Source organism: Cinclus cinclus, chromosome 1 (genome assembly GCF_963662255.1).
Source record: "Cinclus cinclus chromosome 1, bCinCin1.1, whole genome shotgun sequence".
NCBI classification, from domain to species: Eukaryota; Metazoa; Chordata; class Aves; order Passeriformes; family Cinclidae; genus Cinclus; species Cinclus cinclus.
In genome coordinates, this window is record NC_085046.1 from 34,429,011 (window position 1) to 34,545,393 (window position 116,383).

General features: G+C 41.0%; 4 protein-coding genes across 6 annotated transcripts; 2 read left to right on the forward strand and 2 right to left on the reverse strand.

Moving 5' to 3' along the window:
• Positions 1-216: 216 nt before the first annotated feature.
• On the forward strand, positions 217-20,858 carry WIPF3 (WAS/WASL interacting protein family member 3). Its single transcript, XM_062502435.1, has 7 exons — positions 217-303; positions 14,296-14,428; positions 15,043-15,171; positions 16,634-17,377; positions 18,977-19,123; positions 19,799-19,900; positions 20,818-20,858. The coding sequence occupies exons 1-7, from the start codon at positions 217-219 to the stop codon at positions 20,856-20,858; spliced, it is 1,383 nt and encodes a 460-aa protein (XP_062358419.1).
• Positions 20,859-26,441: 5,583 nt separating this feature from the next.
• On the reverse strand, positions 26,442-51,402 carry SCRN1 (secernin 1). Its single transcript, XM_062496006.1, has 7 exons — positions 51,244-51,402; positions 40,821-41,002; positions 35,509-35,711; positions 32,491-32,685; positions 30,702-30,867; positions 28,691-28,871; positions 26,442-26,600 (listed from the first exon to the last, which is right to left on the reverse strand). Exons 1-7 carry the CDS (start codon positions 51,400-51,402, stop codon positions 26,442-26,444), a joined length of 1,245 nt encoding a protein of 414 aa, XP_062351990.1.
• A 23,013-nt stretch (positions 51,403-74,415) lies between these two features.
• Positions 74,416-81,726, reverse strand: FKBP14 (FKBP prolyl isomerase 14). The gene is made up of 4 exons (XM_062496051.1): positions 81,521-81,726; positions 78,780-78,931; positions 75,990-76,117; positions 74,416-74,780 (listed from the first exon to the last, which is right to left on the reverse strand). Exons 1-4 carry the CDS (start codon positions 81,724-81,726, stop codon positions 74,622-74,624), a joined length of 645 nt encoding a protein of 214 aa, XP_062352035.1. The 3' UTR covers positions 74,416-74,621.
• Positions 81,727-82,445: 719 nt separating this feature from the next.
• Positions 82,446-106,753, forward strand: PLEKHA8 (pleckstrin homology domain containing A8). Of its 3 annotated transcripts, XM_062496041.1 has the most exons (15): positions 82,446-82,485; positions 92,386-92,502; positions 93,099-93,254; positions 94,918-95,042; positions 96,501-96,659; positions 97,593-97,633; positions 98,326-98,483; positions 99,672-99,680; positions 100,987-101,137; positions 101,549-101,634; positions 102,273-102,331; positions 103,603-103,733; positions 104,231-104,301; positions 105,551-105,612; positions 106,461-106,753. In XM_062496041.1, the coding sequence occupies exons 1-15, from the start codon at positions 82,446-82,448 to the stop codon at positions 106,656-106,658; spliced, it is 1,563 nt and encodes a 520-aa protein (XP_062352025.1). In that variant the 3' UTR covers positions 106,659-106,753. The 3 variants fall into 3 exon arrangements, with proteins under 3 accessions (XP_062352025.1, XP_062352005.1, XP_062352015.1); XM_062496021.1 differs by lacking the exon at positions 99,672-99,680; XM_062496031.1 differs by lacking the exon at positions 99,672-99,680 and having other exon boundaries at positions 98,326-98,481; positions 100,976-101,137.
• The last annotated feature ends 9,630 nt before the right edge of the window (positions 106,754-116,383 follow it).

Below are 116,383 nucleotides of genomic sequence, written 5' to 3' on the forward strand. Positions count from 1 at the left end.
GTTCATACTGTACTTTTGGAAGCAGTGCAGTATAAAAGTCTTCAGTCTGCTGAGAGCTACATATTTGGCCGATCTTCAGCTTGCAGTGTATAAACATATTCCTCTCTGTTTTTTCTTTTTATTCTTCCACTTCTCTTTCTCCTCCTTTCTTTCTCCTCAAGGAGATAGACTTTGGCTGTATTTTTCACGACTGTGTGAAGTTAGAAATCCGAGCGGATGCCTGTGCCGCCACCGCCGCCACCACCTCCACCTCCACCACCTCCACCACCTTCTGGAGGGCCCCCTCCACCACCACCACCACTGGTAAGACTGACTTTTCATTTCTATGGGCAAAAGCTTAACTGTAGTATCCAGCTCAGAGCCCACAGGATTTTGGCATGGATATTTGTAGCAAATATCTGGGGCAGATGTTTGTTTTGCTGGCACTGGTTCTTCTGTTCATTACAGCAGCGGTCTCTGAAGTGGGGTGTGTGAAATGATCCATTGGTGTGTGGGATGAAAATGCTGGAACTTCAGTCATGCATATGTATACTTTATAAAGAAACAAACCTATGTATATTGGCATGCATGCTCAAAATTTTTTTACTCCTTGGAGTGCATGATGAAAAAAGTTTTGAGATTATTAGAGTGCATATGGTGAGAATATAGCATTTGTGAATACTTTTCCAGCCAAGGGGAGTTCATTTTTGTATTGGTAATGTACAGATGGTAAGTATTAATTTCTTCATCCTTCTTACAGCTCCTATTAAGACTCACAGTGTTCAGCTGTACATTTTGCCCTTTCTAGCACGCTGTGTCTTCCTGGGGATACAGCACAATATTCTTTTGTACATGTGCAGGAGCTATTACAGCTTGTAACAGATCATTACTGTGTGTGTCATGAAGTAGAACATGTGCCTTGCCAGCATGTTTGCAATAAGAGGAGGATGCTCTGGGTGAATTTTCAGGGTATTACATTTACATACCTTCACAGTCAATTATTGTACCTATGGTAAAACCTATTTAAGTAATTCCTTGAATTCTATGATTAGTTGGTCATAACCTGTTTCTGAATCAAAATTCTTAAACTTTTTTTGAAAGAGTGGAACCTGGCACAGTTGTGTTCAAGTCATAAAATCTCTCCTGATGTTTTTTCATGTGTTTTTCAGTCACTGCTGTGTTTAGTCATAGAGTATGTCAGTCTCTGCAGCAAAACAGTACATGTACTTCAAATGTACTTCAAGTTTATTTTTTTAAGATCCACATTTCTCCCCTACGTTCCCTGGCACCTCTGCCTGTGTTGTTCCCAATAAGGTTGGTTGATTTTGTTTGGTATTGTTCATAATGCTCTTATATTTTTTTTTTCCAGAAGGAGGTTTCCTTGCAAGTTTCTCTCTGCTACTTTACAGGCTGAACCATTTTGTAAAACTCCCCATGAGTTGTGGAGATGAAGAGGAGGAGGATAAAGACAGCAAATGAAATAAGCAGTGTTTGATTATTTTCAGCATTCAGTTTCAACTCTGGCACCATGAGCAGTGTTCCCAATTAGCAATTCTTCTGGGCTGGTACACAACCTATACTTAGATGCTGAAATAAGCAGGCTGTATATTGTGAGCAGCTTAAAGTTCACAACTGCAATTAAAGTCAACAGAAGCTACAAATATTCTTATCCTAATAAATATATGTTAGTAAAGTATCTAGAGACATTTTTAGACTCCTATAAGATACGCCAGTTGTAAATGACTTGAGAAAGCTAAGAGGACCATTATGAACAAGTTTGGGATTTTTTGTTTTGCTGTCCCTTTTCTAATGACTAAACCCACTACCATGACAGGGTTTTGATACAAGAGGGCTTGTTTTCATATTGTAATTGGATCATTCTGTTTCAAATGGGGTGATCTCTGTATAAGATATGTAGAATTTGGAGTCAGCTCAATCTTGGTGACATGATACATACTAGATGTGTTTCTAGTTAATGTCTGATATTGAAGTCTTGCTCTTAATAAGTCTTGATACTGAGAAGAGTATATGAATCAACACAAATCATTAATAAAACAGCGTGGCAGGACATTGTTTTTATCTGCAACAGCAAAATTACTTTTCCCTGTCAAAACTGAATGAGAGACAGGATCAGGAATCTGTCTGGTGGGTTCAGCAGAAGCACAGAGTAGGAGGCAGCTCTCCAGCTGGTGCCAAGTTACAGAGCAAAATCTCTGAGTTGAGGAATCTGCAGAAACTTGCTACAGACCCTATTTTCTTTTACTAGAAAGCCCTTTTCTAGAAATTGGCATTTGTCTTTTACAGTTGCTAAATTGCCCAGCTGTTGTTACAGCTGCTAGATCTACAGTTGGGGGATGGAAAAAGGAGGAATTTTAATAGGCATACAACTTTAAGGAAAACCTTCAAAGCAAATAAGTTATTATTTGGCCAACAGCTGGCAAAGTTCCAAAGTAAACAGCACAGTAATTTTTATTATACTGGTGTGATTAAACCAGGGTAAGATTTGCATGTTAGCAATTAAAAGTTAGGTTTAAATTTTACTATTGATATGCAGGTGAGCCACTAGTTTAACTTATGTGATTTATGTTAAAAGAAAAATGTCTGTGTGTAGGTGGGGGTTTTAGAATCCTGTTGTTTTTCAGGATGCTATTGTATGGGTACCATAGACTTGTCTTGCTTTTCTAGTTATGGATGAGAACCGTACTTTCCTCTTGCTTTCACTATCAAGAGATTTTTAGCAGAAGTAGTCATCACGTTATCTTTTTCTCTGCACATTTTCTTTGTGAATATTGTGAGCCTTGATCCCGATTAATTTTGCAGTCCTTACTTCACGGAAATTCTAATCACTGTTGGCACATAGCATTTTTGTCCTGTCAGCTCCTTCTTAATGCAGAAGAAAGTTCTAGTGTTTTGGGTTTTTTTGCCTTGTTCCTACTGTTTTCTAAGACTTTAGGACTTGCTGATATTCTGTCAGTACTTGTAATGAATTTTGTTCACAAAAGTTGTTGCAAGACAATACAAAGTGATTTGGAGATTGTATTTAAGACGTGCTAGGAGCTACCTGTGCCCAACAGCCAAAAATCTGCTGGCTGTTACAGCAAACTTGAAACAAATTCCTGGATTTCTCAGGGGTGTCTGCTGTAGCAGATGTAGGTGGCTGAGTCAAAATGTAAATATAGATAATTAGATTAATTGAGCATGTCTTCAAATGCCTGCCTTCTGGGGGTCATAGAGATGAGAGGGGTGAGTAGGCAGGATAAAGCTGTGCCCTCATATATTTTTCTGGCACTGGTTTACAGAATTCAATTCTCGTTCCCTTTTCCTCTACACCTTAACAATGCACACTTAGATAGGAGGCATAGGGTGTTTGTTCTAAAGCTCTTTTAATTTATGGGGAAGTCATATAAGGTGGGGTTTTTTAATAGAGTTTTTGTTGGTGGTCTTGGCGAAGAGGGTGGTAGATTTGGGGGTTTATAAAACTTTCTGCTCATTAAAAACTTCATTTTATTCCCCCTCTATTTATTTTACCACTCTTGCCTTTAATTTGGCATATGGGCAACCAGGTTTGTTTTGGTTTGTCATATTTTCTGGAGTAGGTGTCACCACTGATAGTGATTAAAATTTTTCTTTACTTAATTTTCCAAGAAGAGGATCAAGAGAGAATTTTGCTTTGATAAACCCTGTTCACTTACTACATGTAGTGAAGGCTGCTTACTGCTGTGTAGCCTCTGTACATATGAATTTGTAATGTTAAGATCAGTCATCACCTATTAAAATGTTAATATTGGAGGAAGTGTGGATGCGTATCAGCCCTGCTGGGTTGTGCCTTACTCAGAGATGTTTGTTTAATGATTCATGGTTGTGGAGTTTAAGAAAATACTTCTGTTCTCTTGAGAATTGTTATGATTAAAGTCTTAGCATAGAAATTAACCCCCAAAATCACAATGGTTCAGATGATTGAAGTTTATAAAGTAGTATACCAGGTGTGTATTTGCTGCCTTGTGGCACACTAGAAACTAGGATAGCAAGAGGAGAAAGTAGTATGCTTACTTTAGTGATAGAAATGTGAAACTTGAAACAATGATGAATGCTAGACTAGTATGTAGATTAACTTTAATGATTAGCTCATTCTTGTTTAGCTAAAATTTAAAAAAAAAATTAAAAACAAAATTACTGTTGTAGATAAACCTATCAGTGTTTACCAAGTTTGTTATTCTCTTATTATTTTCTACTCTTGTAATAGAAAACTCAGAAAAGCAATTCCTCATGATATAATGCTGTGATAAAAGCATAATTTACACAGAAAAAAGATTTTCAAGGTTCAGAAAAACATAACGTGATGGTTTTCCTTGGAAGGACTTTTTTGCCCTCCTTCTTGCAGTAGTTAGATTGAAAACCTTGCTGAGCTGTTTCCTTCAGCCTTCACAAGAAATTCAGAGAGTTAAGAGTGTTCATCTGAAGTTGTGTGGGAGTTGGTTTTGCTCCTATGACATTTAGCACTACTGTTCTTTGGAAAGAGAACAAACAACATATGTAAAACATCTTGGCTGAAGATAATGATGATTTGTGGTATTTTTGATTTGGTCTTACCAAATACAGCATGAGAAGATACGTGCATATGAACACTCACATGCATAAATTTTTGGTCACGCTTGCTAATTATTTATTGTAAAAATTAAAACAATTTATCAATGTCCCCTAGACATGCAAGTGTAATACCAGAACAGAATTGTTCATGGTGCCAATTATGTAGGAATGTGTTTATTAAAATTTTATCTGAGCTGTATGGTCATATTTTGTACTTTGTCACAGAGTCTCTAGGCCACAAGATGCTAAAGCACAATATTAATTGCTGATAGGTAAAACACACCAGAGTGAGAAAAAGTGCAGACTTGGTAATCTTGTTGGTGACTGACTGATCATACAGACTGTGCTAAGAGCTGGACAAAGCACAACTGAAAATTTTGAGTGCTTTATTCCAGACAAAATAAAAGATACTGATTTATAGTGTTTTAATAATATCTCTCACACCAGTCTGCTTTCATAAAGAAGTGAGAGGCAGTCATGTAGGAAAATAAATCCTGTCTCTTTGTGTGGATTATTTGGCTTAATTTTCAGCTCTTGGAAAATTTGAGTTGCCTAGCTGTGGCATCTCAAAGTGTTGCTGCTGTAGCCTTTTACTCCTTTAGTCAGCAAATACAGAAAGGGTAAGTGGGAGCTGTGAAAGGTGGGGAAGGTGAAAAGAAAACATAAATACTAGGCTGGCATTGCTCTGTTTCATCTGGACAGGTACAGGGGCATGGACTGCATATAGTTCCTAGATGCTAATCTTCTTGAATGCTTCACTTGAGAACTCTTATTGTCACCATTTTAAAAGTATTTAGATAATGAGTTCTCTTTTTCAGGTTTCTTCATAATGTCATGTGTTTTATGTGTCTGAATGAAATGGAACACATTTAAAGAGCATTCTTTCTCTTTATTTTTCATCTGTACAATATACAAGTATGGAAATTGCAGAGTAGAGTTACCAGCTGTAAATGATCCAGCCCAGGTACCACAAGCAGCCTAGCTGCAGACAGCTAAAAGGTTAATTTATCATTCTAATCACAAAGTAATAAAGCCCTTAAAAGTCAGTACCCCATCTCTAGTGTATGCAGTGGCTACATATTAAATTCCACCTGCCAAATAATATTATACTTTTGGCCTTTTAATTAAAAGAGAACTCAAAATTATAACAATGCTTGAGTAGGACTTCTCTGAATGGCTGGAAGGTGAGAGTGCAAGAAATGCTAGTTTCTTATTATTGTCTCTTGGGTTAACCATAATTTTGTGTGGATGCTAAAACGCATTTTAGAATGATCAGTGGCTTCTGCACAGGTAACTGGGTTGGAGAAATAGCCTAGTATTCTTAGTGGGAGATTAAATTGTGATGTGTGTAGGTTGCTACAAGGTGAAATTTTTGTTCTATTACTCATGGTATCCCTTGTCATTCTGGGGACTCTGCTATGGTAGACTGAGAGAATGAACAGTGCTAGTGTCACCAGCTCCCTTTGTGATGTTTCTAGCCTCGTAGTGCTTGATGTTTTCATTGCAATGCCAGGCCCTCAGATTTTCTTGTTTATGTAAGAGTTTTCCCTTTCTTTTCATTGATGTAGAGGCAATCATGGGACCTTGAATCCCAAAAATTTAGAAATCAAAAGATAAAGTTCAAAATTATTTTTTTTAAGCCAGTCTCATGGTATTTTTGGTATTTGACTTGTGATCTTTCAGAACTGCTGGGAAACACTTTAGACATTTTATACTGCCTTCATTTTGGTGGCTTCTGTTACTGCATGTTTTCTTTTAGTATAAGTACAGTCAATTTACATTTAAAATGTGGGTGTCAGAAAGTTAAATACCTACAGAAAAGCTCAGCAGGTATAAATGATCCTACTTATTCTGTTGCATTTGTTGTATTCAGGTACAGAAATCTAGCAACCCACCTGGAAAACCTTAAGTACACCCTAGTGAATAAGCCCACTGCTCCTGCTGAGGCAGGAGCAATTGAGCCCTTTAGTACACCAGATTTTTATATTATCTGATACAGTGGTGCTAGCATAAGGTGCAGAGGGTTTATTGGGTGCAGTGGCATTGATTTCTGGTGGTGTTTGAAATGAGCGCTGGGAATGCAGATTTTGAAGAACGTTGCTCCTGCTATGCTGGTTCTTTTTGTGTTCTGTTCCCTGCCATTGTGTGTGCTGGTAACTTCAAGCAGGTGCAGAGCAGGCACCAGGCTCTGCTAACACTGAAAGGCCTCACTATTTGGGACTAAAGCCAGCACTAGGCTGTGGGGGTAGTACCTGGAAGAGATCCGTGACCAGTTTTGCACTGCTTCCCTCGCTGCGAGCTGAGAAACAAGGTTGGTGTAGACACAGCCTATCTAAGTACACACATTGCTTGATGACCTTTTCAACCTGGCAGGTTCAGACTGTAGAACTTTGTGCGATGATGGAGGCTCAGATCACAGTTAATCAGTACTCAGATGGGTGTAGGTGGAATTGTCAAGCACTGGTCCTGTCATTCTCTTAAAACAATTATTTCATTGGCTGCCAAGAAGCTATTTGGCAAATCCCTTCGTGTGGGTTCCTTCAGAAATGTTGGCTTGAGAATGAACCCTCGCATGGGAAGCATTTGAAGCTCAGCTTGCTAGAAGGCTTAGAGAGTGCCATGTTTGCCCAGGAAGACCAGGTGCCAAGAATTAATTAGTTTTGCCCTGTGCTTCACAGCAGAAATGCAAGTGGCTCTGATCATGCAAATGACTCTGCAGGTGGAGTCTCACACTGTGGTGAGGTCTCCCATACTTTAAAAAGCATTAAATCAGAGGTCAGAGCTCTCTTGTGAACAGAACCAAAACTGTCAGGTACCAGATCTCCCAAGCTTCTTTAGAAACAAGCAGCTTAAAATATTTAAAAGAAAAGACACCTACTTTGTTATTGAGACTTGTTGGATTTTTCCTTAAACTGGAAGGGGGGATTATTTAGATTATTTTATTTTATATTTGACAGTGCATGAGTGAAACCACACCTGATGCATATGTAATGAAAATACAAGAAGGATGACAGTGTTTTTCTCTATGGTACTCCTGCTTGTGATGTGCTGGAAACTGGGTTTATTATTTTAATAAGCTCCCTCTTTTTGTTACTACTGCTTTTCTTGGCACATCCCTGGTGGAGACCTTAGCTGCTGGTTTGAGAATTCTTTGTAAAAGCAATGCTCTTGCCTGCTGGGCAAACTGCTGCAAATGTAAAACCATTAATTCCTGGCATAACTCTAAACTAGTAATAGTGGATTGATCTTGGAATCAAGTTCCAAATTTCTCTGGGGTTTCAGATTTCATGCTGAGCTACAAATGGATAGATGACTTCTATAATGTTGTGCAATGTCAAGGAAGACTTGCTGGTCAGCTTGCAGTGAGATTTTTGGTCAATGTCCATATTTTACTTTGTACCAAAACAAACTCGTTCTTTTAATAAAAAGTTATGACGTAGTCTGTTAGCCTGCTGTGGCATCTTACTGTCATTATTACTTTTTTCTGTCAGTTCTGCTTTTGAAAAGCTTTGAGGAGCTGAATTCATTTAAATATCTTAGTCCTGATGGCTACAGGAATCTCCTTATGGAACACTTGTGGTCAGCAGCTTGTGGTTAAGTGGAAGGAAGCTACAGAGTAAGTTGCTTGCAAGCAGGTCTCTCCTGTTCTCTCTCCACTCTTTTTTATCATCAGTGGTCCCAGAAGGGTATTTTAACAGACTCATGCCCTTTGAGGCCCTTTACTCAAGGTCTGTGCCCTTCTAGACTGTTAGGAGCATTAACCCAATGCCTGACTTCCCTTCAAAGGAGTAGGAGATTTATGGCTGGATGGGGATCTAGTCATCATCTCTCCCTTTGTGTTCCCCTGCTTGGAAAGTCTTTTGGTGCCATATGGGTGGTAAGAACACTCATCATCCTTCCTCAGATGGTTTAGCAACCACAAACAAGCTGTGTTTTTCTCTCATATTCTCAGCTATCTCTGACATGATGCATATACTGCTTTAGGCAGTTAGCTTCACCTTTTTTATCCTCTTTCATGAAAAATCTGTATTTGTTTACACCAGAATTTTGGTTATTGTCAATATATAAATAATATTTGGAGAATTTTGTTGTATTTCCAGTGGTTTCTGCTCTTTCTTTATGCATCCTTTATTTAAGGTTTAGATGTTTTAGTTGTCTCTCATTGACAAACATTTTCTTTGACCAGACCTGGCACCATCACACCTGCACTGCTTCCACAGCTCTTGTTTGTTTTTCCCTACCTGCTGTTTTAGATGCTGGTTTTAATTGTCCATTTCCATGTTTGTAAGCTTTTTCTCTTGCATTTTTTAGTTTAAGTTGGGTCTTTGAATAATGACAGATTGCATGTCAGAGAAGGCCAGGACTGGCTCAGGCACTCTTTTTAAAACTTTTTCCCCTATAAATATTTGTCTCTGTGATCAAATGTCCTTTATTCTAGAGCTTTCTGCTCAGTCTTTATCTTGCTGCACTGTCATTCCCTTCCTTAAAAGCCAAACCTGAGGTGTTTAATGCTGCAGTGGTAAAAATCACTTGCCTCAACCTCGATCTGTGCAGCTTTGGCTGAGCATAGCAGAGAAAAATAAGAAAGCAAGGGGTGTCTTCAAACTTATTTTTCACTCAAATATGTACTGCTTATACCTTCTGCCAGTACCTGTACTCCATCTCTGCATTGAGTCTGGGGGATTGTATCTACAAAGGGAAAAATTGGTAATGGAAGAGAGGAAGGTTAATTTCCACCAGATTCATAGAAATAATTTCATAGAGAGCTCTCCTCCTGCCCAGAATAAAATTCTGATGTCAAATTCATTGATTGGTCTTTAATTTTATCATTATATGTCTCACAAAATAATTAGGGAAAAGCTAAAAGTATTTTGACTTTTTTGTTTTGTTTTGTTTTAGTTTTTTATCTAGTACAGATAAATAATTTTCTACACAAGTGTCTTTTCCTATAAAACGTGACCAGGAGAAGGAATCTACTGTCATGATACAATTCATTGCGTATTGCATAATACTCAGTACTAGTTAGTTCTCTGATTAAAGTGTGTAGTGCCTTTGGATGAAATAATGCTTTATTTTATCTTACTTATGGCTCCTATCTAATGTAGAGTTTTAGTACTGCATCATCTTTTTACATTACCTGATGGGTTTACTCTGAAAGAAAGGCCCACGACTCCCTGGCTATTGGGTTGTCCAGAAGTCTAGAGGTACATTTTTCCTGCAGCTGTCCTGTTTATGTACATCTGTATTACCCTGAAATACTTGACAAATGCATTAAAGAACATATTTAAAATCAGAGTAAATGCAAGCTATTTATGGGACAGCAGGTATGAATTGTGACTGAACTAGCTGTCCAGAGGATTTTGCCTTTTCTGTGTGCAGGGGTACTCTTTAAAATCCAAAGACAATAATTACTATTAATATAATTTTTTTTAAAATGGCTGGTGCCTTCTGCATTTACATCACTTTAGTATCTGAGCACGTCTATCTCTTAAATATTTTAAGTATCATAGGAGCCCAGAGGGTAGGTTGATGTTCCCATCTGTCTTGCAGGATATAACGTGACATTCTCAAGGTGATGCAAATATCACAGCACAGTGTACCCAAAAATGGAGCTCACTGGCATGCATTTCAGTCACTTTTCCCTAGAAAAAGACTCTTAGTTCTTAATTTGTCTGATACAACTCAATTTAGGGTGCTAAGATTGTGATTATTCAGGGCCAAACCTGGAGTGGTCCATGTACATAGAAAGTGTAAAAATAGAGAGTTGCTCTTCTAACCTAAACAATCAACTGTCACAGAACTCCTAACTATAAGAAGCTGTTACAAGCCACTGGCTGTGCCCCTCCACCACAGGGTACTGCACATCACCAAGTAGCTCTGCACAGGACCTGGTGACTTGTGCTTCTCAAAAAGCACTTCTGTCAGAGAGGATCCAGCCTTGATCTGAAGCATTAGGAAGAGATTGATAACATGCTGCTGTCTGCAGCTTGTCTGTTTGCATCTCACATTAATTCACCAAATGCCTGTCTCCGCTGCCTGATCCTCACCACCATTCCCAGTACAGGTTGTCATGTGCAGGCAGACCACCACTTAGACAGACTTCAGGGCTGACAGTCCAAACAATGCTGCTAAAGTCTGAGCTGTTGCCTCCAGTGTTTTGAACACTGCTTTGCCACTTTCTTTTGCACCTCCAGGTTTCCACAATGTAATGTTAAAAATCTGGAAGCCAAAACTGAGCTTCTGATTCCATTTTTGTTCACGCTGCTTTTTCTGAAAGGATGAGATATATTGGAGGACTGCACTATCCCTCCTTTCCATACTTGCTAATTCAGCCTTGCTGCTGGTGCCCCCTTTCAGGTCCAGGCTTGTGGGACTTGGAATGCAGGCTTTAATTTCAGAGATATGACCATTATTTGTAATCCTGTCACTTTCAGTTTCACATTTGACATTTTCATATTGTGCATTTTTTTTCTCCTTTCCTCCCTCCACCTCAGCAGTGGGGGAAACATATTTTGGTTTGTTGTTCTTTTCAAACGGCCTCAAGCTGCAGTGATTTAATTCTCTCTCCCTATATTCATGCTGTCCTCATTCATATCTCCACTAGTCTAAGTTACCAGCTTCAAATTCTGAAATGTTTATTTCCAACATTGATTATTTATAGTCTGAAACATCACTCAAAGATATGATTTAATGGCATTTTCCTTGTAAAAATACCAAAATACCAAATACCATTTACCTTTTAAAAATACCAAAAAACAGGTATTTTGAAGACCTGACAGCCTAAACATTAGTGCTATACTTTACTGCATATCCCAGCTGAGTGTGTAATTTAGGACACTGAAACAAAACGTGGTGGAGTTGGGCAAGATGAAAAGGAAGTCATTCTTACGTTCAGGCTATTTACATGCGTGGTTTGTTCCATTCTGTTTCTAAGTATCTACTAAACGTGACAATCTTTGTGTCTGAAATATCAGCAGAATAACCTAGTGGTTGCTAAGGTAATGAGAACCCACCCGTTCCCTTTCCAATTCCTGTAAATAAAGTATGGAATTTAATTTCATTCTGTGTTACCTGAGGCAGATCAGGCATCTGATGAAACAAATGATCTTCACATTCTTCTCCCCTCCCCTTCTGATTCTCATTGAAGTACTGAGATGTTTCTCTTTTTGTAAATAAATGAGGCTGCCCTGCAGATGGTGGAGTAGAAAGTAGCCTGAGAATTATATCTTTTGTCTTGCAGCTGTTTTCCCTCTGTGACTTAAAATGTATTTGTCTTCCTGCTGAAACACTTCTAATGTGTGTGATCAGAACTAAAGATTTGACAGCCATAAGAGTTCCTCTTTCTGTTTTTCTCTTGATGCAGAACTTACATGTTTATTATCTGTGCTTGTGCTATGAATTGCAAGCACAGCATGAGTGTGAACCCAAGATTTATATCTTCATCAAAGAAAGGAAGATTCTCTCAAAAAACAATATGGTAAATCCAGGAATTTGCAAATTCTGGACACTAGTAGATGAGTGGGTGAGATACTTACCTGGTGAAATGATTCTTGGCAAGGATTATCACTTGCCTTGGGAGTGCAGGCAGCAAACAAGAAATCCAAAGGAGCACTGACTGCTGTGCAACCAGGCAACACTATTCCCCAGACCATCTTGACTTTGTAGTGGAAAAAGAGAATCCATATCGAGCTGTTCAGCAGCTAATCAACCATCCGAGTCCACCAGGCTGGGCACAGAAGATTGTATCTCTTACATAGATGAGGAGGAAGAAGAAACGGCTGGGGAATGGGATGGAGTCCTGCTTGGAGCAAGGAAATCTGTTATAAAAGAAAAGCAGCTTGTTATGCTGCGTTATGGAATGGCAGAACCATATTCTTGGTTTTTTTATGCGGCAGATTTTTGTCTTGCTTGTATTACATTAATATCAAGTCATGGGTCACTTGCCAGAGGTTGCCACAAGTGGGTTATTTCAGCCTAATAGCTGTCTGGATATCAAGACTTTATATTCTAAGAGCCAGGGAAGGAGATCTGGGAGGTGGACAGCTGGCATAATATATGGACACTTGAACCCGGAAATGAAAGACAGCTGCTGGATCTAATTTTAAACACAGCTCTTGACTAGATCCCTCTGTATCCTGCTTGTCCTGCTACAGCAAAGTCATTAGTGGGAGTAGAGAGACAAGAAGTTGAAGATACTGGTAAAGAGCTTGTGTGAGGAAGGGAATCACCCTTGTTCAAGTTATGGTATTTCCATTTTTCACAGTGAGTACTGTCAGCTGCCAGAGAAGGGGAGTGGAAATAGTTTGTGGCTGGGTACATGGTCTTAACACTACTGACACGGGCTGCTCTTCTGGGACCTCGTAATGGCCAGTGGGACTCCCTGTTCTGCAAGTATGAGGGCAGGCAGCGCTGTTTCAAACAAAGAAAATGTAACAGACTGGGGGTTTTCCTAACGTTTTAAAACAACACGTGGGTACATACCAGCCAGGTTGTAATTCCGAGTTTTTACATCAGGGCTGGGGAATGCAGCGGCGTTAGCGGCGGTCTGGAGCTCCATCTAGCGGGGTACGGCAAATCCCGCTGGCTGGGTTTGGATTTTTTTAGCAAGTACAAAAATAACTACGAATAGTACGGTACTGATAGAATTCTTCACTTGGGATTAGCGAGTTATGTACATTATTAACTCAGCAGCTGGTTAAGTGTTTTCAAGTTTCTGTTTTGCTTTCAGAATGCGATTACCAAACTGGGTTGGTTTTGGGGGGGGGTTTCAAAGTGTGACTGTATTGTTTTGCTTTATTACAGCAATGATGCTAAAATTGAGGGCTGTGGAAGCATTTCTGGAACTCGTTCTCTTTAGGGAGTTAGCTAACCTCTGGGAATTTTGGAAGCAAGCAGAACATTACTCCTCTGATGTGAAGATTCCCCTCTATTAGACAGCTCTATTAATCACAATAGGTTTAGGAGTAACAGTTTTGCTGTTTATTATCTGCTTTTAAAAAGTGAAACATCAAATTTTTTTAAAGATATATTTATATATATATATATATATATATATATATATATATATAAACCAGGAAATTTGAAGAAGCAAGAATAAAAAATAAATTTTGTTTGTTATATTACAAAACTTTAAAATCCAACTTGACTTTACATTTACCAATGGTTAGGTAACTATTGGTTAGGATAGAAATGTTACTAAAATATAATTGTATTATTCTTAAGGCATTCTACTTAAACTGGTGTTAATCTCCAGTACAGAGAGAGTCTAAATAAGTTAATGATCACATTCAAATATAAGTGCAGCATGCATTTATCTATCTCTTTTCCTAAGAAAAGTGGATAAACCATATTTACTATAAATTGACATACAAAAATTTTGATGTAAAAGCATTGTAAATAGCATGATAAGAGCTGACAGAGAGGCAGCTGGAGCTGGAGTTGTGGGACAGAGGCCATAAAAGGCCAAATGAGGTCACATTTCATTTAAGCATGACTCCTAATTTGCTTTCAACAGTATTAGCCAAACTAATATTAGATTTGTGTTATATTTAAACTTTCAGCTTTCCTGCCTCCTGCACAAACAAATGCTGTTCCTGTTGATTTGACTCAAAGGCTTGGGAGTGACAGCTCCCAAGGAGGGCTTATTTAAAATCTTCTATCCCATGTTTGCATCTTTTTAAACGTGAATTTTCATCTGTACCTCCCATCTAAAGCTCTTATTGTCAACAGGCAAGCTCAGAGATACCAAAATTGCGAAAGGAAGACCAAAAAGCACGAAACGCACTCTTGGCTGATATCCAGCAGGGAACTCGCCTAAGGAAAGTGACTCAAATCAACGACCGAAGTGCACCACAGATCGAAAGTGAGCATGTGCTCCTCAGTAAGGCCCTGTAAGGGGGAGCTTTGCTGAAGCCTCAGGTGGGAGTGGAGGTCAGATGGACAGTTTCAAACTGAAGGGCAGGTTTGAAGGTCAGCAAAGGTCTGCATCGTCATATGGCTTTAGGATGCGGAGAGGGGACACTTTCTAAACGTGCATCTTGCTCTGAGATCAATGACTGTTAACACTTCTTGGTATGTCTCCAACTGATTATCACCTTAACAGGCATTCCTTGTTCCAAAATAAATAATGAATGATGAAATCCTCCAGAACATTTCAATAAAATAATTAAGTGGGAATTGTTGGATCTAGCAGAAGAATTGTTCTTCATTAGATTAAAAAAAAATGCAGAAAAATTCTGGAAACATAAATTCAGTATTAGGCCTAACACAACTACTTCTTGGTGTCATGATTTGTGTGAGATTGAGGAGCACCAGAGGGTGCTGTGCTCCAAGGTACAGGTCAGAGAGAGATAGCAATTCCTGTAGCAACAGTGCCGGGAAAGGTTTGGCTTTCCCTGTTTGTTGACACCAAGCAGTGTCAGGGAAAGGATTAAGTGATTTTCTGATATACCCTGGGTTTTTCATTCTTTTGAACAGAACCCAAAGGAGATAACAGAGATGGAGGTAACCCAGCTGTTAATAAAGGTGGCTCTCAGCAGCCTCTGGGAGGTTTATTTGCTGGTGGCTTTCCTGTTCTCAGACCAGCAGGCCAGAGGGACATGACAGGTAAGGGCTTCATTTGTATGAAAGCATAACTGGGTGGGCAAAAATTTGGGATTAAAGTACTTTGGGATTAGCTCTACTGATTGATTTTATTGGTTTTTTTTGTTTTTTTCTGAATGCTTAGTTCATCCTGTGACCATGGAGGGTTCAATTAATATTGTGATTGAAGCTACCTTTCTAGATCTCAGGTGCCTTATTCCTTAAAGCATAAAAAGCTATCGCTACACTTGTTAAGAAAGAGATTAAATAGATCTCTTTAACTGAGCTTTTTGCATTGTTTTAATGAAAACTTTTAATTATGCCTTGAAAACAGTATTGAAATCTGAGCTTATCAGTTTGAGCACAAATGGCAGTCATATTTCCTTCCCTCCACTAGTGTGTATTTCTATGATATTACAGGCTTGTGGATTACTTTAAAGATTCATATTTAAGTTTTTGCCCTCTGGATTTTAGAGTATAGTTTTGATGCAGCAAGGTAATTTACTGATCTGAAAAAGAAGGGTATTGTTGCCTCACAGTGACAGGAGGAAGGCACATGTGGGAGCCCCACTGCTACTTTCACTTCAAGAAAGTACCAGCATCAACGAGGGATGACTTTTATAGTCACAGTAATGACCTCTGGCACTGTCAGGCAGCTGTTGCCTTCTCAGGCAGCACAGAGAAAAGTAGGCTTTTGCAAGGAAAGCCAGAACTTGGCTCTGCCTGGAAGTTTTTTGCTTCTAAAAGGCATGCAAAGATGTCATGTTGGGGCTTTTGACATAGCTTCAGTGGCAGTAACTATTTTGAGTTGTTCTTAAAACTATGGCCATGCCTGTATGAGTGTCAAATGAGATGCCTTTTCTGACATCTTGCTTTGTGATAAATCCTTGACATTTACTCAGGAAAAGACATTTTTTAAGTACAAGAGTCTTCAGGCATTTGCTGTCAAAAAGGAAATACCAGAACCTGTGCCTTCCAGAAAGCCTTTCATGCATTGCTTTTAAAAACTTGGCTTTTATCCATGGAGTTGAGGTTTCTGTAACATTTATGTGAGTTTTTTGATCCTAAGCAAGTACTTAACTTGTAGGATGCCAGCTGATGTGTGTCAAACTGCTCATGTACTTTTTACCAGTACATTTTCTTGATGCCCAGCAGGGCGTACCAGGCAGGATGAGGCTGGTGTGAAGGGCCCCAGACTCTGCAGAAAAGTTCCTTCTCTTTAAACTGTTTCATTCTGCAGAAGCTGAGGAACAGGGAGGGGAGCAGGATCTCCCAGCAGGTCTTCACATAACTAAGCAGAATCCCTGGTGTCCATTGGAATACATCACCTTCTAAGTCCTATTACAGCGTGGGCAACCTGTTGGATTGCTCCGGGTGAATGAGTTTAATGCTTTTGGGTATCCACTGGGGAGGGGAAGATTAAGAACTTGCCCTTGCCGCTGTTGGGTCCAATCCCGGTGTGTAACATGTGGTATCTGGTTTCCAGCAGGGAAGCCCGGGCAGCCCTCCGGAGTCCGAGCAGCATCCCCCAGACCCTCGGCACCGCCAAGCAGCGGCGCTGCCAAGGCCAGCAGCAGCCCCTCGCACCCGGCCGAGGGCCCGAGGGCCGCGGTCCCACCGGAGCCTCCCGGCACCTCCCGAACCGCAGCGGGAGCGGGCCCCGGGCGGCCCAGCTTGCCCGCCCCCCCTCCACCGCCTCCCGCTTCCAGCAAGCCTTCCCTCACCTTCCCTCCTCCTCCCCCTGTGCCCCCTCCGGCCGATCGCCCCGCCAAGGGGGTGACCCCCGGCGCTGCTCCCCCGCTCCCTCCCCCTCAGGCTGACAAACCCGCCAAACCTCAAGCAGGCCCTTCGCACCCGCTCCCTCCTCCTCCTCCCCCCCCTCCTCCGCCGCCGGTGCCCCCCTGCAGGCTGCCGGGCAGGGCCGTCGAGGCCTCTGCGGCCGCCCCCGCTCCGGCCGAAGGCAGGGAGTGTCCCCTTCCCACACCGCCTCCTCCTCCTCCTCTTCCTCCTCCGCCGCCACACGCGCCCCCCAACAGGCTCTCGTTTCCCCCCTCCCCGGCCTTCTGCGGTGCCGACTTGCCCCCGCCGCTGCCCCCCAAGGCTCCCCACTTGCTGTCACAGTTGCACAAACCAAGCAACATCCAGTCGCTGCCGCTCCCGCCCACCCCCGGGCCCCCTCAGCCCGCAGCCGCCGTGGAGACCAGGAAGAAGAGACCCGGCCGAGGCGCAGGTGAGAGCGGCACCTCTGAAGGAAGGAGGCTTTTCCCTCCCTTCGGCTAGCAGGGAAAATCACAGAATGATTTGGCTTGGAACGGGACCTTGAAGATGACCCCTTTCCAACCCAGACCATTCTATTGCACTGGTGACTGGAGAGCATGGAGGGGCAGGGATGGAGAGTACACGTGGGAGGAATACCTGCAGGTGGCACGGCTGGTGATGAACACCCAAAACATCCGGCTTTTTGAGATGTCAGGCAGATCTTAGCACCGGACACGTATGCCGTATACTTTAAGCTGCCACTCCTGGAAGCAACATGCTGATCAGTGGAGGCAAAGCCTTGGGACCACTGGGCTGCTTCTTGCTTTGTGTTGGCATTGGTGTGTCTCCAGCAGTGTGGTACCCTGACAGGCTCAGGTGGAGGAGCAGAGTATACACCATGCTGTCTGCTCATGTGCCAGCCTGCCCAGGACATCCCTTTACCGCTGTATTCATGCAGGGGTGATATTGGCAACAGCTGGGAAACACTACAGGAGCTAATGAAAACGGAGATGGGGCAGCTACCAGCCGTAGGTGAGCAAAAGCAAATCTGGCTGCAGCCCTCTGCTGTTCAACAAAGAAGCAGCCGGTGCCTCCTGTGACCAAGGTGGTTGGGCCAAAGGTTTCTCCAGCTACTTAGGAAGTGGGGGTATTATCAGCATTTCCTTGAGTAGATGATAGAAGGAGATTTTATAAAACTCTTAGCATGTAATGGAAATAATAAAAAAGATGAGTCTAGACCTGTGTGGGTTTGAGAAATGGAGACAGCTGCTTAACAGGGAACATCTGAAAGAGAATGTTCTGTACCCTGTATTTTAGCAGCCACATGTCAGGAAAAAGATTACTGGCTTCCTTTGAGAGCCAGGGGAAAGGCTGTGTAAGTACAGAAGATAGGTGCCTTGTGGTGGTGATTAATGCTGCTCAGAACTCTCTGATGAACTATTACTTATGCCAAGATGCCCATTTCTCATGGTAGTTCAATTTGTATGTTTTCCATAAAATTCCACTGCCTGTCTCTTGTTATGTAGGAGGTTAAGCAGTTTTGAGAGGCTGCTAACTTGGAGGCCTTGGGCTCCCTCCCCCTCACACAGCTCCTGTGGTAGGTCTTCCAGATGTAAACTTTGATGACAACTCCTTGCAACTCAGTGAAATGCACAAGACTAATGGTTATTCCACTGCATAGCTGCCAAAGTGTCAGGAAATTTTCTTTTAGACATACCACCTAGTGTGGTTGTTTTGTTGATTTCCTTTGTTTTAAAGAGACTGCTTGTTCTTGTGAAAGTAGAAGGATAATCTTCCCTTCAAGACTGGAACAAAACCACACTTCAGAATGTCACATTTTCCTTAGAACTGGAAATGGAAAGCCCCAGCCAATCCCGATAATGGCTTGAATTTAATACTTGATGCCATAAATCTGTGGTCAGGCTTGGCAAACAACAGCTATGGGTATGTTTGCCCCAAATACTGCATTCTTTCTATACCCCTTCCACTTTTGTGTGTCATTTACTGTTGGGTTTAAGTCATGATGATGTTTATATGCTGGTCTCCTGTTTTTGTATTTTTTTTTTTGAAGGAACTGGTGCTGGGAAGCTGGTCACACCTCCACAGCCACCAGCAAGATCCCCAACAACTGAACTTACAAGCAAATCTGGAGTCTCAGCCTGGGCTACAGCTCATGACCCCTACACACCACTTAAAAATGGAAATATGCACATCATTGGTAATATCATTAAATTAAATCTCTTGGCCTCAGTTAATAATTTTAGTAAAAAAGCCTGTGTGTGTCTCAGACCTCAAAAAGCTCACTCAAGATTTTGTCCTAGCAATAACAGGGTAGTATAATAGAAACATCTTTGTACAACCTTATGAAATGATATAAAATTAAGGCCTTTTCACAGAGGATTTGAATTCAGTCAGTAGAAAAGCATGCACAAGTATACTTGCAAAGTTACTTTAAAATATGAAAAGTTCCCATAGTGTGCTTATATTACCATTCTTAAAACTAGATCATGGACATTTAGAGGCTTCTATAGGGAGGGCAAAGACCACTAAGAATTATTTCTGTGGTCTGGTTAATTGGCTGTTCATTCTTGTTTACAGCTATATGTCTTGAAAACTACCAAAGAATACCTATATTACCACAATGCCACCAATGCAGAAAACTGAAATGGCAGACATAAGCTTAATTTCAGTTTTCATAGCAGGCAGTGATTGCAATTAAGGCAAAAAACTTGGATGGCTCACAGAAGTACTCATCAAGATGGAATGAGCCACTATCAATTCCAGGGGAAAATAAGCCAGCATTTTTAATTGAAATTACTTGTGGCAACATTGTTGGGGTTTTTTTAAGTTTCTCTCTAACAGCAACTAATATTTATTCCCTGAAACTTCCCAGATGACTTCGAATCAAAATTTACTTTCCATTCTGTGGAAGATTTCCCCCCACCTGATGAATTCAAACCATTTCAGAAAACATATCCTAGCAAGATAGCCAGAGGTAAGTGTGTAAACATGAAAAGATCTGATCATTATCAAGAGGTTAAAAAATGGGGATGAAAAACAAAGAACTGAAACAGCATTAGTATAACTGGATTGCTGGCATCAGCACAGAGAAGAATGGGATTTGTCACAGTGGCAACAGGAACCAAAGATATAATGAAAAGCACTTACTCTAGAGTCTTACAACAAATTACATAATAATTTAGAGCTAACAACAAATTATGTGGCTGGACATGCAGCCTGTCTTTTTAGATTGCTAAATTTGTTAAAAACTGTCATGTTGTAAAACAGACTTGGGCAGCTACTGAGTTTGATGGTTTTTGTTCACTAACTTGTGAAATCACAGAGAAAGATTATTTGATCCGTGTCTTCCATTAAGTATTTTGATTTAAATCCTGTGCATGGTGTTTTACACCTGCATGCCTGAATTAAAGAGACTTAGTACCTGAACCTTGTAAGGAGAGTGATAAATGGTTGAACTTTGCTTTATTTTTTCTCCCTTTTTAACTTAGAAACTTAGAATCAGGTCATTGTTGTATCAGCAGTTCACCTATCCAGTTTTGAAAATGGGTAGCTGTAAGTGCCAAAAGATGTCATGCCTATATTCTTCTTTTTTATAAGACCCAATTTTCTGTATTATTAGATCCCAAATTTTTAATTAACCTTTTGTTTTGTTTCCATGCTAAGGTACTTCATGTGACTTCATAGCAGCCTCAGTCAGACTAAATTGTCTGCTGTATATTCTGACTTTTTACTGAAGGGCTGCAGAGCACAAGTAATATATGTGTGTATGTATGTAAACATATGTATATATATATGCATATTTATTTATATATCAGAGGTAGCAGATAAATGCAGAATCCCTGCTATATAACTGCATCCAAAATACCTATTTAAAGTCTGTTCTATTTACAGATCCCTCTAAAAATCCTCCATTAAGAACACACGTGAGATGAGAAGAGTCTCCTGATGCTCTCTGGACTAGTATTAAAAGAGAAGATCAAGATAATATATAAAACAGAAGGGGTTCCTGTTGCAGTGATTGATTGTACTTGAGTCACAAGTACTGCAATATTACCATTTCTATAAACTGTAAAACAATATAAATTATACCTTTTGAACTGGCCTACATATTACAGGAATGCTATACAGGCTTTTAAATTACTGTATATAGGTGAATAATTTTTAAGCAAAGCAGCATAAAATTTAAATTCTTTGTAGTGTTGAAAAAAATTCTCATTCTTACCATGCTGACAATGTTACCTCAGAATGTTTTGTGCTATGTGCCCATAGTTCTTTTTTCCCTTCCATCATAATTTTTTTAAATTCTCCAGTTATTATTGAGACATTTTTTCAATGAACTGTCAAACTAATATACTATCTTTAGTCTGTTTTTATGTCTCTTCACTTCTTCCATTCTGCCTGGCCACAGATTGCAGCAGGATGTCATTTTCATGAAGAGATGGGCCTGCAGTCCTTTTCTCATGAGGCATGAAGAGGAGATGCCAAGGAGCTGCAGCTGCTAATGAATCTACCTCCTAATGCTTACATATCCTTATAGGATTGTGTCTGAAGAAGCCCAGCTGGGTAGGGTGGTCATGGACTTGACAAAGATGACAGAACCTTTCCAAAGCAAAAAAAAAAGGAAGTTGCTGTACTGTGAGCAAGTGAAAAAAATGGTGTGTGTGCCATGATGAGTGTGTGTAAGGACACATGTCCTGTCTTTTCCTGCTGGCAAAAGTGGATTTTTACCATTTTGGTGATAGATTGCCTTTACCCAGCAATTAGAAGGCCTTTGGATGAGGGGGGTCTACATTTTAAACAGAAAATTTACCAGCAGTGAAGGGTCATTGTCCAAAACATACCATATGGAACACGCAGCCCCCAAAGCAGTTGTTGTCTCAAATAGTTGGTTGGGAAGAGTAAGAACTTAGCAGCATATAAGACTTGAACTACTGCTTTTAATATTCAAAACTTGGTATCTTTGTATCAGAAAGTATTTGTATTTAGTTCTTTGTATTCAGAACTTTGTATCCCAGATGTTCAGATCTGGTCCTAAGATATCTATTGCTAGCAAGAATTACCCTTATTCTAGTGCATTGGCAGGAGTGGGGCCAGGTCAGGGAGGTGATTCTTCCCCTGTGCTCAGCACTAGTGAGGCCACACCTGATGCGTGGCCACATGTGCTGTGTCCAAATTCTGGGCTCCCCAGTGCAAGGAAGACATGGCCATGCTGAAGAGAGCCCTACAAAGGGCCACAAAGGTGATTAAGGGACTGGAGCATCTCTCCTGTGAGGAAAGGCTGAGAGAACTGGGACTGATCAGCCTAGAAAAGAAGAGGCTCAGAGGGGATCTCTCCAATGTGTATAAATGTTTGAAGGGAGGGTATAAAGATGTAGCCAGACTCTTTTCAATGTCCAGTGACAGGACCAGAAGAAATGGGCACCTGCAACACAGGAGGTGCTGTCAGAACATCAGGAAATGTGTTTTGATTGTGGTGGTGACTGAACCTTGGAACAGGTTGCCCAGGGACTTTGTAGAGTCTCACTCCTTAAAGATACTCAAAAGCCATCTGGACTTTGTCCTCAGCAACTGGCACTAGGTGACCCTGCTTGGCCAGGAGTGTTGGACCAGATGACCTGTAGAAGTTCCTTTCAATCCTCTTTTTACAGCTTTTCTGCATTCCTAGGCCTGGGTTACAACAACCCAAGGCACTGCTGGGGCTGGCAATCTGCCTGCCACCAAAGGGTGTGCTGGCTGACAGTGGCTTAACATGCTGACCAGGGGCCAGTGTGTGTGCTCAGGTGGTCAAGAAGGCCCCCAACATCCTGGCTTGAGGAGGTTCAGAGGGGACATTATCGCTCTCTATAACCCCAAAGGATACTGTACCAATGTGGGGGTCACTCACTTCTCTCAAGTAACAAGGAAGGAGACAAGAGGAAATGCTCTCAAGTTGTGCCAGGAGAGGTTTAGATTCGATATTAGGAAAAACATCTTCACCAAAAAGGGTGGTCAGACATTGAAACAGGCTCCTCAAGGAAGTGGTGAAGTCACCATTTAATACCTACAGGTATTTAAAAGACTTGTAGATGTGGCACTCAGGGATATGGTTTAGTGGTGGACATGGCAGTGCTGGGTTAACAGTTGCATTAGATGATCTCAAGAGTTGTTCTCCAGTATAAATGATTTCATGATTCACCAGCCTGAAAAAGAATACTGCTGTTCTAGGGCGAGTCTGGTGCTAACAGCCAGGCTATTACAATTACAGCACTAATTTATATAATTGCCATCAATTCCCCTCACTTAGAGGTGTAATAATGTTATAGATCACTGATGATCTTTCCTCATGGTGTTGCCTTTGAACAAAACTAGTTGGAAAAGACAGGTAACTGCATCTTTACATCCCTGCTTTTCTCTTTGTTCTTACAGCAGCTCAGTTATGCTGTAACTATTCTCACGCACATGCACATTCATGGTGTGAGATGGTGTAGGGGTAAGAAGCTCTTCAACCACAGGATTCCAAGAAAGCAACATAAGTCTTTTTCTAGCCTATTATGATAATTTGCTGTACATCATGTGAAAAGAAAAAAAGTGGTGATTCTTTGACCAATGCTTGTCAGTAGTTACTTGATACATATGCATGAATATAGTAACAAGCAAGAATCTACATTGCCTCTCAAAGAACTGGAAAAGTTGTATACTGTTTTAAAAACTATTTTGTTATAGTACTATTAAAAGTGGTGTATTGTTGGCTCTCATTTATTCTGGAATTTGTGTACTGCTCTGTAGTAAGTACCTTCCTAAGGATTTAAAAATTACCTAATGATGGACTACCTGCCAGCAGATATATAAAGAAGAAAAATGTACTCCATTTTTTATAATGGTTTGGGTATTTTAGAAATAACATCTTTCAGGGATGAAATTAGAAATCCTGTGCCTATTTGCTAGCATTTCTGACATGTTTCCATATATTTGTCCATTGAAGCTTCTGGAGATACAGAGAATCACAGTGGCTGTCACCCTGAGGCAGCTGATTCCACGAGTCCCACTGTGTCCTTCCACTGAGACAGAACTCTGTTCAAGACCACTGCAAATATTAAGACCATGCAGTTGGTCTGGTTTCTACTGACTACACCCAACCATGTTGCTGTACCACAGCTGATTTTTGTTTTTGAATGCACTATACAACTGAAGCAACATCAACATACTATTAGAAAATTACTACCTGGATCTCTGTGCTCAAAACAATTTATTCATTCTGTCATATAAGCAGTTCCACATAAGGACATAAACGCCCATGAGGTAATTGCAAGTGTTGCTTTCTTCTTTTTTAAGAAACGGGCAAATAAGATAGATGATGGTTTTAACAGGAACACCCACTTCTTTCATCTTGTCTCCCTCCCAGCTCTCTAAGATTAGAGATCCAAGTTGTGCATAGTAGCTGTGAGAAATGGTATATCCCAATTTTTGTCCTCTGGCTGGGGCAATAATTTTTTCATCTCTGTTCCCTGGTTTTTCAGAAATACCCATCTATTTCTAGCAGGAGATGCGATTTCATGGGAAATCCTTTTACGTCAGTTATGGGCAGCTGGAGAAAGCCCACTTCTTTTTCAGCAGGCTTCATCTCCCACAATGTTCTCCAAAATCAAATGTGCTTCTTGCAGTCAGCCCCTCCTCTGGTCACCATACAGAGCAGCTAAATTTCAGGGTCTGCGTGAATATTTTCTTCTCCTATTGTCTACACTTTAAAATACTTAGACACAGGAGTGGGTCCTATGATAGACAGCATGGGAGGATTTTATTGGGAATGAGAGATTATTAGGTAGGCCATAAGAGAAAATACATTCTTCTTTGTTTTCTGTAAGTGAAAAGGCCCCATGTTTTCTTGTCCAATTGCCAATTGTCATAGGAGGCAATACCAAAATAATTAGTCCAAACAGAACAATTTCATTTAAAAAATCCTGAGAATGCAGTGTGCCAATATGGCCGTGACTATTTCCCAGATGCACAACTCTTACAGTTTCAACTTGAGGTGTTTCTGCTTTCTAAGGAGCTTTTACTTCCTCAATACAAAAAAAACCTGTGGTTGTTCACTACTCACTTTCCCAAACAGTGAAGGATTTTAACTCCCTATGTTAACTTCCTCTTATTAAAGACATGGATATCTTCTTTCAACCTCCTGTATGAAAAAAACCTACCAACCATCTTCACTGGACACAGTGTTTGCTGGTTTAATTCTCAGTGTTTGCTATATCTCACTTCCACAAGAAGAAAACACAATGAAAACAGGTCTGCCAGTAGGACTGTGGAGGATGGGAAGCATACTGCAGCAGTGCACTGAATGTAAGGAAGCATAGGACAGCCATTTCTAAGCCTAACCAGTTGGATTAGCACACCCACCAGCAATTTGCTTGTACTTAATGGACTCATCAGCCATGTATGTCACAACAGAGATTACTAGGAACTGTTCAGCAGTACAAAGGCAGAAAGATGGAGTATTTATCAGCCAGGTATTTATCAATGTCCAGCATCTATTCCTTTAAAAAATTCCAAATCTGTAGCTTGTATATAAATCCGACACCTTATTAATTGCATCTTAAGAGCCAATATGTGTAGATCTCCACAGCATCCAGGTTGGCTCTGCACTCCAGTACTCAGTTCTGGAGCACCAGCCAGGTGCACTACAAACACAAGCTGGCTGAGGGCAAAGGCAGAACTTAACCTGGGGACTTAATTCTGATAATTTGTACAGGCATAATGTCAGGTGCTGAGTAACTGCAACCAGATACAGCCATATGAGGCCAGTACAACAAGGTCAAGAATCAGGACTTACCTTCCTGCCCATCTCAAACTGATTTCAACTCTACTATTTCAACTCTGTTTGAATTAGCAAGAAGAGAAAAATGCAAGTCAGCTTTGCTGCAAGCCTGGTCCTGAGCAACAGAGGGAATACCAGATTGCTTTCAATGACAATATGGCAATTAGCCTGATGAAGTTAAATCTTTACTTTAATTGGTAGCCCAACATACATGTTTTAACATTCTGTACTAAATTAGCCAGCATGCACACAGTAATTGGACCAGTCAGTGACTTTCTCCTTTCACTATATACATACACAAACGGGAACACCACAAGATTGGACAAAGGAAAGCAATTTGTTAACCGGATACAGATAGCAAGTAACATTTTTTCCTCTAGAAATATTTTTTCCTGCAAAATCACAAGTGTGAAGACTTCCTTTCAAGGCTTGAAGAATATTGCAGTCTTCCAGTGAAAAGGCTAACAATAGCCACTGTAGCTGAAATGAGATAAAATTTGTTGAAAATCCATTCCCAGCAAGAGTGAAATTGAAAAAAACAAAATGCTTGCAATGAAGCATAGGTTAAAGGGACTTTGGAGACAAGCTGAGCAGGTAGAAAAGTGGGTTTGAACCCAATTCTTAACATCCTCAGCTTAGTGTAAAAGAGGAGGAGGTTCAGAATTGGTTCCAACATTTCACATTCACTGGTAAAGTAGTACCTAAAAATTGTTTGCTTACTTTATTTGAAGAACTTTAGTTCTGTGTCAACACAGTCATAGAAAAGATCCACTACTTCAGCTGGATCCAGAATCTCTGTACGAGAAAGGATATCTTCCATTGCTTCTAAACCTTGTTTCTCAAGGTCTAACATAATCCTCATCAGTTTCTGGCCTTTATCCTAAAGGCAGGAAACAACTAAATTCAGTTAACCAGCAAACAGGCTCATTAAAGCATTTCACTGTTTCTCTTTGTTACAGAGATATTTTCAAATATTTTAAAAAATGAAAAAGCCTTTTTGAGTACTAACCATTTCTGTTATTAGTTATTTTGGATGGCCAAAGGCTAAAAGGAACAGTCCTGGATACTTTGTGCATAAAGAATAAGAACCAAAAAGGAGCTGCCAAGTCTAAAGCAAAGAAGGAAGAGGGTGAAAGATGGATAGAGGAAAATTACATAAGGCTTGTACATATAATAGAGGTAAAGCAAGTTCTTAAGTTTGTAATCCCACCAACACAACTATATGAGAAGATCAGAAGACCTAAGAATTCTACAGGTTGTGGTATTTGCATTTTGCATGTGCGTCCCTCAAATCAACATCTGCAAGATGATGAATCGATCTGAAATGATGTGTCATGTAACAGTATTAAGACTCCAGATCCCAGGGAGGTTTTGTGTGCCATTCTGACTTACTGCTCTTTGGTTTTTGTTTGTTTGGGGGGTTTTGTGCTTTTTTTTTGTTGTTTTTGTTTGGTTTTTGTTTTGTGGGTTTTTTTTGTTGTTGTTGTTGTTGTTGTTTTGTGGGTTTTTTTGGAGGTTTTTTGTTTGTTTGTTTTGGTTTGGTTTGGGTTTTTTTGGTTTTTTTTTTGTAATGGAGAAGTGCTGCTTGTTTTCCTTGCAACTTTCAAAACTGACTTTCAGGAGAAAAAAAAAAGTCATTTAGAATGAGTGGTGGTTCTGAGTTTTTCAGGATTTTTCTCAGCATTTTGTCCAGAAAGAGTAGAGCATCTCATCTAAGATTTAGGCTCTTGGATGGGAAGCTTTTATAGCATGAAGCCTGAGTAGAAACTGCATTTCTTGTTCTACCACAACTACTGGTGTCACCTTCTGGGAATTTAACAAGCAAGAGTCCACAAGATGCTAAGATGCCTCTTCTAAGTCTTCCCTAAATCAACATCTTGCATAATGATGTGAGAGCCACTTGCACATTAAAACAGTGTTACCAGAGGCCACAGATTTCAAATTACACCATTCCAAGAAATCAAAAATCTTGCCCAAACTGCATTTAAATAATGTTTGTACTTGCAAAGGTTATCACGGCTTCCTTACTCAATAATGGGTAGGTCTGAATGTTGTTATGGCCATAGCAAGAGTGTGACCCATGCAAATACACACAGAGGAAAATTGTAGGAAAGCAAGTCCTCTTGAGGAAGATCAACACAACTATGTGAGGGTCTTCCACAAATTGCCTGAATACCAGTAAGAGCCTGACAGGTGTGCCTTGGTGATCTTTCTGTTTCACTTCCTTAAAACCACTTATTCAGTTTACTGCTGTAGATGTAATTGCAAATGTTGAAAAGTTAATGAACTACCTGCCCAATGACAGGTATCTTAACCATTTGGAAAAGCTAAACAGAATAATCCCCTTCCTGACTTAACTTATTCCAAAATTATTTGCATAAGAGATCCTCAACATTAAGTTTATACAATGGAAGGTTTGCAGATCTCAGGTAGGTACTGCATGGCACTGCAAAGTGTCATTTCTTCTCACATGCCATTTTCAGTTAAACCTTAAAAATTAACAGAAATGCATTGAATTGCAAAATGCAAGGCTTGCAAAACTGTCACGTGCAAATTATTCCTTCAAGAAAAAATACATTTCCAAACTATGTAGTTCTTAATCCAGCATATAATTTAAATTACAACACTTCTGCCCTCCTCCTAGCACATCATTCTGATACCATGTCGCACTAACATCCAGTGTTCCAATCACTAAAAAAACTATATGCACAGTGGGGATTGAACAAGATAATCACCTTAACAGTTTGACTTTTCATTTTGTAAAAGTAATGGAGCAGAGCAACACTCTCAGGATAACAAAAACTATGCAGAGTAATTTACCCTTCAGAGGGCATCATTATTCAAGCTAAACTCACAAGGATTCTAAGAATATTCAGAGAATGGTTTCCAGTGAGTGACTGTGAACTAAGTTCTGGAGTTAAGAATCTACATTAACTTCAATTTTTTAATTCCAGATCCCACAGCTCTTACCTGATCGTTCTCCAGGAGAGATCGGGCCCATTCGTGTGCCTTGTACAATTCGTGCCTACGATCAGGTTTCTCCTGGAATCGAGGTATCTTTTTAGCAGGATCATCATTGCCAAAAGAAGGAGACTGTACTTTTGGTACTAATTTTACATCATCGACAAAAATAAAGGGTTTAAATATGGACCTGAAAGAAATGAGAATTACTGCTTGCAGTAATAAGAGAGATCTCAAACATGCTATTGAACTATAGGCCATTTTGAAACAACACATACAGAGCAGCATAGGTAATTCATCTACACTAGGCATGGATAAGGTTAGAGATTTGGTACTGATCACAAGCAAAACAAATCTATGTGCTTTAAAAGAACTGGGTTTGGCAATTATTGTAAACCTTATTACCCCTTTTACCTATAAGATTCTCTGGTGTCCTCATGCCACTGTGCCACTTCTTTAGAAGAGCAGCACTGATTTCCTTCCCCCATGTTTTTTGTAATGAATCTCAGCACTCAGCCTCACATCAGTTTTTCTCCTCCGTTCCCACTGGCATCTTTCCTCCTCCTTCCAGTTTTATTTTTTATTAATATCAGAAAAAAAGCACTTGAGTGGAGCAGGGAAGATTACATATATTGCTCAATATCAGAGGATTTTGCGTATAAACAGCAGCACTTCAGAATTTTACTTCATGAGCTGGGGGTAGATATGGCCACTAATATTGTGACATTTCTCAAATAACTTTAACACCGAGTTTGGTTCTAAACTCCTAAGACAGACAAACAAAAAAACCCCATCAATACAGGATCTTCATTCCTGAGAAGCTGAAAGTAGGTTTTAGCAAGTGCCTGGAATAACTGCATTCCTTCTCTTTAGATACAGAACAACAAAGCACCCTGCATTCTGCAGTGAAGAACCTGCCAAGAACCTGCAAGACTTCTGTAACACACAATTAATAACCACTGCCTGTGGACAGTCAGCAGGTTCAGTGATGCTACCCTTTCCATCACTGTCACGAAGCCTTGCTGACTAAGAATTTACATGACTCACTAGCTGCATTTAAATAATTCTTTCTTAATGTATTACAGTGTAGAATAAAACAAGAAAGGTCATTAAACAAGGTTTTTAAGCTAGGTTTTCCCACCTTCAAAAGGACAGAAATCCTAACAAAATTATTTGAAGCCTTGCTCCTTTCTATTGCAAAGATTTGCATCAAGTCAAAAAAAAGTTTGGGTAAACAAGTTTAAAATTGGCACAACTCTGAAAGTCTGAGTTGCACAATGCAAAGGACTAGAAAGTCCCTTTGGCATGGATGAATTCCACAGCCCTCAGTAAAACCTAATGATTACTACTGGTCTTTCTAGAGGAATGACTGTCAGCTGTTCAAGGGTGTCATTTTCTTCTCCCCAAAACCTCTTTACCTCAATGCAAGTGGCTGATCTCCTGAATAACTGCAAGTGGTTTAGTTTAATTTCTGTGAATCCCAGGTGGATTCTGTTTAAAACACAAGATAACTCATTAGTTCTTTGATGATCTGGGCCATGAGTTCCCTAATCTCCTCAGCTACATCCAGCTAGAGAGGACACCACATAAACCAACTGGAAACTGTCCCTCCAATAAAAAAATGCTTGGGATCCCAGCAACTTGGCAATGTTTTGCTGTGTTAATGTTTTTATGTCATATGAAGCTACCTAGAGTACACAACCCCTCTTTGATAGGTAAAACACTTCATTTGTTTGAATTTTGCACCCACCTGTTAAAGAGAAGTTCCCCAGTTTCATAATCCCAACAACTTTCCAACTGGAAAGCAGCTACACTGGATTTCTTGGCTCCTCCCTAAGCCGCATTTCCCCTAGAAGCTTGGTAACACAGGACTGTCAGATTGCACATCTTGGAGCACTGACTGCATTTCTGGTTAGAACATGCTCTTGAAGTATGTTCCAGTTTCGGTGGCAGGGTTTGTTTATCACCTTTCAACCCATCACCTGCTCTGCACCCCAGGGACCCCAGTGCTGTGGCTTACCTTGAAGGGTCTGGCGTGCCAGTGAAGTAATGAATACAGGGAAAACTAGGGTCCTGAGGCAGAACAGACACTATGCTAGCTGTAGTAAGGAAAGATTCAGAGTCCACACAGACACCACTATCCTTGTCACGCAGGACATCAATCATAGCTTGTGCAGAAACATCACCTATATGGAGGGGGGAAAAACATTCCTCAGTGTTCAATGGCTTGGAGCCCAGGTAAGGATTTTAGTCTGAACAGTCTTTGGCCTAAAATGGCCAGTGACACTTGACATGGGTATGTCACAAATCCCAGTTAATAATTTGTACTTAAACAATGAACATTCAGAAAAAACATGTCTACCTAGTAAATCAGAATGGTAAGTAGCATTAATTAGGGATGGCAATAGCCAGGCAGGGAGAAATACTATTTAAAAAGTACTTTCTCAGGAAGAAGGCTGTAATACTGCTTTAGCAGTCACTATGAACAGACTACTTACATAAAACATCCATTTTCCTCTACCAAAGCAGGGCAGAATGAGGGCACCCTGATCTTCCACTTCTCAATTTCAATTCTCTCTCAGTCAAAACTTTGAAACATCATCTCGCAGTTCACAGAATTTACATCAGCAGACCTAGACACCAAGATTTTCTCCAAACCTCTATCTACAAAAATCCTCTGTTCTCACCATGTTTTCTGCCTGTGTTCATCCCAGCTTTCCCTCCATGGCCCCTCCATATTTTCTCACATGCTCCTTTGGCCGGTCAGGCTTCTTCCCTTGCACCTTCTCAGACTCTGCAGTGACTCAAACCTCAGTGCACAGGTGCTTCAACACACCAGGAGACATGGAATGACTCAGCAGCCTGCAAGATTTTCAGCCATAGCCATCTGTCTGTAGGGGCCCTCAGGGTTTTTAGTTCCATAATCCAGATTTATTAAGATCTTCTACCTATAGTCCTTCAGAGTTACTCTATCTGTCTCAGACACAAACCACATTCTCCCTGCAATTCTCCAGCCAGAGCAAGAACTCTGGAATGCAACAAAAATCTCACCTCTACACTCTTCAGAACATTTACCAACATGTGAAAATGCCAGCAGTCTAGTAAATTCACATCTGTAGTAAAGGGTTTTTTAGAAAATTATAGTCTGTGCTGTTTTCCATGCATGAAAGAGCAGATATATGTCAGCCATGCGCTGCTGCAGGCTGGCCATTTCAGAGGTATTCTGGCCAACTGCAGTGAACTGAAGCAAGTAATAAATTTGGGTCTGGAAATAAATCCTTCCTTTGATTGCAGAGAATAGGCATAATGTCTGCTGCAGGAGCTTTGTTCTGCTCAACAAAGAAAAAGGGACTTGAGTTTGCCACTGCTCTTCCTTAAACTATGCTCTTGAAACTTTCCCCAAAAGGTTAAATCTACATTTTTCCTAAAATGCAGATTGCACTGAGCTCAGTCTTTGATATGTGAAGCCTTTTTATTTATTTAATTTTTTAATAGTATCATTTTAGTGTTAGGTAGGGCCTCTAAAATTACAGGAAAGCACAAATGCAGTGGCACATCATGCACATCAGAACACTGAAGGAAGTTACTTTGTAATTGCAGTCAAGGTTTTGAAACCTTGAGGGTGACATTAAAGACTTCATCCTAAATTGTGGCAAGGGTAGGGACAGTCTTTAGTTCTCATGTTCCTTCCTACAGTTTCTATGTAGAGGTGTTCTCAATAACATGTAGTTCTGGACAAAATGGCTGAAAAGGAGGCAGCAGTGACTAAAAAACCCAGTGTGCCCACAGAAAGATAGTTCAACACTTACCACCTTGCTTTTCTAGGCTCTCCCTGCCAGAACAACAGGCTAAATGGTCATCAGCAAGAGAAAACACTTCAGAAAAATTGAAGTCTGAGTCTCCATTCCACCAGCCTTGACTTTTCACATAATTCCTTAGTTCAGGATGCTCAGCATCAATTTTTGTAGTTAATGAAAGCTGATTGCAAATGCACTTCACTCCCTCTAGAAAGAGCCACATATTAAAGGAGAGCATTAACACAGTTTTTCTGGGACAAGCTGGGAGGAAAATGTCATATCAATTAGGAAACAAACTATTGGTTAGTATGTACATTTGGCATGACTGTGTAACTATATAATTACACATACACAGAATTACCAATCTCTGCAGGTTGCAGAGCTCAATCCCCTGTGCCCTACTGAGACACGGACACTTGTGATTAATAGTGGGATTTAGACAGAATGCCAGTTTCACCTCACACGTTCTGGCCACAAAGCAACAGTGGTACCCACAAGCCAAAGGCACATGCCTAATCTTTTTTCCAATGCCATATTCCACAGACACAAGAAAGCTTGAGATCTGACTTGATTTCAAAATATGTTTCAGCAGAGCTGCATTTAATGAACCTGCCTTGCCCTTCAAAATTAAGAATTTTGGAAAACGTTTTTAAAATCTTAACAATTGCTTTAAGCTTCCCAGTTGAGAAACAGTTTCACTGTAAGCTGCAAGATAGGTTTAAATTAATTTTTTTATCCTAAATTTTAAAATTGAATGAAGTAAAAAGAATGTGTGAGTAGCTTCCAAAGAATACTAAATGGTTTTTAAAGTTTCTTTTATCAAAAATACTGCAGTTCTTACAACCATATGTCCACAGCATGGCAGTGGCTGCTGCAGATATTCCTCACAGAGAATAAAGCAAATGTATTGGAAGCCAGAGAAAGAGCTGATAAAGTAAAACTATAAACTAAAGTAAACAGAGATTCTGGAATTTGGTACAAATAATTTCCTAGACAGAAGCAAAACCAGTAGTTGTAGAAGTTTTTAATACTGCCTTCCAAAAAAGTAAGCTTGCTTCTGTAATGCCTCATGCATGCAATTTAAATAATGGGTAACAACTTCAGGAAATTTTGTGCATCATTCTGTAAAAAAGTCCCTGTCATCCAATTCTGACTTACACTAGGGTCCCTGACAGCTTATTCTGATTCACACTTTCAAACAGAATACTCTGCATGGAATTTTCTTGACTTGAATGATGAGGATATTTGTATTTGTGTCCAGCTAAGCAAGCCACTCTTTAGGAGCTCTTTAAACGTTACATGTATTAACTCATGCAAAATAATATTTCATGGGTTAGATCCACCACAAAAAATATTATCAATCAAATAAATTTTTCCACTTAGGAACATTAATAGAAAGGATTTTGAAGTGCTTATTCTCAAATTATTGTCAGGGAGTTGCTCGATAAACACTCACTATAAGCTTTACCGTCCTGGAGCAGTAATATTAGAACCCTGAGGATAGTCAGGAAAAAATATGCCTTCACACTGGGGAATGACACATTTTTCCCACTTTAACAGCATTTGGGCATTCATTTGAAAGCCTAAGAGGCACACTTATGGTTGCAAAAAGTACGAAATATAGAGTTCTTACATAGCCAGCAGCCTTTCCTCCGGGCTGCAGGAGATGGAAACTACTTATCTGCAGCTCACAGGAACCTCCAGAAGAGCAATGTGCTGGTAAAAACCAGAACAGAGCCGCAGAATCATTTCAAAAAGCTGCAAGCAGCAGATGAAGGCAACAGTTCATTTGCTGGGAAGAAGGATGTGAAGGTTATGTGTTGCTGATGCAGCTAAAACTGTTAAATAAAGCCCACTGTTCTTCAAATATCACTCAGGCAGGTCAAGAGAAGCATGCAGGCTGTCACTGCATAATCCCAGGAACCTCAGGAGTCAGCTGCTTTCCAGAACTGGGGTTTTATCAGGACAGCATTTTCAGTCTTCCCTCCTCTCTCTATGTTTGGTATCTGTTGGTGTCAGATAACCTGTAGGTATCCTTAAAATACAAGTTTTACTTGGGAAATCACCACCTCTGTGAAAGTAGCTGATTCCTATTTGGTGGCAGAGGCTAACAGCAGGCCATGAACACAACATTGCAGAGCCTGCTGTTATTTCTGTGCTCCTTCCCATATCTGCTATCTCCTACCTTTCATTTAGGGGGAAATGAGGAGAGAATTGAATGGATCTGTCATAGCTCAAGTCATGGATGACAAGAGTCCTCTTGAATACTCTGAATCTTCATTCAAACATGAGGATGTTTCTAAAAGCTCTACTCTTATGACAATAAAAATCCCTTCAAAATCAAGATGAGAATAAGTTAAATACAGGCCTTAAACAATCATATTACATTAAGGCAGCCCAAATATGCTGGGAAAGTTTTAAATAAACTCATCCACTAAGCCAGTGAATTCTAGAAGTTAGTTTGGCAGTTCTGGCTTCAGACACACAGAAAAATAAACCATTTACAAGTTTAAAGAGCAGAAAATTATTGGTCTGCACTATCATTTAAAAAACAGGGATATGAAGTGAGTATTTCAGTAAAGGAACTACCACCAGCAACCCATTCAATTTATCACCTGAAAAAAAAAACTTTTGTCAAAACTATCAATGCTTATCCTTTCTGCACAATATTTCAGATTTGTAAGTAATAATTTGGGCATTAATTCCATCAAAATAAAAATCTGACATGTTAAAAACAGAAAATAAATCTGGGAAAATACACCTGTCAAATATAAAAATTATGATTATTACCTAGTTTATGCATAAAGGCAACCACCTCCACAGAAAATGCTAAGTTGCATCAGCCAATGCAACTCAACATATTAAAAAAAAGTCAGAGTAGTACAAATACAGAAAACTAAAATTGGTGATTTAATCAAACACTTGCATTCATTAGTCACTGATTTAAACTTAGTGACTTTAAGACCAATTCTTCCAAGACAGCTCTTTACAGCTATTTTAAATAGGATTTGCTGTAAGTTCTAAACTAACCTGTGATTTTTTCAGCTGCCCAATACTTTCCAGAAGTCTCCAGTATCCAGGCTTCATTTCTGTCCACAATCAAAAAAGCACTTTGGAAAGTATGGCATGAACTCCCATCTTCATAATAATTTCCACCTTGTCCATGCTCTTCCAACAGAGCAACTATTACATCCAAAGCTTCTTTAGCTGTTGCACCCCTTTCTAGGCCAAGTCTATAAGAAAAGGGTGAAACAGAGATTCAGAGAGGAATGAAACAGTGAGATCTCCTTAAGTTATTAAACATCAGCACTCATCCGGGTTTAAAATATTGATACTTAAAATATTTAAGTATCAACAGATGAGTATTTTAGCACTCATCCAGGTTTAAAATACTGATACACTTCATACTACGTAAGAAGTATGCCTAATATAAGAGATCTTGCCTTAATTAGTTACGAGACTTAAAATATGAGATATTGAATTATTTGTTTTTCATCTTGATTTTCTACACTGGTTCTTTACACTCAAGCCTATAATAGCTGGCTTTTAGTTTTTGAAAAAAGAGTGCAATTACCAACCAATGATCTCAGCTGCACTGTGAACATGCAATGCTCTATTTCCCTCTTCTTCAGGCAGAATGCATTTGAAGGACAATTTGCAAGTGGGTTTTTTTTTTAAGTAACAGCTGTACCAAATTTACCTTTCTGTACAAGGGTGGGAAATTGTAAATAAATATGACCAGCTATCAAAAAAGGGGAGAAGTATTCAATATTACAACCTCTCTTTCCCAATGCTCAGGTTGGCCATGGAAACTAGGTGTTACCTTTATATGCAAACTACATGCTGTAAAGACAAGCGTTTGTGCACAGTCATACTTCAGAGTTCCTGTAGAGGCTTCCCCAAAAAACTATTTGAATACCAGCTCTGGCTTTTGTCAGAAGTAAGAGCAACCATGTGTCTGAAAGAACAGAATTTTAAAAGGAAGTTCAAGCAAAGCAAGGGTATTTTATGGAAAAGTAAACTGAGGTGTGGTAATAAATTTTACAAAGCTATAGGGAACAGCTGTATCCTGCCTTGAATAAGTGGCATTAAATAATCCCTTGATATAATTTACAGCCCTAATTGAATCAACAAAAAAAGCAGTAACCAGAAGTTGAAATCAGACCTGTAAACAATTTCACTGGTTCCAAAATAAAATTACTGTTAGTGAGAAAATGCTGTCTTTCAAACAACAGCATATCCATGCCTCCATCCTTTGGGAGTTACCTGGATCAGTCCAAAATTTCTCCCTGTTGTTTTGTCACCTTAATATTTTCCTCTGTATTTGTCTTTTCTGTTGCTACTCTATGGACAAAATAATAGTGACTGATGGATAGCTCCAAGAAGATCACTTTTTTAGATCTGAGTACTACTATACTATCTACTCTCTCCCATTTCTCTTGAAATCACATGACAAGAAAACACTACTCTGTATCTTTCCTAAAAACTACAGTAGACAAATCAGGTCCTGATAATTTGAATATGGGTTTGTTGATCTCAGTACTTCTCAACCTGATCTCTGCACAGGCTCTGCTTTGTTAAATACGTGGCTAGCATTAGCCTTGATTTAGGCTGAATTATTGAAAGCAGTATTTTCATCTCTCTCAGCAGCATCTATTTATCACTTACTGACAAAGAAGAGCCAAGAATGTTAAGACTTAAAGTGACAGTTCCTCCACCATCATCTTATTACTTTTATAGGATCTTTCCCTCATGTCTTTTCTTGTTAGCTGAAACTTGTTTTGTACTGGTGACCCCATTTTCAGTCCCTCTGCATTTATGTTTTTCCTTCATTCTTTTCATCACTGGTGCAATTGCTTTTTCAGACCAATACAGCTATGCCAGTATTTGCACATACCACAGACAATTTAAAAGCCAGTCCAAAAGCATGTCTTATTTATTCCCTAAGAGCAATCCTTGCCACAGGTGAGGGAATGGACTGAAAACTACCTTGGTGACCATACAGTCACTAGATTCAGTGATAATCTGTTCCCTTCTTCCCAGTTAATGACCAAAGCCATTAGGCTATAATCAGATCTAACCTGCCAAGAGATATAACATCCCACTAAAACTTTAATAATGCCTCCCTGAAATTTTCCATTTGAGATGGTTACAGTCTAGCTTTCGCTGTCAAAACCACAGCAGGGATTCAGGCTGAAGAAGTACCCTTTAGGTATTATTTTTTTATAAATGGTTCCAATGTTACATTTATTTCCATTAAGTAAAGATCCAGACTCTGCTTTTGTTTGGCTGCTCCTATCTGTCAGTCACAAGGGACAGAAGAAAAAAACAAAAAACCAAAAAAAAAAAAAAAGAAAAGAAAAAAACACCCAAGGGGAAAAAAAAACATCCTACAAAACAACCACACAACTCATTTCCACAAAATCAAGTCTTCTCAGTTATCTCAGCATCAGTGTCCTGGGCAACCACAGCATAAATCTCTCACTAACACACTTCAGGGTACTCTTCAAGGTGGGCTGGAAGAACAGCTAGAAGCAATTTCAACCCCAGATGAGAGCTTGGATTAGTTATTAATAAAATTTCAGTGATTTAGTACAATCCACTACTTAAGTACCTCCAATATGCTATTATACTGTCAAAACAATATTATCTTAAGCTTCTCAACTTCACCTATCAATTACATAATGCAGGCTTTCCAAATTAACTAACATACTTGATGACATTCTGCTTTATTCAGTTTTGCGGTCTCTAAGGAAAGAAATTGGTAAACAAATTAATACCATTTTAAAGAGCATTCTTGACTCCCTGCCAAGATTGGCATCTCTGTGTGGCTCTGAAAAACTTATTGCACCTGTGATGAAAAGAACAAACAAATAATACAAACACATAAGGATTAAAACCAAGACAAAAATGCAAAAATAAGGGTGTAATTTAAAGGTTTCTCCATGTTTACCTTTTTGTATGATAATGCTGTCCTGACTTATCAGCAAAACAGTACATGAACTCTTCAGAAGAATATGCTTCCCTAAGTGAACAGGTGCTTTACAGTTGCAAATGTGCACCAAAAAAAAAAAAAAAAGGATAAAAACCTCACTAATGCAACAACACTGGTAAAGTTTTCAAAAATTAGCTTTTGAATAAATCCCTAGTGGAAAAAAAGAATTCCTTCGGAATTTGTGCTGGAGCATATTTTCTCAGTTTTTCTCTATGTTGTGACTAGGTCCCTGTTCTCCATTTAGATTAACTGGGATGAGGACCAGCCTGCATGGAATAGGACCAACTTCTAACCCTGAAGTCCATCACAAAAACTTTATTGCTTCCTTAAGAATCATTCAAGCATTCTGACGTGCTGTGATACTCCATCAAAGAGGCAGAGCTGGTGCCAGCTGCTTCACTGCAGCCTATAGAGATTGATTTTGTACTTGATGGCTCTCTCATGTCTATGTGGTGACATGAAATAGACACAATTCAACTGGCCAAGTCTTCACAATAAGAGAAAGAATCACTTAGGCTGGAACAAGCAGCAGATGGTAACAACACGTCTCTGATTCTCCTTGCCTCAAGCACCATCTCGCTGCATCTGAGCTGCAATTTCTTCTGCAGGTGAAAAGGAAGAGAGGAAGGGTAGCATCTACAGGTGATGATTACTTGTAGTTTATGGCCAATGCCTCCTTACTTTGGTATGTCCTGATTTGCTAGTGTGGGTAAATCTAGAGCTCTCGGATGAGAAATATATTTGAAAAGCATACAATCCTTTGAGACTGCAATAACTGAGTAAGAAATAAGTAGAACTTGACATTTAAACCAATGGTTTGTTAAAGCATCAAAAGGACTCTCGTAGGACAGAAAAAAAACAAAAGTGGAGCTTAGAAAATCATTTAAGTCCTTTTCTTCACAAAAGTTTGTCCTATACTTTCTTAAACAAACCCTCACATCTACTCAGCCTCCCTTGATGCAATTAAATTTTCTAGTTCCCTCAGGTACAGCTCCTCCACAGATTCCTTCAGTATATACAGGGCTTAGATAAAATACCAAAGAGAAATATAATCCAAATTCTCTCATGGTTTTCTCATTGGTCAGATTCTTTAGCTCTCTGATCACATTTCCAGTTTCCACTGCATTCTCTCCAATTGGCCCATATTCCTCTCGATTTATGGTAGCTGGAAGCAAACACTCTATTTCTGCAGAGACATGTGAGAGAACATTTACAGTTACAGGCAGCTGTGCACCTAACAACAACTTCTAACTCATGCTTCCCAGCTTGCCCATGAAAACAACTTCTAAGGTTTTAACATCCTCTTAAAAGTCAAGATATCTATTTCCTATCCTTTTATCTATAAAATATAACTCATTGCAGGAGTAAAGTAGAATGGTTTGACAGGATTTTTCTTGACTACCAGTTATTACTGTGCATTTATCAACTCCTTGATATTTGAGGTTTTTCCCCTTCAGGAGCTGAGGTTGAGGTGGTTTACAACAACTCTTTTTAACTATATTAAGCATAGCCACAACATTTAAATTTTTCCAGTCAACCGAAACCTCTCTCATTTTTCACCAGTCCTCAAGAAAAATGAGAATTCACTTGTAACTGCTTCAGTCAGCTCATTAAGTATCCTAGGGCAAAGTCTAGTAGGACTATATTGTCTAAGACTGATTTACTTAGCAGCTGTTGTCCTCATCAGTCTTTAAATTTAGTCCATTTGCTTCATTTTTCTTTCTAATAAATTTGCACATCCTCTCTTCTTTCATTTTCAGCTTCCATCCCCCACCCAAGCTTCCTTTAAATTCCCTTCACTACAAGATCAGCATGCAGGCTGAGACTTACAGTGCAGCACAAGCCTTTTGGGCAGACAGCCGTCAGTGAACAGACTCACAGGAATTGGTGTGCCAGCATTTGGATAAGGGCAATGGTTTGCATTGGAATGCATGGGCTGAAGTAAGGCACAGCAGTTTGTTTATGCCTACAGTTGGCTATAAGCCCAGAATAAGATTTTTAGGTCAGAGTAGGCTGTTGTAAAGTGGGGGAGAATGAAGGGCACACCAGCAATCTGATATTACAAATTAGTTAGCAGTTCCTCACTAACAATCTTATCTCTTACCCTGTCAGAATAGCCACTGCTGGACTGTAGGATGGGTAGGTGTGAGAACCCCCAACAGACTGGTACGTTCTTCGTAGCTAAATTCAGATTGCAAGTGTTTTAACTCTTCACTCAGCTGTATCTGGAGCCCTTCCTAGCCTGCTTATCTCCTGATGCTGACACCACAAAGCTGTTACCCGGGACCAGCATCATCTAAGGCTGACGATGAAAGAAAGGCTGGTCACAGCTCAGCAGGACACCCACCTGACAAGATCCATGCCAAGCAAGGCTTCAGACTCAGAAGCTGGTTCTCTGGTCACGACAGCTTCGTTAGCTACACACACTCCGTGCTCGTTAGCTCCCATTTCTGCCCCCCAAAGCCAGGAGGGTCTGCTCAGCACGACAGCGTGAGTCTTCGGCACCTGCTCAATCTCGATATACGTGCACTGCAGAGACAGCAGGAAGAGAGAAAGCTAAACCATCACTTCATCTGTTGCTGTGTCTGAAGTAACAAAAAACTTTAATGTTCAGAAAGGACACACGTTACTTAAAAGGCCCATGTGTTGTGAATAAACAAGGAACTTTTTTAAACAAGATTTCAGTGTCACATTCAAACCTTCAAATCCTTATATTGCATAAGCTTGGAAGAATACCTGTGCTGATGCTTGCAGGCTTCTGGCAGGAAGAGGAAAAAAACCCAAGCCTTGAAAAGATTGAGTAGTGTAATAAACCACTTTGATAAACAGTCACAGAAATAAAACGTGCGTATTGCTGTGTCTTAAACGGGTGTTTTTACTATTTTTAATGGTCTGCTTTAATTAGATGTCTCTGAATATACTCTGACAAGTCAAAAATACAAAGGAAGGCTAGAGAGAAGTCATTGTAACTGCAAGGAAGAAAGAAATTCTGTTACCTTTCAAATACATTTACAAGCCTTCAAAAAAAGGACTGTTTTCCCAGACAGCATGGATGAGAGTTCAATCCATCACTGGTTTGTGCAAACCAAAGAAATGGACTTTACGTTTTACTGTTGGGTTCACATCAAGTTTTTCACAGATCAAACTTGTCAGAATTAGCTTTTGAGAAAACTAAAGTCGTCTTCATTTATGACAGGTCCGGCATTCCTGGATGTTGTAACATCTTCCTGTAAGAAGTAATCTGCAATAGTTTTTTTTTGAGAACTATCTGTTCAGTATATTAAAGTAAACAGGATCATCAGAATGGACTTGTAGACTAAGAGTTATTTACCTTGTTTGCCTGGCTGTGTCTATATTAAAATCTAAAGCCAAAGAAATTAGTCCCAAAAAATCAGAGCATCAAGAAGCTTTGTTTTTTTCCTAGCCTTTCTTTCTGCCTTTATGATGATCATCTTCAGCTTCCAGTCTTGAGCTATGACTTTTACAGTAATAGCTCCTCTAGTATTCAATTAAAACATGTAATAGACTATCTTTGGTCAGAAATGGGATTTTCAGAGTCCTTCACTTTGACCATGCAAGAGTGATACAAGAAATAAGCCTGCCATCTTCATTAGCTAATGTGTGCAAATAGTTCAAAACTAAACAAAACAAAAAACAAAATGCCACAAAGCAGACGGGCAGTGAACTCTTTCAGTCTAAGGACAGGCTTTGGCAAGAAGATCCTGTCAGGGACAAATACCTGCTTTATTTACAGGAGAACATCCCTAATACTTGACCAGGTTGTTTGACCAAATTGCTGTTATAGTAGTATACTGTGATTTTGTAGAGGCAAATTCCTCATCTATCAAGGTGCAACAACATTTGGCACTGGCCAGGAGCAAAGATCTGACTAACAAAAACCCTTTATACAGTTCACCCTTTGCTTCATTGAGTAACCAAGCCATGCCAAAACTGACATTTCTTATCAAAATTCCCCCCTCTCCTTTTGAGCTGTCAGAAAACAAATCTCATTTTTGACATTCTGCACAGTCTCATTTCAGAGTTTCAGGTCAGTGCTGTTTGGATAAGCACTTGATGCATGTGTGTGAACAGAGAATAACTGTATTTGCTGGATGTGCAAAGCGGCAGCTGGAACAGCAAGGGAAGATTATGTTGTTGTGAAGACAACAAAAGAGCAGTGATCAGGACCCAGGTCTGCAGCCTCAGCCATGACATAGAGGTGGTCAGCTGGCTGCAGCCATCCTGCAGAGCCATCCATGGACCTTCTCAGTCCTACAGCAGAAAGCAAAAACCTAGACACAGCGTGAAGGAGATTTCAGTACTCCATACACCCACACTTGCACAGCATTTTCTGGCTGAATAGCCCTATTAAACAAGCTGGCTTACACTGACTCTTTGATTTTTTTTTTTTAGAAGGAAAAATGATAACACTCTGAAAAGTGACAGTTAAGCTAAAAAAAAATGCTGAATGCCTTTCCTCTGCAAAATGTATTTGCAAGGCTATCCTTGCTAAAAACCATTTATTACTTGGTGCCTTGTTCCAAAAGCAAGCGCTACCAAAGCTGCTATTCATTGCAAAGATCTAATTGTCAATGGTTGCAGTTGAGAAAAGGGAAAAGGGAAATTGTTTGTTCTTGCTTGATGAATCCAGAGCATCCTGAAAAAAAAAAACATAGGGTTTTCTGTAGCTATGTAATCAGAGGCCAGAAAAAAAATCCATAGGCAATACTATGCCCCTCAAAACACAGCTGCCACCTTGGATATTGCTTCTTTGTGTCCCCCAACCCAAAAAGAAGTGAGCATGGAGCATATTTCATGCTACATTCGGTTTCCATACAAAAACTCAGGTACATAGATTACATTCAAGCCTTGCTTTATTTATATAAATTGTTTCAGAAGACCTAAATAACAGAAAAACCATTTCAATCTGACAGTCACTGACAGATCTTACAAAACTACTATTGATTTGATTTTTATTCGCCATGATTATTGACACTGCTGAATAAGTCTTGATGACATTTTACCTTCGCACTATAATTATTTACTCCAGTAAGCATAAAGTAGGTACTAGATGGAATTGATGTATTAAGGTAGGAGAGTGGTTCATATTTATAATAGTAGGTATGAGCATCTCAAAAACCTAGTGTCCAGAGGTGACAGTAGATTATTAATTTTAAATGTAAAGCTCTCATTTCATGTTACCCTCCCCTCCTTAAAATAACATCAGAAAACTCTTTCCTAACAAACAAGAGGAACTGGGCTATCCACTTGTACCCAAGACACATCACTTGTAAAGGTAGGTGAACTAGAGCCAGATACTGCATTTCCAATACAGCAAACCACTGCTTCTTGTTCCGCAGAAACCAGGGCATAGCCTTGCAACAGCTAAAGCACAAAAGGAAATAGTGGGGGAAAGACAACACTATCCACCAAAAATCCTCACTGGCCACTAGATCTCTAGAAACAAGAGCTCGGATAATGACAGGATTTCAAAAGCAGGCAAAAATTCCATCATCTCTGTCTCCTCTCCTTCACCCGGCAAATTCCTTCAGCACAACAGCAGAGCAGCCTGTTCCAATGAGCACCATGCCAAACTAGGCAATGAAAAATAAAGCAGACATCAGGTACTGCAGTGATTCTGCTTGCCGCTAGCCCTGTCTTCAAAATTCCTGAAATGTCCAGCCTCAGCTGGACTAACATTTTTCTTTGAGTAGGAATGCTAAAAAGAGAAGAATACTGATAGATTTGGTGGCAAAGGCTGAGAGTGTGTGGTGTCAGGCTCCATTGATTTTCTAGAATTCAATCCCTGAAAGTGGATAGCTGGCATCTTGCCCTGTGACCGTAAATTCCCATTAGAAAATATAAAACCAAAGAGGGGAGACTTCACACACAAAAGATGCAGCCAACAACTTTAAAGAGAATTGAGCAGGCTGGGAACTAATGATACTTATTTTATTTCACTTATGGTATCAAGAAGAGAATCTTATCAAGGGATTTCTAAGAATAGCACAAGGCACGAATGTATCTACCAGCCTAGCTAGGGCATGCAGATAAATTGGAAGCATTCCAAAACCAGACACCACAGTCATAAGCACAAGAGATTTCTTCTTTCATTAATGAAAAGAAACTATTGTGCAGTTTCTACTGTACTAAGGCTGCAGAAGCCAAATTCCTAGCACTATCAGTCAGGTCATTATGAAATATCAATGAAATCACATAGGCTTCAGTCCTAAATAACAAAGGCAATAGTCAAACAAAGGGAATGCTTTAGAAAGAAATGATCTTTGAAAAGGGGCATTAAGATTTCAGATTACAAAAGAGATCCCATCCCACCCCCCTTCCCTGCCATCAGATCCAGCCTCAAACTTGCCATTAACTCTTTGCTTCACTACTTCAAGCACTGCCATACCACAGCACATATCTGAAAATAGGAAACTCAGCAACTCAGTAAATTCTACCATGGCTGCTTTTTTAACCCCTTCCAAAAGAAGGATGCAAAAAATGTGCTGAGGCAGTCTCACAGTCTGCTGCCTCCCTGGCCATCAAGACATTGAGACTGATAGCCTGGTTGGAAATGTATCAACAGGTGATTCCACAGGTGACATGGGCTGCCTGGGCTTTCCCACCATGATGAAGTGGAAAACTAGAACAGAGTTGCTCGAGGAAGCCCCTCAGACTATCTAATGCAGATATGCCTAGCAATGAGCTTTACAGACAATTCTTTTGCTGCTTATTTACAGAATCAAATTTAGTAGAGCCCAAAGAAGTGGGAATAACCTCTACTTGGAAAGAGAAACACACAAGTAGCAGTACACGATACAAAAGAGGTGGTTAGCCAATGCTATTACCACTGCTTGCTTACACAGTAAGCAGCACTAGGTATAAAGCAGAAGACATCTGGATGACTTCACCACACCCAGTAAACAAGCAGCAAAACTTGTACCACAGTGGAAGGGACAGCCATACACCAGGATAAATCCAGGATAAACCCCTCTAAATACCTCTCAAGTATTGTCAGCCCCAGTTCTAGTGGTCACATGGTCAAACCTGAGCAGTGAGCAGAAGTCTCTCCAGCAGCAGGATGAATCCTCAGGAAGCCAGCTCTCAGAAACACACACTGTGCCACTACTTGTGTCCTCACACTGTAGTCAGATATAAAAGCATGTACTAGCTGTCCAAATAGAGAAAAAAAAGCCACTTTTCTGCCACAGTAAAATGTCTCTTTCTTCTTCATATTAGGAACAGGTTTTTTCTCTCTTTATGAAGACTCCAGTGCACTTTACATATGCTTTGTATTTGCATATTGTTCCCAGCTGTTTGTATTCATTGCAATCAATAACTATAAAATTTGAATCTTATCTCTAGCAGTGTGTAAGGATGATAGATTTTATTCTAGGAAAAACAAATAATTAGAGAAGCCAGAAAACAGTTCCCCTGACAAAAAGCAAAACTCTCTGCACCCTCTGACTGACTCTAACCTGCTCTATCAAGCCATGAAGGAGCCTCAGGCATGTGAGCCACTGTATGGAAAAGTGCTCCTCAAAATGGAATTTAAATATCTTTAAACAAATCAAATACCACAGAGTGCACCAAGGCACCCAAGGCTGGGAACACTCTCTGGAGACAGTATATGTCAGAATAGATTTTGCAGTGAGGAATTCACTTTTTGTTTTTCAAGATACGAATTTAGCAGTTTCCTGGGTGATAAGTGAAGTAAAGATAAGTAAAACTGAAATGTGGATGAAGTTTATTAATTTAATGTTGCAAAACAGTAAGAAACAGATTTCAAAGAAGCCACAAAGAACCCATCACAGAGATATCCTTGGAACTCTTGGATATCCTGGGCATTTGAAATACTTGCTCACTCATATGTTTTGACACAATTAAATGTTTTGGGTCAAGATGGAAGAGTTGGCAGTGGTTTTGCCCCACACCACGCTAAAAAATTAAAAAGATTAAGAACAAAAGAGTACAGTTCACACTAACCAGTTTTGCTCTGGTAGCAGAAGAGGACAAATAAGCAGCACTCCTACAGTACAAACAAGCATTTAGAGGGCAGAAACACCCAAGAGATTATGACTTCTACCTCTGAATTGCTGCTGGGTTGTGCACTGTGCTACAAAGCTAAGTCAAATATGTTAGTTTAAAGGCCAGTGGCCTGCAACGGAGCAGAAGACATAAAATGCTCACCTTAGCCAAGCAATAGACTGCTGAAGGCAGCAACCAGTTTCTTTTCTTAGCTGCTGTCTGCCTGCACAGCTCCTGTCCTTTATCTCTGTGTGAAGTCTCAGGGTGAGCTCCAGCAAGGTGGCTTGGGCAAAGCCCTCTGTGTGCGTGTGCAGGAGCTCTGCTGCCAACCAGCCAGCAGAGAGGCAACAATGCAGCTTCCTAAACCACCTCTGAATTGCAAATCTTCAGACTACAGCCTCATCTATCTACACAGAGTAAGCAAAATGCTCTGTCATAGGCACAAGCACTGCTGTGCTTCATCAAGGTTTCCTGCCAGGCACCACTTTCCCATGGAAGTGTCATTGGTTTTACACCCACACCTGCAGCAATGTGACTGTGAGTTAGCACTGCCAGTCTGACCTGGAGGCTTCCCAGAGAGCAAATTCTCAGTAGATCCTGCAGACTGACCTCTGTTACCAGATTCTGAGCACCTTGCCCATGACACAATGCAGATAACCCAAACAGCTGGCTAAAAGGGAACCAAAGTACCCCAGAACTGAATTGCAGCAGTGGAGTGATGCCTGCTGATTGTGTTACAAACATCAGGATTAAAATCACCAGCTGATAAAAAGCCCACTTCAATAGAGTCAAAGTCTGTTTTCCAAGCTTTATACTGTCTTGCAACACCAGGCAGGGACCCATCAGTTTCCTTGAGGTGAAATTTTATACCTGCAGTCCTCAGACCAATGTACAGAAAAAATCTTACTGCTGCTCTGAAAACACAGAGCAAGGGGAGGTAAAATAATATCCCTTAAAAAAAAGAACAAAAACCCAACAGAAAACAAAAGAATAAGTAAGGCATAACTATGACATGCTGTTTTAGAGAACAAAATATTCCTCCTACCCCACAGAGGGCTGGCTTTTAGCCCAGATCTGTGTTTAATACCAACATGCTAGAAAAATTTTGCACATTCCACAGATTTATAGACTTCTTTGCTGGTCTACCTTTTCTACTTTCCCCTTCCTGTTCCTCTATAAGAAGATGCATGCTGTTAGGATAAAAGAGCTTTTACACTCTATAGTGAAGCAAGAAACCATGACTATTTTGAAATCATGAATATAAGGTTAAGTTAGAGGAAAAGAAGGTAGACCTAAAAGGAAAAAAAAATCCATATGGGAAATTCATCTATAAAAAAGTAATTTAGCCAAGACTTCTTCAGGAGAAGGAAAACCACAGCAAGCAATAGAGATTGATAAAGAATAAAAGAAATCTAGTAAATAAAATCTACCTTAAAAGTAAGACTGAGGGGCTTGATTTTAAAGAGCATATGACAAGAATTGTCACTATTTTTTAAATTGTGACAAATTCTTAAAATCCACATCTGAGGAAAAAAGAACACACTTTTAGTAGAGGAATTTAAAAAGGACCTTATTTATGCTTAGGGGAGCAATACTTCACCTGCACACACAAATGCACTAGGCTGATCATTACAACAAGGAAGAGGGCTGATCAGCATCTGCCACTGCAAAATTGCAATGCAAGGGAAGAACAAACTTTTGAGAAAGTTGTCACACACATGCACAGAAGGGAGCTTTAATGAAAAGCCCCATTGTTCAGGGTCTTGGGAACCTGCTGACACGGAGGGAAGGAATTATGCTGATGAGCTAGCTGCAGGGTTACTTGGCTGGTAGATTGAGCCACAAAGACCAGGCTGAAAATGACTTGCAGTATGCAGTGAGTTCCCCTGAGATCCTGCCACAAACCAACTGATAGCTGTGCAGCACAACCTGCCCCATTCCTTTATGGCAACGATCCCACTGAATTACTGTGCCACTTTTGGTTACACTCTGCATTATCACAGCTGCTCTGGGAGCAGCAGAGAACAGAAATAGGAAATAAACAGGATACAAACTCCCTGACAGAGTTCTGTAGAACAACCCGTGTCATTACCACCTCTTAATAGAAATTCATAGAAATTCAGAATGTGAGTGACAGCCACAAACAGGTAATCAAAATTTGGTACACAATGAACCACGTTATGTGCAAAAAGTAGAACATAATGAAAACCAAATCCACTATCAGTGTCCAGGGAAGGTAAAGAAGCTAAAGCAAATACACAATATGGAATGGAGAGAAAAGCTGCTCGTTTGGAAAAAAAGAAACCCAAAACATTAGGATGTATGAGAAGAAAAATCTTGCCAGAGACACAAAGGATTACTGACTTAGAAAAACTGTAGTGTGAAATTGATCAGCCACGTTTTTCCATTTATAAATAACGTACATTTAGTTTCTCAGGGCTGTTTAGTTAGCTTTACAAAGTGCAAGGGAAGGAAAGCTGTGGTAAAAAAGAAAACCTACACCAACAATAAGTGAAGCGTTGGCAGCTTTCACGGGCTTTAAAGAACAATGTATTAACCCTGAGCATGTCAAAGCTACATACAGAAGCTTTGACACTCCTCTCCATTCCCCCATCAGTTAATTGCCTCTGACAAGTTTGCTTAAAAGGTAGATAGTGTTGCATGCCTGGTACTTAACAAGGCGAAGCAGCTGAATTCAAGCCTTTCCTTAAAGCTTTTCTTGGCTCTGAGGTACCACTCACCACCAATACACAACGACTGTGCAAAGCTACCAGACAGCCCTCAAACCTAACAGAGTAACTAAAATCAGTTGTGTGTTTCAACCAGTTTACTCAAAATATGCATGAGTTAAAAAAAAGGAAAATACATTAACCCTACGTAGTGGTGAGTGTGATCAAGATGCAGTGATAAACAATTACCTGCACTACTTTCAGAGAAAATTATGTTTTTATCCTGTGCTAAGAGGAAACAGGAAGAATTTTGGCAAACATCTGGAGCCTATATGTTGCTGTACACAACTTTACTTGAAAAACCTCAGGCTAGCTAATTAACAACTACATAGTAGCATTGACCAGCAGAAGACAAAGTATCCATTAATTAGGACTTAAGCCCCTACTTTAGGAAAAAGAAAAAAAAAAAAAAAGCCCACTCCAGTCTGTCATCTGTATCTTCACCGTACTGCAACAAACTTTACCTTGATTTAAAACAAAAAATTCAGCATTTAAGGAGAATGCTTGCAGACCTTGTTGGCAGACTAAATCTACAAACCATGTTGTGCTATGGAAAGGAATTATGCTTCCCACTTGTAAAAGGTCTGGCCTAAGAGTTGAGTTTATGACTGAATTATAAAAAGAGCCATTAAACCAGTTAATCATGGTGTGAAAGAGGAATCATAATAGATTATATATGGCTCAATTGTATGCTTTAGCAAATTACTACAATTTCATCAAAGAGTAAGATATGGAGCAAAGAGACCAAAAGAATCAAGAACCTCCTCTTACAATAAGTTCCTACAAATTGCTCTCCATTAAGGCTACAAGACAAAGAAGCTTTCCAAAGTTGCTCTTCCCCAGTAACAGAACTTTTTTTTCATTTCCAGTTCTATGACTAGGTGTTTTAAGACAAACTGCTCTGAAGCTTTCTTCTTGTCTTATTGTCACACCTGTGTTACATATGCTAGCACATGTCTACAGCAATTAACTGCACATAGTGGTCCTGGGGGAGGGGATTTCTTCATATCCAAAATTAAACCATTTAATAATGCATAAGTTGTACTAGATGTTGGCAGCAAAAAGAATTAAGAGAACATTAACTGTTAGAAAGAACACCAAACCCTCTGAAATCTGGAAGTCATGCCATTTGAAAAACAGAATTAAAACTGGCACTAGCCTTTGGCTATCTTCTGGGTAAGTGACAACTAGATCCATAAAGAATCTGTTTGGATGAGAGGCACCAGCCTGGTGCAGAACACCTCCTGTCCTCAGCCTTCTGCACAGCCACAGAGGCAGGAGGAAGCTGAATGCAGGCAACCTCACAGATTCTGCTTTCCCAGCTGCCAGTCAGAGCAAGAACAACCTGTGAACTCTAAAGGCTCCTGGCAGTGCAGCACCAGTGTCCAGCTTCAGGATTCCACATCCAGCCTGGATTCAGAGAAAAACACAGCGCTAAAAACTGACCATGATGCAGGTGCTCAGATGCAGAACATGCCAACAAAGCCAATGGCATGTGCAAGAGTTAAGTCTGGCTTACAAAGCTTGAGCACTCTCGTTCTCCTCCTCTCACATTCTTTAGTACTAGAGCACAAGTTCCTCAAGTTCCAGATTTCTGGCTACCTGTTTTTCAACCTGTGTAGCATAGTCAGGCCCCATTACTGCCAAACAACAAACATGAATGAGAACAATTCATTTGGCACGTAATAAACTCTGAAAATTGACTTCTAGTTCCAGTTAGCCAGGATATTTTTTCCTTAGAAGGAAATCAGTTGACTACATGGTGCAGGAATCTGAGATGTGAACAGTTGTGCCTATCTGCTGGAAAAAGTAGATGTCACGGACTTTTCCCCAGTTAAAAAAGTTACATTGTGAGTTGTGTTTTCAGACTTTTAAAAAATATTGTCTTTTTCTTCTCAAGAGATCTGAGTCAAGCGAGTAAGGACTCCGTAAGTTGATGAGAAAACAAGGCAGTATTCATTTCTTCCAAAAACAGTGATTTCTCACAGTTTGAATGCAACAATTCACCCTTACCTCAACTTTGCTTCCTGGATCATGCTCTGCAGCAGCAAAGTAGACCACCTCCTGTACTTCATCCCTAGGCCGTGCAGAGTTCTTTCCAAATACCACCAGCCCATCTTTAGAACACGGGGGGAAGGCTACAAAACAGTAACTTGGAGGAGCTGCAGCCATCCTAGAAAGGAAAGAAAGCACAAACAAACAAAACTAGTGAGTTTTTTTAACTCGTAACTGCATACATTAGAGAATCATTCAGTTTACTGGTACTAACTGTAGCTAAGAGGGAATGCGTTCCCTCTGTCAGCTTATTGTCCAGTGATAAGGGAAGAAGAGGTCAGCTCAAAGGAAGCTTACCTGAATTTAATTTTAAAAATAATATCATTTTCATCATTTTTCACCCAAGCTTTGTGAAAGCATAAATAGGAAAAAAGGCAAGAGAACTGTGCCTTAATGAGTCTGCTTAGTCCCCACTGAAAGAAGATACTCTGCACTGGAGCTGCTTGGGAAAGTATGACCTAGATGTATTCTGCTGACTCAGACAAATGCAGGGACACGGAATAACTTTAAATAATTTATTCCCTCTCCTCGCATGCACTTTAATATTTTTTAAAAAGAAAGACAAAACACGTTGGAGGGATTCCTGAGAGAGGACAATAGCATAACTGGAAACAGGACAAAGGCACAGGACAATGACATCAAAAACTGGCAGTCAATGTATCTACTCAGATGGGAGAGAGATTGAAGCACTAATTGCACTTTATTTTCTCTGTGGTTTGACTGCATTGCTGCTCTTACCTGAAGTTAATTGATTGCTGTTTATTTGTTTATGTAGGCTAATGTGAAATTTTTATAGGATAATTTTAAGTGATTGCAATGACAATATATTAAGAAAAAATACAAACTGTTTCAGGACTATTACACTACTATAGCTGGTCTTGTGTACATTGCTACATCTGATATATTTTTCCACCATTCAGGAAAACTTCTGGCACATATGCCTGCAAAAGAAAAATGTAAGGTGTTTATCACTTGTTAAAAATACACTCATCACAGTTGTCTGAGATTTCTTCATTGCTCTTATCACAGCAATAGAAACTCAGCTCCCAAATAAACAAGTTCCTCTTCATCTTCCACAATATCCTGAAGAAGTAAAAATACTTGCACACACTTACACTCCTTAGAGGCAACCAGTACAGGAGTTTCCTCCTGGCCCCTAGATTCATCTGCAAGACAGTGCTGAGTGCTGGGCATGGGGGAGTGTGCAAAGCTGCTTTTTCACCATTACCGTTAGCTTGCACACGCTTCAAACCATTCAAATTTGGCCTTTTTTTTTTTCTTTTTTTCCTTAGCAGTGCCTCTTGAGTACATACTTCTCACAGAATAGCAGAAAATAAAACAGAGGAAGAATTCCTTTTGTATAAAGACTGTAATCCATAAAATGGTAATTGTTTGCCTGTGGACTATGAACGGGCCACACAGATGTGCAACCTTCAAAAAAAGGTCAAGTAGATCCATGTTAGAACTGCCCTCTACCAACACAATGTGAGACAATGAATTGTCCAGGGAACTCACAAAATATTTCCATTTAGGTAAAATTATATTCATCCACTTGAGCATTATGAAACAAACAAATCCCTTTTCATAAGCAGAGTTTTGACCAGTGGGAAAGGACAAGATACTTCGAGCTGGAATTACTCCAGCCGATAAAACATATCTGTCAGAGGACACTGGGGCTGCAGACCTGCCTATTGCACCTCCAAATCTGGGACATCACTGGTTCTACAGGAGTGTCCTGCACACAGACACAATAAAAAGCCCCACTTCAGCTGCCACTCATTGCCTGCGAGTCCTCAGAGCCTCCGTGGTTTAACTGGCACGTGGTGTGACTGTAGAGTGCTGCCCAACCTTCATGGCAATGGATGGTAATGAATCCATCCAGTACTTTGCTATGAATTACTCTGAGTACTGCTGTGTTGGTGATGTCAATGAAACTGCTTTCCAGCTTTCTGAGAATTCCCATCTGCCTCAGGTAACTCATCTTTCAGCACGCCAAATTTGTCTTCTGATACGTTGCCAGATGAACCAAAATCTTCAACAACTTGCAGATTTATTTATTGAGAAATACTTCTTTCACAATTCAAAATAAGTATTTCCTTTATTCTAAACACTAACTAAACAGATCTATTTGAAATACATGACACAGCTGAAAAACTTTAGGCATTTCAAGAGCCTAGCAAGAAAGGTTAAAACTATATACAATACTAATTTTTATTAAATTAATACCTAAACATATTGGCAGATAGGCTTTAAAAGGTGGGAAAAGTTTCAGCATTCTGTTACTGAACAAATATGGAGGTTTGCAAGGCAGACATTTACATACCTACAGTCTGAGTAGATGAGGAAAAAATTAAAAGCTTGTAGGTATATAATGCCCTTCAGAATTCTGAAAACTCCCTGGAATAAACAGTCTCAACTGTATGTGTGAGATCATTTTTTTCCCCTTAAATATACCAACAGTTACTTAACCTAAAACAAATTGCCATTTTGGTAATGCTTTTTAAGTATGAAAGCATGACTAAGTGTATTTGTGGGATTTGTTGGGTTTTTTTTTTCCTTAAATATACCAACAGTTACTGAACCAAAACCAAACTTGCCATTTTCGTAATGCTTTTTAAGCACAGAAGTGTGAGCAAGCTCCTCTATAACTACAGTTCCCTTCAACACACAGTGTATTTCATAAGCATGAGCAAGCTGCCCAGCAACTAGAGGTCATTTCAACACTGCGTATTTCATACAAGGGAGTATATAACAGTCAAACACTGTGTCAAATATTTCAGCCTTATCCCGAGAATGTGACTGTCAGTGGAGGAGTTTGCACTAGGATCTCAGATTACATTTTAGAGAAGGAAGCCATTTGGCAGTCCACTGCAGTTTAAATCTACTCAGTTTGCTAGGTAGCACTTCCCCCTGAACCTCATTTGGTTCATTTTGAATATGACAAGGATGGCCATTTCTCAGATATACCCACGACCTCTATTTGTTCAGAACTCTAATGTACTTTATCTCCTTCCATCCCTTAGTTCAAACAGTCTGTTAGCAGCCACCTATCTAAGCAGGACATTTCTACTTGCCTACTTCATGTTCTTATTTTCTTTATTCAGCTTCAGGTTGTCCTCATGCTCATTTTCACATATTTTCCACCTCTCTGCCCACTTACATGGCTCAATACCGAACAAACATCTTTCACCCACAGGAGGAAAAGAACACTCCTTCATAGCACTTCTGATAAATCAGCCTGCCTTAAAAAACCACCTTCTGTTATAATTCCTACCCTTTTATGCACAGAGAGCTTGCTCCTCCAGTGAAAGGTGATCCTGAAAACCTTAGAAAACACAGGGAATGACTGCAAATAGATCTCAAACAATAGCTTGCTGCCCATTCACACAGCTCTTTACCACAGAGCACGTTAAGCATACTGGCCTGATTTTCTCAGCAGACCATACCTCAGACCCACATTCTGGTGTAGACACACATACATCTCGACTGCAAACCATTACTCTCCTAGATGGGCCACTGCCAGCTCAGAGAAGCAGGGACTGTACCCACCATTATAGGCTATATCCAGTATCACTCTGCATATGGGAGCCCTGGAAATAGAGCTGTACATCATGCTGTGCCACTACGTCATAACTGCTGCACTTACAGGGAGTTAACAGGCATCATGCTTGGTCAACCTCAAATCACTGCAGGCACAAAGACTGAAAAAAGAGTTCTGAGCAGCAGCCACAAGCTAATGTACTCCACTTGCTATCTTTTTGTTTGACAAAAACATGCTACAGCAGGGATGCAATATTCCACCTGGTCATATTTTTTTTCTCCAGTCTCCTGTGTTCTGACACCATAAAGACTTACTTAACAAGTTCCTTTATTAAGATCTTTTCTCACTGTGATAAGTCCCATTTAACACCTGACAAGCCAAATTAATTGTATGAATATATCACCACTACCGTCAGTGGTAAAACAGACAGTACTGAGTTTATAAGTATTTTAATGTAGAAAGGAAGGAGTAACAGCCATTGGACAATCATAAAATCACAGCACTAAGTTCCATATTCAGAGGTTTCTTAAGAACCTCCAGGGATGCTGACTCCATCACCTCCTCAGGCAGCCTGCTCCAATGCTTAACAAGCCTTTCATGAAGAAATTCCTCCTGAGGTCGAACCTGAGCCTCCCCTGGTGCAGCTCTAGACCATTTATTCATCTCCTGTCACTGGCTGCCTGGAGAACAGGCTGAGTCCCACCTGGCTACAGCCTCCTTTCAGGCTGTTGTAGAGAGCAATAAGGTCTCTCCTGAGCTTCCTCTTCTCCAGGCTGAACACCCACAGCTCCCTGAGCTGCTCCTCATAGGACTCATTCTTCAGAGCTCCATTGCTTTTCTCTGAACAAATATCTGGCTCCAAATATCACCCTGGGAAATAGCAGGTACAACAATTATCAGGGCTTTATAAACATGTCTGAACACCACTATGCTTCTGAGATAGGGTGAACATTGGTGTGTTATTGCCTAGCACCACCTCAATAAAACTAACCCATAAATCTTGATAAACATAAAACACCAACTACCAGGCTGAAAATATCAAAACCTGAAATATTTTACTCTGAAGCATTTTCCATTTCACAGCATGAAGATCTTATAGATGCTGACACATATTAATAAAGCTCACAAATTCCAATTAGAACAACCTGTACTAGTAGGATAAATATCTATCCACAATCAGAAATTTAATGTGCTCAGCACAGAATAAAATTGCTTTAAATCTGTACATAGATGTTGTGACAACCTAACAGAAACTTCACTTAGAAAACAACTTCATTTTTCTCTTACAAAAAAATGAACAGTTAAGTAATGCTGGAAGAGAGATTAATACATGGAATACAGATTGCAGTATCCCATCCTCCACCTCATGAACATGAGTGTCAGAGGCTGAAACCACACTCTAAAGAAAACAGAAACAGGAATAAATAATTCAGTGTGCTTTGGAGCCTTCCTTCCCCCCAGCCCAAGAAAACTGAAATAGCTATGCATCCACAATAAAGCACTGTCAGCTTAGCATGACAGAGTCCAAACTAAAGAAAGGAAGATTTTCATAGTAAATCACTCTAGATTCCTTGGAGTTTTATTCTTTTATTTTTCCAGAATAACATTGTGTACTTCTCTGAAAACTGTCATTTGGTACTGCAATAATCTTTTATGAAGCTCAAGAATCTGACTGCTACGATAAAATTACTTCTCAGAAAAATAACTTTATCATCCCACATCAAATAGATGCTGACTTTTAAAGTCAGCTAATTTTCCTTGTTTGCCAAAATAACCCAAAGACATTAAGCACAAAGTAATTGCTAGTTTTACAAAGCTGCAAATTATGTGAAAACTGGCTCCCCAACAGCAGCTTTCAGTTGGTGTCATACTAAGAAAAAAATTACCAAAAATAAACATTCAGTTTTATGAACAATTATGATGTTGAAGCTGTTACACCAAGTTATTGTTCAAGTAATTCCAACACTTATAACAGTACAACTGGATTTGCTCTTTCCTCTGTCTTTTCTGTCAATTGGAAAACAAAACGATAGGTTTATAATGAAAGTGCAGCACTCACTGGGAAGTGATAAAAAGGATTGGTGTTAGAAAAAAAGGGTGAAAGTAAGGGTCTGTCTTGAAATTTAACTCATGTTTATTGAACTAAACCAGTATTTGCTCTTCACACATCTTTTAATTGCTGCTTACTTAATGCCCTGCAACTTTTTCTCAGGAAAAGCTACAGACACTGCTAACATCACATATAAAAACCCTTTTGGTTTAATGTAAGTTTCTGAAATGTTAACTAGTAGCTACTGTCAATCTCAAGTAAGATTTATACCAGATGACAAAGTTCTGAATCAGGTATTCCTGCATAGAGCAAGTCCTTCCCCAGCAACACACCATTTAAGACATTGCAAGTGATGTACATACACAAATTGTTCCGCCCCTAACATGCTATGCAGATGCTTTCTACACAATGTACTCTCTTGCTCAACTACTTAATAATATCGAGTCATTATCATGTATAAAGTGAAAGGTGCTACAAGAGAAGTTAGCTGCCACCAATACAGATCCTCCTCACAATAAACTGAAGCAATGCTCAAGCAGGTATTAAGGATATTAAGCTTCAGTAAGACCAAGCAGCCAGCACTGACACCAGAAGAGCATTCACCTCGTGCTGTGATGAGTAGTATTCAGCTGCAAAATTCGCCTTGTATTGATTTGACTCAGAAGCTGGCAAAAATTCAGCTTGATCAAGCCAAACCTTCACCCAGGAGCATATTTGCTGTGTTCACTACTCAGCACAGCTATGCTAGCAAGCATGGATGGAGCAAGGAACACACCTTGCACTTCACCCTAGTGAGCTTGCATAGATACATCACACAGATTCATGTTTCAAACATTTGCTGTTTGTCTTCAAGAGCTTTGTTGGTTTAGCTGTCAAGCTCTCAGAAGCTCAGACATGATCAAAGCGTTGCACAGCATGAAGACTAAACCTCTCCTAATTCCCAGTTTTTCAAGCACATCTGTGACTGTCCTAGATAACCCAACATTAATGCTGGTAATAATCAACATAACGGTTTGCAGACAGCACAGCTGTTCACAGAAACAAGTGTGGTAGTGTTAACACCAGGGTTTCATCTCAGACCTCCATGGTACTTTGGTCAGAATATCAGTTTTATTGATCATATAGCCTGATATTTCCACTCTCACTTCTTTGGTTTCTTCAATTTAAAGCTGGTCTTTAACAGGGGCTTTAGGTAGCAGAAATACAGAGGCTGCTAAACTCCTTGCTGGTAAGTTTGGACTACATTGTGGTGATTTTCTTTAATATTTATCTTACAAAAGATATTTGAGCTGCTTTTAAGGTCCAGAGAGCACATTAAACCTTTTATGAAGACATGTAATGTGTTTTTGCATATTCAAGGACGACTATTTCTCACTACATTTTTTGCTTTTTATAAAACAGAAACCCAGCTATGCTAATACTGCTGAAATATTTCAGTAACATTTAAAGATTTCAAGAAAACTGTTTTCATTGCAACCAGGAAGAGTAAATGACCTAATTTGCAAGAAACATTTGCAATAAAAAACAGAGAGGAGTGTATGAACAAGGGTCCTCAGATTTAGATCAAGGTTGTCTCATTAGGAAAGGAAGAACATATGGAGTGGGACATGCATCATTTATTCTCAACTCTTCCATATTTTTAATGGGATGTCAAAAGATACAATTGTGAAAACTTTGTTCAGAGCTTAGCTGTTGGTTTTCAACCTCTATTCCAACTTTCAAATTAAGATGTTTCTTGTGCCTGAGACTAGCTTGTATTTCCATTTAGAAATCAAGCCCAGCATCTTATGCACATAGAGACATGTGATCTCTGCACCCTGCAGAAAAGCAGTGCTTCCAAAAACAGAAATGAAAAGCAAAATTCATTCAGCTGCAGGCACAGAACAAAGACAGCAAACTGAAAGGCACAATAATAATACTGTTCCCATCTAAGGAAACACTGAAAGGTTATTTTTTTTTTATTGACAATTTGGACAGTTTTAATGCATGACTTATCAGGAGAGAGGAAGGCTGCATGTATTAAGAAATTAGAAAGCAGAGACTGTTCCTGAATATAAAGCACAAAACTCTGCCAGATCCCTGTGTCGCTATGGTTTGGACATTTCATTATCAGACCGAAGTCAAATTGTTTGACTCTTTCCTAACTACCAATGGATGATGACACCACTTTACTGCTTGAAGGTGTGACATCCCACTGTGATTGTTTCTGTCTCTCCAACCTGTGCCTGACAAGATATCCAAGAGATTAATCAGCTGCTGAAATTTAGCAAGCCACGCTCAACGCTTTTTAATTTTTTTTACATTAACTACATGTTGAAAATTTCTCAAGAACTTACTCAAAATGGGCAACACCTCAAACTCTGAGTCAGGGTTTTGGGATGACCTTTTTCTCCAGTTAATTTACTTTTATTTTTGAATTATGAGATATAGCAATTCTCTACACAGGCATAAAATGAAGTTGCACTTCAAAGCTTTGCTAAGCTGTATGGTCCCTTCAGTCATTTAACTGAATGAAGGTATAATAGGCCTGGAAGGAATTGAAAATATTTCTCTTACTGTGTGTGGGAAAATTTGGACTATTCCTGGCAACAGCGGCCAGATTACTTTAGACTATCTTAAAAATACCAGGCAGTGGCCATCAAACGAGCATTCTAAAACTCTTCAGCACTTTAAGTCCTAACAAATGGTGAGACTTCAGCTGTTACCAAAGTTTACAGTCCGTTGACCAACCAGTTTTATTTTAATTCTGAAATACACCCTTGCCCAAAGTATGTCTTTGCTTTCAAAGCAAGCATCTTTCAAAATAAGACAGGACCTTATTTTTTTTGCCCCATGCAATGTGAATTATGTTAATGAAAACATAGTGCTATTTAAAAACAAATCAGGGTCAGTCATCCAGAAGACAACAGATTTTCAGACTCATTTCCATCCCAGGCGGCACATACAGGGAAAATTCACTGTTTACACAGACCTTTCACTGAGTGGGTGTCAGTGCTCTTAATTAAGTCTCCAGGCAGTCACAGAACTCTATCCCTTTTGTGGGGACGGAGCCCACAGTTTAAGGTCACATTTGTAACACTCTCCATTTTGTAGAGAGGCACCTGTTCTCTTGCTTCTGTCACTGGGGCACAGACCCTTGTTAGGGGCTGCCGGCATCTGAAGCATCTTTGTACAACACCCAGGCTGGTATAATGAGAAGCTGCAAACTGCTGCCTAACTCTTGGCCGTGCAGCTCTTGGCATTTTTTGTAAAGAGGCGGCACAATCGCGTTTTGGGGTCCAGCCAGGTGCGCGTCCCCTCGCAGGGGAGGCTGCCCCCTCCTCCCGCTAGCAGCTGCCTAATGCACTCCGACTGCTCGTCCTTTCCAATTAGCAGCATTTGTTACGTGAACAAGGCGCAAAATCAAAGGCAGCGAAGTAGCTCGCTGCAAGTCTCCCGTTAGTTTTAAATGTACCCTAAAAAAAAAAAAAAAAAAAATCCAGAAAGTGTCAAAACGCTGTCCCATAAGAGTTCGCAAATGTTAGGATGGATGTAACACAGCACGTTGTCAGAAACCAGGCGCTTGGAGACTTCACAGAGGGGCAGGTCTGGGTAGCAATTCTGTTTCTCAGTCCGCTGAATTTACAGCAAAGAGAAAAATACGCTGTGGGGACAGTGTCCATCTTCACAACTCTTCAAGTTCATAACAAAGAAATTCTTACTAGAAGCTTTGAACGCCTAGCAAACTTTCTAACATGCAAGCTGCGTAAAGCATCCACAGTTGATGACTTCTGAAGGAGAGGGTGGAGAGCCAAATTCAGCACCCTTTTCCAAAGATACCAACCTTGGCACAAGTAAATAAATGGGGCTTAAATCATGCCATACTTTACCAGAGTAAAACCGACAAAAAGTTACAAATGTCTTTCAAAACTGGAAGAGACCTTTAAAAATCAAGCTCTAAGCATCGAAATTACTTTTCTGGGGAGTACAAAAAACAGACTGATACCAATAAAGGATTTTCATCCACCACATTTGCCTCGATACGACACCTGCCTTTTTAGACTGTTTATGTAAGCTCTGGGACATAAGCTACTTGCAAAAGTCCACAACATTATAAATGGTTTAAGTTAATTTCCGTGTTGGTTCACCTCAAAACCCTGAAAATCCTGTGTTCACAGAGATCTACTTCCTAATTAGAATATGATTGGAGGGTTTTCAAGATTTTGTTTTGCCTGGATGGAAGATTTAGAGCGCATATTATGAACAAAACAGCATGTTTGGAGGTGCCTTAAATCACTAATTCTAAACCAGCTTTTGTAGTAGTCTATAACCAAATGAGCCAGTCTCTCCACTGCCCACAGGTTATTATCTTTTAAGTTAGTTAACACAGACACATAGTTTACATCGAATTTTTACAAGTTTACTGCAGCACAATCATTTCTCTGGGTTTATTGAAGTTTCATATCTTACAGGTAAGAATGGCTTTTCTCAGTTCTGTGACACTGTTTCACAGATAAGATACATTTACAAACGTGCATTCGTAGGGTAAAGGCCCTAAACTGTCCTCTGTTTGAGAGCCTGGCCTGATATGATTTATTTCTCCTTTAACTGTCACTACTGGAGAATTTTCTTTTTAAGGCAAACTAATCACAGCCTGTAGAATTATTATAGGAGCATAAGTAGAGATGTCAGTTTTGTAGGCTCCTGCAGGAAGGTATATCTGCTCATCAGTGACCGAAACCAGCACATGCCCACCTGAGTGTAACAGTATGCTTAGAAAGGCACATGAAGGCATCTAGGTTTCAAGGTGACCATACAAAAAGGCACCTTCAAGAAAAAAGTCGGGGGAAACAACCCCCGCCGGATCCTTAAAGAGCAGAAGGGAAAACAGCAGCGACTAGAGAGAGAGTGCAGCCGGCGGAGAGGGCGGAGAGCCTTGGGAAGGCAAAGGACAGCCGGGGACAGCATCTGCTGATGCCAGCTCCCAGCACTGAGTCCTCCCCCACCGCCGGGCCGGGGGAGGCGGCGGCGCAGCCCCGGTACGGGAGGCCCGCAGACCCCGCCCGGCTCGGTGCCTCCCGCCAGCGCGGAGCAGGAGCGCGGAGCCGCCGGGGGACATCGCCCGCGCCCGCTGCGGGAGAGCGGCTCTGCGCCATCCGCTGGTCTCCTCCCGCGCCACCCCCACGGCTCTCTCCTTCTTTGCCTCCCTGCATCCCGCCTTGCCACCCCGCTCCTTGCCTCCTTCCCCGTCCACCGCCGCCGCTGGCGGGGCGAGCCCGGCCGGGAAGATCGCCGCCCGCAGACCCCGGCACTTTCCCCCGCGCCGAGGAGTAACACGGCAGCCCGGCCGCGCCGCTCCGCGGAGGAAGGGGACGGAGGGGTGATGGAGGGGGGGGACGGAGGGGGGTGACGGAGGGGGGTGACGGAGGGGGGTGACGGAGGGGGGTGACGGAGGGGGGTGACGGAGGGGGGTGACGGAGGGGGGTGACGGAGGGGGGTGACGGAGGGGGGTGACGGAGGGGGGTGACGGAGGGGTGATGGGGAGCTGCCGCCCTGCCCCGCGGCGCTGCCGGCACCGCTCCCGTACCTGAGCGCCGCTCCCGCTCCTCCCGCTCCGCTCGGCCCCGCGGCGCCCCGGCCCCGCCCCCTGCGCGCGCAGCCGCCGCCGCGCGCTCCGCACCAGAGCCCAGGAGGAGGAGGAGGAGAAGGAGGAGGAGGGCGCGGTCCCGGTCCTGGAGGAGGAGGGCGCGGTCCCGCACCGGAGACGCTCAAGAAGGGTCTGCACGGCACGAGCCCACGCCAGGTGCTTTTGGGATGACCCCGGAGCAGATGCCCCGCTGTGGTCCCTTCCCACCTGGCCCGTTCAGTGATGCTGCAGAGAGCCAGCGATGTTCGGCGCGTTATCCCTTAGCCCGTCTTCAGGACCAGGAGCGTCTTGGGGGCTTTTTTTATTCAGTTTTAGTCTTGCGGCTAACTTGTGTTCCTCTGTCTCACACAGAGGGTAAGTCTAGGAAGTGAAGCGGGTGTTTTAAAATATGGCTGCTACCTCATTAACAAGTCAAACCCCTGTGTAAGGAGTTCACCAAACTTTGCAAAGCTCAGGAGATGACTTCATCAGGAGAAGAATCCTCCAGGAAAGGGTTGTTAAGGATTGGAATGGGCTGCCCATGGAAGTGGTTCAAGAAATAAATGGGCTGGCATTTAATGCCACGGTCTGGTTTACAAGGAGGTGATCAGTCAAATGTTGGGCTCAATGATCTTGGAGATCTTTTCCAACCTAATTAATTCTGTGGTTCATGACTGAGGAGTTCCCTGCTGCTGCAGGTCAAGTGTCCCAGCAGGCTTCCAGCAGTTGAACCTCCAGGGACCTCTCAGCTCTTTGGATGCAGCAGCACCAGCTCCACCAGACTCAAAGCAAAGCAGTACCCGCTGTCCCTCTGAGTGCCATTCACAGCACAGCATCCCTCACCTATGGCATGTGGAGCACATGGCCTGCTCTCCTTGCCAAACCTGCCCAAATGGGGCTGTCCTCTGTGCTCCACCCTCAGCACACAACCCATGCCTCCATACAAAGGAGAAAATAGTTTAACTGCTAAGTATAATCATGCAGGTCCCTGAATAAATAGTTAAACTGCTGAATATAGTCTAACACGTGGTTATATGGTATAAGGCAACACCTTCATGTTTCTATCTCTGTGTTCAAGAACCTTGCTGCACATTCCACCAATTCCTGCCTTAAACTAGACATTTAATGCGCAGAAGAGACTGCCAAGTATGTTTGATGGGAAGACAGGAAGGTTAAAGTGAAGCAGGAGTAAAGGTCAGAGAGGCAAAGACAAGCCTGTAGAGATATCAAAGAGCATTACAAACTAGGGTATTTCACCATGAGAGCAGAAAGAAGCAAGTATATTAGGTTGGTACAGCAGTACCACTTATACGTGGATAAATATCTAAATCCTCTTAGATCAGAATATCTGGTTTAGTAACCTGGCTAAAGAGAAAACAAAATGCCAGACAGAATCTACATATGGGACCCTACATTTAAAGAAAATATAGGAGGAAGAATTCTTAAAAATATGTGCCGAAAGAATTTCCTCTCATTGCCACAAACAGCACCGTGGGTCTGCACCTGCTCAGAAATTACGGATAATTTTTGGACACTGTTGCTGTTAAATGCAGACCAAAAGTTGCAGCTTGATTATATAACAGAGAAAAAAACAGTTAGCTGTTCCCAGTCTCAGTGAATGCAAAGCACTGTGGCATTGCACCTTTGGGGTGTATGTCAGTAGTCTGAATAGGGATTACTTGGGCTCTATGCTTTTGATTAAAAAGCAGAGCTGAGCATTAGTAACATGAAGCCCTTCCTACTCTAAGGGTTTACATTATATATTTTAAGCAAGACCTTTGTTTTCCTCTGCTATCCGTTTTGCTGTCACCAGAATTACATTTCAATGTGTTTTACAACAGGAAACGACTATATCTCCTGCTTTAGATATATAATTGAAAGGTGATCTGAATCACTGAAAATCCGAGACTTTACACCAATTTAATTGTAACAAGTTTAACTGAACATAACAACCCAAATTCCTTACTCTGGAGTTACATGAAGGATGAACTGCGTCACAGACAGCTTGCTTCTTAGAATCAGAAAGACAGCTGATGAAAAGAGCAGGTGCAATTTAGGAATGGGTTTAGATTATATCCTATAACACACCACTTATATTACCTGTATTATGCTCACTTAGATGACTAAGTCTCTTCTCTAATTACACTGGAGATGATTATGGCTGAGTATAATCTACCTAAGAATTATTAGACTGTCTACAGAATGATTACATATTGTCAACACAGAAATCCTTGATGCTTCCTTTCTGTGTAAGCTGCCAGGAACTGTGTAAAGCAGCAAGGATGAGTGGTTAGAGCACAGTACTGGGAATCAAGAGAGCCTGGGGTGTATGTTGTTCTGCCATAAACTTGCTTCTTGGCTTTGGATAAATCTTGTAGCTTCACAGTAATTAAATTACCTCACACAAGAAGTGGGGAGACCATTTACTCAGAGCTCCATCTCTAAAATCTTTGAATGGAGATTGCTGCGTAAACAGAAGATACAAAATTATAATAATTAGTACAAAACCATAATGCTTATCTATTGATTATTTCCTCTTTAAAAACATAACAGCAGAATGTATGGATTATATAAATGTTTTTTTCTCCTGTAAATGATTGGTTTCCAATGAAATGGAAAATCAAAGAAGAGCAGGAAGGACACCTCTTTAGAAAAGAGAATTTCAAAGAATCTTTGTTGCATGTGTTATATGTGAAAGGAAGAGAACAAAAGGCAGACACTGCAATATACAGCCTAGGTTACAGTGGGTTTTTGTTTTTCTTTAACCACTTCCTTACCTGGAGATCAAAGCTAATTCAGCAGAACTAGTACCCCAAAATCATCAAGACACTGCAGCATTAGTCTTTGTTTCATCATTTCCAAAATACTTTCCTCTGCAAGTTCAAGACAGCACTTGTGCAGGCATACAAAGGATGGGACCAGTTTTCTCAATAAAATGTGTTTAGGAGAGAAGTTGACTTAATGTAGACAGTAGAAAATGCCATCTAAGTGTTGAAAAGATATTAAGAGGCTTAAAATTTTAGGTTTTGGTGGAAGGGTAGTACAGCCAAGAAAACCTTTTTGTTGGTATTCATTTTTGTCATTTCAGGGTACCATCTTATACATGTTCTTTCTGATGGAACACTGATTTGGAGGATCTAAAAATCAGATCAGCTCAGGTTGTTCAGAAGAAATGTGCTTGATTGCTCAGGCAATCTAAGCCTGTACCTATGAAGGCATCCCACTAAACTGAAATGATTCCTTTTACGGTGACTTACAGGAAGAAAAGAGCTCCTTATATACAGAAGAGTAAGCCACGTTGAAAATGCCTGCAAGACCCTAGATGGTAGTTACATCATAGGCCAGTAAATTCAACTGATGTCACAGAATGAACCTAAAGAACAAGAAGTATCAATGGCACTTGGATGTTTTGGGGTATTTTTGTATAGTCAGAAGACTGAACCAGAGAATTGAGAGTAATTCTCCCACACTAAAGGTAGCTTCTATCCATAACGAAAAAGGATGGCAGGTGCTGGATTATGATGTAAAAGAAAGTTGTCACTCGCTGAGCTCTGTGAATGTTCAAAATGAAAAAGATAGGAGAAATCCTGGCTGCAGCCTCTTTATCCAATTATACCATTGAAGATTAATCTATGGAAATAGCTGCAGCTGTACATAAAATGTGACTGTAGGCACAATGGCACGCTTAGATGCTGAGCTCTTACTCATGCACCACAGAAGGTGATTCATATCCCCATTACAAATGACATAACAGAACACGACTCCTCAGTGTGACATGGACAGAGTGCTGCAAGGACTCCAGGCATGCTGCAGTTACTCTCAGTGTCCAGAAACCTGTTAGGCACAAGAGCACTGAACCACACTGCCAAGCTGCTCCACCCCCCCAGTCAAAAAGGTTGCCTACTTCTGGAGTACTGTATCAAAAAATCATCAGTCTCTTGCTTTGTTTTCATAAATTTTGTCATTTTCCTTATTTTAATTCACGGAAATCTGGGACAGGATATTTATGTTACTGGCTTTTTTAATGTGTTAGAATGCCACTTATAACAGAAAAAAAAAAGGCTAAAGCACTCAACAATAGCTAAAGACTCATAATAATAAATAGTCCAGGCAGGTGGATTGTCATCCTGAGAAGGTAAGGTAGTAATGACAATGAAGCAGCAGAAAATACAGAGGTAACAGCATTACTTTCTTATGCAATGAGCCTATTTAATCTTCATCTATGCTTCATGTTTTTTGATTCTGCCTATACAGAAATGCTTGTGGCAGGCTGATGAACTGCAAAAGGCATCTCACTTCACTCTACAATAAATGTGGTACAGTAACTATCTTTTTTAAATCATATTAAAATTCAGGCATGTTTTTTTTTCTCAGCATTGTTCATCAAATTGCAACAACATGAACATCAATACGTAGGACAAAATACATTTTTGGTATGATAATTTTGGGTGATACAGGAGTTCATTAAAGTGACTGCACACCTGCAGCAGTTTCATGTCTTATATTAGTGTGTCATGACTAAATAACCTGTGTGTGAACTGTTGCAAACTAAATCATAGCACATAGGAGAAAAGATCAGACACTAACACAAGGGACAGCAAATTTTTATCAGCCATCCAGTGCAGTACAAACACCACTCATTCGGGGGGGTTCTGGTTAGTAACCACAGCAACAGGTCTGCTGAGTACTTCTCAAAGTTATGTGAGTGTCAGCAGCCTTTTCTCTCCTCCCATACACATCATTCACTGGGGACTGTGAGCAGTGCCATGTCATTCCTGGGCTACAGATGTTTTTGCTGCAGCATTTTCCAGTATTTCATTTTCAGGAGACTTAATGCTTGGAGAGTTTTGGTTTGGTTTTTAGTAATATGCCTTCAAGGAGTTCTGACTCCAAAAAGCTCTCTCCATGATTAAGCCATTTTCCTTATTCATGGAAGGTGTAGATAGCTGCAAGGTGAGAAGAGATCACTGATAACAAATATTTCCACCTAAAATAAAAGAAGTGCTTTTGGGTCCTGTACTTCCAAAAGGATAGGAAAAATGGGTTTTCTAAAATGTTCACAACTGAGTATCTCTGTCATAAAAGAGTCCATGTTTACATAAATGGCCTTATCCACAAGGTACAAGGGGCAAAACTACAAAGCTCACACTGTATTATAAGTTTCATGCTGATTGCATGTTTGTTATTCCTCATGTACTTATTTTAACAGAGAAACGTAAATAATCAATTACCCAGGAGTTTTTAAACTTCCTTGTATTTGCTGTGGATATCAGCCAAGGAAAACTGGATGGTACTGAGAGATATTCCCCTGTTTATCTTCTCTGCTATTCCCTGCCAGCCCAAGGACCCTGGTGTTTTCTCCAAGCCTGCCTGTAGCTTTACTGGTGTGAAGGAGTGGTGTGACAGCACGAGCCTGGCTGGTGCCACTCCATTCTGTCCTGAGGCTCCAGCACATCCCACTGACAGCTGCCTGCTCAGGAAGGTGTGAAGGTCCAAAGCCAGCAGAGATCTGGCAGAGCAGTACTGGAGCCCTAGAGCCCACCCCAGACAGCTCCAGCACCGCATGGGCATAGGCTGTGGCTGTGCCAAAAGGCGCCGTGGTGAGCTGGGCTTGGCTCTGGCTGGCAGGAACAGAATCTGGTACCAAACACACGGGAGCATTGGCTGCTTCTGCTCCACACGTGCTCCCACTGCAGTTTGTGCTCATTTGTCAGCTGCAAGATGGGCACCACGTGTCAGGGAGCTTTGCTTCAGACTGTTTTGCAGAGGTAGTGTTGGATTATGTCAGGGTGCACTGCACATCATAATGTCCAGGTGACCATCACACAGGTTTAAACCCAGCTGCTAATAGTGACAACATCAGTACAGACATGATGGCACATCAGGGCTGAGATACTGGATGCAAAGGTAAATTCTTGCCCTCTGTAAAAATGAAGGAACACCACCAGTCTTACCTGTCTTCAGTATTGTGGTCAGTGTTGCTAAGAGTAAAATCCAGCAGGTCGTGATTTTCCTTCAGCTACAATTAGTCCATACCCAGAGATGGACACAAATTCACCAAAACCATTTTGCATTGTTATTTGCGGAATGAAAACCTATTCTCTAAAGGTATACCCCAGCAGATTAGAGAGACCACAGCTAAACTCTGCTATTTACTTCCAGAGAGAGAGCAGGCTGAGCTCACAAAATAAATATTATCTAGTTACTCAGGAAAAGTGGCAGAAGAGGAAACATAGCTACTTTAAAGAAATTTCGATGGCAATAACATGAAAGAGGACAGGATTGATTTAATGCTTCCAGTCTGATTCCCAGATGAGGAATCAATTATCTTGCATCATTTAATCTCCTTATGCAGGTCATGACACAAACTAGAAATTAGAAGAATCGTGTCTAAAATGAAGAGCAGTTCTTAATAGTAGTTAGCATCAGCCTCAGATTTTTAGAGAAAAATATAGCTAGGATTTGGGGAGCTCTGAAGGGCTGGCTGCACTGGATTTCTGCAATCAGACCTTAATATTTTTCAAGTGGGTTTGTCCTTGTTTACCTAATGGAGATGAAAAGCAGTTATAAGAAAAGAAAAAAAAAAATCCCTTTGGACAAACTCAAGAGTACAAGGAGCATGATCTTCAGAAAACTTGCAAAAATGTATTTACCTGCTGTGTTTGAAACTATCCTCTGTCATGGCAACTTTTTCAGACAAACCAAGCTCCTTCTTTTTTTAACATCATTCAACAGAAATACCATATGGTCTCTGACCAGGTACAACCTCTAGCTAAACCAACAATTTTTGAAACAAAAATTCCTAGGAGGAAGAAATGTGATGCAGTAGGAGCCTCCATCTGAATCCCCTCCGGGCTGGAAGAGATGATAACCAAGTTCTTGTCCATATACAGCCTCCCACTGAGATTGTCAATTATATTTCTTGTGTGAAACTGTTGACATAATCAAGCACAGGCATGAAAACAGAAGCAGTATAGCTAAAGAAAGATCCTTATTTTGTCAGGGAGTTGTTTTTCCTACGAACCAAGAGAAAACTAGGACACAGAATGTAAGCATTACGATTAACTTTCAAGAGAAGCTAAAATTATCCAGGATTATACAAATATAATCAGTTTTGATTTATTTCCTGTGGCCAAAAACAATTCAGCATTGAAGACAAATTAAGGGGGTTGGGGTAGTGTGTTTTGGACTGTGTTTTGGGGTTTTTTGCAACAACTCCATGATGAGGCCAATGTATTTTCAAGAAGTAAACTCAGCATACCTATTCTGAAAACTCTTTAACAAACCTTGGAAGCGTGAATTTAAATTTTGCCTTAAACTCCATATAGGAACTGTCCAAAGCAGTGGTTTCTAATCAAAATCAAATCAGGAACTAGCCTTATTGCTTGTAGTCCCTGCACCAGTGGCTTTCAGTGCTCTTTCTTCCAAGTAAGCAGAGGCCAAAAGATTTAGGAAATAAAATCTTTTCCATTTCTCACATCACTCTGCATAATTCCACTCTCTGACATTTTTCCCAGCTTTGTGTCTTTTCCCAGAATGCCCCAAAGCAGTGAGCTTTCCCAATCCTTCTGGTACTCACCTGCATCTCAAACTAGGATTTCTGGATCAAGGGATAGAACACCTTGTATTTAACAGCATAAATGATGGGATGTGGGGAACACATACAACAAAGGTAAATTAAGGGCTGACCTGTACTGTACAACCTAATTTTTACACCAAAGAGCTCAGGAAACCAACTATGTATCACTTTTATTCAAGATATCACAAAGAAGAAATTACCGCAGCGATTTCTTCAATATGTACTTAACACTGCAATTTTATGACCCTATAACATATTGTACTCACCAAAATACCAAAACACACCCTATACTTAGGATGATCCTGGCAACACAAGGACATGCTCTACAGAAGGATCTGGACAGGCTGGATCAATAGGCTGAGTCCAACTGAATGAGGTTCAACCCCCAGGTGCTGGGTCACATCTACTCCAGGCAGTGCTACAGGCTGGGGCAGAGTGCCTGGAAAGCTGCCCAGCAGAAAAGGAGCTGAGGGTGCTGGTCGACAGCAGCTGAACATGAGCCAGAAGTGAGCCCAGGTGGCCGAAAAGGCCAATGGCAGCCTGGCTTGTGTCAGCAGTAGTGTGGCCAGCAGGACCAGGGCAATGATTGTCCCCCTGCACTCAGCACTGGTGAGACTGCAGCTCAAATCTTTTCAGTTTTGGGCCTCTCACTGGAAGACACCGAAGTGCTGGAGTGCATCCAGAAAAAGGAATGAAGATGCTCAAGGGTCTGGAGCACAAGTCTAATGAGGAGTGGCTGAGGGAACTGGGAGTATTTAGCCCAGAGAAAAGGAGGCTGAGGGAGAAAAACCTTTTCACTCTCTACTCTACAGCTGCCTGACAAGAGGTTGTAGAGTGGTGAGGGTAGGGCTTTTCTCCCAAGTAACAAGGCACAGGACAAAAGGAAAAATCCTCAAGCTGTACCAGGGGAGTATAGTTTGGATGTTAGGAAAAATTTCTTCATGTAAAGGGCTGTCAACACTGGGAAAGGTCACCCAGAAACATGGTAATCACTGAAACACCTGCAGGTATTCAAAAGACGTGTAAATGTGGCACTTGGATATGATTGAGTGGTGGACTTGGCAATGCTGGGTTAACACTTGGATTGGATGATACCCTAAGGGTCTTTTCCAACATAAATTATTCTATAATTTTATGACATAAGTTACTGAAAAGATTTAAGACCAAATAAAGTGATTTGTACTGTTTGCCTTGTCAGTTTGTCTCAAAAAAGAAAACTTTAAAAAACATTTCAGACTAAAGCACCATTCCTGAAGCTTTGCCAAAAGCTTTCTTGTGTCATTGCTTTGCATATCAAGAATTTTCAAATAAAATGTGCTCTGAAGGCTGCTTCTGTACCTAAAGAAGACAGCAACTCCCACTGTAATTGTTAGGTACTGGCTGTGAATGATAGGCTGCAGTTCTAAAAAACATTACTGTATATTTTCCCAAATAACCACAAACCAACAAGAAATGTTTGAAGAAGGCTATAAGATGCAGAAGGAAAATGCTCTGTTTTGAACTCTCTCCACTTTTTCATGTGCCATGTTTTACAGATACACAGGGAGGGTTTGTTTCTTCAGGGGAAGACACCTCACACTTCATACACAAACCAGCCAAAGTGTTCTTGAGTGCCACTGAGGTTCCAATATTCCTCCCCACTTTGGAGGACAGCCAGGAGACTGCCTGCCTCTGGTGTCCTGCAGGCTGCTGACTGGCTCCTGCTGGCACTGCAGCAGTCTGCCCTGTGGATTAAAAGCAAATGCAATTGAGGTTAAAACAGGCAGTGCTATTTCTACCTAAGAAAGCCTTTCATCTTCAAAGGAGGACTTTCTACAGTACCAAATGATAATCAAGTTGAAGTGACTTCTCAAATCTGCTGCTGATTCTGCACTTTAAAAAAAACAAAAAAAACCAACATTTTCAGGATTTAACACTGCTCTCAAGAAAATTACTAAGAAAAACCATACTTTCATTTGGCATAAACCTATACACAACACCAAATAGGGCATCTTGGTCATGCAGCTTTAACACTGTTGGGATTAACAAGTAACTGTATGTTCATTGAAAGTTATTTTTGTGAAATGCTTTAAAAATCCAAGCAGATTATGCCTATGTACATTTCACAGCAGTCACTGACTATAAACTCCTATTTAATACAAAAGAAACAATTGGCCCTAACTGGTGTCACATATTGGCACACCATTATTTAACTTTTAATGTATTAGGTCAGTGACATGGGCAAATTTTATTCCATGCTTTTATGCTTTCATTCCCCAGCCAGATGTTTTGAGAACATACTAAACACCACAAACAATGACCTAAAACCCTCTCAGGCCCAATGAAAGTCTCAGTTCTGCTCTTTGCAGCAGTAGACACACACACAGTATATCCCCTTCGGCTGGTTGGGTACCTGCCAGTTGCCACATCTAGGCAAGACTGGCTTAAAGATCACCTTCATATCCGATTATCCTCCCTTGGCCTAGGCTATAATAATTGTCCACGTTCCCCACACAGCCAACAGAGAAAGACTCTATTTGGTAAGGCAGGTATCTTAATACAAGATAAACAACACATGTAGAACAAGCTGCCCCCAGGTGCCCAGTGGTCTGGTGACTGTAGGGGAAACCAAGACAGCCAGCACAGAACATGCAATCAGCCTTGGGCAAGTTGAAGTCAAGCAAGCTTGATTTTTTGTAAGTGATGGAAAAAAATATCAATATGCAAAACTGTGACCAGTAAGAACAGCTAAATAGGTAATAACTACTCATTATTTCTTCACAGTCAAAGAATAAGGGCAGGCAATGAACCTAGAACAGAAGGGAAACATTTTTCTACATTGTTTTACTGAAACTCACAGCCATAGAAGCAAGAGTTTTATTGGGTTTGAGAAAAGGAGATGGCATCACTGAGGAAAAAGACCTCAGGTTACTGAAAACAAAATACAGTTGCCATTCCCTGTCACTTAGAATATTACCCACAAAATGTCAGATGCTGGAAGAAAACCAGAGCAGAACAGCCCAGTGCTGCATACCCTCACTTACATCTTTCCTTTTCTCCCCAGTCGTCACTACTGACAGGCATCTCTAAACGCCCTCTGCTGAATTCAGTTCCATGAAGCAGTCCTCTAAACCTCAGTTGCAACACTAGGTGGCAGGGAAACATCTAGTACACCTACAGCACTTGAGAAACTTGAATGCAGAGTCTCCGTTCGTGGTAGTTAAGGGTTACTGCAATGCAGCCATCTCACTTTCATACAACTGGGTCTGCTTTTCATCCTTACACATCTTTGGAGATCAGTTTTTGAGTACATTGCTGTGTTCATAGTCCCACAGGTTAGTGATGTCAGAATAAATTCTGTCCCTGAGACACCTTGCCCTCTCATTTAAGAAACAATGGACAACTGCAAAATGTTTCTTCCTCTCCAAAGAGTTCTTTGAATTCCAATTTTGTGTTTGAAATCCTAATGATCTCCACCTCTGAAAAAACACAGCAACATAACACTTACCTCACATCTCTATTTTTCTAAAAATTCCCTTTTTTGTTTAAAATTCGTATCACTTGTGTGCTACTTGTGAAAAAAATGCTGCAAAGGGGCAATGAAATGAGTTCTGCAACTCACTAAGCTGCAAAAGCAGACAATCCCATGGAAATTGTTCTTCAGACCATACTGATCCTCCTGTCAGTGCACTCTCTCCCTTCTGCAAAGAGGAAAAACTTCAGACTTGTACCATTCTGTTCAAGATTTCCCCCCCCCTCCTCCCAAACTGTGAGAGAAAAGTATGACCTTTTCTGAGGAATGCCAAGGCCAAGTTTCATAACAAATTTGTGTGTGTACATTTAAAGGACACCACCACTGCACTGCAGCACAGTTTGCTGCTTTCCAAATTACAGATGTTTCCTATGATGTTGCTGGCAGTACAAGTGAAAGGCTGACATTTAACTCCTGCTTCGTTCACAAAATTTAACGAAAAATGCAGACAATTATTGTCATGGGTGTCAACACTTTCCATTTAGAAGGACAAAATCAGCACACGATAATCATTCTTTGCATTCAGCTTTGTATCAGTTTCTCAGTTGTACAGAGAGATGCTGATGCCTTCTACTACATCTTTTAAAAATCTGCAGGGAAAAAAACCCAAGGTAAGCACACGGCTTTTTAAGCAGTGACACTCAAGAAGAAAGGACAAGTAATTAAGCCACAGACTACAAGTAATACATAAGGCAGCTGCTGAAAGTGATCTTGGGACACAAACAAATCACAGAAAGTCACTGAACTGGATTTTGATTTTCATAATGAATGATAACTGGAAAGTCTGTTACATTTCTGAAAAATAATTTAATACAAAAATTTTAAAAACACTGATGTGCAAGTCTTTGCTGTATAAGAGGAGGTACATTTTCACACTTTAAAACAGTTAAAAACACTTGTACGTAGAATAGAAATTCTCTTTTATATAAACAAAGTGTTTCTTTGCCAACAGCAACTGTCAATTCAGAAACACAGAACTGAGATGACACAAGAACCAGACAGTCTAAGCACTGCTATTTGTGTCAAAAAAATTATGCCACCCTTTTCTTTCTACAGCTCATCATGCTTGTATGTGAATTCCCTTGCAGATATAAACCCATCACTGTCTTCATCCTCTTTATCAAATATGTCTTCAACCAAAGCATCATGTTGGGTGTCATTTACCACTGCTCCATGTTTTTCAAATTCTTTCTTCAGGTAAATTTTCACCTGTTAGACAAAAGGTGAGAGTGAACGTTTTCAGACTTAGGAAAGAATTGATTACTGCAGCATAACAGAGGGATGCTATGTTCAGGACAGTGGTGTTAGATAATAGATACCTCCCCTGCTATGGCACTGCCAGAATAATACTTGTCTAACTGATCCTGCAGTCCCTTTGAGTGAAGGGTCTTTAGTGACAGAAGTGACAGTAAAACTAGCAAAGCTGTTGCCATACATTTATGGTGTGTGACTCAAAAAATGAGTCAGGACAGCCTGTCCTCTGATGTCTATACAGTAAAGTACAAATAGCTGGGCAGAAGTTATTAGCTACCAGTTGGTCAGAGACAGATTTTCCACATTCTAGCACCCTGACAATCCAGTACATGTAAACAGCCACTCCAGATATACACAGAAATCTGTCCACAATCTCCGTGTTTGCTGCTCCAATGGCAAATACCTTAAAAAGATTTCTAGATATCTCAAAATTTTTAAGGACAAAGACCCAAGGCAGGTTTTAAACAGATCACTGGAACACTTATATTAAGCAAGATACTAAGGGTAAGCAGTGTTTTCAACAACATCAGTTTGGTTTCAAAAATGTTAAAGGTTTAACTGTGGAGATCCCAAGTGTTCTGAATTACAGAGCCTTTTACAAAAATCACAATACCAACATACTCGTCTGTAAAACAGACACCACTTGTATAAGACCCATGGACCATGTTTCAGGTCTGTTATACTCACTTCAGTCTCTGGCTTTTCTTAGGGTTATTGCTTACATTCCTAATCTGCAGACATAAAGAACTCAGTGGTTTATACTAGCTTCTCATGGATCACTTTTGCTGAAAAAGCAAAAGTTTGAAAACAAGAGGCAAACAGATTATGAATGATGGTGAATACATGTCCTTCACAGAGTGAATGCTATGAAATAGGTTTGCCCTACAGGAGAAGAAATCCCAGTTTATTAATAAATCAGCAATTAAATCCAAAAGAGCCCTGAAGTCTGGTTTTATTTCTAAGATGCTTTACTTTATCAGTCTTCCATAAGCTTGCAGCACACAAGTCACATGCCTGTCCTCAGCTTACCAAGGCTCCCTTGGAACCTCCAGTCCAGAATTTTCACTAGGATGCAAGGCCCAGAGCAGTGCAGCATAGATGTGCATTCTCTTCCACTCTCCCATCATGTTAGATTTGCTCACAAGAGAAGGATAACCCACTCACCTCTTGCTTGGATAGTTTCCAGTCATCATTAAGATCCATCTCTTGGAATGACTCATGAGACCTTGGTCCATTTCTAATTTCTAGAAGGTCAATGTTGAAAATCAATGTGCTCTCAGGTGGAATTTTTCCTGCCCAAAATGGAGAAAAGGTAAAACCAACTATATATTCAATGCCATACAAAAGCCATATGCATCAGAGCAATGCTCCAGCAAGCCAAGTCATTTCAAGGCATCCTGCAGTTTGAACTAGTAAGGATAAGTAGCTGTAACAGTGATGACCACAACCATTTCAGCCTGTAGCCTGGACTATGAGAAGCCCTTACAGCATAAATGCAACTTTAGATGCAACTAGTTTTGCTGGAGACTAGTAGGTGTTGATGCAAGCTCTTATTCAGCAATTACCATCACAAGTTTATCAAACAATGTTCTTGAATATTTTTTTTCACAGCCAGAGCCAGATAAATTGGTAAACAGTAAAGGAGACTGTACAGTCAGTCAGGCTACACCCAAGACTAATGCACAGGGGAGCAGAAAAAGAGAATTTAGTCCTCTGGATACCCCATCAGACCACAAATTCCTCTCTACTGCCATCTGATACCTTGTATCTGCCGTTCTGCCACTGGGAAAATGTCTTTTGCAGAGAAGACAGAAGGGCAGGGATGCTGTTGGTCTCCCAAAGCAGTCTCTGGACTCAGGGCACAAAGCACAGAGCTATTTCCAAACACACAGCAGAAACTAAGTACCCAAACCTGAACACAAGGCATGTGTTACAACATCATTTTTGATGTAGGTGAACAGACCAGTAACTTCCTAATAGTGCCACAGAGCACTCCCTCATGCTGCCACACCTCAAGGATTTCAGTTTATCAGGCACTGGCTTTTACAGAGATGTGATATGGCCCTCATGCTGATGGCTGAAGCTACTGTCAAGGACCTTTTAGTACATCACTTTGCTTCTCTATATAGAGAAAGGTTTAATAGGACCAAATATACGTCTATATTGGACAGCAGCACTCCAAGAAATACTTCTGTGCCTTGACAAGACAGGGAAAAATAATCCACATCTACCACTTCAGAGCTATGGTGGCAAATACACCCTGAGCTGCAATAACAAACAGGCTTGTATCTTCTGGAAATACAGGGCACAATGCCCTGTTTAGGATTTGGAATACAGGTAATTTTTTTGAGTGTTATAGAAAAAGGCATCTGACTCAAATGATGAGTCAGACAGCAAGGTGGGAGGCTAGTGAAATTAAGTGCATTTGGAAGAAAGCATGAAGAAAAAGAAATAATTCTGTCTTCAAGGGCATCACTTGAAAACAGCAACATAATTATGCTCAAATACTTCAAAGTCTTCCTAAAGCAAGTAATTTCTTATAGCAGTTAGCAGTGTTTAGCTGCTTAACTTTGTGCACTAAACACAGAGGTGAGGTTTGCAACTCTTTGAAGAACAACTATAGTGCTTTACATATTAATCAAACAGTTAGGCCAATGATGACTACATGAGCACCTCAGCATTTCATATCATTTTGGGGAAAAGTTTACAGCTCAGCCCTACATAAAGACAACTAAGTGACAACCACAAGGTTCCCGTTCTCTACTAGAGACATTATTACCTCTAATACTGTATCTTGAACCATAAACCACAGCTTCTAGAAAAATACTTGTTAAACAGGTACATTTAATAAAGGAGAGTATGAGGTATGCTGTTGGTATGAATACTACCTGGGATGAGGTAATATGGAGTCCTAAGCCTGTGTCAGTCCTATTTGCCAGAAAATACAAACATGCAAACAGTCCTCATTCCCAAAACAGTCTCACACTGATGGGAGAGAACATCAGCAGGATGGACTCTATGTTCCTAGATATTTACCCTTTCTGCTTTGGAACCTTGCACTACCGTAGATCATTCGTTGCAAATCTTGTCATGACATAAACATTCATAATAATTGTTCAAAAAAAAGTTAAACTCATAAAACAGAAATAGAACCATTCAAGCTGTCACTCGCTTAACTGCATATTCCAAATCTGGCCCTCCTGTTAAAGGAAACTGGAAATATTTGAAAGGAAAAGCCCCAAACACCCTCAGTAGTAGACAGCTTGAGAAAACCCTGCAAACAATGTTTCTATCTGTCTGCATAGCAGTCAGTGCATTTTCAGTAGGTGATAAGGTGACTGCCCATGCACAACATACTGTGGATAACAGAGACAACTGCCCAAACTGAAAACAGCTGTAAAAAAATTATTGTCCTGATATGGAGAAATAAACAGTGACTTTTTACTGCATCATCTAAGAATTGGTTGGGCAGCAGTACAGGGAGTTTCTTATGGTTCTAAAAGAAACCTGAAAGCAAGAATGAGGCTTGCACATGCACATTCATGAAGTGTTACCACAAAAACAGATCCAACAGCCAAAAAGCCAACTGTTACCTAAGCAACCACCTCCACTTGACTGTAAAAGAAGGGAGGAAAAAAAAACAAACTAAAAAAACAAGAAGAGGCATGGCACTGTTGAGCACAGAACTAACAGAAAAGACACTTAGAACATACTGCACAGCTACCATCAGTTTCTGGTTTGTTTTTTTTTCCTGCATTCATCACATAGCCACTTAATGGCTATTACTGCAAGAAACAAATTTATGAGAAAGAACACCTGACTCACTCAATTTTTCTTCTCTAACGGAATCAACCTGGAAAGCTCAAAAGCTCGCTAACCTCTCAGGCCAAGAATAACAGTAAAATACAGAGATTAGAAACAATTAGAGCAAGAGGAGTGTTTCACAGGTTTTACCTTTCCCTTCTTTTCCATAAGCAAGGGCTGGTGGAATAGTTAGCTTCCGTTTCTCTCCCACACACATGTCCTTCAACCCTCTGTCCCAGCCTTTGAGAGCTTCCCTTATGCCAAGTGTAAACCACATAGGTTGACCATTGTTATGCTTGTGACTGGAAAAGGAATAAAACACTTCATATTTAAACATCAAGTTCCACAAAAGGCAGATGGAACATACTCATCATGTAGATATACAGTTAAAAACACAGCACTACTCAGCATCTTGACATCTCTTAAATTAAAGACCAACACTTTCCTTGGGAAGTGGAAAGAAATAAAACAACATTTACCTGGTGTGTTTATGACAACACTAACCAACCCAGATCTCCACCTTCACTTCCCTGATCACCTACTTCCACTTGGAAACTGATAAGACTAGAAGGGCATTTTTCATAATAATCTGCAGTCAAGACCATTATAAATTGCAAATATAAGCTCAGCATGGTCATGATAGCAATATACGTTTTAACATGCTTAAAAGAATCCGACTGATCTCTTTCAAAAGAAGCCATTGGGGGAAAAAAAAACAAACAGCAAAACAACTACATAACAGTCCAGAAAAAAAAAAAAACAAACAAGCAGAAACAAAAACATGCACAACATTCAACTTTAGATTCGGGAGACAAGATTCTTTTCTGATTTAACCAGGTGGTACAACCCAGACTTCTTTCACTCTACTAACAGACAAGGAATTTGAAAGCTCTATTTACTAGTCATGCAGGAAAAGTGTTTAAGAAGAAAACAGAACACTTACAGAAGTTAGTCAGCAGCAAAAACTTTAGTGTGTCACTAGAAGTCCTTTTAAAGAGGCAGGTTAACTACAAGAGAAAATTAGTGAGATTTTAGCTGAATCATCTGCAAGAGCATAAACATGCAAAACTGTCTTTTTTTCTTCTGATACACAAAAGTAGCTTTCAGGCAGCCTACAGAGACTTTAGTATTTTGCTGTCTCCCACTATTAACACTTCGTTGATGCTTTACAGAACATTCAGCTTTAGCAAGTCGTTTCAGGCTCTTAGCAGATTCCCTCGAATTTCTGGCTCTTCCTCCTATTTGCATTTCTGTGGCTCTGGTATGTTGACTTGTCTTGTTAGGGGCAGGTAAAGAATGATGAAAATCTGTGACTGTGCTGCCAGTGGAAGGGCACATATAACTTTTTTTTAATAATGGTTTGCTTTAGAAACCAAACAGAAATTCATGTGTAGCACGAGACCCGTTAAACCGCTGAGATTATATACCACCTAAATCACAGAATCATAGAAAGGTTCGGATTAAAGATCATTCAGCTCCAACCCCCCTGTGCCATGGGTCGGGACACCTTAAACTAGACCAGGTTCTCAGAGCCCCATCCACGCTGGCCTTGAACATCTCCACGAACGGGTTTTCAACAAGTTCCTGGGGAACCTCCAGCGTCTAACTGGAGTCCAGTGTCTAATTATCTTCAGAGTAAAAAACTTATTTCTGCTAACCTAATTGAAACTTGCTCTAAGTTTGAAGGCACTCCCCCTTGTTCTGTCACTAAGTGCCCTTGTAAAAAGTCGCTCTTCATCTTTGTTCAGGTAGCGGAAGGCTACAGTTAGGTCACCTCAAAGCCTTCTCTTTTCCAAGCTGAACAATACCAGTTCTCTCAGCCTTTCCACATAATAGAGGTGCTCCATGCATAACATCCTCATTTTTACAAAACACCACATAGCTCTACTTCCTACAGACTGACCAGAAAACAAATTCTAAGCAAGATTTATTTTATAACCTTGGGAAAGGAGATTAGCCTTACTGTTGGTGCTCATCTTGAACAGCATTGTGAGACACTGCTTCACACCAAACTTTATGAGAACAGGTGGCAGTGGGAAGGGTCCCAATGACAGGTTTATGCTGTGCTATTTAAACTCTTTTATCCCAAAGCAAATAAGGCGTTAATGCATTACTTTTCTTTCCTTGTACACAAGTAAATGCAAGTTTTGGGTGCTTGGGGAGAGAGCAGTGAAAAAACAAAAACACTTGCCCTTGACAAAATGCTCCTTACAGAGCTATTTGCAGATGGATTGCGGACTGCTGCGAGAGGCTTAGATTCAGGAAAGCATGACCATAAGAGATCATCTATATTACAATAAATAAATAAATAAATAAAATACACATAAAGGAGCAGGTCCAGAGAAAGTGCACCGAGATTGTCAGAGGAATGGAGCAGCACCTCTCCTACGAGGAAAGGCTGAGAGAACTGGGATTACTGAGATTGCTAAAGAGAAAGCTCCAGGGTGACTTAATTGCACCTTTCCAGTACCTCAATGGAGCCTACAAGAAAGATGGAGACAATTTAACAGGGTGAGTGACAAGGCAAGAGGTGATGACTTTAAACTGAGAGTAGGCTCAGACTAGATATTAGATTTCTTTACTGTGAGGGTGGTGAACCACTGGAACAGGCTGCCCAGATGAATTGCTGACAAGCCATTCCTGGAGGTGTTCAAGGTCAGGCTGGATGAGGCTCTGAGCAACCTGGGCAGAGCTCCAAGGCGCGTCGGATGCTCTGAGCAACTGGATCTCGTGTAAGGGTCAAGGAGTCTTTAAAGTCACTTCCCACTCAAGCCACTCTATTTATATGTAGATATATATTTATGTATGTATACATACGTATACATATATGCATATTTCCCCACGCAAGCTCAGCCAGCAGCTCGCTTGGAGAACACGCGCCACTCACTTACGTCGAGTGAAACATGGAGCCGTCCCTCTCCAAGTAGCCCTCGTAGTGAACCAACATCATGTCCCCCCACTTGGTCCTCCTGTGGCAGAGGAAAGGCTTGTGCAGCACCTCCACCTTCACGTCGGCCGCGGGGGGGATAAGCGCCGCGCCCGCGCAGCCCAGCGCCGCGCACAGCAGGGCGGAGTGCAGCAGCAGCGCCGCCGCCATCGCCGCCGCCTCGCTCCCTTCACCGTGCCGCCATCCCGCGCCCTGAGCCCGTCCGGTCCGTCCGACGTGGCAGCGGCGCTCACCTCTGCCAGCCCCCGGCTCCCGACGGCCCGGCACCGGCGGTGCGCGCGCTGATTGGCTCCCCGCAGGGCGAGCTCAGGAGGAGCTGTTGCCCATTGGGGAGTTCTCCTGTCCGTCGCACAGTTCATCCAATCGGCAGGCCCGAACATCCGCGGGGGGGATGGGCGGGCCGGGCGCTCCGGGAAGTCACAGCGCGGGCGAGCGGGGCAGGCCCACGGAGCGCGCGCACAATGGAGCTGGTCGCTGCCGCCCGTTGATTGGGCGGCGGAGGCAGCGAGGGCGAGTTCCCATTGGCCGCGAGAGGCCACCTGCTCCGGGCACTCCGGGCCTACTCCCCTGCCTCCCCCGCCTCTCTCTCCCGCCGGTCACGCGCGCCGCGATTCACAGCGCGGGTTGCGCTGACGTAGCGCCGCGGGGCCGTGTAGTGGCTGCGCGGCTGCGGCGCTCCCTGCGCTGGGAGCGTGGCGGCGGTGGCGTCAGCGGGGGGCGGGCGCGGCGCGGGCCGGGCGGGGCGCGCGCCCCCCCGCGATGGCGCTGTGTGGCGGCGGCGCGGCGGAGCGCGGGCGGCGGCGGCGGCGGCAGGCGGCGTGACCCCGCCGGGGGGCGGCCGCGCTGCATGGGGCCGGGGCCCGGCCGGCATGGAGGGGGTCCTGTACAAATGGACCAACTATCTGAGCGGTGAGTTCCTGGCAGCGCTCAGCCTTTGTGGGACGGGCGCCGTCATCCTCTCGTGCATGTATTTATACAAGTACGTGCATGTAAATATTCCCTGTGTTTGCTGGGTGCGGGTTAGCGCTTCTCCTTGACCCCGCCGTGCGGGGGACCAGCCCCGGCGCTGCCTTACTGACACTGCCCGGCGTTCATCGCGATGCCAGTGCTCGTCCAGGGCGTCACTTGCCCTCCCCGGGGTTGTGGATTGGGATTTGGGGTAGTTTGGATGCTCTGGGTCACAACTGGAACAGCGAACTTCCCCGTTCTCCTCCCCACCCCCGTGGAACTTTCGTTGAGGCGAGTCGGGGATTCGGGGCATTCCCAGAGCAAGAAGGAAAAAAAGATGCTGCCATTCAGTCCCATTTGGGGGATTCACATGAGAAGGCATGCGAAAAAAAAAAAATCGAAAGACGTGAAAAAAGGTGGAGGGGGGTTGTCCTACTAGCTCTAGGCCCAAATTTTATTTTTTCTTGTGTTCCCGTGCCACGGAAGGCTTGGTTTTCATGGCAGGTTGGAAAGCAGTCCTGTGTGGCCAGAGTTAGCTCAGCAGAGGTTAAAGGTGTTGGGATCAGGAGCCCCCTGTGTTCCCATGGGATGCCCACTGCCGGGCGCCTTGGAGTCAGGTGAGGCAGAGGCGTGTGATTTGGGGTTGTGGATGGGGTCTTGCCAGGTGCAAACCTCTCTGTGGTTCGTGGGAACAGTTTGGAAACTTGAAGGTCAGGGAAAAGTAACCGCGACCACCTTGACGTTGCCAGGTGCAAGGGCTGCTGCCTTGCTTGAGTTTTTTTCCCGAGAGACTGGAACAGCTGCATCTCTGGTTAGCTGGGAAACTGTAGGAAATCAAAATTAAACAAAGAAAAAGCTGAAGCACAAGCGAGTGTTGATTCGTGTGGTAGGGATGGGGGGGGGGCAGGAGTGGTGCATGAGGCTGGGTTTATTGCTGTGCTAGAAGATTGCTGTGACTTTTCCCCTTTAGGCAGTAGGTATTCTGAGATGTGAATCAAAATTTGTCAGATCTCAGTGAAGAGACATGGATTTCTTTTTGTTGTTAATTATTTTTGAATGCTCTTGAATTATGAAGTGACAGTAGGAGAAGCTATGCTTGCCTTTTTCATTTGAATTGCAGAATTGTGGTAGTGATATTAGTCCTTTCCCTGTACTAAAAACGCTGTGGTTCAGTTGACTGAAAGTTGTACATTTTTCTTAGCGTTGCTGAGATGCTGGGGTGTGTCTGGAACCCTTGTGCTTGGTTTTGTGTCATGAGACCTGGGTACGTGTGTCTGGGAAACACCGCGTGTTGTACATAACTGACTGGCATTTGACATTTTAGTGCCTGAGTGTGTGGTAGGATCAGCTGGGCTTCTGATTTGATAGTAAGATGAAGACTAAGAAGTACTCTGTTTTCATCAAAATTAGGTTTTCTTTTACTAGCCACGTTGATAAGAACTTCCAATCAAATGATCCTTCATGAAGAAGGATGATGCTTTGCAAACCTCAGTCTAAGCGAGTGCAGACTGAAGGAAACTTTTACTTGCATACGTAGGATTTGTACTGGCTGAAAACTGGAAGAGGTTTTGCTGTTATCTGAAAGAAAATCTGTGATGGAAGATTGAAGCCTCCTTCTGATTTATTGGTTGAAAGTTGACTCTTCTAGTAAGCATGGTGGTCAAGGTCACTCTATGCCTTTTCCTTAGGTTGCAGAAGGCCCATGGTATGTTTGAGAACAGTAAATTTGTTGTTCTGCAAGCTGTCTGAACATACTAGTGCTTTCTTTTGCTGTAAAATTAAGACGTCCTGTCCTGAAGCCATTACATTGTAAATTTATGCAGAGAGGCAAAAAAAAAATTAATTCATTCTGGAATGTGATGTTCATACTAGAAATAACAAAGAGTTGGAGAGTGAGAGACAGGAAAGCCTCCTCTCAGGGATTAAGGGGAGTAAGAAGGTTCAACAGGTCATCTGGAACAGTATTTCTGCCAGTGTTCTGCCCCCTGTAAGCTTCTCCTGTTGCTCAGGATGATGATGAATCAGGTGCTGTATAGTGTAAGTGATGCCCACAACAAGTAAGGAAATTGTGTTGTGTCATCTCTCTGTGTTGGTGTGTACCTGTGCTAATAACACAGGGCTGATGTACCTCAGAATGAGGAGGACCCCTCACAGTCAGAAGAAGATAAGACATTCAAAAAAGAACAAGCATAAAAGAACTGCTTTTCCTTCTCACTGTGAGAGAGGAGCTGATGGGAGTTTGTTGGGAATTGAGTCTTTTCTGGGAATTTTGATTTCATAATATTTGATGTCACTGCCATCATGAGAGGTCAAGTCCACATCAATCTATTTCCTCACAGCTCTTGGCTGGGAGCTAGGTCTGTGTTGCAAATTGCATAGTTATTGGCAGCAAGAATGTTTCAGAAATAGGAAACAAGTTTGGTTTTCTGTGAGCAAAGGGCAAAGAAAGCACACCATGATTGCCACCAATTAATTGAAAGACAGGTAAGTGTGCCTTCCTGCTTAAACAGGTCATCTTGTTTGTAATAAATGCACTTGTTTGCTTTATATATATTAGAATAAATCAAATCAGTATTACCTGGTTTCTGCTTGGAGGTAGGGTTTTTCCTGTGGTGTTGATCCTGTACTCACATTGTGGTTTCTATATGCAGGGTTTCCAGTGCTGCCTTGGAAATCTGTTGAGTTTAGAAAACTGAGATTTTTAGAGGGTTTTTTTTTTTCTGTCTCCTAATGCAATGGCCACCGGATAGTGATTTCTCAGTGTGTAACTTTTGTTTAAGTTCAAGTGAAGTGTGCCAACTTTAAATCAAATATACATTCACAAAGTTCTAGCCTATGAAAATCCGGTGGGATCTTGTGTTTGCAGTATGTGTCCTTGGATTCTTCTTGTCTGCTTCCCCACTAAATTGGTTAAAACCTTAAGAGAGCAGGGAACTTTGCAAGCAGAATTATCGTCCTATAAAGTGAGACAGCACTTTTTCTCTTGGGCAAATATATAACTCATCTGCAAACTTCAAATTATTAATCCTCAAAATCCAGAGCAGGGTGATTTAAATCATGCAGGCATGTAAGTTTGCCTCAGCTGGGCTTATAGTCAAAGCATGTAACATGATCTTCAAAAATTCCTAGATTTCATCCTTTGCCAAAAGCCTCTGCCTGATGTTATCTTTGGTGGGGGCTGGGGATGGGTGTGTAATTATTGCTTCAGTGTCACTTACTGTGGTAAGCAGTTGGAATGATGGAAGTGTCACCGTGTGCCTTCTCTATAGCTCCTCGGTCTTTTGGGCTGCCACTGCCTGCAGTCCTGGCTGGACAGAAACCATTGTGGTGTGGGCAGCATCAAAGGCAGATCCTGGCTGCAGTGTCATAGCGTGACTGATCTCCAGCTGGGGAATGCTGCTTGCAGGATAGAGGAAGGAGAGAGACAGCGGAGCTGAAGTGCACGTGAAGGCTGCTCTTTGCTGCTTGGAAACTGCCTCCCGTGGGACTCTCAGGCTGAACTTAACCTGCAATGCGTGCTCTTTGTTGAGCATAACTTCTGATTAATGAAATAAATTCATTTAGTCTTTGGAGTTTGCCTTGTAAAAGGCATCACGATTTTTTTTCTCGTTAGGTTTATGGAATGAGTAAGCTATAGCTATGAGTAAGCTGGGAAACAGTGTGGAATTGGGGAATACCTCCATTCAATGGTGTGAGATCTTGGCACTTTCAAGTTGCCTTTTTTTTTTTTTTTCTGCTGAAATTCAGTTCAGTTCAGATTTTCATTGTAGGCACACACCCTACCTGGGACTGCTGGTCAGAAGCAGGATTGCTGCTAACTCTGGAAGAGATGGTATGGATCAGCTCTTGTCTGTGGGGTTCAAAGGCAGCTTCATCATTAGATGAAAAATGATGACTACTTCCACTGGCTTGCCTGGTATTTGTTCCATGCTCCATGAAGTGGCTTTGATCACTTTCCTTTGCAAAACTAAGCTTTTCCCGATATTTAAATATTAATTTCCTTATTTGTGCTGTGTAATTCTAAGTAGTTAATCTTTCTCAAGGCATGGTACACTCACCTTCATGCCATCACCAGTGATGCTGCATCATGCCACATACTCTCCCCATCTACCTGTATGTAATCATCCCCTCTGTTTGTTGTTGTACTTTGGATTCTTTCCTGTTTATCCCAAGATAACAAGAGCTAGCACCAAGCAGTACATTTCAGCTTTCACATATTAATTACTCTTGTCTCTAATGATTCAGAATTCCTTAATAAACTTCGGATAGAGCTCAAGGAAATGTGAAAAAGCTTTAGTTCTTGTATCTTTGATCTGGATGCACATGATACTGCTTAGAGCAAGTCTTTGTTCTGGGAGTTTAAGAAATTTGACCTTTTATGGGATGAGAGACAGTTTCCTTCCAGCTGATATCAAGCTCTGGAAATAAGCTCATCTGTTTCCAGATATGGAGGAATTAATCAAAAACTTTACACTTGCATAAAGATTTGGTTCTAAAAAGCCCTTTATAACTTCCCCCTTCATTTTAGCCTCTGGGTGTAGTCCAAATTCTCATTGTATAACATTGTGTGGCTTTTGTGGAGGTGGACCTAGACTGCTGAGGTTTCTGTTGCCTTCAGGGCAATGGACTGCCTTCTGTTACTGATGGAACTGCTCTCAGGATCCAGGTGTTGGTTTAGATGAATGCTTGACTCCCAGCCAGTTGTGGCTGGATGAGACTTTTCATGCAGGATACTTCAGAGACTGGTTAGTTAATTTTCTTTGGATTTTGCTTAATTGTCTTTGTGTGATTTGACCTTCTTTCTCATGATTTTCTTCCCTTTCCCTCTGTATTTCATCATGCAGCAGTCTTGCTTTTGTCCAACCTTTTTGGAATTGTGTAATGTGCTCATAGTAGAAAAGTTTATTGAGGCTGCAGGAGTGGAAATCGGTGTCCCCTCTCTCCTCTGTAAGTGTTAGAGCAGTGCTGCAGAGGATCCATGGTGCAGCATTCCCTGCCAGGTATGCTGCAGTACCGGTGCGTCTGCATTCAGTCCCTCTGCACTGAAGTGAGTAAGTGCTCGCAGGAAATGACTGGGTAGGGCAGAAACCAAAGGTGTGGTAGACTGATGGTGAAGAGATACCATCGTAGGGTATCTGTATGTGCTTTCATAAAGTCAGTGTGTTGACAGTCTGGCCTGATAAGGAACCACCCCAGGGGTCAGAGAGAAGAGCAGCTTGGTTGCTGGGACTGGGAAGTATAAATGGAGAAGGAAAACTCCCAGGAGCTTTGTATGACTTGAATTAGTGTGTCTGAGCAGTGGGCCTGTATTATCAAACTTCTGCCTGCACCACAATCCCCTCTCTGCCCTTCATCCGTTCACTGTGTCCCCTTCAAAAATGCCTGACGTTGTGCTCTCTGTGCCTTGGCTGGGTACTGCCATAAAATTGTTTGCAAACAGCCCAGTTGCCCTGTGATGACAGGATGCTTTTTCAGTGCTGCTAACATTGCCCTCACAGTTGTGATTGAAACTAAAGTGAACTTTATAGAACTTCTGTGTGAAAAATCGTGTGGGAGAAGGTCATTGTATTAAAGCCCACTCAGCTGTTGCTTCCTTCACTTAAACCTCTAGCATCCCTCAAATGAGTGCTTTAAAAAGTGATACCATTGTTAAAGTGCTAAATCTTTGAACTTCATTATGCTTAGGGGCTTTTTGTATTGATTCCTGCTGTTAATATGCACATAATCAGAAAAAAAAATTGCAATATGGGCATTTCCAGAAGTTGCTCTCTAGGTGAGAGGATAATAACTCAGAGAAGAGACATAGACACACTCTTGTCTGCATTTCTGCTGTCCATTATAGATGCACACTGGATTTTTGTCCTGTCAAATTATTTTGCTATAGAATTAAGGCTGCAAATGTGTTCCAGCACCTGGAACCCTTCCCAAAACACTGCATAGCCTTAGGAGGCTATATAGAAAAAATAGGCATCAGGTTTGAGTGCAAAATGCTTATGTCAAGATAATATTTTACTTCTGTTCCTTGAATGAGAAAAAGGGGAAGAGTTTCAAATTTGATCTGTTCAATATAATACTTTATTGCTAATTGCTTTGTCTGACCAGAAACCTGGTTGACTGACAGTGCCTTTGCCCTGCTAGAGCTGAGTTTTCAGCAGTTCTTGTCCATTTATCAGTCACTGACACAGTACTGGGCAGATGATGTGGTGCTTTTGTCCTTGGGAGATAAAGCTGGAGATGGTGGGACAGTGAGTGTGTGGCACAGTTTACATTTGCCCAGGGGATGGATATTGCTCATTCTCACTGTGAGATGACTCTATCAGTGCACGCACTCTGGGAATTTTTTGTGATGCTGCACAGAAAAACAGGCATCTGTCCTGCTGTGCTGCCTGCAGCTAAGTCTTGGATCTTGCCCTTGTTTTAAGCAGTAGGGAGGTAATGGTGGCTTTTACTCCTCCTATTAGACAGATGTTGTAACATGGAAAGTTCTGATTATCTTCTATCTGCAGTTAAAGCCTGGATTAGGGTCAAAGAAGTCCAAGGACTATCTATTGCAAAAGTTTTACAAAAGCGTATTCTGAAGCTCAAGAAACTTGTATGCCTTAAGTGTTACATAATTCTGATTGAAAGAATCAATAATAAAGCAATAATAAAAACCTGGGTGTCTGGCCTCTATGCATTTTAGAAATGCAAGTGGAACTGGCGTCTCTTAATTGCAGCTTGTTTTCCAGGTCATCAATTTGACTTCTTGAGTATGTAATTCTCCCAGATGACTTGGCTTTGTAGATGTCTGACATGATCTACATATCTTCAAATGTTTGGGGTTTTTTTTTTTCTTAAGGCTTGGCACTTTGGAAGGAATGCTGTCTGGAGTCTGAGTTGTATAACATTAAAGTTTGAATTATGTCCAAATTTCAAGTTTACTCAGTGATAGCTACATCCAGATTTCCTGAAGTGTAATGGGGGAAGTAGGCAGATCTTTCTTTCTGTGGAAACTTCTCGAGAAGTAATGAATCCTTAGCAGGCACAGTCTGTGCCTAACAAACTAAATATCTGTTTTTGTAGTGGACAATATCAGGTCTTCCAGGTACTGCAGGCACTAACTGTAGGTTTCACACAGGAGTGCAATATGTACTTTAACCAGTGCCTGTGAAGTTGTCTGGAATATCTTCATTCTTTTCTATGGCTGACACCTTAAGCTACTAATCACTTTTTATTGGGGATTTTTTGTACATACCTTTCCCACCAAGGTCAAATTTTACTGTTACTGGTAATGTGCCTCTAAAATGAGATGTTGGAAGTTCAAGCTGTATTTTTTCCTGCCTGTGCAGCACCAGTATAATGGACTAAAATTCTTCTTCAAAGTTGAGTTAATGCTGGCACCAGTAAGACCATAAAAGGTTCAGTTTTACCTTTCCATATCAGGTGAAATCTGAATGCTCAGTTCCAAAAATTGCAATATTCTGATGACACTTTATGGGAGGAGAATAACACTGAATAAACCCAAGACTTGGGTTCTTGGAAGTGCCCAAGTGTCTTTTTGCTGCTTTGGTTTTTGTTTTTTGTGTTTTCTTTCCTTTATTCTTCACTTGTCTGCAAAAGTGAAACTCCTGTAATTGAAGATTGTATCCCTGTACAGTGCCCATGATTTGTCAGCCACATGCTATTTTTAGCTGGTTGTTTAGGATAACCTTCCCATGGCTGCTGACTCAGTGTCAGTGAGTACCAGGTGGTTTGTGCATCTTCTGACAGAACCTTGCTGTGAAACTCTTTTTAAAATTGTTTTCCTTTTACGATAATGTGTTTTTATTAGTGTAACAATTATGTTGTGAAAATATATATTATCTTAGGTAAAAGTTGTCTATCACAGTCTTTTTAATACATATGTAATAATTAAAGAAGCGTTGGCTTCTGCAAAGGAATACAGATAGTTGCTCTTTCCCGACAAAAAAACCCAAGATCCAGAACCAAAAAAAAACCAACCAAATAAAAGTCTCAAAAAATATATTGATTTGTAACATACTTTTAACCGGCCTCCAAAGTGATGGAGGCAGAGTGATTTGTATGTTGTCTAATTGATTACACAGCCTTTGATTGATGGGATGCAATTTGGTTGAGCATCAGCTGCAATTGTAAGCTGTAGGACCATGGCTGAAATGATTCATGCCCAGCAGCAGGAGCTCCAGACTGAATTAGAGGCTTGTATTGACTGTGGTGCTGTGCATTATTTAAAGAATTGGTTCTGTGCCATTGAGTGTCTGAAGCAATTAACTGCTTCTCTCTGCTGAACAATCACTTCATTTTTTTGTGAGTTCCCACATATCAATAGTGACTGTTAGGATAGCTTATTTATTTTAGAGGCAAGACAAATAGAAATGAGTCTTGCTGATTTCTTTTTTTTTTAGTTTTTATTCTTGTGATTTTTCCCCCCTTCACATAAAGTAACAAAGTGTTGAGATTACTTTGGATTTTTCATATTTTTATATTCTTCTAGGAAATAGTGGCGAGATCTGGAAAGGAATGAAATAATATTTATGTTTAATTTGTTTTCCAGCCACCACACAGGGTTCAGCAATCTATAAACCAGGTTGAACTGAATGCAGTGATATTGATTTAATTAAAAAGAAAAAAGAGGGGGAAAGCCAGACTATACTGCTGCTGTTAGCCTGAGACTTTAGGCCTTTCTAATCTTAAACTGTGTTGTGCTTGGTTTCAGCAGTAGTCTAAGGAACCAATTTCTAGCTGGAAAGGAGCTGTCATTCTTCCAATGTGATATTAATCCAAGCCCAGCCTGGGCTCCTGCAGCGCAGCGCTGGTTGGCAGAGCCCTGGTGCAGGGGACAGTAGAAGTGAGAACCCTCTGCCAAAATATCTAAGAGCCATGTGGCCCACACGGTCTAGTCCAAGTGTTCCTTCCAGAGATGGTCTGCTGGCACAATGTGGGAGTGTGAGAATCTCAATCCATTCGACCTGGCCAGGGAAGCTTGTTGCAGCTCAGTAAGGAAAGCTGCTTTCCTCCAGTGACGTTACTGCCTCATTTCTTCTTAAGTTAATGAGCTTGTCGTTTTTAATTAGACATAAATGGTGGCTGTCAGGTCGTGTTTGGTTTTATCTTTTCATATTGCCGTAGTACTTCCAAGAGTAGAAAAAAAATAAAGATAATTTACTTGTAAAGTTAGGCAGCAGGGTGGGCAAAAGTGTACCCAGAACTACTGATGTGGGTCTAGCCTTGTGTTTTGGTTCTTCTCTGGGAAGGTATCCAGAAGTGCAGGTCAGTAATTCAAGACTATGTTTTATATGGGCAGCACAAAGAGTTTCAAGAGCTGTTGAAAACTGCTTCACTGAAAGATGGTGTTCAGAATATTCAGAAATCAACAGATCCGCCTCTGTTCCTCTGTTGATTTTTAAGAGATTCTTACGTGTTGTTTTTCAAGATAACCTGGTTAGCCCTTCCTTCAAGGAAGGAAGACTTATAAGGCAAGGCAGCAGGGGTGGCTTTTGGGAAGAGTGAAGAGGTGGGTTGAGGAGTAGTGGAAGAAATTGTGGGGTGGTGAACTGAGAAGGTGGTTTTGGAAAGGAGAGTGAATCAGTGATGCTGTGTTAGTAAAACTACTGAAAATGACATATGGCATCTCAAGACACACACTGCTGAGGTCCAGCTGTGTGCAGAATGGACATGTAGGTGCCAGCAAGCAAGGTGTACAACATCCAGGGCTGTTTACAAATCTTAATACTTCAAAAGGGTTTTTTTTTTCCCCAGGGAAACTGAGAATGTTTGGGGCCGTATTTGCAGCAAGTCTCAAGTGAGAGAGATGATGGAATTGCAGGGAGAGGCATATCTGAGAAATGCAGTTTTGTTTTTCAGGCTGGCAGCCTCGGTGGTTCCTTCTCTGTGGTGGCATCCTGTCCTATTATGACTCTCAGGAAGATGCCTGGAAGGGTTGTAAGGGAAGCATCCAAATGGCAGTTTGTGAAATTCAAGGTAACTAAGATACAGTAACACTCAGCTCCATGAAGTTTGTCCAATAATGTTGCATTCAAGATGAGATTTCAGGTGACAAGAGCTTGATTTCTCTGGTATGTGTTTGCAGTAATTTGATGTATATGCAAATTTTTATACCATAGTATTTTGAAAATGTTGAGAGAACTGCAAGCCTCTAGTATCATGGGTATTCTACTTGTAGTTGAGTCACTTTATTATGAACTGTGGTGGAGCATCACACAGCTTCAAATGACTCCTCATAAGCACATAGCTAAAACTAGAAACATGAATAATAAACTTCAGTCCTAGGTCTGCTCAGTCATATTGCCACATTTTTGAGGTTCAGTTAAGGGCTAGAAGCTTGAAAGAATGGCTTGCCAGAAAAGGATGCCCTTTCTCAGATTATAGTGATCACAAATGTGTCCTGGCCATTCCCTAACTCAAAAGAGAAGTCAGAAAATGGCAGTGGGGGAAGTTTGGACCATAGATTCCTCCTCTTTCATTACTGTTAGACCTGTCACCTAACACATCTGTTGGGATGTTTGGTTAGGCTGGGAAGGGCCCAGGGGCTGGTCTAAAATCTATGTTGCTTACAGTTCATCCTGCAGATAACACACGAATGGACCTGATCATCCCAGGGGAGCAGTACTTCTATCTGAAGGCAAGAAATGCAGTTGAAAGACAAAAGTGGCTGGTTGCACTAGGAACTGCCAAAGCCTGCCTGACTGACAGCAGGACACAGAAGGAAAAAGGCAAGAACACAGTTTTGCTGGCCCATAATGTTTGCTTTATATTTCCCCATGCTTTCCCCTAGTGCATGTATATACAACTTCAGTGTCCAGCCTGTGCTTCGGGTCTTTGGTGCTGCTAAGATGTGAGAATGTTAGCGAGAAATCTCAGGTATTAATTCTCAGGGCAGGGATTTGAAAACTGTTTTGTTTTTCTTAAAATACACTATATAAAAATAATTTGAAAACCATGTGCTGGTGGGTTCTGTAAGTACAGTGAGTAAATAGACCCTGGCTAGGGGTCATCGTGATGCAGACTATACAAGAATGTAAGACCCCTACCTAGTACTGCTGTCGAAATACAATGACCCAACTTCTCACACTACTTTGGAGTTCCTCACACCCTTGCCTTCCATGTTCTAATTGGGCTGTCTTCTGCCCTCTTGAGAATGCCTCAGGAATTTAAGAAAAGGTTTGCACTGGGTTTCAAATCTATTAATATTCAAAAATTTAAATCTGACTATGGTCAGACTATGAAAATTAATTCACTTACGACTTTACTTTCACCAGCAATCTCACTTTTCCTCCCCCAGTGAAAACCCCTCTTGCTTACAAGTGTGGCATTAGTCATAGAACATTGTGAGGCCTGATGCCTTAACCTTGTGTAACCTCAGCACAATGACTATACAGAAGATGGGAAAACAGCAAATTATTATTGTCCTGAGCAAATGCAGGGGGTGGCAAGCGCTTGTTTCCCTGAGGCAAGGATTTTCTTCTCCTCTTAGCCTTATGTTTGTTATCACCAGGCTTTACATCTACTGGTTCAAACTGAGTCAGAACTGAGCAGAAGATGCTACTGTAGAGTCGTTCACCAGGTGGGGATCTGATGTGCAGTGACTAGAGAGCAGACCAAAGTTATATCTGTAAAGTGACATACAGTAGCACAGAGTAAAAAGCTAGTGATGCATTTGCAGTTAGTCTTACTAACAGACAATTTGTTTTATAACTCAGGGACTCTAATGTCAAAACCATTACTTTTTAAAAATCTCAGAATGGCTGTTAATCTTACCTGGATTAGTCTTCTCAGTTCTGCACTTGGTTTCTTGGTACAAGAAACATATGGACACACTGGAGTGAGTCCAGCAAAGGGCCACTAAGATAATTAAAGGAAATACCTAGTGAGAGAGCATAAAAAAGATGAAGCCAGAGTCTTAATGAACAAGAGAAAATATGCATGAATTTTGATACAAACCACTCAATTGAACCATAAGCAAAAATGCTTATGTTGTGAAGATGAGGCTGAAAGGCTGCAGAGAAGAGGTTGTGTAGTCTCCATCCGTGGCACTGTTCAAAGCCCTGAGTAATTTGCTCTGATTCTCCTTGAACAGGGGAGTAGGACTAGCTGGTCTCCAAAGGTGTCTTCCAACCTCATCCATCCTGTGATTCAACGATATCTATCTTAAATTTGTCCCTTTCTGTTGGACAGAATGCATCTTTTAGGTCCGGTGTTTGCTATCTACAACCCTATCTAAACATTGCTATTGCTTGCACCTTAAACTACTTTGTGAAAACAAAAAACATTGTATGTAGGGCTTTTGTCCTATTTAAAAGGCCTGCTTAGACCAAATGTTGTGTACTTGCCTTGCATTGCATACGTTAAATTTAGCTTTTTTTGTTTAACTTTTAGAGTTCACTGAAAACACAGAAGCCTTGAAGACTAAAATGTCTGAACTTAGACTGTACTGTAACCTCCTTGTTCAGCAAGTGCATAAAACAAAGGAAGCCAGCATTTCTGGTGTGTCAGAACCAGAGGTATAGTTCTACTTTTGCTATAGACCACATCTGTAAAGTCTTGGTTAGGAAATGTAGTATTTTTTGGTTAGCCAATGTAGTATTCACTCACAGTTACTTAATGTTGCAACATCCTTGTACAGAGAACCTGAGGGAAATAAAGTGCTCACACAAAAGTTCTTGTTTAAATGGAGTATTACTATATTGTTGCAAATGACTTGCCCTTTGTTGGGCTAGCAACTAATGAGATGAGATCTGATATCCATGATCTCTAGACAGTAACATCTCTGTAGGTGATCATGTGTTTACAGTGGATCAAAAAATAGCAAAAGATCTTTTATAAAAAGATAATTTGCATGAAGCACACATTTTTTCTGCCTGAGTCATTAATATCCTGCTCAGCAAAACACATCCAAAACCCTTAAAAGGTCAAGATATGTTGCAGACCACAGGAAAAAAAAAGCAAAAGTGATATAAAGAACTGCTTGGTTAGCCTCACTTAAGTTAAAGTTTCAAATCCTGCAAATCTCTCTGACCAAAGAAGCCTCATTTAAGAGGGATCTCGTAAAGACAGTGATCTGCCCTTTGCTTGGAGAGATAAATGTGTGAAGAAGGATGCATTTCCCTTGCTCGAGAAACTGGTGTAGAGTTCCAGGATGCCTCCCACTGGAGAGATGGGTCCTCAGGTGGAGAACAAGCAAGCAAAACGCCTGAAGGTTGATCATTTGTATGTCCAAACCATCTCTGTAAAGATACTTGATAAACTGTTTAACGTGAATTAAAAGGCAGTGCAGAGGCATGATGTAGTGTACAAATGACTAAAAGGCACTGTTAAAACTTGCAGTTCACAGGTGTTGACCTGAATATGGTGTTTATCCTGCTCATATTTCATGCATCTGAGGGAAGACTCTCTTTCCCTGATCTTACTGGCATTTAACTGCAAAGATTTATGGCTAAAAGCATTTTAGCAATCATAACTCACTTTGCAGAGATGAAGAGGCAGTGTGATACATCATTCTGTATTTTTTTCATTTGCAATAAGTTTTTTTCGTGGGGTTTTTGAAATAATTATCTCCAGATCATTCTGCATCTCTTTGTTTACTTTTCATATCTCCTGTCAGTGGTGTTTCCTGGAATGCCATTGTTGAATACATTCAGGCTTAGGATTTCATGCACTCCTAACACCAATAAGTAACTAAAGAGGCATTGATTTCAAAACACAAGCATGCTAAGCTTCTTTTATTGAGAGGCTGACAAGATTTGTAGTACTGCAAGGGGACATAGCCACAGTAATATATGATGCCAGTTCTCTGAGCAGCTGACACACTGAATTTTAATTCATGTTAACCTGTAATCATAACTGTATCAGCTGTGGGCTTTGCAGACATTAGTAGCTCCAAGTTGATATTCTGTGGTGAGTCCATTTTTTCTGATTTTTCAATTGATTTTTCAATTTTTTCAATTGATTTCTTCCCACAGAGTGAGATTGATATGGGAGCTCTGTTGAAATCAACCTGTGACACTTTCCTGAAGACTCTTGAAGAATGTATGCAGATTGCAAATACTGCTTTCACTTCTGAGTTACTGCATCAGACCCCACCTGGATCCCCAAATTTAGCAGTTCTCAGAACGAGCAAGGTAATGGCAGTATCATCTTCACTCAGCCTCGGCAGGGATGCTAATAGGTCCTTTTGTCAAACGTAGCATTTGTAGAAGTAGGGAATGCCTTTTTACCCATATCATAGCTACTGGTCCCACACTGGATGTACTCTGCTAGTTCTTGTGATTTGCAAGTGAGGTAGGGCCATTTTTTTAACAAGCAGTGACCAATCTCTTAACTTTTATTGACAAGTGAAAGTTGTTAAACATTGACTTTCAGGGCCTGAAAGTTCTGCCGTGGTGTTTCACAGAAAGTCATACAATGGCATGTCAAAATACCTTAGTTCTACAGCAGGTTTGTCCATGTGGGAGCTCACAGCAATTATTACTCTGTTAAGCTACAGCAGTATTGGATGTGTGCTAATATACCAGTGGGAGCTGATGAGTTTAGCTTTCTAATGAGAAGGGCACTTTCTTGAATCCTAGATCCATAACTATGTATGGAAAGCTGGAACATCTCTGGCAGACAGGAAGTTAAGATCTATGTTGGCAGGTAGATACGTGAGTGAATCTGAGAAATGAGATTGCTTCACCATACCTGATATCTAGATTCATGTTTCTTCTGCATTTTTCAAAACTTTTTTATTAAGTAAAGAAAACATTGCAAAGGAATCTCACTGCTTTGTTTCTTCTCCATATGCTGTGTGGTGTCTCACTTGACACTTGCTAACTAGTTTCTGAAATAAATCTTCTGCTTGTCTTTCTTTTCCTTTCTTTCTTTCTTTGCAATATTATAATGGTATAATAGTGTGGCACCGTTTTCATATTTGTCTGTATACTGCCTCCTTGTTCAGAGAATTAGGGAGGGTTTTTTTGCTGACTCCAACTTGTGTTTAATCAAATGTGAAGTTTGAGAAGCATCATACAGTCTTCTTGCTTTAAACAGTATTCTCCTCCCTCTGTATCTTTCAGGTAAAGCACTCTGTCTTGTCCAGTCACACCTCAACAGAAAGGTATAACAGAAGTCTTTACTGTCAGTCTGTTTCTAATCTGTGTTTGGTAGTGTCTGTTCTTTCCTTAGCACTACTCCACTCTTCCTGGATGCAGGCAGAATTGTATCATTCTGAGCTGCTTACTTGTGGAAGCAGGTGAAACAGAACAGATCTGGCTCATCCCACATCATGTCTCTTCTGTATCACTCCTTTCCCTTCCATTTTTCTCTGCAGTCCACTTGGTGTCTTACTGCTCTATCACCAGCCAACTGTCTCCCACTTCAGTGCTCCTTTCCTGCATTTTAAGTTCCTCTCCATAAGCTCGTAAAAATCATTGATTGTGAGCAGACTGATTCCTGGAGTAGGTGGGAAGTATGTATATTTTAAAGTACTAATGAGAGGATATTCTAGAATTTACAATATGTGCCTGCAATTTTCTTTTCTGTAATCATATTTTTTTGATTATGTACCTTATTAATAAAGATCATTATAAATATACTTGAACTCTGCAAGCTGAGGTTGAGTCTTTAATCCTCTTTGCTGCAAAAAAGCTGCCTTATTCTTACTATTTTAAACAAGTTCTTTGCTCAGAGCAGCCTGTGACAGCCTATATCTTCTGTCAATTATTTTTCTCTTGTTACTTCTGTGTTCACAGGAAAAAGCTTACCAAGCAATGTTTTATGCACTAAATATTATTTTTTCCCTTTCTTCAGGCAGGTGGAATTGAACCCGTGTGAAAATGGCTGTGTAAAAGCAGAAATTAACCATCAAGAGCAAGCAGTTGTTAAAAGTACGGAATGTTTAAGCTTGGAAACAAATGAGGGAACTGGTGATGTCTGTGTTGAAGATCATGTAGCAAAGCATTTGGCAGGTAAGTATATGCACAGTCTTTTGTCCAGCATGATCATTCCATAGGTGTAAATTAAGGAAGATGTAGGCTCCTTGTAAGACTGCTGATCCCTGACTCCCAGATACTCAAAGGGAGTATCTGTCTTTTATTTTTTATTGCCCCTTGCAAGTTTTCTCAGCATACCTCCTGCTGCTTTTGTTGATGGCTAACTTGGGACTGAACAGAGGAGGAAATTAAAAATTTGTTTTTGGACAAATTGAGTCCCTCCAGGTGCAGATTGACGTGTGTGTAACAAAACAGCCTGGCACGAGCTTCTGTGCACATTATTCCCTGCTAGTGTGTATGTATATATGCTAGTATGGCTGCAGTGTCAGAAGGGGCCATGGGAGCTTTGTGTGCCTGTCTGAGGGCTTGAACTCTTAGTCACTCTTGATTGCTCTAACAAATGTTTACAGGAAATTAACCTTTTTTCTGCAACTGAGAGTATCCTAAAAAGCATCTTATTTCTTCCTTTATCTTAGCAATAGCACAAAACTTAGATTTGTGTGTGACTTCAGTGAAATACTGCTGAACTAATTCAGTATAAAATTCCCTCCTACATGGTTATATTGTTAAGGGCTGATGAACTTAATTTGAATAAATAGTCATATAACATGATTTGCACATCCTGTTGAATGGACTGTACTGTTCTTGAACAGTGGCTTTGTCTGCCTGGCTGTTAATCCAAAATATAAGTATGCAGTCAGTGAGTCTGCAGAAGTTTTTAAGTCCAAATTAATGATGATAGTGATTTTGCCCATATGGGTTCTCTTTGGAGTTTTTCCCATTATTGGGGTTGATACTGTGTCATGTGACTAGTCCCTGCAGAATAACACACACATGACACAATTTAGCATAATATCAACAAAACAACCCTAAAGTAAGGACATCAAACTAATTCAGGTTGTTGGTGTCATTTAGCTACTGTGGTTCCTGTGCACAAAAGAGAAAAGGCTACCCCCTGTTGGGTACACATATTTGAGCTGCAGAGTTTTGCTGTCAATATGGGGTGGAGTTAGGATGTGCAGGGCTGTCCATAGAGCGTGGGCTGACCCAGCCACCCCATGGGCTTTATCTCACTGTAGCTGGCTGTAGCTCCCTCTGACCCCAAGAGCTCTGCCCTGTCTCAGATACTTTTCCTTCCCTCTCTCCTTTTTTAAGCACAGTCAGTTCTGAAAAGTGCTTGAGCACTTAAGTCCCATAGCAAATTTCTCTGGCATTTAGGGCTTACAGTGTTTGAGTTGGAAATTTCAGAGGACCCAAGGTTTTTGCACAGCTCCTGCAGGGTCACTGCAGTCTTGGGCTGTTTCTCTACTCCCCAGCCTATGTGACTTGGTGAAGGGCAGACCATGGCATCACTCAAACCTCTGTCATTCCTTGGCAGAGACACTTTGCTTGTGAATGTCAGTGATGTCTGAGGCCAGAGAATGGCTGGTCTGGGTATGAGGGGTTTTCTTTTCACCCAGCACCAGGTTTGTTCAGTGGTTCTGCAGCTAATAGGGACTGCTGTAAGCCTGCTTTCAGTTGTCACTTGGAGGAAGACAGTTCCTTGCAGCTTGATACCTTCAGCCAGAAGCTCAGTTCCACTTCAGGTCTCTCTGTAATCCCCACTGATGTTTGAAAGTCTTCCTTTCCTGGAAAGACAGGTTCCCTGGGAAATCCTGGATGCTAGTTTGTCAGTCTGGCAGCAAGATGTACTGTAGCTATGGCTTGCATGATGCAGATGCTGTGAATAATTTTTCTTCTTTACTTGTTCTCTGAAGTTCTCCATGAGGTCAGAAGGTCTTACCATATATGGGATATATATGAAAGGTTCTGTCTTTCCTTTTTCTTCCTAGTGCAATATGTGAAACAAATGTACTTGGCCCCAAAGAAGAAATAAAATAGACCACAGTGGGAAAGGTGTACCTGGATCTTCTGGGAAACTGTAAAGATATTTATAGAAATCAGGGAGAACATAGCAGCCTTTGATACCATACAAGCGTCCATCTAAGCAGCCAGTTTGTTTACCTGTCAGAAGGAGTAAGCATGTTGCTATTATTCTTTTGCTTTTGAAAATGCACTGTGGCACTTGAACAATACTGTGAAAGCTAGAACCATATGAGAAGTAATCTTCCTTTCAGTGAGATGAATCAGTTCCCTGTTACACCAAATTGTTTCTTCAGTGCTTTTCTTCCTCACAGCACTGTCCTTGCTGAGGTTGTGTGGGCTCCCCTATACTGAAGCCTGGTGTTTGGTCTGTCTGATAAAAGAAATGGGAAGTGACTGACTGAAATGTAGTCTGAGCACCTACCAAATCTACCAATGCAGTGAGAGTAGTGGTGTTGGCAGGGATGCTTTTAAACTTGCATTATCCTGATATCCAAGTGCCTTCCTTCAAATAGACATATTGATGAAAAGGAGTAACAGTGTGTGTATGTAACTGTTTTCTTTTTTTGTTTGTTGTTGTTTTTCTTTTGTTTCCTATAAATGTTGGGCATTAAAGATGATGGAGAGGACAAGCTGCAAGCTGTAGAAAGTTGTGGTGCCCACAAGTTGCTGCAGTCAGAAGCAAATTATTTAAGTGGATTGACTCTGTGTGAGGAAGAAAGAAATGAAAATGATTCTCCTACCTTCTTCAGTGTCATGAGCAATAGGTAGTACAGATTTCAGTTAAAAGGATTATTGCAACTTAATGTTAAGCCTTTAATTGACTTATTTTTAAGAGACTTTTCTGTCTTTAAAACTATATTTGCTGAGATTATTTAACAAGACTGCCTACAGCACAGTAATTGGAAGAAGATATCTTTTGTAAAATTAGCTGTACAGAGTGAAGTGGGAGGTTTTTCCTTGTTTGTAATTGCAGGCCTTGCTTGCACACCACCTAATACATGTTCTCTGCAGTCAGTTACTTGAACACAGTAAAACAAAAGCCATGTTGGTGGTTTCATATCTATGAATTCTACCTCTATGCAAATAACTTGGACGGGAAATCTAATTTTGCTTTTGGATATTACATAAAAAGAACTGTTACGGTAACAATATTTTCTGCTTGTCCTGGACACCAGGTTCAGTGATATTGAGCTTCGGGAGGAGGAGGGCATACCAACAGAAGAGTTCCTGGAGTCATGTTATGCAATTGTGCCTGTTCTGGGTAAGCAGCTTCTTTTTTTCTGACTCCTTCTGACTGCTGCTAGCAGCAAGCGAAGGTGGAGCAGTTGGGTTGGAAAATTTGTTTCTTTACTGAAGTGATATAGTAGAGCAAGTATCAGCAAAATCAGTTTGGTACCAGAACATGTTTCTTACCCCTTTCCTTTAAAGAGGATCCACTCTCATTTAGAGGGGACCCACATATAAGCTGTTTGGCAATCTAAGTGTCTGTATGAAACAACAAATTTCTCCCCCTCAAAAAAGCAGCATAGATGCCTTACAGTCTAGGACAGCTGACAGCAGACTGATAGCTGTGCTCTCTGTTGGATTTTTCTGAAGACTTTGACCTTCACCTAGCACAGTCACCCCACCAGCTTGACCCCTGCATTTGGTGGATGTGGTGGCCCTGTGAGCATGCAGCCTTTTGAAGACTTCTGAACTGTAGGTCAGAGTATTTTAACACTTGTAGCAACTGGGATGGATTGGTTCTATACTAGAGAAGAATATCAGTTTGTTGTTCATTTAGTATTTTCCTGCCATTTAGAAGGATTGTTAAGTGAGTAAATGAATTTTTTATAAAACATGAGAACTGGAAAAAGACACGATTTTAAAATGCAGCTTTTTTTTTTTTTTTTCCCTTAGACAAGCTGGGACCAACTGTTTTTGCTCCGGTTAAGATGGATTTTGTAGGCAACATCAAGGTAACAACTTATTTCTAGCACTAATTTTCACTTTTTAAACAAAATATCTGCTTTAGACACTAGCGCTCAAGAATCTTTGTGGTAGGAGTCAATATTGGAAGGTTATTCAGTATTTGATAATGTTACCATCTGTCAGATTAAAGCGCTGAAATGCCCCTAATTCTGTTCTGACAGTTCATGCTGTGTTTAATAAATCCAGTTGCATGCAAACTTATAAAATACTTGATTGACTGCCAAGTAAAACATCTGTTGCACCTAATGAATATGACTTTGATTCTGAGCTGTATAGGTTATAAGTCATGATGTGATGTTAGCAATGTTGACTTCAACCTGTAAAACAAATGGAGGGGGTGGGGGAAAAACCCCTTTGCTCAATCAAGTAGGAGGAAGTTAATGCTTTAAGAAGCAGTTTCTCAGCAGACTGGGGCAGAATTTGCGGACTTGGTTCTTGTTCTGGAAGTTCTTCTAGCTTCAGGTACCTTCTGAAGAACCTTTAAGAACCTTTGAAATATTGGTTAGGGAACAAAATGTGTTCACAGTGAGACTTTTTGTGGCATTTTCTTTCAAGAAAAGATAAATAAAAGCAAAACATATCTTCTGAATGTATGCTAAGGAATACTGTATACATTCAGATGTTTTGTTGCTTATCTTATAGAAGGTAGCCACTAGAAGACTGAAAACAGTGAGAGAAAAGAATGCTATTTTAAAACCTAAAATATAAAATATTTACTGTCAAGTGATAGACAGCTAGTCCTTTAATGTAGAGGAAGAAATCCATTTGTCTGCTCCTTATATATTGTCTCTTTTGTTTGTATGAGGAGTTGTGTATAGAAACTTGGGAATAAATTGAAACCGTAGGCATGATGAGTACTGCTAAGTGTAATATTGAGAGTTTGCTGTGGTCAGAAGGTAAATTTTACTTGTAGTTGAAGCTCTGGGCAAATGGGACTTTGCTTGAAGAGCAGTTTGAATTAACTCCTTTCTTCCAGTGGGGAGGATGTAATGGGAACCTCCAGCATTTTGTTGGACAGAAATGGTAGGTCCCAGGTAAAGTTTTGACTGAGATGTTTTATTTTGGTTGTATTAGCCAGATGAGTGCCCTGGGATGGCATGCCCAGTGTGTCAGAGCAGTCATGCCATGGGGAGTGTGTGACATCCTTGGGAAGCTGTAGTATCTCTTAGCAGGGAAGAGTCCTGGTAAACAGGTGGTATTTATAGGCCCCTGTTGGGTCTTAAAAGGCCTAAAGCTTTACCTATTATATTCTTTCCAGAAAATAAACCAGAAATTTATAACCAACAAAGAAGAGTTTGATACCCTTCAGAAGATTGTGCTCCATGAAGTGAATGAAGGTGTAGCCCAAGTTAGAAACTCTGCTACGGAGGCCCTCCTGTGGCTGAAAAGGTAATGGCCTTGTGTCTGCCTTCCCTGTGAACTGCTGGTGCAGGGAGAGGCCTTTCACTAGTGCAGGCTTATGTACATGGAGCAGGCTGGTTACTTCCCGCAGTCTCCATCAATGCAAACTGCCGAGCTATAAGATTAATCTGCAGTCTGTGGCTGTATCACTGCAACTTCGCCAAAAAGCCTGAAAAAGCCATTGCAGGCAGACTTTTTTCCCTTAAAAGTGAAGTTACAGTGAATGAACGACTGATCCTACTTGGTTAAGGCATCAAGCAGATGATTTCAAGCTGCAGCAGAAATGTTTAGCAAAGTATTTTTCCCTTGGACTGGGAGAGAGGCTGGAGGAGGTGCCTGCAATTTTTTTCAGATTGAAATTGGCTCCTTAATTCTCAGTTTTATTACACTTTGGAGATGTATTGCAATTCTGTGGGCTTTGTTGTATTTTGGGTTACTTTCTTATAAACATGGTTTCTTTTTATTTCATGGGTTCATCCTGGCAGAGGTTTAAAGTTCTTGAAAGGGTTTTTGATGGAGGTGAAGAATGGGGAAAAGGATATCCAAACAGCTCTGAGTAAGTGCCAATTGCTTCATTCTTCACATGCTTCTAAATTTACATACTTGGCTACTGTCCTCCTTGTTTAGAACCTATGTCTTCTTTTCTTCAGTGACTGATGAGGCAAGTGATCTTTAAGACATAATATTTTTGAAAACTGAAGGTTTTTTAAAATGGCTGCCTTGAGATGGATTGCTAGATAACTGGTAAATGTTGATTCACAAGCAAATATAGATTCCTTTAATTGGCATACTTTTGGCAGAGGAGACAGTTGTATCTTAGGGAAACCAGGGCTTCAACTCATTCAAATTTCTCTGCTGGTTTGCAGTGGGAGTGCTCCCAAATGTACAGTTTTGTTAGTTTTCTAATTCCTTGTGTGATTTGACATCATTCTTTGAAATCACCTCTTTGCCAACAGGGCTGTGAATTGCCTGCACCAATTAGAAGGGAGGTTGTAACAAAGAAGGATTTTTTCCAACTACACAATTTCTGACACATTCTTTGTCAGGCTACTGGCCACAGCAAGTACAAACCAAATCCCCCCCCCCACTTAGACTTGACTTGGTTACTCCTGGGCAAGACCCTTTCTATATGCATGCAGTATAATGCTGTAATAATCCTTTAAACCAGTTTTGAAACAGCTTTTATTAAAGCTTTTTATTTTGTGTTCTTTTGCACAGTGAAGCAGTTGCCTTATAGGATTAGCAGAAAGAGCTACTACACTGAAGTATCTAGCAGCTCTTGGAAGTCAGGTTGTAAATACATTGCTACCGGATATGGGTGTTAAACACCATGGAAAGTGTTTAGGCACTTATTTGACCTTCTGAGCCTGAAGGCTTCAGCACTGAACTACTCCTTGAATTGTTGTGTGTCTGCAGTGGAGTCATGCTGTTTTTTTCTTTTTCATTCCCTTTCTTCCCCTGAAAATCCCTTCTATATCTGTACCACCACTGCAGCTTTGGTTTACTGTTGGAGTTTCTCTCCCTACAGTATTTTCTTAGACTTCACATTAGCTTTCATGTCTGTTGGAACACTTACTTGCTGTGGATGAATTGAAGGAGATTTGACAGCAGAGCTGAGACCCCAGTGCAGAAATCCCAAATCTGTCATCTCCTTTCAGTCGTAACTTCAGTACTCAGAAACAGCTATTATTTACTTTGACTGGCAAGAATATACCCTTGACTAAGTCATCTCTGAGTTCTCTTTGTGATACAAACTTAAAACTGCCATACATCTATCTCTTAATTTATTTTTTTTCCCCTTTAAGACAATGCTTATGGAAAAACATTACGGCAGCACCATGGTTGGGTTGTCCGCGGGGTCTTTGCAGTAAGTACTTACCTTGGCTGCTAGTATTAAAATGAACAGATTCCTTTGCCAGATCTTATTTTCAAAGTGAGGACTGTGTTTTTCATGATGTTTAGTACTGGACTTTCAGGGTGGAGCCTGCTTTCTAGAGGTGAAACAGAGAGATTGCACTTGCATGCACTGTTTTTTAAATATGTGCTTTTGAACACAGTCTTGCAGGGCTATTAAATGAAGAAAAGAGGATTTGAGGTTGGTTTTTTGAAGATTGTTCTCTCTTTGAATATGAGAGCGTTCAGACAGGGTGTGGAGGGAGTTGAAGTAGAATATATTGGCTGGGGAATTTTTTCGTCCAGTCTTGCAGCTCCCCCTTGTGTCTATCAGTGGAAAATTATCACTGAAATTACAAAGGAAAGAGGAAAACTTCATCCAGTCAGTCATGACTTTGTTGTTGTTGTTGTTGTTGTTGTTGGAGAGAGCTTTCTAAAGCACATGTTGAGAATTTGGTGATGGTGTGGGAACACTGGGTTGGGACCTCCCCTAAAAAACTATATTTTAACTGGGGTTTGTATTTAATTAATTTTTGATGTGCTAGATTTATTTATACAAAATATGATACACAGACATTTTTTAAAAGTCAGGCATCTCTGAAGATATCTTAAACTGGGGATCTGTGCAAAAATAAAAATTGGTTTTTTTAAAAAAGGTCTCCCTTCTAGTTTCAGTTCTCAATATTTGCATGTACCCCTGGTTAACTTAAAGCTATGCCATTTAAGTGCAAAGAGGGAAGTCTTAAAAGTTTTTCATTGCTTTAGTTGTATTTCTTTTCCCATTCTGTGTTGCAAATTTAAAAGCTTTGTTTCCTCTCCCAGTTAGCTTTAAGGGCAGCTCCAACATATGAAGATTTTGTGGCAGCTCTGTCTGTAGATGAGTGCAATCCTCAGGAAGAAACATTTTACAAAGGAATGCAGAGGGACCTCAACATTTACTTACCAGCCATGGAAAAGCAGCTAAATATCTTGGACACTCTCTATGAAGTACATGGTTTGGAGTCAGATGAGGTGGTATGACTACAGCAAGACCACATCTTAAAAATTCAGGGACTGTGTCTGTTAACAAAGATTTCTTCCTTTTTGGTTTTGGGACATTGTTTCTGTTCATTGTATCTTTTCAGGTGGGAAGGGTGTTGAATGTTTTGGGGGAAGGGTGTGTGTGATTTTTATCTTTTCATTGCTTGTGTTGCATTTAAATGCAGAGGTATTGTCTCTGTTTGGATCAAAACTATGTCCATGATGAATGTTTTTGACTGTTTCTCTTCTGCCTGTGCACCTCCTCTTCACCTCATAAAAGTAACAGAGCAGAATTTGGCCTTTGCTGTTGTACCTGAGGAGAGACCCACTCATGCAGCAGATCTGTTGAGTCACCAACATGGCACCCAGGCAGGTGCTGCTGCCTCTGACTCTCCCATTCCCTGTGCCCACTCCCTGCCATGGTGTAGGATGATAGTGAGAGTTATTGTTACTCTAGTAGTAAACACCAGCTTATAATGCAGTGAGTCCCTCAAACTGGGTTGAAGCTCTTTAATGCAAATAATATATTTGCATGACATAAATATGTATTAAATAAACATTTTAGTCTAGATATTACACAGATCTTCACCACAGCTGTATGTGGCTAGTGGTCTAAGTGGCCCCAAGGGCTAACCTTTGAAACAGGGTGTTGTGTTCCCTGACCAGCTCCCAGTACATGCTATGGCTTCCCTGCCAGGTCCTGCTAGTGGATTTGATGGCACAGACTCAGCCCAACTAATTTCAATAGTACTTTAAACAAGCATTTGAAGATCACGTCCATCCTGATTTATTAAAGTTTAGGGGAGGTTTTCTGTTTTAGGTTTTAGGGGTTTCTTGAATCAAATTCATGCAAAACTGTAATACTTACTTTTAAGTTGACTATAGCTAGCAGTGTGAAAAGCAGATATCATTACAATCCTTCCTAGACTTATGGGCAGAAACTTCATGAAAGTGGACATGAAATGAGTAAAGTATAGGGGAAGCTAAAATTTGTAATGGAGCTATTAAACACAGGACCAATTACAAATCTTGAATTTTGAAATTATTTAGAAGTGACTAAAAATCAAGAAAACTTTCCCCTTTTCCCCATTTTGCTGATACAGATAAAAGTGTGTTCCTTAGCATTGCTGCTATTAAAAGTAATGAAGTCCTTGTAGCTAGTGATAGGGTTAGGGACAAAATTTCTAGTTGTGTTGATGACCAACCAGAAGGCTAGCTGTGAATTACGGACTCCAATTCAAGGCATAAGCAGTGTTGACCTAGGGCTTCAGATGGCTTTTTACAAAGAGCTGAGTTTAACTCATGTACAGGAGGGGAGAAGATTCTGATAGTGAGGGACTGAGAATTAGTAAGTTTTCATGAAATACAAAAGGCAGTGTTGCCATAGTCACAGAAGTAGTCCTGGCTTTTGCTAGGCTAAAACCAGTGTTGCTAGTAAAATGAATGTACTGCAGACCTGCTGCCTGGCATTGCTCTGTGACAGGAGCATCTGCACACTGAATACTTGATCCTTTCTAAAGAGCCTGGCATTGTAAGCTTTTAAGAAAAGCATGTGGTATTTGAAGGAAAGGCCAACATCAAACTTACTGTATAAAGATAGATACCAGGACTCTAACTAGACATTCCTAGAGTCATAGAATATGCTGTGTTGGAAAAGACTGAAGGGATCAGGATTATCAAGCCCAGCTTCTGGCCCCGCACAGAACACCCTAAAAATCCCACCGTGTGCCTGAGAGCATTGTCCTAAAGCTACTTGAACTCAGCTGGGCTTGCTGCTGTTACCATTCCCTGGGGAGCCTGTTCTAGTGTCCAGTCATCCTCTGGGTGAAAAACTTTTACCTGTTTCCAACCTGACACCTAACACAAAATCCAGCCTAAACCTCCCCTGTCTTAGCTTCATGTAATTTCCTTGAGTCCTGCCACTGGTCATAAGAGTGAAGAGATCAGTGTCTGTTTCTCTGCTTCTCCTTGTGAGGATGTTGAAGACCACGATGAGGTCTCCCTGCAGTCTCCTCCAGGCTGAACAAACCAAGTGACGTCAAAAGGCTTCCCCTCCAGACACTTCACCATCCTCATGGCCCTCCTTTAGTTTAGTGTCTTTTTTATGTTGTTGTGCCCCAAACTGCCCCCAGCACTCGAGGTGAGTGCAGAGCAGAATAATCCCCTCCCTTGCCTGGCTGGCCATGTTGTGCCCCCCGGACAGGGTTTGCTCTCCTGGCTGCCTGGGCACTGCTGACTCAGATTCAGCTTGCCATTAACCAGGACCCCTGAGCTCTCTGCAGTGCTGCTCTCCAGCATCTCATTCCTGTCTGTGTACACAACCAGGACTGTCCTGTCCCAGGTGCAGAATCTGGCACTTGCCAAACTTCATGCATTTGATGATTGCCCATGTCTAATTTGTCAGGGTCTCTCTGCAGGGCCTCCCTGCCTTCAAGGGTATGCCAGTTTAGCTCCTCCCAATTTGGTGTTGTTGGCAAACTTACTTAGCATCCCTTCCAGTCCTGTGTCCAAGTCATTTATGAAGATGTTGAAAAGCACAGGGGCAAGGATGGAGCCATGTGGAACTCCACTAGTGACAGAACACCAACCTCATGAGTCACCCTTTGTACAACCTTTTGTACAACCCTTTGTGTCCAGCCCATGAGCCAGTTGCTCACTGCACTGATCATGGAACAGCGTTTTTCAGCTGTGTGCTGGACATCTTGTCCAGAAGGATACTGTGAGAGACAGTGTTGAAAACTTTACTGGAGTCCAAAAAGATTACATCAGCTGGCTTTCCTGGATCAACTAAATGGGTTACCCTGTCATAGTAGGAAATCAGTTTCGACAAGCAGTATTGCCTCTCGTGAAGCTGTGCTGGCTGTGACCAATGACTGCATTGTCTTTTGGGTGTTTTTCAATACCTCCCAGAGTAATCCTTGCCATGATTTTACCTGGCACTGAAGTGAGGCTGTGACAGGCCTGTAATTTCCAGGGTCATCCTTCTTCCTCTTCTTGAAAATCAGGAACATGCTTGCCAGTTTCCAGTCAGCCTGGGACCTTCCAGATTCCAAAGAGACTTCGGGTTTAAATAGCGTGGCTTCTTGCTCTGTCATCCTCTCTGAGTTTACCTATCTGTAGTTCCTAGGTAGTCAAGAGGGACCAGAAAGAATCAGGTTTTACTTCTGTGGGTTTTCTTAAATTAAGTAGTATATGTGTGAGTACAAAGTCAAAACTTGTGACCAAAGCTCTGTTCAGTTATTTCAGTACTCACAGTGCTAAAAATGAAGCTGAGAGCCTTTGGGATTCAGTTGTCTGCTGCTTCTAAGCATGAATCCAAAGAAACCACTCCTGTAGGAAAACAACCAACTTTTCACCCTGTGTGGTTTCCTCAGGGTTTTCAGCTATTCTGTTGGAAACTTCACTGTAACAGTTGTAGCACTGTACAGCTTCACTGTAGCTGAATGATCTGGAAAGACAATAGAGACCACATTTCCACAAAATATCAGCTAGGTTATGGGAAGACCAGGAAGGAGATCCCTCTTCTCTAGAAATTGACAGATCATAAAAAAAATTTAATTCCTTTTTGCTCTAAGTTTTTCCAGTAGTAGGAAAGCATATTCAGCTTGGAGAATTTAGTGGTATTTTTGGAGTTTCTATTTTGTTTTGGTTTTTTTTAACTAGCAGGAGAACCACTAGTTTGTCAGGTGTGCATCAGATGCAAAATTTGTTTCAAAAAGTCAGGACTTTATTTTGTAGGCAAAGAACAGCTTCATTGGGCCACTAGTTCCAATTACTAACTTCTACTATTCTTCTGTCATCCTACAAGCCGGGAGAGCATTCCATATTACTATTCTCTAATCAGCATGGCATGCTGCCTCAGAGCAGGCTTTCTCATCTTGCTCTTCTGTGTGAAGTTGTTTTATTCTGAACTCTGGAATTGGTGCTTGAGAACAATTTTTAGGAGACTGTGGCTTCAGGAGACCCCTCTGTGCTTGTTGTTAACTAAGCGCCTTGCAGAGAAGGAATTGAGCAAGGTCTCCTTGCCTTTAAAACTTGCACTTCACCATGCACTGCTCTTGCAGGGCATTAAGCACTTCTAAGACTTCTGAATGCTATCTTTGCAAGTCAAACCACCACTGAAAAAGAAACCCATGCAGCATGTTGCAGAGCTGAACTCCAAGTTGTACCTCTCAGGATGCAGTAGATGAGATGACCAAGTAGTAGCAAATGCACTGATAGACAGCTCACTGCCTTTTTCTGTGGTGTCAGTTTGGCAAGCCGAAAGGATGGCATTTCATTAGAATAATTGTAGGGAACAAGCAACTAATTTTTGGCCTTCAAATTTAGAATTGGAGAGAAGGTCAGTGTTTTCTGTTTCATTTGTTGATTAGTTAGGGTTATTTTCTTTGTTGTGTTTTTTTTAATGGCTGGCATTTGTGAACAACTGACCTCCACACTGACAGAGATCCACCTGACTCTCAGATAACAGGACTCTGTATACTTTACATGAACTGCTTTGGTTTCTTAGGTTGCGCTAGTGTGAAGTTTTGCATCCCTTTCCTTTAGAGATGCTTTTGGCTGTTTCCTTCAGTGTCTTGCAGTTGCATATTCTCAGGGATTTTACTTACCCAAGGTGAAATAAGAGTAATCACAGCCTTACCCCTGGGAGGAGTAAGGCTGCTTTTTGTGAAGTTAGTATAGCTGAGCATAGAACTCAGATACAGCATATGAGACAGGCAGTGTCCATACAGTGTGCATCCTTGCTGAGACATGGTAAATCCCAAAGCAATCTGACAGAACTGCTGTCTAGTACTGAATAATTGCAGTCAGCATATTTGAAGAGATCATGAACACATCTTTGTTATATGTCATTGGCATTAGAGCAGAGCTCTCAGTTCAGTTGAGTTCTGCTTAGCAATCAGATACTTTTATTTATTTTATTTATTTTGTACTTTTTGGGGCTTTTTTAAAGCAAGCTATATTCTTGATCCCTCTCTGCTATTTAAAGACACCATACTCAGTTCCATACTGAAGTTCTGTAACATTACAATTGTAGAATATGAACTGCATACTCAAATGCTTTAGTGTAAAACATAACAAGTCATTGAAATTTACTTGACACTATTGTGCCGTGGATCTCCCTTTAACAGATGCATTTAAAGTTAAGGGCCATGTACCTTCACTTCCAAGCTTTTTATAAAGCATCATCAGTTACAGTTGTTTGCTTTTAAAATCTTTCCTAATTTGAAAAAAGTGTTGCTTGGTTGTTTGGACACATAAGAAGTATGCCCAAAATGTGCCCCAGCTGTTTGCAGTCTGCTTTGGCAAAGGGGTGTGGGCCATGATAGAAAAAAGTGCTAGGTATGTCCATATGCTGGACCTTCTAACCCTTTCTTTTCGTTGTCACTTCAGCTTTTGTGAAAACCTTTAGGGGAACTTAATCTGTCTTTCAGACACCAGGGCAGATCATTAGCATGTTCCTACCTGGCTGTCTTGAACTTTTTCCCCACCTGGTCCTTCCTTTCTATCCATTGTCATCTGCTTTGTTATCCAAGCTGTTGCTGTCAAAGCAAAGCAGGATGTTTTGTAAGGCATGCAAATATAAACTCGGATATTCCGAAATCAATTCTTTAGCAGGCAATGTAAATTGGAGCATTTCAGACTTGGGTGGTCTGCCTCACAGGAATGAAAGCACAATGTTTTTTGGTTTTGTTGTTTTATTTTGTTGTTTTAGTTTACTTATCTCTCTTCTCTTGCCTGCATAGCACAGATTACAAAACAACAACAACAAAAAAAGGCAGTGTGAAAATAACTGAATTCATGCCTCATTGCTACCTTCTGTAGCCCCCTGGTGAACAAACCCTGCAGACTTCTGCTTGCTTGAAGCAATATAAAACCTCCTTTGTGCAGAAGGGGTGTCATAGTTCACTTACTGGCTCTGAGCAAACCCAGGCCATAGTTGATCCTGCTCACAGTTGATACAAGGATTTAAGCACTTGCTTTGAAGTTATGACATAGGTGTATGCTTACACTTACACACACATGCACCATCCCACTGGCATGCAGTTCTTCAAAATGCAGTCTTAGTCATTTTTAGGGATATTTTTAATATCCCTTTCTTGATGTAAGCTTTATCCCCCACATACTTCAGGTGTGTTAAAGGTGGATTTTTTTAAATATGAAACTTCCTTGTTTTCATTTCCTTATTTCTGCTTTACACTAAGTACGTCAACTTTCTTTTTCATTTTGGCATTCAAGGGGTCCAAAAGTTATTGATTCCTTTATTTAAAGCCATGTTGTAAGTTTGAGATGTATGTCTACTTGAAACTAAACGCGTAAATTGCATTCCAGAATACAGTGATTAAACTGAAAACCAAGGCAGCTTGCTTTCATGATTTCCTATTTTCTTCTTTTGAAGCCAGTTTTGGGCATACATTTTTATCAATGTCAAGCTAAGCTTAATGTAGGCCTTACTTTGCATACTAAAATATATACATACTGAAATACACTTTTAAGATGAAGAGAAGGTATGTTGCCTCACACTTTAAATTTACTGAATTCTAAGGGCTTGTTCTTGCCCCCCAAATCACCTCTCTCAGTGTAAGCTTTGCACAAATTGTGCTGTCAATTCAGTCTGAAATACTCTGAAGTTTCCAGTTTGCATAATTTCTCAAATCATACAGCGTCTCTTCTTTTGGAGCATTGTTAAGACTTTGATAGACTTTTATATTATTTCATTATAATAAACGTATTTTAAATAATCATGTTTTTAAATCTCATTTTCTCCTTTCATTAATTTTGTTTCTTTATTACTATATAGGGCCTATAGTGCTCTTCAGGACTCCATTTGTTATGGGTACTGTGTGAACAGTTGAAACCAGTATGTTTCTGGTTGACAGAAACTGCTTGTATGTATCTTTGTATGAAGAATGTTAACACTCATGAAGCCTGTTTAGACTGCGAGAATAAAAGCTGTGTCTGGCACATGGTTGTGGGTCCTTGGCCAGTGTAAATATGTGAAGAAGATTGTAGTTACAAAACCCATCCAGGCAGTGTGAGAGGAATTTGTATTTTCAAACATGTATTATTTGTCCTTGGACTTGAATCTCTTCCATGAAGATTTCAAAGGCTTCAGAAACTCCTATGTGGTCATCTTGAGATGCGGGTAAGGACTGGTCCTCCTTAATGTGGGTGGAATATATCCCTTTCCTCTCCTTGTTCTTTCTCCTTCTGAAGACAGCAGAGCTGTGCTACCCAGTCATGTGTCTCTAGCAAGGGCAAGTCCCTCTGTTAAGTGGCAGCAGCCAGGCAGTGAGTCATTTTCTCAGCTGCAGAACAGCCCCTGCCTGTGCCTAACCAGCCCTGTGGGAGGGTGCATGTATCCCATTGCAGCAGCACTGCTCTGCCAGAGCTGCTCTCTCCCGTGGGAGACAGAAGATTCTGAACCCTTCTAATTGCAGTTAGCCCTAGAGCATCATCCTTGCAAAGGCCAGGAGTTGTATTTGCTTCAGCAAGGACTGAGCATGAGTCCTAAGTACCCTCTGCAAACTACCTTATTCTCCTGGAGAGCCAAACACAGACCAGCAGCACAGCACTGTTCTGGTAGAAATCCTGTGCACAAAAAGACACCTCCCAGGCAAGTGTCACCTCTCTGCAACTTCAGCTGATTAGGAAAGTGAATCTGTTGCCATTACCAAGATCCCAGATGAACTGCAGAAAGAGCCCCAGCTTTGACAGTTTGCCATATTTGTTAATAAAGGTCAGGGGATGTGATACTGGCTGTTAAATTCCTGTCCCTGCAGGAATCTAGAGCCATAGTTCAAAATAAGAAATTAGTGTGCTGAGCATGTAAGGTTTGTAGGAACACACGGGTGCTGCTGTTGAAATGGGAAGGTCAAAGAGGACACATTAGATTCTGTAATAACCAAAATATCCTTAAATATTCTTTTTCCTTAGGGTTTATCTCCATGGATAAAAGCTATGTTTTCTGATTTAAAGAGGGAAAGACAGTGCAAGCTCATGGCCATGACCAATGAGGCAGAGTGCAACCTTCAGTGGACTGGTTTCCTTTTAGCCCAGCTGGGAACCCTGCCTACTCTGTAGGCAGCATGAGGCTGGTATGCAGTTTTGCTGACCTCTAGGAAATAAAAGGCTATTGAAATGCACAGTATAGGACCATAATTCAGACTACAGCAAAACGTGGAGTACAGTTGTAAAACATCAGTTTAATACACTTATGCAAAGTTGTTCCCTGAATTTTAGCCATGAAGAGAAAAGTTTTATCATTTGAGAACTGGTAGAGTAAGAATCAAGCACAAGGACTAAGAAGAGGAATTGCAGGAGTTGCTGCAGTACGCCAGACGTTTGTGCAACCAAGCTGTCTGTCCATTTGAATGCTTTTGTCCAAGATATGAGTGTGTTTTTTCCTAATATTTCAATACGTTCACCCAGATATATTTCTTAATGAGCAGGTCTTTATTCCACTCCTCCCGTGTCTAACACAGGTTTTAGATTAGTTTCTTGTGTGCTGCTAAAAAAAAAAAAAAAAAAAAAAAAAAAAAAAAAAAAAAAAAAAAAATCAGCCTTAGAAAGCTTCCCTTCCCTGCCCATGAGGGGATGGTTCTGAGAAGCTGCACTGATGGCACTTCAAGGTCAACCCCCAGCTTTGGGGATTAGAGAAAAAGACTTTTCCAGCTTTTGTGTTCTGGCATTCCCCTAGCCTTCACCTTTTACCAGCCTGTATTTCTTTGCTGGTAGCAAAGAACCCAGCTTGCAAGGTCTGATACAATTTCTCCACAGTCTTTCATTGTTTATCCCGGACTCGAGGGAGGTGTCACCATGAGTTCTGCCTGCAGGAGGAGGAGCTGAAATTGGTGATACTTGTGTCCTTACAGAGCTGTCAGCCAAGGAACTTCACTACTAAGATGCTGCTTCCCCAGTGAGTGCTGGTGCTGACCAGCAGCATTTGGCTGCTTTCTCTGCCTGTATCTCGCTGCTTTCAGCTAGCTGCACTGGTGTATGGCCTGTGCAAAGCCCTACAGCATTGCCAAAGAGAGAACAGCTCACTGTTCTCCCAAAATCAAAACAAAACTGAGACTTCAAAATGCATTTTGCATCAATTTGTTTGTACCAGGCTCCTGCTCCAGCTATGGCTTTCTGCCAAAATAATTTCTAATCAGTTTAGCATCTGTTTCCCAGTGTTGGTATCACCCTCTCATCTGTAGTCTTCTGAGACTAGACGTGCCTCACATAGTTTCCTATAGGTCATAGTTTTCCATTTGGTTTCTTGCTTAGCAGGTGCTACCCAACCTCTTCCTGCAAGTGGGAGGAACTGGGCAGAGCAGCCTCTGCCATGCTGCCATCCCTTCCCCACCTCACTCTCCCAAATGTGACGTGGGATCTGTGGCCTCAGGTACTGGCTGAGCCCAGCGCTCCATGTAGCACACAAGGGAGCAGCAGCCAGCTCTCCCAAACCAACTGAGCAGCTCTGCCCCACGAGCAGGAGGACATGGCTGGGGTGCAGCAAGGTGCTGTGGGTGTCTGAAACCTGCACCCCTTTGAGCCCCGGGGCGGCTGGGAGAGGCTTTCTTGCCAAAAACCCCCTCATCAAGAGCAAGAGCCCTGCTCTCTCACACAGCTTCCTCTGTGCCCCTGGCTATGCTGTGAGGCACTGACAGTTCTGCCTCAGCAGATGTGCCAGCCGTGCACAGGAGCCTTCTTGCACATGCTTCTCTCCTTGTCAG

Excerpts from the sequence above, each read along its gene's own strand:
- WIPF3 (XM_062502435.1), top strand. The coding sequence starts at position 217 with ATGCCTGTGCCGCCACCGCCGCCACCACCTCCACCTCCACCACCTCCA. Across the intron at positions 15,172-16,633 it reads AGGCCAGAGGGACATGACAG|CAGGGAAGCCCGGGCAGCCC; the intron begins GTAAGGGCTTCA and ends TCTGGTTTCCAG. Across the intron at positions 17,378-18,976 it reads GAGACCCGGCCGAGGCGCAG|GAACTGGTGCTGGGAAGCTG; the intron begins GTGAGAGCGGCA and ends TTTTTTTTGAAG.
- SCRN1 (XM_062496006.1), bottom strand. The coding sequence starts at position 51,402 with ATGGCTGCAGCTCCTCCAAGTTACTGTTTTGTAGCCTTCCCCCCGTGT. Across the intron at positions 35,712-40,820 it reads CTTGGCATGGATCTTGTCAG|ACTTGGCCTAGAAAGGGGTG; the intron begins GTGGGTGTCCTG and ends CTTTTCTTATAG. Across the intron at positions 30,868-32,490 it reads GAGCCTAGAAAAGCAAGGTG|GTGATGTTTCTGCACAAGCT; the intron begins GTAAGTGTTGAA and ends CCCTCCATATAG.
- PLEKHA8 (XM_062496041.1), top strand. The coding sequence starts at position 82,446 with ATGGAGGGGGTCCTGTACAAATGGACCAACTATCTGAGCG. Across the intron at positions 102,332-103,602 it reads ATTTTGTAGGCAACATCAAG|AAAATAAACCAGAAATTTAT; the intron begins GTAACAACTTAT and ends TATTCTTTCCAG. Across the intron at positions 104,302-105,550 it reads GGATATCCAAACAGCTCTGA|ACAATGCTTATGGAAAAACA; the intron begins GTAAGTGCCAAT and ends TTCCCCTTTAAG.
- FKBP14 (XM_062496051.1), bottom strand. The coding sequence starts at position 81,726 with ATGGCGGCGGCGCTGCTGCTGCACTCCGCCCTGCTGTGCGCGGCGCTG. Across the intron at positions 76,118-78,779 it reads TTATGGAAAAGAAGGGAAAG|GAAAAATTCCACCTGAGAGC; the intron begins GTAAAACCTGTG and ends CATTTTGGGCAG. Across the intron at positions 74,781-75,989 it reads GGAAACTATCCAAGCAAGAG|GTGAAAATTTACCTGAAGAA; the intron begins GTGAGTGGGTTA and ends TTTGTCTAACAG.